The sequence below is a fragment of the Schistosoma haematobium genome, chromosome 4, assembly GCF_000699445.3.
Source record: "Schistosoma haematobium chromosome 4, whole genome shotgun sequence".
Lineage (NCBI taxonomy): Eukaryota > Metazoa > Platyhelminthes > Trematoda > Strigeidida > Schistosomatidae > Schistosoma > Schistosoma haematobium.
Window position 1 is genome coordinate 26,398,825 of NC_067199.1, and position 144,179 is coordinate 26,543,003.

General features: G+C 33.5%; 2 protein-coding genes across 3 annotated transcripts; one reads left to right on the plus strand and one right to left on the minus strand.

Annotated features, from left to right (window-relative positions):
* Positions 1-15,393: 15,393 nt before the first annotated feature.
* On the minus strand, positions 15,394-73,051 carry ARHGAP39_1 (Rho GTPase activating protein 39). Of its 2 annotated transcripts, XM_051216095.1 has the most exons (6): positions 72,917-73,051; positions 71,566-71,667; positions 69,057-69,195; positions 61,742-61,789; positions 54,928-55,177; positions 52,260-54,887 (listed from the first exon to the last, which is right to left on the minus strand). In XM_051216095.1, exon 6 carries the CDS (start codon positions 54,782-54,784, stop codon positions 53,114-53,116), a length of 1,671 nt encoding a protein of 556 aa, XP_051066648.1. In that variant the 5' UTR covers positions 54,785-54,887; positions 54,928-55,177; positions 61,742-61,789; positions 69,057-69,195; positions 71,566-71,667; positions 72,917-73,051; the 3' UTR covers positions 52,260-53,113. The 2 variants fall into 2 exon arrangements, with proteins under 2 accessions (XP_051066647.1, XP_051066648.1); XM_051216094.1 differs by lacking the exons at positions 52,260-54,887; positions 54,928-55,177; positions 61,742-61,789; ... (1 more) ...; positions 71,566-71,667; positions 72,917-73,051 and adding exons at positions 15,394-17,762; positions 18,950-22,141; positions 23,876-28,641.
* Positions 73,052-91,676: 18,625 nt separating this feature from the next.
* Positions 91,677-109,922, plus strand: HEATR4 (HEAT repeat-containing protein 4). The gene is made up of 14 exons (XM_051216096.1): positions 91,677-91,778; positions 93,105-93,269; positions 93,310-93,417; positions 93,904-93,956; positions 94,804-94,883; positions 96,239-96,405; positions 97,052-97,157; positions 98,516-98,665; positions 99,829-100,349; positions 102,034-102,138; positions 103,463-103,721; positions 105,122-105,310; positions 107,906-108,407; positions 109,726-109,922. The coding sequence occupies exons 2-14, from the start codon at positions 93,156-93,158 to the stop codon at positions 109,901-109,903; spliced, it is 2,532 nt and encodes an 843-aa protein (XP_051066649.1). The 5' UTR covers positions 91,677-91,778; positions 93,105-93,155; the 3' UTR covers positions 109,904-109,922.
* Positions 109,923-144,179: the final 34,257 nt, after the last annotated feature.

The window sequence follows — 144,179 nt, forward strand, 5'->3', positions numbered from 1 at the left end:
ATTAACGCGTCAGTCAAGAGCTTCATCTTTACTTCAATAATATCACTAGTACAAATACTATTGATTCTATTGAATAAGCTCTTTATTAAACCGCGTTTATAATGAATAGGGCAGTGACTGAAAATTAAGATATTGTCCTGTCCATGTTGGTTTTCTATATATAGCACGTTTGATGGAACCATCATCTCTCCTAGTAATCAGGATGTCAAGAAAAGGAAGTTGGTTGTTCTTCTCTTCTTCACATGTAAGAGAAATGTGCTTTTGACTACTATTGAATTCTTCTAACAAGCAGTTTATGTCTTCACTTTTATCACCTATGATTATTATGTCATCTACATATTGTTTATACAGACCCATCTTTCGAATTGAGTCTTCAACTAAATTTTCCACATATCCCATGAAACCATCAGCCAGCAATGGTCCTAGAGGGCTGCCCATAGCTACACCATCTATTTGTTTGAAGTGTTCACCTTCAAATGTGAATTTTATATTATCTGTACATAATAATAATAAATCTTTAAGAGTTTTAACAGGAAAAGGCAGTGGAAGGTTATTCAAAGAAATAAAGTCACACAAAATATCAATGGTTTTCCTGAGAGGTACATTTGTAAATAAAGTGTTCACATCAAAGGAGCACATTGTCTTTGTCTTTATATTTATATCCTTTAAGTAATTAATTAATTCAAATGAGTCAGTCAAAGAATACTTACAATATTGATTTCTGATGGGGTTTAATAATTTTGTAAGCCATTTTGCAAAGTTGTGTGTAGGCGACCGACACATCGATGGAATTGGACGTAGGGGGGTATTAGGCTTATGAATTTTTGGTAATCCATATAAATTAGGATATGCCGAACCCATAGGTTTTAATAAATTAAACTTATCCTTGTTAATAGCATTCATGTTTAACAATTTCACAAGATTCGAGTTTACTTTCTTTTCTAATTTACGTAATCCATTGAAGTCAACATCAGCCGAAAATTTGCCTTTATCACTGAGAATGGATTCCATTTTATTTTTTTTGTATTCGGACTTATTCATAATAACAACACCATATCCTTTATCGGGTTTAATTATAATAATATCGGGATTATTTCGCAATTCTTTTAATGATTTGAAGTGCTGCGAAGTAAATATGCTTCTGTACTTTGGTCCAGAAGAATGAAATTGATGCACTATATCCACTAGTTTGGCTTTAAACCAACTTTGATTCTCTAAGGACGAAGGGCAAATATATCACATAATTCTGATAAACTTCGTCTTCTCGTTGCATTGTCGAAACTTATTAATTTTACCCACAAATTGACTATCTTGTTTTAAAGAAACATACATAATTTTTTCTGCATTTTGTTCACAATTAAATTGTCCAATGAAATAGAAACGTGAATAAGCATAACAAATCCTTTTTTCATTTATCGGAAAGTGATTCTCATTCAAAGATAACTTTTGCCAACGACTGACACTATTTGTCAAGTTTTAAAAACCTAGTGTCAGCTGGAAAGTTTTTTGTCCAGGATCAGGGATACTAAGCGAAAAATTGTTGCAGACCCATCAGGGAGTCGAACCTCGTGCCGAAATGTCTTTCGACAAACACATCTTTACTCAGGCAATAATTTTGAATGTGTTGGTTTAAATTTCTTAATTTCATTTAGTGATAAAGCAGGGCCACCAGCCGATGACAGTTGATACCATTTTCGAAAGTATTTAACTATTTACGAAGCATATTACGGAAATATGATGATGTTAATAAAGAAATAATATATTTAAAGTATACAGAAATTCATTACAGAAATCTCGAATAGATCATTTGTTACAATGTATTATGGCTAAATTGTGTTGGAAAAAATTCATTATCAAGATAAGAATCTTAAGAATTCTCCGAAACTCTGTTTGACCTATAGACAAACAAAACTATTCAACTGGCAAAAAACAATAGAACATCTGGAAGATAGGAATAAAAACACATGGTAAACAAATATTTTGGCTTTGATAAAATTTTTCGATAAAAATACTGGATACATTTCATATTACTAAATAGATTATATGGAACTATTTTTGCTAGTAGACTGAGGTTCAGTACATGGAGATAATGACCAAGGTAGAATCAAAACAGTTAAACAAAACAAATCCAGTAAGCATATGATTCATTTACTTTGAAGTAGATGATGTCAGTCAACAATCAATTAATCTCGATAATTTTTGATCCCAGTACTAGTCGTTTAGTATCGTCAGCTCTCTAGAAAAATACCCATATTGGAGAGCTAAAACGTGATACAAAAAAGTGAAGTCATTACTTCACATTCAATAGCTATATCCTGTAATGAGTGAGTCAGCGATAAGGATGACTAATTCATGCTTTTTGAAAGGAGTCACATGTACCAATCACCACGCATTTTTAAATTCTGACTATCATAGTGATTTAATCGGCAAATATTCAGCCCACTCACATGGAATCAATTGACTAACTGAGTATTTTTTTTATTTCATTACACAAAGATCTATTGTGATATCTGACGTCACTGTCTTGAATCTTATGAATTATAAATAAACGATGTTTTTAACTTGGCTTACTTCAGATTAACTTGACGTTGAATCACTTTTGTTTTGATGTGTGTGTATCGTCAAATAGTGAGAATCATTGCGTGATCCAACACTCAGTCTGCTGGCAAAGCTTTTTCTAATCTCTGTACCTAACACATAATAACCCTCATCAAAATCTAGTTTCACATACATATCCTACTCTCATATTTTGTTTGATTTCTTCTTGTATGAAGATGCTTTGAAACTGTCGGGGATTTAAAAGTTACGCCATTGTTTCACGCTCAAATAGACAACTATGTGGTGGTTGATAAACACGTCCCACCTATTCTAGTCTTGAATTGTTTTGTCTTAAATGATAAGAAACTAACATCTTCCTGAAGTCTTCAATTCACAACGACTACATTGCATAATTAAACACGACAACCGATTGCGTGCATATAACGTAAACTTCATGACTAATCAACAGTTGAACTTTTTTCAAAATTATGCCTCAACATTTCTGAATTACTTCCACTTTTTCACTGAGAATCATGTGACTGGTGTTGAGAAAGTTTTTCGAAGTGCTGAATAAAGTGGACGAAATACCCATTCACCTATTACTACAGGTTCACATAAAAAATGGACGGATGTGAACAATTTTGGTGACTAGAGTTGAACAGTCACAGAGTGATGTAATTTATGTTCTTCGTGTTTTGATACTTGGTTATGATCAGTTCATCTAGTTCGTTGACATCCGTAACATTAGCATAATAAAACGGTGAGGCGTGACTCCATTGCAAAGATATTCAGGTAGCATTCTTTCCAACCATGAAGAATATTCAGTTATTAGAAAACAACAATTTCCTTGGCATAAATTGAATGAGACAGTAAGGAAGGACTTAATTAATTGAAGTGTAAGTAACATTTGAAACTGATGTTTCACAATGACCTGTGTCATGTAACCACATCTTAAGGAGTAATTATAGTTATATCTATTGATTATAGATGCTTAACTGTATGGTATTGTAAATTATTGATTAAATAATGTTAAATACTACTCAGTTCAATTTGCATAAATCCGATTGCGAATAAATCATACAAAATGTAATGTATTCAGATATCATTTCGATTTATTCTTGCTATCGAATAAATCCTCATCTACTGTCTTCGTGTTCTTACTTGCATCAACAGATTCATGATTTCCAATAGAAATCACCAAGACATGAGTTAAGTACTCTGCAATTATAACAAAACACGTGTCGCATTTCTGATGGGAAACATACTGCGGATGCACACTTCTTTGGAGTTCCTACCAGGGTGAAACGGCTGTTCAGTGCCTCCAGGTTTTAAATGGTGGTCTAGCTTAGATCGGCTCTCTATTTTAACTGTGAAAATAGACCTCTCTCATGAAACCCTTAAAATGAAATTTAGTCTTTTGGATGTACAGTGATCTGCTTTCCATATTCCTAATTGATATAACATTTTCCACTCTATATTTAATGGGCTAATACAAATCCCCAACTCGACTAATCAAATTTATGAGATTTGTAATTCACTATAGTGATTTATTAATCGTAATTGTTTAAATCCTACCACCTATCCACCTTTGGTGAGCAATATGAGTGTACCTGTTTTATTGGAAATACATCTAGCCATAAGGCTCTATCGTCTCATTATGTTAAACTATATAACATAATTAGTTGTTCCAAGAAATCGGTAATAACTTCTTGATTTGACAGGTCTAAGATATCTTCTACTACTCTACTTCAGTTTGCAAGTTATCGACATTATCATAACTAATCATTGTTAAGTACGTGTAAATATGCATTGCAATATAAATGAATGACGCTATAAAGAAGCTGACATAGAGTTTAGTGATATAAGATACAGAAAGTCAATAGAACTTCAGGTAGGAATGGTCAAACTAGTACTCGAGGAAGATCACATTGTATAAAACAGATAACACCTACTTGTGTGACCTTGAATTTCTCCGCGTTCTAGTTTTTACAGTGGTTAGTGGTAGGAGAAATATTTTATTTATTAATTTATTCACCAAGTAGTTGGCTATGAGCCAAGGCTAATAATAAAACTCGGTTGTCCAAAACTAAGTGGATGGAACAGGATTTGAACTTAGGACTCAGTGGCCGAAATCCGGACTCCTTATGTGCTGAGCTGTCGCTCCACGAAACACCTTTCCGTCCCTAATCTAAATGAAACTCGTAGATATGATTTATTAAACTAGTTAAGCAAATTATTAAACACAGTTTCATAAGTCATTCATTTGGCTTAGGACACAGTCAATAGAAAAATGGGCATTTTAGGTATGTACATACAAATGTAGAATTTCAGAATCAATTAAAGCTGGTGTATTTTTACATATACACACATCAGTTGTGTATTTTTTTACTTTAAAGATGATAGATATTTAATCAAATCACTACACAAAATGTGCGTTAGAAATTGAAGAAAGCAATTCACTCATATTGTCTACGCAAACATAATACACTATTGCAATTTATCGATCCAAATGTTTATTGTATCGATAGAAAACGGACATAACATATACACATAAAACTCGCATTCGTTCACGGATGCATAACATTTGATATTACTGAATCTAGTCAAGTTTCTTTTTTTGGTATTATTAATTCATCTAAAAGTTTTAATCCGAAACTTCTATCAAAGGACAGAAAATAATTTAGTTGTAGCCAATGATTAGCATTTCACAGCTTAATCATAAAACAAAAATCATCAATACTATATTTTAAGAATGGCTTCAACTATTCAGTGAGTGAATCATAATATAATTTGACAATACATACAATATCTGTTTTCATGTTATCTGAAACGTGCATCAGCATGTTTATGCTCCGTTATTTCTATGACTAGTCTACAAACTCTATAGTATTAGAACATTACATAGTATCATTTTAGGTGAGTGACAACAATAACATCTTAATTAGCTTTATTGTGAAAAGAACAAACTTAATTTTATTCTAAACAATAGTACATTATTAAAAAATGAATAAAACCAATCGATATGAAGTATAGAAACAAGTTCATCATATAAAATAAGGTTAAGCTGAGAGTAGTAATATGATCAAATAATAGTTTAAAATCAAATCTATCCAAGTAATGATAGTTGAAAATTATGTTTATCAGTATTCTTTTACATTTAAACTATACCATGAAAAGATTCAATTCAAATCAAAATTATATTAGAAGATAAATGATACACTTTATCTTTTTCAAATAGATAATCAACTATTTAGAATGAAATCATTTGATGGCAAATACTTTACATATTTTGAATGATTAAAAATAATAAAGTGAACAATTTTGTATGTAAATGTTATCATGTGTAGTTGTATATGATCGTGTTTCAGTGATTTAGATTCATTCAAGACCATAATATTTTAGTATGAATATCGGTAGATAAAAGTTGTTCAACGAAGATCCATTTGTATCCCACAATTTTCTATGAAATAAAATGAAAAAATTGTTTTATTTATTTCTTACATTTTTTTGTATACGGAATAATATGTTAAATGAAATCTGAAAATAAATGAAGAGTATTTTGATATCAGAGAGGGAGAGGGGGGAGAGTTAACCGTTTTGGTTCTGATCTCAAACACCACAGAGATCGGAGAGTATCCACATCGAAAGCTTACAATTTCACAAGTACAACGTCATCTTTGATGCACACAATGATAGTAGGTTAATTTGGAATGACTGTGATGTATGTGTTGAACTGGTGAAATATATTTAAGTGATATTCTAATTCATTTTATAATGCTAACCAGAAAAAGTCATTCAAACCATTCAAACTCTGCCCTGGGAGTCAGAAGGTCTTCATTTAGAAGAACTGTAACGCCTCATGACGAAAGCCGAGTTCCTTCGGAAGCCACGAGGCGGATGTCCCTTCTAATAACCAGAGCAACAATTTTTATTGGTACATGGAACGTCCGAACAATGTGGGAGACCGGGAAGACCAGTCAAATAGCAACGGAAATGAGGAGATACAATTTGGCAGTACTGGGAATCAGTGAAACTCATTGGACCCAAGCTGGACAACAAAGGCTAAATACGGGAGAGGTGCTGCTATACTCCGGTCACGAAGAGGAAAATGCTCCACACACTCAGGGAGTTGCTCTAATGCTTTCCAAAGTAGCACGAAATGTACTTATAGGATGGGAATCTCACGGATCCAGAATCATCAAAGCATCATTCAATACAAAGAAGGAGGGAATTACAATGAATGTTATCCAGTGTTATGCACCCACCGGTGATAGCAATGATGACATTAAAGATCAGTTCTACGATAGGCTGCAATCAATCATAGAGAAGTGCTCAAGAAAGGACCTCACCATTCTGATGGCAGATCTAAACGCCAAAGTCGGCATGGACAACACCGGGTATGAAGATATCATGAGACGACATGGACTGGGAGAGTGAAACGAAAATGGGGAGAGATTTGAAAATCTATGTGCATTCAACAAATCGGTCATAGGCGGCACAATATTTCCATACAAACGTATACAAAAAGCTACATGGATCACCGGACCACACCACAGAGAACTAGATAGATCATATTTGTATCAATAAAAAGTTCCGAAGGACAATGGAAGATATGAGAACCAGGATAGGAGATGACATAGCTTCAGATCACCACCTAGTTGTAGCCAATTTAAAACTGAAGCTAAAGAACTGGACAAACAGCATTACAAAGGTTCAATACAGCCTTCTTTCGAGATACTAACAAAATCAACGAATTCAAGAAAACTCTCAACAACAGGTTCCAAGCCTTACAGGATCTACTGAAGGAAGAAAAAACTACTATGAAGGACAACTGCAAAGGTAACAAAGAAGCATTACCTTCAACGTGTCAAGAGTTTCTGGGCCTAAAGGAACACCATCATAAGGATTGGATCTATATAGAAACACTGGATAAGATCAAAGGAAGGAAGGAAGGAAGAACAAGAAGACAGCAATTAACAACAGCCGAACACGAGCAAAGAAAGTCCAAGGACAAACTGAGTACATAGAAGCAAACAAGAGAGTGAATAAGAGCATTAGAGCCGACAAGAAGAAATACGTGGAAGATCTGGCAACGACGGCAGAAAAAGCTGCTAGAGAAGGAAATATGAAACAGCTTTACGATACAACGAAGAAACTAGCAGGGAAATATAGTAAAACAGAGAGACCGGTCAAGGACAAAGAAGGCGGGCCAATCACTGGGGTTCAACAACAGCAGAACAGATGGGTAGAGTACTTCGAGGAACTCCTGAATAGGCCGGCTCCAACGAATCCACCGGACATCGAAGCAGCACACGCAGATCTTCCTATAGATGTCAATCCACCAACGACGGAAGAAATAAGAATGGCCATCAGACAAATCAAGAGCGGGAAAGCAGCAGGACCTGACAATATACCAGCTGAAGCACTGAAGTCAGCCATCGAAGTAACTACAAACATGCTTCACTTTCTAGTTAAGAAGATTTGGAAGGAGGAACAAGTGCCGATGGACTGGAAAGAAGGATACCTCATCAAGATTCCAAAGAAAAGAGGTCTGAGCAAATGTGAAAACTACACAGGCATCACACTACTGTCAGTACCAGGAAAAGCCTTTAACAGAGTTTTGCTGAACCGGATGAAAGATGCAGTAGACGCCCAACTTCGAGATCAACAAGCTGGATTCCGTAAGGATGGGTCGTGCACAGACCAAATTGCAACACTACGGATCATCGTCGAACAATCAGATGAGTGGAACTCGTCACTGTACATCAACTTCATCGATTATGAAAAGGCATTTGACAGTGTAGATGACGTGTAGAGGACGTTATGGAAACTTCTTCGACACTACGGAGTTCCTGAGAAGATTGTCAATATTATCCGGAACTCATATGACGGACTACAGTGCAAGGTCGTGCATGGAGGACAGCTGACAGATGCATTCCAAGTAAGGACCGGAGTCAGACAAGGCTGTCTACTCTCTCCCTTCCTCTTTCTTCTGGTGGTCGACTGGATTATGAGGACCTCGACATCTGAAGGAAAACACGGAATACAATGGACAGCTCAGAACCAATTAGACGATTGGGACTTCGCAGATGACCTAGCTCTCCTATCACGTACACACGAACAGATGCAGATGAAGACAGTCAGTGTAGCAGCAGTCTCTGAATCAGTAGGCCTCAGCATACACAAAGGGAAAACTAAGGTCCCCAAATTCAAAGCGGAAAACAGCAATCCAATCACTCTTGATGGCGAAACTCTGGAAGATGTAGAGTCCTTCACATGTCTGGGAAGCATGATCGATGAACAAGGAGGTTCAGATGCAGACGTAAAGACTAGGATTGGCAAAGCAAGGGCCGCATTTCTACAATTGAACAACATATGGAACTCAAAACAACTTTCAACCAATATCAAAGTGAGAATCTTCAATACGAACGTCAAGGCAGTTCTACTGTATGGATCTGAAACTTGGAGAACTACAACAACCACAATCAAGAAAGTACAAGTATTTATAAATAGCTGTCCACGCAAGATGCTCAACATCCATTGGCTGGATACCATCAGCAATAGCCTTCTGTGGGAGAGAACAAATCAACTTCCAGCTGAAGAAGAAATTAGGAAAAGACGATGGAAATGGATAGGACATACATTACGCAAATCATCAAACTGCATCACGAGACAAGCCCTAACTTGGAATCCTGAAGGAAGGCGGAAAAGAGAAAGGCTAAAGAACACAATACGTCGGGAAATAGAAGCGGATATGAAAAGGATGAGTAATAAGTGGAAAGAGCTGGAAAGGATTGCCCAGGACAAGGTTGGATGGAGAATGCTGGTGAGAGCCCTATGCTCCTTCACGAGGAGTAACAGGCGTAAGTAAGTAAATAAGTAAGTCTAGTTCGTTTTATAAAGTATTAAGTTAAGCATAGAAGTATTCATAAATCGTGAAGAATAGGCATTATTAATATAATCATATTTTCACAAAAGCTTTTATGTACTGAAACCAAACAAGCTCTTGAAGTAACCTATTTAGCACACAAAGTTCTTTAACGCGTAGTAAATTCGTCTATATTTTTCTATACATTTTATTATCCCTGTATAAATGAGTGAGTATAATTGATTACATATGGTAGTCAACGTATTTATTTTTCGTATCAGTTTAAATATTGACTGCTTAAAACGCTTCATGTTTAAGCATGCTACATCCATAAATTCATCTCATTCATCGTGTTTGCGCTTTGTTTAAGTTGAGCATATTTTGAAACAAGCTGTTCTGATCACTTCGTTTTGGCCGCTGGAAATTAAACACTACTGGACGTTATAATAATACGAATATCCAACCGACTGACGATATGACGTGTACGAATATTGAGAAAGATAACCGCTACAATATACATTTTATTTACAATGTTCATAAAAAAATCGTATGTCATAAAGAGTGTCTTGCCTAGCATATTATATATACTTTTCAATCTGAATCAATTTTGCAAGCCTCTATGACGGAATTGTCATGTAATAAAATTACTATTAAAAGTACACACATTTTATCGTGCTTTCTCATGGTGGATCTCACATTCACTGAAATTCTATTAAAAGTACATTTTCACCATCGACCTTAAAATTTAGTGAAAGCTACAGGAGATAGTTTATACTTTATCTTGAGAAATAAGTCCTACAATTTATCACCTTATAACAAAACCGACTAGAATTTCTGATCGCTTTGGATGAGGATAGGATGTGTATCCATGACTTAGTAGCGCACCTGTTCCCCAATATTCAATATTTGTGTAATACTTAGCATGTTTCCTTTTATTTAGGTGTAGGTGATGCATGTAAAAGCATAATTTTGACTGAGGATTTCATTTGAAGCCCCAAATTTTGCATTAATTGTCTTTTCCAACCGGAAAGTTGGGATGCGTCAACGTAATGTGTTCATGATTAACATGAATTTCACAGTGAAAATTACTCTTATATGAAGCACTAATACATTATACCACATGAAAGGGAAAATGATTGAAAACGCTAGATATCGCATTATCATTGAATAGTGTGAAAGAATGGTTATCTTTACACCTTTGGATATCGTCGGTTTCTAGATGATTTCACTATTCAATGGTGAAATCTTAACTTACAAATTGTTTTGGGGAAACCGAAACCTAGACATGCCCATTATGACATAAAAATAATGCTTGTAGTACTATATTACTTATGAGTAGCTATCACTCTTATTGCACTTTTCCATCTGAGCATTAGTTAGTTGTACGCAAATTACTGTATCACACGCGCGAGTAATCCAACCAGGCCAAAGTGACGTTTCTTCATTTCGACATTTAATGGTGATTACCTATATGTTATTTCTGTGTTGCATCGTTTTACAGACTAGATTCCACATGATTGAAGACAATTGAATATTTTCACCACTAAACACTGTGATGATGATCCATATAACGTATGTTAGGGATTGTAAAATCACATTAGTAAAAATTAAATAGTTCAAATCATTTCCTTTTGTAACGCAGGTTCAGTAAATCTGAAGCATTACGCTTAAAGTTTTGGGGGATATTTCACACTGTTCAGTGTTGAGAAGCTGGCATGGCAAAGTTTGAAACAGGATTATGATAGAAACATCTTAAGTGACAAGTTAATTCAGTAAGATTAATCTTACCTGAATGCAGATTGTGATAACTGGCTCAGATACATCATGGGATAGCTTAAGTTAATAGGTGAATGATACATCAAATGTTCTAAAACCTCCAGGAAAGTCATGTTGTTTTCTAAAAGTTATAACTACAAAACTTTGAATGAATTTCACATTCTAGTATTTCTCTAACTGCTGCATCACCTACATACAAACACTTATACAGAGAGTATGAGCATTAAGGTGAAAGGAAAAAAATTCACCTGTGTTTGGCTGCTGTTGAGTGATCGTGCGAAATTTCCCACCCGGGTTACTACGGTGATCTCCTGGTATCGTTCCTTTGTTGGTATGGTTGGGGCTATTCAAGATGTAAATTGTGATAAGATCGTCCATTTTTCCTTCTGCAGATTAGCGAGAACAGACCTAGCTCCCTCAATTGGTCTTAAGCACACATCCCTCATCGTTGCGTGTCATTGTGGCTCGTACAAAAGGTTTGAGTGCCTTTCTTAGAGCGGGATTGTAAAAAGTCGTCTGAGGATGAAGTGAAGGGTTGAGTTGCTTTTAACTTCATCTCCTGTGTAATGGACTTCAGTACATAAATAGTGAAAATAGTTTACACTCTATCAATACATTTGGGAGTGGGTGACTGAAAAGGGTGTGGGTTACTCGTTGTGTTTTATGGGATTGGTTGTTTACTACCTGGTATTTCAGCAGGTTGGATTTTAGTCACCTATATTTTGATCATATCCTAGTGAAGTAAGTCCCTCTAGAGTTCCCGTGATTCCTTTCCAATTTAGTAGCTTTCCAAAGTTCATAAGTATGTAGGTTATCAAGTTATAAAAAGCTGTAAAATAAATGTTTACAGAACTAGTTTGACTAAATAACTAGATGAAATAGGACGCTCTCACTTTGATACATCTGCTGAGTGATTTAGAATTTTCTGCTGTTACACTAAGGATTTATTAGCTTGAAATATTTTGGATATTATGTTTATAACAAGTTACTTTGTTAACTACGTACTTCAAACTTTGGAGGAGCTGCTTACAAAACATACTTATCACGGTTCACAATTGATTTGTTTTCAGCTTTGAGTTCTTTAGAACCTAATACGAAGGAAATAATAATGCGTAACTCCAATAATGCTGAATATGTAATAAATACAATCCATAAATCAAATAAAAGCTCATTTTCTCCGTTTTACGATCATAATTATTGAACGAAGACGAGTTATAACACCAGGCCGAACAAACCAAAGTATGTAAAACAGGTCTCGAGCGTATGACCATATGGCTGAAAGTTGAGTGCATTTACCACTTAGCCCGGTAAACGTAACGTAGGACTAAACACATGTGTACATCAGTTTAAGACGCTATGCTTCATTAGCAAAGCGAGATGAAATTGTTAGTAGATGAAGTAACAGTTTTAGGTTTGATAGGAAAGATTAGGGATAAAAAACACTATTCAAGGAAATATAAATTGGTGAAATAAAAACTACAAAGAATATAGAAACTTAGGATCTAAGGAAAGACAAGGAGTGGACGTGCCTGTTCCAATGAAAACGATTTCGAGCCATGTCACCCATAGTCTTTAACCATTAGTTATGATTATCACGCGGACCTTAACCAGCCAGTTCACAACTGTTAACATGGCTCAGTCCAGCAGTCAGTGGCTTTATAGACTGATGTTACTTCTTAGCTTGACCGCCCTTAGCTTTCTTCTAACCTGCTACATTATATATCACCCGTCGAGGTATGCGGTGATCGGGCGTCCGTGATACATGTTTCAACCACAACTGATGAAGATTCGCTACCCCATCGATCGATTTTCGATCTTCATCTAGTACCCTGTGGTTTACCTTGGCAGTGCTTACTTAATGGTTCTAAAATACACAAGTGATGCTTTGAAGACACATGATAGAATACTAGTAAAATACAAATGTCCGTTTCTTAATGACCATGTGTTACATACATAATGTAGGACATTGAACTGCTGCACAGTAGACTCATCCATTGATTGGTAGACGGATATCTCGTCTAAGCTACTTGTGACACAGGTTGATGAACACCGAACGAGGTTTTGAATCCGTGCCATGATTTTGTCAGATATCAACCCATGATGACTGATGAAACTTTTAAGATAAGTAAAACCCATTTTATGTCAACAAATGAGTCTTCAGGTAGATAAACCCTTGAAAATTTAGATGGTGACGGCGTTATCTCTAAGAGGATGTACATAACAAAGTTAAATAAATTGGGGAGAACGGACAGCCCTGACAAACTCCACTTAAGACTGTCAATTCTGATGACAGGTATTCGGGGTGGGCAGAGAAGCCCTGTATCTACAACTTTGCTTGGTAGCGAACAAGTGTACACACAAGAGTTTATCTATTTTGATGAATCTTTATGGCTAATGGTTTATGGTGTATTTCGATATTAGTACATTTATCTTTGCTACTATAATAATAGACCTAATTCCAAAATTGTGGATTTGTCATGATGTGACTACCTAATCTATAAGATCTTACATGGAAGTCACGTCATTGTCTATTCTGACTCGTCGTATCGTTACAATCAGCAATGTGATGTTTAGCACTTCTGAAGAACACATTTGAGCTGGGAAGAGAGTAATATATTTGATACAATAGGCGAGAGGTTATGTGACCTTGCCTTCGTGACCGAGCCAAAACATTTAGATTTCTCGTTCCCGCGTTCAGCAATGCTGACCTTCTCTCCGTGTTAAATGTTGAGTATGAATTTTCTCAGCTATATATATATATATATACGGAATAAATTTTGTAATTTTCCAATTATACAATTGAGAAAGATATTTCATGTGAAATAAGCCACCTGATAAGCTTATATGTAAATTAATTTATTCTAAAATGTTTAAGAATAAAGCACAATAGGATCATATATTTACGGTGTACATATAAACACAAATTTCTCAAATAAGTCTTGTGTAGATCAGTCTTTTATATTGTGAGAAGTCTGATTACATGTTTGGAAATTCAACCAATCTTTGTGAAACAAAAATGATAGTTAGTGTTTCGTCAAAATATAAAATTAGATCATTGGTAATTGACGTTGTGTAGAGTCCATATGCTAGGGGCCTACTTGAACAGCTTTTCTGCAACTTAAATGTTACAGATATTGTCTCGTCCAATTGGTTTTATCTGTTAACTAACTCAATTTATTGATCCAATTTCATGCATCGCGATGCTAAAGTTAGGCAGTTGAAAATGATACATTACATTAGGGGTATGTATCTCTACTTGTCTGTCATTTTGTAGAACAGTGAGCTCAAGTACATTAGAATTTAAACTGGTAAAGGGGAATATAAATAAACTAAAATATGCGTTGTGAATAGGAATAATTTCTATTTCAGACATATCTGAAAATAAAGTTTTGGAAGCATTGGACAAGGCCAGCGTATAAAGCTTAAGGATGGGAAACTTACCATGTGCATGAATCCACTGTCTTAAAAAAAGCGCAAACAGGACTGAGTTAAAGCAAATGAGTAAAAAATGCTAACAAAGTGTCATATGTTTCGTCCGTAGTGCTCAGCTTATGGTTTCAGTAATCCAGATAAAGACGAACCAGTTATTCAAATCAAATACTGTTAGGTTTATTAGAAAATTTATATACGATTATTGAACTTTACCGACTGAATGAAAACAATTTACTTCATATTCAACAAATGTTATATGCAGTTTTATTTAGTTAATGATGAATCGCTTGTTTAATTAGTCTCAATACTCAAAGAAAAAGTGAATCTTATTATGGGATTTCAAGAAAACGATCAATCATTGTGACAGACATGGGGATACTTAACGGTATAGAACCTTTTAATTACGAAGTATTGTTGATTTGGTTGAGCATATAAAACCAACGAGGTTATACATGTCTTATTCATTTTACACTTGGAGTGTACTGCTGCGAGGACTTCTTAAATATTAAACACTTTCTTAGTCCCTAAAATTTCTATGTGCATCATCAACGTTGATGATTATCATTGAAGTGCTGTGTGTCAGCCATGGGGCCTGTCGAGTTTATGTAGGTTCAGTTAAGCGAATACTCTAATCGTTCGTAACTATGAATTACCATCGGTAAACGTAAAATGTAATATCTACAAGCTATAACTGAACTACTTGACTCACTAAATATCCATCCACAAAAGTTAACGGTAAGAAGCTTAAGTTTCGATTTTATTTAAATGAATCTAAAAACCCTAATCTGTGCACTGTTGAAAGAAAAACGCGATGAGTACTTGAACCGAATTTCTACCTTCTTTTACAAAAAAGTATCAGTCGAAATACGAAGAATGAGAAATGCATAAATGAAGGAAGGCCATAAGAAAGCACAAAGAAAGTGAGAAAAAAGAGATATACAAACATTTCAAAATACAATATAATGTCATTATGACAATCATTAAAAAAATTGCATTCACATGATAATAAATGTATGTAACAATGGTAATAATGATAATAATATGGATATATAATTGTATTACAAAGAAATAAACGTAAAAACAATTCAGTGTGAAATAGAATTCTGAAGAACATTTGCAACAAATAATTTTATTTCAAAGATGATAAATAGATCTAAACAAAGCATAGATGAAATGATTGCAGTGAACAAAAGAATACTACATATATATATATATATATATATATATATATATCGGCTAATAAACTTGAAATAAGTCATAAGTTAGGTAAGAAAAGGTAATATTTACAATTTAAAAAGAAGTGTTTTACTACATTGACATATTGTACATTAAATATGTATAAGAATAATATTTTTGGTTTCAGTAAGGTGACACTTCAATTTAAACTTAAATGGGATGAAACATTGGTCTACTTGTGTGATTGTAAGTAGTTAAACTAGTAAGCTGTAAAATCTATCCAAATATTCATTACACTCTTAATACCCATAATTCAACACATAAAAATGATGAAACACAACTAATGTGCACACAAATGAGAACAAAACAGGCAGTCAACAATGAGATGTAATCTTTCAACTCAACATTGCAGTTATAATAACGTAAAACGATAATTAAAAGAATCGTTAGTATAGTACATTTTTCAAACTATAATTTTAATAGTTACACATGTAATACACGTGTATATTGCTTGAAAACATAATAGCAACAATAGTAATATCATTTCAATCACCTCCCTATTTTTACAAAAAAAACAAAAAGTATTGTAATATATGAAAGATCACTGTAATCATATGTAATTATAGCATTACAATAAATGTCTTGATAACAAGAGATTAACTGTACAACACAAGGACGAGAATAAACTTTTTGTTCAGGTTAATCGCTTGATATAAACACAAAGTAAAAAGTAAAGAATGAGGGTAAGTTTATATGCTTGTTTTTAAAATGAGAGTTGAAATATTTCAATCTGTGTGTGTCTGCAAGTAAACCGACACATTACTATTGTTAATATTGATCTGTACGTTTCAATGAACATCACATCCAGTTGTTTTTCGAAAAAAATTAATCAGAGTTTACATTCTTCTTGCGCACTCACTTCCTCTTAAAAGATGAATTGTCATATCCATTCTGATATATAAGTGACACGCCCATTAGGTTCATTTCTCTCAAATAACAGGAAAACTCATCTCACTAAAATTTCTTCTTGTGATACATTAATGTAAAAGCATTATTTAAATGTACTTACTTTCTGATGAATACCTCGATCAATAATCCGAGATACAGACAAAAAAAACGACGACAACAAAAAGAGAGAGGTTGTGGATATTGATGCTGACAGACTAGTCAGTAAGCAAATTATCAGCATTTGTTAGAAAAAGGTGATTGTTATCTCGATCGGAGAAAATATTCCCAGAGAGAAGGAACAGAAAGATAAGTGATATAAAATGAAGAGATTAGTGGTGAATAGATACTCAATGAAGAGAAAATACACGAACAAATCCAAACCATAAATTTTGTTCAGCCTGATTGTGCATGACACCAGGAGAAAGACTGAATGTGCATATAGCAAGATATTATTAAGACCAATGATTGCATTATTTCATGGAGAAAAGGATAGATGAATACATATATATGCGTATGCATGTGTAAACATGCATAACCAATACGTATCAAAACAGAAAGGCAAATAGAATAGTCAAATCACATTTCATATAGGTATGAAGCCATTGTCAGGACCAAGTCTAACACGTACCGGTGATGTTAAATATACATAACCATTGGATGATAACGACAATTTGTCATGATTACATGATACAGTATTATTATTTTCATTATTAAATTGTATTGGTTTAACTCCAGTATCAGTGCCATCAATATTTGTGTCTGAGATCGTTTTCTCCTTCAATTCACCGTCTTCCCCACTTACATTACGAGCCTCTTCCTCTTCTTCTCTCAAATATTTTAGTTCAACTTCAATATCCAAATGAGTGATTAAGAGACGAATGAATAATGTTTGTGGTTTAACATTCTGTAGCAATTCACGGGGATCTTTACTAGTTGATGAACGCATTACGTTTGGTGCAATCACAGTGGATAAATTACGCGCATCCATTAATGACTGATTTGAGTGAACTGGCTTCGATAGATGCTGTATGTTGCCAGCAAGTAGGTGAAAGATAAACAACAACGAAAGATTATGGGAGAAACAAAATGATGAAAATATAAATGCTTTTAGCGAATGGGAACAAAATATTGGTAATAAAACAAATAAATAAATACTTAACTGACTAACTTGCGGATTTGGACACTCAATCTTCACCTACACCAGGAATGGTAGGTGAACTCATAATTTCAGCCCAAAATCAACAAATTGATAGTTGCAAATGAGCTATTTGACTTATTTATATGCATAACTAAAGACACATTGGCAGTCTGGATGGAAGTATATTTTACAGTTGAACTAATTAGATTTAGGACAGTGCAATTTGGATTTTGTGAATTTCCTTTTATCAGGCTGATATATGTGGTTATGCTTTGGTTAGGATAAATATTTGTGCAGAGTTGTCCATTTTACTGTCATACAGGTCAAGATTGTTTCAGAGTGGTTTTCTAAATAGTTTGACAGGACTGAATCTAAAACTAATTTTTATAAGCTCCATAGATTCCATTTCTGTTGATAATCTGAACCAGTTAATCCACAGTTCAATCGACACATCTTAGTCGGAATAATGTGATTTCATTAGGTTCTCATCTTTCCTTATTACCATTAATCTATTTTCAGTTGCTTAATCACACAATCACCTAATGTTTGTTAACTCCATGAGTTCTAATCACTATTTCAATGTTTTAGAACATTTCCTCCCAAAGTATATTTATTCGAAACAAAATTTTTATGACCTCATTAACTCTATTGGAATCTTCACTACATCATGATATTCATCTTTAATTACCCTCTTATGGATAAGTATGTCAATATCTGTAATGACGTTGATTTTCAAATATTTTAGGTTGTAAGCAGCTGACGAGAACCTAACGAAATAAAATGAATTCAAATTATTCTGCACCAATATTCGTTCTTGCTGTGTTTAAGATAATAAAGGGAACTATGTGTATGAAACATCCTGGTCGACTCATCCTGTTCAATGATGAATGCATAACGATCAAGAATATTTATGATAATATATGAATACACAATAGTGAGTGGATTTTTAAGATTTTACATCGGAAGTGACAAAAAAACAGATAAAAAACCCATATAAATCATTCAATGTACCCTACTGATTAAATTATAATCGGCAACATTGTTGTGAATACCAAAAAAAAACAATTTATTACCGAAATGTATATAAAACAAGGTGGTCAAAATAACAGCAGAAAAAATTTTTATTCACAGCATGTGAATTATTAGGTCATTCAACAACATGAAATACAGGCTAGTAAAGATCAATAGTTCCATGTACGTTGACTGAATTTGAAAAAAAAAATATTGTGAATTGCTAAAATGAAAAATTAACATGAACAGTTCATTATTCAAGTGATAATACACAACACAGCAGGGATGATAAAATAGTTTTCTAGAACTGTCTATATCCTATAAGAATATCACAGTGAAGTAAAAGGCAGATGAATTAATGTTTGGATAGAATAATGAGGCTTCATTTATATGAAATTGATTAACACTTATTTGAACGAATAACTAAACACTATATATATCCATTATCGCATCAAACACCATTTAATAACATTAATTAATGACTGATTAGTAGTGACCAGTGCCATATATTTTATCTAGTCCTTAGTTTTGATCGAGTTTTATCAGTCAAATTACCATGTGCCTATGGCTCTAAGTGACTCGAAATCGCATGCACTGTGTTGAGATGTTAGGTAGGTTTAAGTAGTCAATAGGACACCCAGCGTTTAGCTTTCATTGCACAAGGTGCTCCATAAGGTTCTTCCAAAAAACCGCTAGACTTTCTTAGGTTTCATAATATCTTTTTTGAAATACTTTCATCCATACAGACTTTGCCCACTGGCTTCAAAATAACATAGTCACTTTAAGAATCGCCCAAGCTCATTCCTACCCTATACTTTTATCGAGTTTTTTTCAGCCTAATTCAATATCAAACAATATTTCCTACTGACAAATCAAACAATTTTAGTTTACATTTAACTTCTGGTTTAATATTTCATCTTAATACAGTCGTTAATGTCAGTTGTTATTTTTCTATCGGAAAGGTAAGTTCTAGCCAATATAAAGGATATTATGTGAATGGTTCTATCTATTCATGCAATGAATATTAGATAAATTAATTTCACTATTAATTAGGAATTCATTATAAACATTTAACTTGGAGTAGTAGTATTTTGTTCATCTCTAAATAACTAACCAACCAGATAACTAGCGTAGATAGAATTAGAAAACAGTCGAGGCAGAAAAAAAGAAGTAGAAATTGATATTAGAAAAACAAATGAAAATGATAAAACTGAATAAATATTGGCATATTGTTTTTCGTGAATAATTTATGTGGAGAAGTGACTCATAATCCTTTTTACTATTTTATATGAAAAGAAAATTAAGGTTAACACCGAATGAAAAACAAAACGAACAAATATTATCAAATCAAAATTCACATATTGAATCGAACAAATTTACAGCTTATTATGAGATAAGAATAAATTAAGATAGAAAATTTAGTGTTTGGTGAAATACGAACAGATGTCAGTCAAAACCAAAGTCAGAATACTAACGTCAAGACAGTCCTACTTTATAGAGCTGAAAATTTCAAAACTATTACAGCCATCATCAAAAGGTTATAAGTATTTATAATTAGCTATCACATAACAAAGCAAACCCCAACTTGTAATTCTCAAAGCGAGAGGAAATGAGACAGACGAAAGAATAAATTGCTCCGGGAATGGAGGCAGACATGAAAAACACTTGGGAAAAACTGGGAAATGAGAGCCAAGGACAGAATAGGTTGAAAAATCCTGGTCAGTGGCCCATGCTCCACGATAGGTAACAGGCGTAAGTAAAATACGAAAAATATAGAATGAAGTTTTACACCTTACTCTACAATTTTACATACAAAATCTTATATTCCGGAAGTTTGCAAAACTACATGGTTTATTAATGATAACAAGTTACCAGCTGGTAAAATCGTGACACTGATGCACAGAAGCATATGTATCCAAATATCTACTAAGCTCACGTGATTCGTACATCGTGCTAATGATGTTTCTGTTATATCAGTCAATTTACTGGGTGGTAAGCGATTTTCAGTCATTGGCATTGATCCATTATCATTGAGTAACAGTTTATTATGTTCAAAAGCTCAAATTTAAGATTTCAAAAATACCGATCAGTAATGTAAAACTGTAACCTCATTGATTGTTCTACATTCATTGGCTCAAAATCAACGTTTTTCAATCTCAATGGTTATATTCCATTTACTGAAATTCAGTGTGTAATTTAAATAGGAACAATATTTTGCAGTAACTAGTAGTCATAGCATCAAATAATCATTAATATTCGGATATTGCCGTTAAAGTAAAACCTCGAGGACGACATCAGAATTCTTCCCACTTTAGGGCGTAATAGTTGAGGGATTTAAATAGCTCCTTTAAATGGATGCATAAAATCTGACTATATGATGATTATATACCTGTAAAGACAGTAACCTTTTTGGAATATTACGTTTTCATTGTTAAAATCCAAAATCTTAAACTACAATTTCAAAACAACTCGAAACTCTTGGTATATTAGTACAAAAACTCAAAACATTTACTTGTAGAAGTAGGATTAAATATAATAGTGATCTTCTTGGTAATGGATTTAAGCATCTAACCAATCGACAACATTTCTGAATGGGATTTAAATCCGATGACAAATTATTACCAGTTATTGAATCTTTATCTTGTAATTCATAAACTTCCGCTTCACAAGCAGCTTTCAAACATATCGGTTGTAGTTCAACTGGAATAAGAGGTTGACTTAATTCACGCAACCATAATTTCAACAGTCCTGCAGCTAAATGAGATTCCAGATTACCAGAATTACTATTGTTACTAGTTGTTGTAGATGGCAACGATGTTGGTGACGACATTGAACACGAACGTTTGATGATACTGGATAAAGTTCTAGGCCAATAAGCAGTTGGTGTAAGTAGAACATATTCGGCTGGTGGTAAACTTAATGGTTCTGGTAAAATTGGCCAACTAAATTCCCCAGTTAGACAATTCCAATCTAACGTAGATGATAATAGTAGAGAATTGTGCTTACATTTTGTTGAATCAGTAACACCAAAGGAATTCGGGTTATTTTCTGTTTCAATCACTCGTGGAGAAGTAGACCATCCAGATGGAGGTGGACGATGAACTAAGAAGCGACTAGATAAATCAGAATCATTTGCATAATTGTTGTCACTCTGTTGTTGTTCCGAATCACATAGCTGAACAACTCGAAATATTTCAAATAATTTCTCTAGTTGGCAACGTACTTCAATGAGTAAATCCATATCTGGTGATAATCTGGAATAAAGAAGAAAAAACCAATAGAATAAATCACTGAATACATACTAGAAAAGTGCACATAAAGTATGAAAACAATAACACTGATCGTATGATCATGTAAGTAGATGTTTGCACTGATTGTGTAAAATATTTGATGTGATACAATTTTCTGCGTCAACACGTCAATTTGTGACAGAAGTCAAAGCGATTTCTTTGTGTTATTACATTAGGTTACGAAAAATGAAAAAAATAAAAAGACCTCGAATAAGTGATAAAGCGTAATGTCACCTTATTTCATCCAAAGTTTATTCAAGGTGTAGTTACAAACAGATTGAAAAGTTTACTGGTAATATGCTTATTAGACTGTCGTAGAAATGCAAATACTTTATAAAGTACCATAATAAAATTTGTGTCCATTTATAGGCAGCTAATAAAAATTAATGTACTTCATACGAAAATTTCGGATTCTGAATAAAAATGTGAGCTGGGATGTAGAGCATATTGATTAATATTAGTTCTTCATGATACATAATGATGAGTCACTGAAAGACTGATCAAATTTAATACAAAATTGTAATAACTGTTAGAAATCAGCAATCACTGAGTTGCTAAATTAGTAATCAACGGAACTTTGCCTATGCCAAATATAAAAACAGAGTTAGCATCACTATATATATCATAAACCGACAGAGTGAAATGAAAATTTATATTTATACACGAAAACAAAACAGGATATATATATAAAAAAGAAATCTCATAAAAACGAAACGTTCGTTTTTGAATAAAATATGAATAAATCTATGCCAAATTTATCAATTTCAGTAATGAGGCAATAGAATTGTTGCATTATCGTTGTCTTTATGGATGATAATGATGACGGAGTTTTAAGCTAATGTTGAAATGCCTATATAACACACGCAGAATGTCATAATCATCGTTGTTATCAATATTATTGCCAGTAGACGACCAAAACAAAAAATTTGGCAGAAATGCGCAACAATAATACAAGACATTAGCAATGATTCATCATTTTCACACAATGTTCCCACATATATAGTGTAACTGAAGTGAGATCATCAAAATGGGAGTTACACCAGTTGAATCAAAATAAACTGTGTGTGCGTGTGTTCAAGTGAAAACAAAAAGTTTTTCACTGTCTAAATCAATACTATTGAATAGAATTACATTTTGGATGTGTATTGTATGTATGCTAATATTGATACAAATATACGTCTGTCTGTAAGAGAGACGGGAGAGATAGGTGATACGATTGTTGCACGTATATATACATATGTGAAAATAACATCGATCCATGTGTGTTGTTTGTTATGATAAAGAATTTGAGGAATCATTTTTCATTACGACTACATAAATAGGTAGGCTCAATGTAGTTATTGGTCTAACTAGATAAAAATTATTGACCAGTGTAAAGGGTTTACAATGATTGTTGAATGCTGTAATTCACATTACAAACTGACTTTGGTTAAACAACTGGTGAAACCAATAAGGCACTAGATAGTTGTTTCGTCTTGATTGGGGACTCCTCACGAGTTCGTGTTCACGATTACACTAGCAGAGATTAAAATCAGGACGTCAGGTCACGTGGGGAGCGAATAATACATTAAGACACATGCTTCTTCATTTACGTTGGTTGTCTGACCAAGGTTAGTTAGTGATGTAGACTATAAAAATTGATGGTTGCCAGTAATGACAATAATAATAACGATAACGTCGTATAAATGTATGCCTTACTGCGCAGTATTAGTTAATAAAGCTACAAATATGAGAGTAGCAGTGGGAAATGAAGAGCTGTAGGAAGCACCATAATAATAGAACATTTCTGAAAGATCAAAAATGACAAAAAATAAACTTTACGGCAGCTTACATGATAGAAAAACTAACTAAGTGACTGACTTGGAAGTCTTCTGTTTACATAAACACCAAGTATGATATAAACACAATCGTAACTATGCTACAAAGTGATGAAAATGTATATTTTACTTCTATTCTACTTACACTTTCGGTTTTACGAAAATAGATAGTATTATTATAGTTATCATAGTGAATAATTTGATTCCTTTCTACATCACTTTTTAATGTATCTCTCCTTCCCACAGTGAACGAAAACAAGTTACAATAAATTCCATACTACTACGACTACCAAAATACTTATGTAGTTCACATTAAAAGATTTATTCTCTTTCTTAAAAGTAGAATCAACACGTTAACATAGTTAGATCAATAGTAAGCTATGAAAAACAATCTTTAATAATTCCGCTTAGTTCGTTAAAGAAATCGATATTAGTCTACTGTGAGAAGCATCTGAATCATTCTTTAAACATGCCGAGATATGAAAGATTGTAACTTGTTATGAAGCAACGTGATGTTTTTCCCCGAGAGTTTCTAAACGTTTTGGAATGGGTAGTGTGTACAACTGAGGAGTTCTGGAATATAAGGAAACAGTTGTTTAGTGTTTCTTAGTTTTCAACGACATTCCATCTAATATCGAGTTGTAATACATAACAAACAACAGAAAATAAATTCATTGATATAATGCAGTTTTCATATTCAAATATGAATAATGGTATTAAATGCCAACTGATAAATAGGTTTTTCTCTACTCAGGTATGAGGGTCAAACACTTTTTCTAAGAGATAATGATCATCACCGGGGTTAATTAAAGCTAAATTAAAGTAAATTTTGTATTTGTGTGTCAAAATGACTGAATGTTAAATACATAAATCGATCGTTCACAGTCCTATTCACTGAACGACGACGTATGAGTAAACATGATTTACACTGAAATAATTTATCAATAAAAATTCATTTACACATTTGTTTTTACAGTACAAAGACAGGTAATTACTTAATAGGTATTACAAATCATAGATTATAACAATTAAAAATAGCAGACAATATAATAAACTGAAAAAAGCAGGTTATAGTACAAATTCATTTCATGTTTCCGTGTGTGTGTGACAGAGACAGGTTGATTTTATTCAAGTGTTATTGTGTTGATGATAGCTGTGCTATAAGTAGATAGACAAGTGGATAAGGATTGATAGATGAGAAGGATAATAATAAATGTGTCTAGACAAAAGGAATCTTTTGACTTCGTTACAAGCTACTTTTATTCTTTACTCTATGGATTTAGTTAGACAAAATTTAGTAAATTACAAAAATATCCTTGTTTAATGAAGGAAAAGACGTAGATCATTTTATCTTTCATGAAAGAACGGATGGAGGGATTATGCTGTTAATAGTACACATCAAATAAAATAATTGCTGACTAAATATTTCGATCAATATCCGACACCACAACATGGGGAATTAATAATTAAAGAAAATTAGTATTTAATATTTCTAGAAGAAGCAACTGGAAATAATAAAAATTATAAATGAAGGAACACTGTAATAAAAAGAATGGAATAGTTAAAATTTATGGGTTAACCACAGGACGATTAGAAAGGTGGTAAAGTGTGAATAATAGTTTAAAGATATAAAACAAACTCAACACTTTCTGGCATAATTATGGGCTTAGATTGCAGAGAACTTCAAGATTATAAGTAAGTTGTAATTGAAAAACGTTTAACAGTGTAGCAAATATATAACTGTTGCATTTATTACTATTAGTGTTGTGGTTGAGTTTGTGTTTTGACTTTTGAACATCCTATTACCTTAATCATTCAATCTCTTTATTTTAATGATTTTTTGTTGATTTTTGTATTTTTACTGTTGTGAAGACTTGGATTTAAAGAGATACAGAGGTGAATTTGCGAGTCGGTTTAAGCTAGACGAACATTGAAAACCTGGAGTCACTAGATAGCTATTTCGTTTTTAAAGGTGGTCTAGCTTAGATTGTCTCATGAATTCAACTGTTAAAATAACTACAATCTCCACAAATCCCCATTCAGATACAAGTGTCAAATTCTATATTGCTTGAGTCCCGTTATAGTACCAATTATTTAGATAATTGACACATTTCAAGTTGGAACCTTTCTTATGCTAAAGTAACTGAAACAGTGAAAAAATTTTCGGATTCTGATAAACCTAGGACATTATATCCAAGTAAAGTTTAATAATTAGTACAAACTTATAAAAAAGATTTACTGTTAGATTTATGAGGACGATTGACATCCTCAGGTTGGAAGGATACTTCTTGAGGTTCCCGTAGAAGAAACTAGGTTATGAGCAATTCTGACGAGTTGGGAGCTTGACTTGAGTGCCAAAGGGACGACCGCTTGAGGTCGGACACACAAGGCTTTATTCCGAGTAGTTTTAGATGAGTTAGCTCTGTACTTTCAAAGCCTTATTATTGATGACAGAAATTCATGGGGTGATGTACGCTGCTTTTAGGATGGACGTTTTCTAACCAACTCCTTGTGTTGTCAGAAGGCAGCATTACTGCATATGCTGGTTATTTGAAACGCCCTAATCCTGTCACAGCCCTATGCGGTCAGCCGTATGACTTCGGACTCAGACTATGAGTGTACAGCTTTTAGTTTTTACTACTCTCTATCCTATCAATTTGGCTGATATGGTCGAACATGAAGTATTGAATTTTCGAGACGATTTAACTCGTTTGAGTAAAATCAAGTCATACAAACCGGACCATCACATCAAAGTAGCAGTAGGATTACTCAACCACAATCTTTCAAATAATGTGAAATAATACCATTAAATAACAGAAGCTTAAGACTCTACTCATAGTTTCACCATTCCAAAAATACGTTTCGTAACAAAAGTGTCCACTTGTATCAATTCAAGAAGCGAGATATAAAAACAATTGTAAAAATTGGTCTTTTATGTAAAATTAAAGTATAAAATACTTAGAAATCACAATGGATGTATTCGAAGATCGCTTTCACTATAAACTGATACTATGTGAAAGAATGAAAACCATGAAAGATCCAACATGTGTTTCGTCTTAGTTTAGCACTTCTCAATCCCAACCGTTGTTGCTACCTTGACGTGGTAGTTGGGCTTGCCTATCGTGATGAAGCAACCGAGCTGTATTGGCTGGAACAATCGGTCCTCAAGGTCCTACCATGTCAGGCAGGTCGGTTGAAGAGCGGTAAGACTAAAAGCAACAAACCCAAGGTCCGAAGGCTAAGTCGTATTGCTGACTGTACAGAGGTGTGACAGCAGTAAGGTGTTTCCTTCAGACAACCAGCATGACAGCGATGCTGCCATCTCACAAGGAGGGGTGGGGTTAGAAAAGGTCAACTCTAAAAATGCACACCTTGCCTTATTCCCATAGATATCCGTCTCCGGCGGTAAGGTCTCAGCAAGTGCGGAGTTAACACGAAAATTACCCATAAGAAGGTAGTGTGTGACCGACCTCAATCAGTTGTCCCTTGGGCACTGCGATCACGCTCTCAGGTCACTAAGACCATCTCTAAACCAATTTCCTTTTCAGGTACCTCCAGAAGAACCCTTCCACGGTGTGTGCAACCGGGAAGTGATAACCGCCCTCATACCTCTAACAGCACTCAAGACCACTGTATTCATAATCAACCTCCCTCTTCAATTTCTATTATTCCTCCTACATTGACTTTCACCTCTAAACTTCCTCTTTCGGTTTCCCCCTCAAGTGTCACCACAACACTTCTCAATAGTACGCACCCACGAATTCAGAGCCTTTATGGTTTAATACTAATCGCATGTAATACAATATGATTTTCTAATTGATTAAATCTTCGCAAACTGGCTCAGATATTTACAGAAAAGTCAGTTGGCTATGAACTTTATCCTATTTGTACAATAAAATGAAGAAGTACAAGGAGATTTACATGAAATCACATCACTAAGTCTGTTATCAATCTGAGATAGGGTCATACCATCTGTTAATTCCGAAAATAATAGTGTTTCTCTCTCTTAATTCCAATACGCATTTAACACAAGAGTAAATAAAAATGAGGCAAAAAGGGGATCAAATAGTTTTCCATTTTTACAATACATAATTAAAACGATTGAAAATCTTAGAAAAGATTATACTGGATGAGTTGTTTGAATTACTTAAGAAAGAAACAAAATATTTCTGGTAAATGACCATTGAGCTGCTCATTAATAACGGTGCTTATAGTACAGAAACAGTCTATGTGAATAGCAACTATTGTTCAGAAAAAAATTAGGAAGTGAAATTTATGTTCATTCAAACAAACTATAATAATATATTTTAATTATATAGTAGATTGTATCAAGATACTTTTAATTAGATTGAATGAAATCTAATATTTCTACAATGACAACTATGTACCTTTCAATTCAAGTTTAGCATATAGTAAAATTTCTCTTACTTGTTTGCTGCACTAAAATGTCCATTTGGTAATTTTTGAAAAAATCCCAGCAAACCCTTCTAGTATTAAAATACTAACATGGAAAATAAACAAAAATGACTTCATTGGTTAACCATAAAGCATGTCAATCATTTATTTTATTATTATTTATTTCATAGTTAAATTCATGAGTCAATTGAAGCTAGACCACCATGAAAAACCTGGAAGCATAAACATTAGTACAAAGGAGCACCAAAATATATATGCGACAAACAATAACAATGAGGTTGTGAAAAATATATAGAGAAACGAAGGTGAGTATAATAAAAAAGAGCGAAAAATGATGGAAATTAGTGTATGAGAGTGATATGACAATGATAACAATAATAATGAGAGAAGCAGTTCAATTACAAAAAATACAATCGGAAAGAATTTTTTCAAATGAAAAGAGGTCGTTTGTGTAAGTAGTTGAAAGAGTCATTTTCCTAAAGAACACTTCATACTGTCTACCAGATAATGCTTATATATTATAAGTAGGTTAACAGGTGAAGTGGGTTGGACATTCTTTAAATATTCAGAGGATAAAAAAACAATCAATTCACGTAAAATATATCAGTGTTAGGTTAGTGTACGTTTGTGCATTTTAGCTAATGAAATGGTAGGAATATAACTGATGTTGAGACTCGTTGATTTGACATAATACCAAACATGGTGAAAGCAATTCTGTGAGACTATATGGTTGTTACTTAGTTACAGTCAGTCAGTCAGTAACAACGTAGAACTTCGTACGTACGTACATCAGTTCGAGTTGCCACACCACATTAGCACACACATGTAGTGGTCGATTCAAATCCCGTAGTGGTAGAGGTAATAAGAGTATAAGCAGTAATCGGGAAAATTAGTGTTTGGAGATGCTATTTAAAGAGTATAATACAGTGAAATAAATTTGGGAAGAGAGAAAAAGAGACAAGGAGGAATAAGGAGATCAAAATTTAGGAGAACACAAAGAGTGGATGCACCTGCGACATTGCAAACGATTTTGAACCATGTCATTCAGGGTCTCTAACCATCGGTTGCTATCATCTCGCGGTGCCCAACCAAGTAGTCTACACCTACCAACATGGCTCAATCCATTTGTCAGTGACTTCATGGACTTGTGCCATGTTTTGGTCTGGCCGCCCCCAGCTTTCTTCCAACCTACTCCCATACCATTGGACATCGCACGTCGAGGCAGTCGGTCGTTGGGCATACGTAACACGTGTCCCAGCCATCTCAACTGATGAAGTTTCACTACGTCATCAATTGATTTGCCATCCTTACCTAGTACCCGTTTCCTAACAACTGCATTACTTACTCGATGGTCCCAGGATATACGAGCAATATTTCGAAGACACCTACGATCAAATACTAGTAACTTACGGATATCATCTACTCTTACCGACCATGTTTCACTGCCATAAAGTAGGACGGAACGAACTGCTGCACAGTAAACCCGTCCTTTGGTTGATAGACGGATATCTCGCCTACGCCATAAATGACGCAAGTTGGTAAAGGCTAGTCGAGCCTTCCGTATCCGTGCTGAGATTTCGTCACACACCAGACCACAAGGGCTGATGAGACTTCCAAGATAAGTGAAGCGATCGACACGCTCAATTACTTCACTCCCGATCATTAGTTCGGGTGTCAATGCAACCCAATTCTGAAGCAACATTTTGCATTTCGAGGGAGAGAATCGCATCCCGAACATGCTTGCATTGTTGCATAGAGTGGTCAGAAGATTCTGCATTTTGTCAGAGTCTTCACCAAATAAAACTATGTCATCAGCATATTCTAAGTCAACAAGTGAACCTCCCGGTAGAAGTTCAACCCCTGGAAATCTAGATGAGGAGAGTGGGTAGGACTCTAATTTATGGACGAGCCAATCAGAAGCGTTTAAGAAATTTCAAGGTCACGGCGCTAAGTTCAGTGCGAGATGCTCACATTCGATCGTTTTACAGCAGATTTTAGAGAATAGGTGATCGTTGAGAGACTATAGCAGATGGCACTATTAAGAAGTCCCTGTGTCTGTGACTGCGGCAATTAAATGACCGCAGCACGATGTGCAGACTGCCACGATGACATTGTATTTCGTTGTACTATATGTTGTAGAAAAAAATCTGCTCGAACTGGCACTTTCTTTGCCCGGTCACGGCTAAGGCTAAGACAAACCATGATAATCGTTGCGAATTGGATCATAAAGTCTCCAGTAACATTAGCTGCAGCTATACCGAAAGCGTATAGATGCCTCTCGAGACTTGGTTCTATGCATCATGTTGTGGTGCACAAACGTCATTTCTTTGATCCAACGACGGGGGGTCCATACAAACAACATTAAGGGCATGTGGTCTAGGCTGAGGTATTCTTTAAGACCCTACCACGGCTCCAGAGGACGATTATTATGGAGTCATATGGACGAGTTCTTATACAGCATGCACTATGATTTCAAAACTTCTGAACCTATATCAAACCTCAACAAGTTCTTTAATAATGTAAAAGAAGAATATCCATTGTAATTCATCACTTTTTTATAATATATTTTTACTTTATACTAACTCTCTTCTGATTGGCTAATGTCCTCAAGGTCACTTAAAAATTCGTTCAAAGGTCGTCCATAAAGCAGAGTTTCACCGGAGAGTGTTATCTCTAAAAGTACGTCGACCACAAAGTTGAACAAGAATGGAGAGAGTGGGCAGCCCTGACGAACACCACTTGAGGTAATCAATTCTGATGACAGTTCGCCACAAGCTCCCACTCTACCAGTTGTGTTCGAGTAGAGAGCCTTTATAAGGTTAATGTACTTCTTTGGTACTCCTTTCAGTGACAAACACTGCCATAGAACCTCACGATCAACAGAGTTGAATGCCGCCTTAAGGTCGAGAAATGCTACCATTGTGGGGCGTCTGAATGTGTGTCTGTGTTCTAGAACCTGAAGTAGTGTGAATATCTGATCTATACAACCACGTCCAGGTCGAAAACCGGCCTGGTTTTCTCTAATCTGCTCTTCACGAGCTTTAGTAAGGCGTCGAAATATTATTGAAGCTAATATTTTAGACACTATATTTGTCAAACTGATTCCTCTGTGATTGTCACAACAGGACTTTTGTCCTTTCTTATAGACTGGCACAATCAGTGATTGAGACCAGTCAGATGGGATTGCGTCCAGTTCCCAAATTCTACCTAAGACCTCAGTTAATCTCATTGCTAATACTGGACCACCATCCTCAAAAATCTCAGGAGTAAACCTGTCAGGGCCTGCTGCTCACCCTCGCTTCAGATTTCCTATGGCTTTTTCAACTTCGTAAAGGGACGGAGGACCTACATTAACTTCCCATTCAGGTTGACTAGAGATCGTGGGAAACCGAAGTGTGGCTGAAGGACAGTTGAACTGATCCCTAAAGTGTTCTGCCCATCGATCCAATCTCCTGGATTGAGAATGTATAATATGTTCATCTTTCTCTGAGAGTGTTTCGCTAACGGTCGGTTTCCTAATACCGGTTTCCTTAACAAGTCTGAACAATTGTCTGCTATTACCTATTGCCGCTGCCTTTTCCATCTCTCTTGCTTTCGCTACCCACCACTGTTCGCGATCATTGCGTAGACTTCTTGTCAGCTTGTACTTAAGCTGACTCCGCTCTTCACTATGTTCAGAGCCAGGTGGAATGAGTTTCCGAGCATCTATCAGTGCGATAGATGCTGCTGACATCCTGTGTTGCTCCCTAACCTTACAGTTTACCGAACTAGCAGATATCACTGCTGTTTCCACAGCTTTTCGGATATCATTCCATGCTGCCTCGGAGTGGGCATCACATACATGGCTAACTAACTGTTTTTCTAGTTGTTCCTGAAATATACTCTTAGCTTGATTATCATTAAGTAGGGCCCTAAGAGGTTTCCTTGCAGCGTCTTCCTTACGTCCAGTAAGACGCAGGCAAATACGCGCTCGCACTAGAGCATGATCTGAATCTAAGCATGTGCTCCAGAATGAGCGACAGTCTTCTATCGAGCCCTTCCATCGGTGGCTGATGGCGACGTGATCTATTCGGGTCCAATGTTGGGACGAATTAAGGGGTCGCCATGTTAAAAGATGTATTTCCTTATGCTTAAAGTTAGTATTTGCAAGAAAGAGGCGGTTATCTGGACGTAGCTGCAACAGACGGTCGCCATTATCTGTTCTTTGAGCCACGACACCATAAGATCCACCTAGGTGTCTTTCCCTATCGCTTAGTTGACCTACTTAAGCATTAAAGTCACCAGCCACTATTACTATATCAGAGCGCCTAGCTTTTCGGAGAAGGTCGAAAGCTTTCTGTAAAACTCATCTCCTACATCATCTGAGCTGCAGTCAGTGGGAGAATAGGCAGAGACGACGAAGAGGCAACGACGAGTGTCCCTATCTTTTCGGATCCTTACTGTTCCGTTTAATCGGACAGCGCACAAACGACTGTCTACTGGGATCCACTCTAAGAGAGCTAGTTTTGCCCTAGGACTCAATGCTATACCTACGCCGGCGAGGCCACGGGAAGCAGAATCAGGACTTCCAGATACACGAAGTGTGAATCGAGTCGGTTCTTTATTTTGGCATGGTGAGGTCAAATGAATGACGCTACTTGGATCCTGTATGCGCGTTTCGGAGACGCAGCACACATAGATGGCGCGGGATTCCAAAGTCCTAGCTAAGGAAGCCCATTGTCCTATTTGGCACAGTGTTTGGACGTTAAAAGCTCCTACGTGTACTTTAGAACGTGGTTTCAGGAGACCAGGAATAGCGTTCCGCGTACTCGAATCGTTTGCCCTAGCGGTGCGAGGTGATAAACAGACGTGAGGAAGGTTATTGGTGGAGATAAGAAAGTTATTAGGAGGTGTAGGAAGGATTTGAATGTGGCCAACTTCGCCTCGTGTGCTGTTACGGGTATGAGGGCTTATATCACTTCCCGGCTGTCCACACCGTGGAAGGGTATTTCTTGAGGAACCTGAAAAAGAAGTCGGATTAGTGTTGGTCTTAACGACCTGGGACAACTGATTGAGGCCGCTCGCGCACGGCCTTCTTGTGAGAGGTTTTTAATGTGTTAGCTCTGTTCATCAAAGGGCCTTACCGCCGGAGACGAAATCCGTGAGGTAAGGTGAGGCGTGACATTTTTGGGGTCGACCTTTTCTAACCCCACCCCTCCTTGTGAGATGGCAGCACCGCTGCAGACGCTGGTTGTCCAAGGGAAACACCTTACTGCTGTCACATCCCTCTACAGTCAGCAGTACGACTTCGCCCTCAGACCTTGAGTTGCTGCTTTTAGTCTTACCGTTCACCAATCGACCTGCCTGGCATGGTAGAACCTACAGGAACATATGTTCCAGCCAATATAACTCGGTTGGGTCATAACGATAGGCAAGCCCGACCACCGCGTCAAGGTAGCAGCTACGGTCGGGTACTTAGTTACAATAGATTGTGAATGCTTGTTATGTTTCGTAAATTTTGGAAAGCACGTTTTGGAGTGCCCATTTTTTCTATATGAAGATGATTTTCCATTTTACTAAAATAAAAAAAGAAACAAGGAATAACAACACTCACCGGAAAATTCCTTCCGTTCGTGCTCCATTTAACCGTAGAATTTCTTCAGTGAGAAATATCTGTATCCATGGTAAACGTAAATGAGGAAATCTATATGCCTGTATTTGCATCATTTCATCCAAGGAACTACCAAATATACATGGTTTTAACAAAAAATCCTTAGAGATGATAACCGAAAAACAAAAAGTAGTTGATGAAACAGTGATAAAGAAGTGTACGTAAAAGTGTAAATACAAATGACTGATCACTGAGTAGTGACCAGTATATATTATATTGATCACGATGTAATTTGGCAACTAGTCTAAGTAACTCTATATCGTATGCATAATGTTGAGAATGTAAGGTGGTTTTAAGTGATCGACAAAAAACTCCGGACAGAATGGTTATGAAAATTTCAATAATACGAGAGGTCAGTCGTGGCCCATATCGATTAATGGTAACATTTCAGACCGTAAGGCTGAGTGAAGTGGGTTCGAATCGCAGAAAGCAAGTCATTGTTACCAATATTTCAGATACATAATGCTGACGAGCACCAGATAGGGTGAAGCTTCATTCCAGGGTATCTTGTTATATACCTTCAACCACCTAACAAACACGTACATTTACTCCATATAAAATTTTCTAATCTAAATAAAAAAGGGAAAAAGGAAGCTTATGAAATAACTTGGAGATTTTTCTAAGAAAATAGACCTTAGGTTGTAGTGTTGGTTACTATGTTAAGCCCATATAACTTATTCTAGGTTCTGGACAGGCCAATCTATCCATTCCTCTTGAGTCATATTTTGACCTTGGTAATCATTCACTTATCAACCTTGACTGTTCTTATATGGGCGTATATGTGTGTCCTTCTTATCCCATACATCACATGTCTGTAACTTGTTTATATATGACTATAAATACTGATTAACACTTGATTAAACTGAGTGAGCTCACACGCCATCTCCACTGCACGTCATTTTGCTTCACTCTCTTCTCGTCTCTTCATTCTTCTGATTGTCTATTCACATCAATGAGTGTATAAAATATATACATTCAAAAATCCATGCTCGTACTTGGCTTTTTTAATTCCGTTATTCACTAACACAATTTAAGTCGATAATAATATACTAGAACAGTCAGTATGTATATTTAGACACCAATCATCCATACGATCTAATCGGAATCAGATATAGGGCCACTAAAAGGTGAATCCACCGATATGATCATCATCAACAGTTTATGACAAAATGTCAGTTGTTTTCAACTATTGTACTAATTCAAGTGGCAGGCTAGTGTATCTTGCAAATCGACGCATATATTAATAATGAAAGTAAGGGGAACTCTACAGGAAAGTGTTTACTACTAATTCAACTGTTAATATTTGATCTTCGTATCACAAAATGTGCATCAACAAAACGTTTTTCTTTGTCTGGACTGATTTCTAAATGATCGAAACACCAAATCATTACAAACGTTGTGTAAGGAGGCTGACAATCAAACCTCTTTATTATTATCATCACAAACAAGAAGTGAAACATAATCTAGGTAGACGATGTTTAACTACAGAAATTTTCAGGATACAAATAAATGAATAAACATAATTGTAAAATAAAGGTTAACAATAAACACTGTAATAAACACGATGATTTGTATCATGTTGATATTTTTTAAAATAGATAGTCAGTACACTGTATTACGTTGTTTACTAAAAATAAACGGAAAATAAGGATATGGAATTAAAAAATTTCGCGAAAGTGAAAGCCACAATTGACTTGGATGTAGTGACGGTGACTAACACAATATCAGTTAGTTTTAACTAAATTAAATAAACTCATTTACTCGGTAATCGAGCATAGAACCACACTATAAGCGTACGGGCTAGGGATACTACCGGAGTTGATGAAAACCACAGTAGAGTAAATGACTTAATTTTAACAATTGATATTTCGTTTATAATCAAATTGTGATACAGAGCCTCTAGTTTTGAGGTAGTATATATTATGCATGATTGTCATACATGAATTAATTAACGGCCTATAAATAAACTATGGGTATATCAGAATAGTTTTTCTAAACTGAATTTTTTGTATGATTAAATTACAAATGTACAAGTAGTAGTAAAAGCAATCGGAATAATTTCTCACAAAGAAAAGCTACTTTTTAAGCCTAAGTAATATATGTATGTATGACTTCCCCACTACTAATAAAAACAAATTCATCATCTCCATTCTGTATTAAGTTCCGGGATGTTTATACAGTAACAGACAGTTAACGTTTCATACATGATGATGTTGCTTACATAACTGTAACAGAACATATATTGCGTATAGAACTAATTAAAATTAACCTTTGAATAATAATTATTTTTTGAAATAAAAAACCCGCAGATTCGTGCATGATGGTAACACTAGTGAAAAAGTACCTTTTATAGTAGAAAAAATTTCAAATGCGGAATAAAAAAGCTTTGTAGAAAAATAACTTGTACCAAACATTTGAAAAAGTTAATCATATACCTTAACATGGCATATTTCTTCAATCGATGGACCAACCGATGTTTTACGTACACCAACATTTAATGAACGAACAAACCATCTAGGTGCAACACGTGCAAAATGAGCTGCAGTTGGACGGTCCCATGGACCTAATGCGATTCCCATTGTATAATTATGATTAGAATGTGAAGTGAAGTGTTTTGAATTAGTTAACAAATCATTTGAGTGTTGGTATTTATCCATAAGATTATTACTACTGTTATTAGCACTGAATGGATTCAAACCAGAAGCGATTGCTGTGGCTGTCTTAAGACTGGATTCAGTTGATACAGTATGGTTATTGAATTCAACAATATTATTTTGATTAAAATTAGTCGGTGTTGTAGTAAGGGCAGTTGTGCTGATTGTATTACTGTTCAAAATGACTGATGCATCCGCTCTACTTTGAAGATAAGCATATAAATGATCACGAAATTTACTATTTGGTGGGAAGTAATAAAGACAGACACATAAAAGAGCCCAGCCGTTTGTAAGACTTTTCCTAAAGAAAATATAATACAATGAATATGTAGAATTAAAATGTAAACAATGTTGATAGTTTTTTTGAAAAACAAAACAATAGGCAACATAACAGACTGACCTTAAATGCAAACAAAGAATTATTGTCGATAGTTTAAAAAAAACATTTATCATTGCAAATTACTGTGCAATTCGTAACTAGTCAAAACAAAAAAATAGGCAAAAGGGTGTTCACCTAGAAAGAGTAAAATGTCTCAAGTATACACTATATCACTCTAACAACATAGTAGTAGACAGGATGAAATATAGGTGTGGAATGGGGTGAGAAGGGTATGCAGCGACAAAAAGAAATAAAATAAAAGACGAATTATATTGGCAGCTGTTGTGATGTTAGAAATTAAAGTTGAATAAAAACATTTATAGAATTGATTTCTTTGAAACAATTTGTAACGAATTACTGGTTAATCTAGGATTATTTTATTTGTTATCGGAAAGTGATTAGGTTGTTGAAGAGTTGGATTTATGAAAAACTCTATTTGATGCTATAGTAGGCAATTTGTTAACTGAAACTGATAGCGTGAAACGGGCACTTTATTGAAAAAAAACAGTGGGAATGTACGGAATATGTGGTGACTACAATTCTCTGGTCAGTCGGTCATAATCAATGTAGCGCGCCTGGCACAAATGTGTATTGTTATACCAAGTAACTATGAAGAGATAAAATTAACAAAATGAATAGCGAAGGGATCGGATTTATGTAGCAGCAATTATGTGAAAAACCAAAAGTTGGGAATATGGTAAGAAAGACAGAAAGAAGTTGTGTATGAAAAAATGGTGAAACTTGAGCAAGATTCAAAGGAAGATACAGTGAATGAACCTATACTATTGTCAGTGATCTTGAGATATGTCACACAATATCAGTAAAACCAATCCAGGATTAATGTATTTACGATAAATCCAAAATATTTGCCCTTCTGACAAAGCCTATAAAATCCATACTAACAATTAAATGACAGTCCATTAGTGAAATTATATGGATATTAAATTTGTAACCGCCGTTATAATTAAGTCTACTGGTAAAGCTTCCCAGTATACTGTTACTTTATGCTCTTACTTTATTACAGACATGTTAAAATTCTTTCGTATATATATATATATATATATATATATATATATATATATATATATATATATATATATATATATATATATATATATAAACAACTGTATAATGTACTTAAAGAATCACGTCTCGTAAACATTGAATTTTGTTACGTACTATATCGACATTTATCAAATAGACCAAATCAAATATAAACATAATTTTAATATACAAAGCTTAATGCAAAAAACTACATGAATTCTGTTACATAAGAGACTATTTTTTATGGGAAAAGTATAAACAACTGTTCTATACAGATGTCATTATCGTTTGCAGTAAATCAAGAGAGCATATACTCATAGTGCACAACAATAATAGATAAACAAAGATAATGATAATAAAAATATATATAATTCTTGTGCAAAATTATATAAACAAAATTCTTTTAGTGGATAGTCAAGTGGCTTAGATGATCAAACATGCGAATTACTACTGGTATTACTGATTAAAATATATAATACTTGTTTGATACATTTAAGATATCTTAGTTTATCGTGATTTGAAGCTAATGTGAAAATACGGTTTATGTTTCAATTAAAATGACCTTATTACATGTAAAGAAATGAGATATTTGTTGAAACAAACAAAATTATTTTATAATACATGGATGTATAAATTGTTTGATAACGAACTGTTAGGAAAATATGACGATGATAATCAAAACTGATTGAATTAAAAAGTTTTTCGTGTATAAGGTTAGTGAACTAACACTGAACTCTAACCGAATTGTCTGTAAAACTAAACACATCTCTACCTTATGAAATTGGTCATTAGATGTTTGATGTTTGTTAACCAATCGTCAAGGTCAAGGATGACTAATGCAGACTAATAATTCAAGAACAACAGTGTGATTCGTATGTAGGATTACGTAAGTTAAGACTAAGGCTATCAACTGAATAATGTAAATGAAATTTGTAATATAGACTTCTGAAAATATTGTTTGATATTACACTCCAATATCTTTATATTCTTCAACGGGAGTAGTGTAATGAATCATGGAGAAGATTCACTGAAATATCATAATAACAGTAGGTGATAATTTAAAAGAGAAATTAAGCTTTTCTTAAAAGAAGACATTTATACTAAGTAGTTCAGTGTTTTTGTGTCTGTAATACTCAACCTATTTTAGAAGTAACTGAATACGTTTAAAAGTGTTGAACAGGGTACACAGAAAACAGATCAGACAGTTTTACGATTTATTACTACGTAATTTTACGAAATAAAATGAGAAATATAAGCGAAAAGATTATGGATAAGCAGATAAGATTGTGAACATAGATCGTTATCATAACACAAAGTCACAGTAGATTCATTGCTGCTACAGTGATTGATACATTTGATTTTTAAAATATCATTAACTTACACATCCGGATTACTTGTCGTTTGTTTGCACAATTGAGCATATAATTCGTCGCGTAAATTGGCCGAACTTAAGGCACGATGAATAATAATTGAACCATAATCTGGCAGACTAAGACGTGCTTTTCTATCACCCATAAATGATTGAATCACTGTAATGCAATGGAATACAAACATCATTCTAGCTGAAATGTTACACTACTAACAATTGTCATTCAGTTAAAACTAAATTATTTAAGTAATACATGAAACTATATTTTGAGTAAATTATTGAATTTTATATACAAAATTCTATAATGTGTAATCGTTTATTTCATTTCAAGCGTTCAAAAGTACAGTTTTATGCAAGAATCAAATAAAACTTGCAGATAGAAAATTTCATGACGTACTGAACATTCACTAAGTGTTATAAAAATACTAGACAAATTGCTAGGAAGTGTTGGACACAATTCAGTCAATTATCTTGTTTCCGATTTTATTTCTAAATAATTCATAGAAGCGAAGAGCTAGAAATATGTTCACAACGTATTTACATGCATTGAGAGATATTTGATAAGTCAATAAATACTTTATTACTAAGCGTTCCGCTATGATAAACTATCAGATATGTTCCCAGTGATAAGGCATTTTATGCCTGAAGATAAAGGTTCCATCGAATTTATCAAAAATCAAACACAAATTGCGACAATTCATGAACACAATGATAATGAGTAAGCTGTGTTTACAGTGTACTATCATATGCCTAATAAAATATGTACACAAACATTGTATAGGTCTCATTATATCCGACGAAGACTAAAGGAATGGTAACTGCTAGGATTAATTTATAGACTATTATTAAATATATTTTACTGTATAGTTATTAGGTAACTAGATTATCATATATATTTCTTTTATCGTGGGCTTTAGATTAACTTACTACTGTTGGATGATTTAGTATTCCTAATCTGTTGACAGTTCATTGTTTACAGTCTACCCTACTCGCAGACATATTTTGACGTAATCATGTATAATTGTTATTTTTTCATTTTATAGTGTGATGTGATCGGGTATGTCTGCGTATAAACTACATATACTTGAAACATAACATTCGCACGGTGGAGGCTGATTCCTGTGTTGTGAACTCAACCGGCAGGGCAGGGAGAAAAGCTACTGAGTTGAGAACCAATAAGAGCTTAGCGTTGATGCAAGGTTATTAATACTGAAACGGATTCCGATTGGTAATTTTGTCACGCGATATTATTGAGCGGCCATAGATCATAAGAAATATTTGAAACGTCCACATTACCTAATAACATATTTATAAGACACAAGAGAACAATTGCCCTACTGCGGGATGGAATAGAATCAAACTATCTGTAAGAGCAGCCAATAAATACTTCTGAACTAAACAGTCAGTTGTCAGAGATATATAACGTGGCAATCATATGCATCGAGGTAAGTCGCCACATCACATTATCATACTGAGATGAAGTAACCGAGTGTTCATCGATTTTCATAATGTTGGATTTATTTGAATGATCAGCTGAAAAATGTGAACGTAAAAACAAAAAATTTCACTACGACCCAAATTCATTTTTATATGTAGGTATGATTTTATGACCTGCTACTGAAAGCAATAAATTATAAAAACGTCAATTCAAAACTAACTTTTCTGTATCATAATACATGAATTATTTGACTTTATAAAAACTTCATACAAACACAAACTTCATTATTATAACCAAAATATGATTTGTTGAGCATATTTTAAAAACACTATGTGTGCTGATGACAGAATAAATTACCGTTTCGTCTGAGTGATTTATCAATTATTCACAATACTAGACTTGTTATATCCATCAACAAATGATTTATGTTTGAAAGTGAATACTTTTAAATCAACAAGCTTAATTTCACATAATATAAGAATAATACATATATATGGGGATTTCTAATACTTCAAAATTACATAATATGTTTTACTATGTACTTTTGATTGTTATCAAAGCGCAGCATCGAAAAGTAATTGATTATTTCTCATGAGAAATCTAATGGATCATTTATGAGTAGAGACATGATTTTATGAATAAAAATGTTGCGAAATACATTCACATTTTTAGTTTCTCCCCTACCAAAAAAAATGTAGCACTACACATATTTTTAAAATGATGAGGAGAATATGCGGCTTATATGGATGCTCTGAGCCAAAAGATGATTAGATTACGCAACTTTCATTGATGTTCTAAACAATATTTACATGTAGTAGGTGTTGAAGATGTTATCCAAAAATGACAATAACCACGCCGCAATTCAACTATCTAGCTCAGGGAACATAACATTGACAATGGTAAAATATTAATATAAAGATGGAGAACTACACTGGAGCTGAGTAGAATTGAGAAGAATAACTGAATAATGGATTCCACTCAAAATATATTTTTTCAAAATACTTTTCATACGTAAAACTATCGTTAGGTAACTCAATAAAACAATATGAATCCTATGAAGCGTTAAAAGTATGCACTTTTCTACTAGTAACACCGTACAATATCAAGTCTACATTTTGAATCCTTGAGTCAAATGATTCTATATAGAGAACCACATAGTAAAGGAAGGCAATAATAATGGTGACATGGTTTGAATTTCTCATTTGCAGCAGTGAGCGTAATACTATAGTGTAGTACTTCCGCAATAGAGCAGTTTAATTCGTCGACAAAATTAGTCTGTAGTGTATATAGTTAAAGACTTCATGTTAAGGCGTTTTGTGATTACTGAGCTGTAGACTCTAACAAGTATATGAGATTTTTATATGCTCCTGTAATCAAAGATCAAACATCGAATATAATAATTAATCACCGACAACTAAACAAAAGTTTGTAATATTCAATATGAAAAAGTAAGAGAGTTTATTCAGATGAATACTAATCCTTTGTTCTTCGTATGAAAAAAATGTATCTGGGTAAAGTTAATCCAAGATCCACAAAGAAAGCCATATGTTCAACATCTCTAAGAACCATAATGCAGATTTGAAAACTGCCCAGCGTTTTTCTAAAATATTAATCTCCTTGCAAATGTGTATAAGTTATTTGATACAAGAAGCGATATGTCTCTTACTTGAACGCTTGACAGTGATAACTACTTCTTATTATGTAGGAAATTTCATACACTTCAAGTAGAGGACAAAAATCGAAAAGGATGAAGAGAAGTTTTACTTTCAAGGTTAGTTTAGGCACAGAAAAAAAGGATACTGATAGGTTTGTGACTGACTATGATGTTATGTAAGCTGCTCAAAATTTTCTAAATCGGTAATTATTTAATCAGGATATGACACACAATCCACCGCTTTACCATAACTCCCTAGGAAGTTTCTGTTGACTGTTAATTGGCAGATGTTTTTAACATTCTTTCAGGATTCCGAAGAATTTGCAGATACAGTTCATAATACGAACGAACCTATGTTGAACAATATTGTGCTTTAAATCGCAGACATTAATTAGAATCGCTAATTTACTGATATCCAATTCAGGTTTTTTTCTAAACAATCGGTAAGATCTTTCTCTCATTTTACTAGTCTGAAGACAATTATCAGCATAACGTTGGAATTTAAGCTTAATATCTAAATTATGACACACTTTTGACAATCACTTAAATTGTAATAGAAATAAACACAACAAATGTTTCATATTTTATTCTAATCACTACTTACGTTTCGTGTGACATTTAATGCTAGACATAATTGTCAACTAACGTTTTAGCGATGAAAGTTAGATTTCGCACAGAATCATCATAGGAACACTACTTATTATAGCGACTTCCTTGTGGGATTAAGTAATTATATTCCAACTCAGTGGTCGAGAAGTGACACACTTGCCGCGAGGTCATAAGTTCTTCGGTTTGGTCCCTAAAGAAGGCAGCGGTGCGCATTGATAGAGTCGCACACTAGGATGACCTAACTATTCGGTTTTGTCTTGTTGTCAATGTGTGTCAAGGCAAAATTACTCTGCAGTGTGAACAATCTTCAAAGTCAATAACAGTTTTCGTAGCCACAACTTCCGTATCATCTTAGACCAGTATTTATGAAAGTTACAATACGATGAAATCAGGAGTAGATAGATTGCTTTCTGAACCTGATCATTGAAATCAGAATGGATAAAACACATATACATGATATATTGATGTCCAACTTATTTATCAATAAACTCAAGATTTATAATCTTTAACAATTAATCGTTTCAATTCCGTTTGTATAGATGAAATTTTGAATTAGTAGACAAAAAACATAGAAAGAAATATTACACAAACTGTTGATCAAAAATTAACCGATCATAACGTAATAGTTAAAACTACATCATCAGATGTACAATTGTCTGATGAAAAATACTACAGTTAATGACTACAAGTAGAATTATGATAATTTCAAGTTCATAAAAGAAAAACAAAGTTTAGAACGTGATATAAGACTGTATTTTATTTACTTTGGTAAAAAAACTACACTAATTAAACATTAAAAAAAAAACCAAATAATGAGCAATATGAAAGACGTAGTGACGTTATTAAACTGATCAGATAAACAAAGAATAAACACTATGAAACAATGCAAACTAATTGTAGCTCAAGATGAAGTTTTTAAAGCTGTTTTGTCCTTTCAGTGAAATAGTTTAACTGTGAAGCTTTCATCACTGTCTTTCTCAATAACATTATCATCGCACACTTTAAGTAAGACATATAAACGTTCAAAATAGTAGAAGAGAGCAGATATCATAAAACCGTGAACAATATACAAGAGTATACAAAAAGAAGAATAATTGTTTGTTCTTCATAATGCGATATTTAATGCATCGATTAAATTGCATAATAGTCAAAGTAACAACTTTCTAAATTAAAGTGGATTTTTAAAAGTAGAAAAAACGCTTTATTGAACTGTTCATATGAAATGCCCTGGTAGGGTCGAGAGTGGGAAGAGCCCACTCTCCCTCTCCAAATGCTCTCACATGGCCACGTTCATACAACCACTGCCATGGAAGTCCTACTCACTGCCTTCTCGAGGCATTACTGTTGTTTACGAAATTGAGAGGAGGAAAAGAGAATGTCCGGCGCTTTAACCGGGTTGGTGGACACGGAGAGTCTACCTAGGGGAGTTGGAAAACCCTGATTCCAAACCAATGATGCACATGGGCTCCAGTATCCTGAGTGAACAAATGGCGTATGAACCAATTGTTGGTCACCGGCTACCATGGGACTGCATCTCCTTACGATGCTCCACTGACTTGTGGATCAAACCTTTAGGGCGAAGGCTCCGGGCGTGGCCCCCTAGGAAAACTACCTACTTCGGTTTGGGCACCCCGCTAGTATCACGCCCTCACACAAATCAAATGAGATTTGTGTGGACATATGTATTTGGTGCCTCCTTGTACCGATATCTATGTGTTCAAATAATAATAGTAATAATAAATAATAAATACACTTGAATGATGATGAAACAATTATATTTTTTAAATATGCCGCTTTATGGGGATGAGAAATTTACTATGAACTGGGTGTTTTACTAGTAACCATATACTGTAATGTTTTGAATGGTATGAATTAGAAACTTAAAGTGAAGACTGCAGTTTAATTGCCCAGTCTATTACAATTTAGTCGACTTGTGTCACAGGATTTTGTCAACAGCAATCAGACCTCTAGAACACAAAGTGAACACATTGAGCACGGTTCGCTGAAAGGTCGTGAGCGACCAGTCCCATACAGTTAACCTTTGGGCTCTGGAGTCACACACAAGTTACCAAAACCACTGTTGATCCAATTTCCCTAGTAGGTGCCTCAAAAGGTATCCTCCCATGATGTGAGGAACTGGAAATTGACAACTGCCCACCAAACAATAGCAAGATCCGAAAATGATTCAGTGTTAATGAAGTTAGTATACTAAGTATAAAACGATAACCCATTGCATGAATTTGCATGAGGTTACTAAAATAAATTGGTAAACACGAAAATGAACAAATTTTAAAACTTTATGCGTATTCACATACTGTTATAAGGTTTTTTACGTAAAAAATGTAAAGAGACCAAATCAGAAGCCTAGATAAAGTTACTGACGATTCCGAAAGACGAAATAGTGAAGAATCGAAGAGATACTACTTCAGAAAATTAAGAAACATTACCATCAGTTTCCTTTGATTGATATGTGCATAAACTTGATAATTTACACAGGAAACTCAACTATGGGATGTGCCTATATATAAAGGAACTTGAACAAAAGGCCTGAATGAAGAATAATTCATAGGAAATGGGTACTTGTTAAGTACTAAATACACTTCAAATAAATAATTAAAAAGAAAATGTAAGTAGTTTAACACTTACACTGATATTTTCTTGTGGGATAGTACATAGAAAGTGTTAGAATAGAGTTAGTTTACAAAAAAATAAGATAAAATCTTAAAGTATCATTTTGAACTATTCATGTGATAGATGAAAATTTCTTCAGAAGTGTTACTAATAATTACAGTACAAAGTAGTAAAATGAGTGGAGAAGATTACGTGGCCAATTTATTGCATTACCCTAAATAATAAGCCTTATCGTTAATAAGAAATTATGCGATTATCATTTTGTAACAAACATTATTTGTTTTATCGATAAATCTATTTACTTACTAATATAGCTTTTAGTGTAAAAAACACGAAGGGATAACTTAGTGTTATATAATTGTTTTAACTATATTAACTGTACACGTACAAACAACTGCTGTTACAACGCCACCATACATGAATATAGAAAAAAGGGTTACCTTTAAACAACTGAGCAACTTGTTTCTTTAGTGCAGGTTCCGAAGATACCAATATACGTTTTGAAAAATTAGACTAAAATGAACAAAAATCAATGGTACGGTATAGTTCATAAATGAATTCAGCAAGTATTGTAAATTGAGAAATGAATATTATACTAAATATATTATAATCAATAAAATGAATATTCTCATTATTAAGTAAAGAACTCATATGAAATTATGAATGCCATTTTAAATACGTACTTAATTTGGAAAATCCTGAAAAACTACAAAACTATAAATGGAAAAAAGTTTATCTTCTTGGTGTTTTCATAATCCGGTGATATGAACAGAGAAACAAAGAAGCCACAACGAACAACAGAAGCTATTTTTAAGAACATTATTTCACTTAATTCGAGGTCTATAAAATACTGACATTTAGTTTTGCCTCTAGTTTATTCTATAAGCCATACACTTTCGTTTGATGCATGATTCACTGCCATACCCATTTCTGTTCCACAGCCATTGTAATTTAAACGTAACCTCTTTTACTCTATTCTTCCACCCTAATGTCTAGTTTGGACATAAGTGACTCGGCATCCAAAGGTGTTAAATGAGATGATTTTAGTAACTAAAGAATATAACTGTTTCAAATAAGTGATTGGATTAATCTAATTGCTATTAACATTACACAGTTCAAGGAAACATGGGACTATTCATTAAAGTCTTAGTATACAAATAAAAGAAAATTATCCAATGCCATAGTAAGACCCGTTCTTTTATGTATTCGGATCCTCATAATGAATGAAATAGTAGTAATATTAAAGTGGGCTATATCAAAATAATTTTGAATGCCGATGCGACTAATTAACTACGGTAGAACCATTTCGTGAATACAGATACATGTAAATATGTTTACACTGGTTTAGATGTAATATTTCGCTGCAGGACACTTTTTTAATTGCTTTTGGTAATGATGGACAGGAATATACAGAGAGGGAGAGAAATGAGTCAAGAATATAGTAAAATGTGGGAGTGAGTACTGTTCGTTGCACTTTTAGAAATGTTAGTTGAGTTACTTTTTTCGTAAATAAATCTACTTATTTAAAGAAGCGGTGGCTTGATGGTTGAGGCGTTTGACTTTCAGCCACCGAGGCCCAGGTTCGAGGCTCGCTCCACTTACTTCGACTGCCGCGAACGAGTAGTATCACTAGCCCTCATAGTGAACTGTCAAGTGTGTGCAGACAGCTGATATAATGAACGTCATACCGCTAGAAAATATAAACGCCATATTACATTAGATGTTTACTGTCTTATTCTATGAAATCAGACATAATGCAGTTTCCGATAACTATGTATAGTACGATGGCAAATAAACCTAACATTAAACTGGAAACTACAAATAAATAGGCCAGATTACCTTCGTCCAACTCATTAATGTAAATATATCCTGGTCAGCTTTAAATAAATGACTCGGCCAGTCAAATGGTCCGATGAATGAAGAAAATGCTGGATGATCTGGATGAACATAAATTTGTTGTGCACTTTTACGAAGTGGTGTAGGACGTGACCGATTATTACTATTGTTATTGTTATAAGAACCACAAGTCCACACCGACGATGAATCTGTGCTTTCAGCAGGGCCAATAAAACCACCAGAAGCAGAACGTGGAAAATTATTCATCAGATTAGCTGTTGAATATCCTTTCGTAGTTGTTGATACAACCGTAGCTGTCACTGCGGTTTTACTCACATTGGAATCAATTATTTGAATTGACTCACTAGTATTAGAGTTAAAACAGTTACTACCATCCCATATGGCGATATTCTTAGTACCCCACACACTAGCACCACCAGTTGTACTACAAACTACAGCGTTGGGTAAAATTGTACTTTTAAGTTGTATATTTGGTTGACTTGTCATAACGAATCTGGGCTGTTGGGAGTTAAACGAATCTGTTGGTGGGATAAAACATATAGGATCGACAACATTGTTTTCACTGAATTGCATTTCTTTACTGTTTGGAAGAGCTGTGTATATAATCATGACAATGAACATTAAAAATTAGTAAGAAACATTGGATACAAGAAAGGTGATGAAAAGTAAATATACAATAAATTAAACTATAAAGTCTACATTTCAGCTTACAAAAGATGGATTCAGATCTCTAGATAGGAAAATAAAAATCTTGAGAAAAGAAAACATTAACACAACTTAAAAGATGCTAGACTGTCTGAGTAAAGTAGTTTAAATACGAAGTTTGTTGTTTTCACTACTGTTACTGAAATGCTTGATTCATTTGAAAAGAGGAGTTTCCTTTAGTGACTTGTTCCCACTAAAATGCATTGCTTTACAAACTCTATAAGAGTTTTCCTCAAGTTTTATTAACAACTTTGGGAGATCAACTTTAGTAAGAAATTCATGTGATGCGGTCGTTAAAACTTTAAGTTAGCCAGTCAGTAACAACGTAGAACTTCGTACGTACGTACGTACATCAGTTCGAGTTGCCACACCACATTAGCACACAGATGTAGCGGTCGATTCAAATCCCGTAGTGGTAGAGGTAATAAGAGTATAAGCAGTAATCGGGAAAATTAGTGTTTGGAGATGCTATTTGTTGTAACGTGTGTGACTGCAGGTTTTTGATAAGCAGCGTCTTATTGATCGATTACAGTGGACAATGACACGGAAAACACGTTAGGACGACCTAGTGCCCTGATTGGCCCTGCTTCGCTGTCTGTCCCAGCCAGTTGAATCAAGAACACAAGTCACAGCCTCTGAGTTATGAATCATTATATTTCAAACATACTTTGTTTATATACCAATCAAGCATACCACATCGTACCATAAAAATAGAAAACAACATTTTGTACAATATTCAACAAGTGAACAGATATCGACCAATAAGAAATGTCCATTTAAAGTCCAAGGACACCATTGGACTTAACATCATAATTATTGGTCTATTCCTCCGCATCCACAACACTATTTAAAGAGTATAATACAGTGAAATAAATTTGGGAAGAGAGAAAAAGAGACAAGGAGGAATAAGGAGATCAAAATTTAGGAGAACACAAAGAGTGGATGCACCTGCGACATTGCAAACGATTTTGAACCATGTCATTCAGGGTCTCTAACCATCGGTTGCTATCATCTCGCGGTCCCCAACCAAGTAGTCTACACCTACCAACATGGCTCAATCCATTTGTCAGTGACTTCATGGACTTGTGCCATGTTTTGGTCTGGCCGCCCCCAGCTTTCTTCCAACCTACTCCCATACCATTGGACATCGCACGTCGAGGCAGTCGGTCGTTGGGCATACGTAACACGTGTCCCAGCCATCTCAACTGATGAAGTTTCACTACGTCATCAATTGATTTGCCATCCTTACCTAGTACCCGTTTCCTAACAACTGCATTACTTACTCGATGGTCCCAGGATATACGAGCAATATTTCGAAGACACCTATGGTTAAATACTAGTAACCTACTGATATCCTCTACTCTTACCGGCCGCCCCTGGCTTTCTTCCAACCTACTCCTATATCATTGAGATCCAGTGTTGCTCCCTAACCTTACGGTTTACCGTACTAGCAGATATCACTGCTGTTTCCACAGCTTTTCGGATATCATTCCATGCTGCCTCGGAGTGGGCATCACATACATGGCTAACTAACTGTTTTTCTAGTTGTTCCTGAAATATACTCTTAGCTTGACTATCATTAAGTAGGGCCCTAAGAGGTTTCCTTGCAGCGTCTTCCTTACGTCCAGTAAGACGCAGGCAAATACGCGCTCGCACTAGAGCATGATCTGAATCTAAGCATGTGCTCCAGAATGAGCGACAGTCTTCTATCGAGCCCTTCCATCGGTGGCTGATGGCGACGTGATCTATTCGGGTCCAATGTTGGGACGAATTAAGGGGTCGCCATGTTAAAAGATGTATTTCCTTATGCTTAAAGTTAGTATTTGCAAGAAAGAGGCGGTTATCTGGACGTAGCTGCAACAGACGGTCGCCATTATCTGTTCTTTGAGCCACGACACCATAAGATCCACCTAGGTGTCTTTCCCTATCGCTTAGTTGACCTACTTAAGCATTAAAGTCACCAGCCACTATTACTATATCAGAGCGCCTAGCTTTTCGGAGAAGGTCGAAAGCTTTCTGTAAAACTCATCTCCTACATCATCTGAGCTGCAGTCAGTGGGAGAATAGGCAGAGACGACGAAGAGGCAACGACGAGTGTCCCTATCTTTTCGGATCCTTACTGTTCCGTTTAATCGGACAGCGCACAAACGACTGTCTACTGGGATCCACTCTAAGAGAGCTAGTTTTGCCCTAGGACTCAATGCTATACCTACGCCGGCGAGGCCACGGGAAGCAGAATCAGGACTTCCAGATACACGAAGTGTGAATCGAGTCGGTTCTTTATTTTGGCATGGTGAGGTCAAATGAATGACGCTACTTGGATCCTGTATGCGCGTTTCGGAGACGCAGCACACATAGATGGCGCGGGATTCCAAAGTCCTAGCTAAGGAAGCCCATTGTCCTATTTGGCACAGTGTTTGGACGTTAAAAGCTCCTACGTGTACTTTAGAACGTGGTTTCAGGAGACCAGGAATAGCGTTCCGCGTACTCGAATCGTTTGCCCTAGCGGTGCGAGGTGATAAACAGACGTGAGGAAGGTTATTGGTGGAGATAAGAAAGTTATTAGGAGGTGTAGGAAGGATTTGAATGTGGCCAACTTCGCCTCGTGTGCTGTTACGGGTATGAGGGCTTATATCACTTCCCGGCTGTCCACACCGTGGAAGGGTATTTCTTGAGGAACCTGAAAAAGAAGTCGGATTAGTGTTGGTCTTAACGACCTGGGACAACTGATTGAGGCCGCTCGCGCACGGCCTTCTTGTGAGAGGTTTTTAATGTGTTAGCTCTGTTCATCAAAGGGCCTTACCGCCGGAGACGAAATCCGTGAGGTAAGGTGAGGCGTGACATTTTTGGGGTCGACCTTTTCTAACCCCACCCCTCCTTGTGAGATGGCAGCACCGCTGCAGACGCTGGTTGTCCAAGGGAAACACCTTACTGCTGTCACATCCCTCTACAGTCAGCAGTACGACTTCGCCCTCAGACCTTGAGTTGCTGCTTTTAGTCTTACCGTTCACCAATCGACCTGCCTGGCATGGTAGAACCTACAGGAACATATGTTCCAGCCAATATAACTCGGTTGGGTCATAACGATAGGCAAGCCCGACCACCGCGTCAAGGTAGCAGCTACGGTCTTTTTAAACTTTAAACAAATCTCAAAAGGAGTTTGTTGACCTGTGTACAGTAGAATAAATAAACGTTCGAGTAATGTATTGAACATACAATATTCTAATGCTATGACAATAAGAATTTTCACTAGAGGATATAAATACTTCAAAAGTGATTCTGAATAATAGACTTAAGAGATTTGGAAGTGTACCATATGAACTCCTAAAAATCAGTAGAGTACCACTTGATTAAATTTAAAATATAGCTGAATATCATTACATTAATACATACAATTCAGCAAAAAGACAACGAGATATTATAGGCACCACTAAGTAAGTGATTTGCGTAATGTTGAATGATTCGATCAATAGTGAAATTGATAAGTGGGCAGCCAAAAAATATGATACAGTTAAACTTGAATAAAATTTGATAAAATCACTACAAACTATTCATAATGCACAGTATAATTGGGCCATTCTATATATCGACATAAGTTGAAAGTCAAGAGAGTGGATAAATTCAAATCAGAATTTATGCACGCGATTTTCCCTACATCTTTTTAGAAAAAATTCTGTTATCATACACACAATAAACAATGTAAACATTTTTCAAGAACGGAATTACATGTGAACAACAATACATGACAATGATAACAGTGATTATTGTTATATTCACTGTTGATACATATGATTGTGTAATGCTATCACAAGTGCAGAGAACAAATAATTCTTAAAATTTCACATTTTAAATGATTGACAGTGAATTAAAATAAGATCACGTAAAGGTACGCGAAAATCATTTTAAAAAAAACTCGAGTCGATTTTTATTAATTTATCATAACGGTACACATGTGTAGAGCGTAGCATGATGATTTTATTGATATGTATTTATAATCAGAAAGATAGATATATCATCCTTTTGCAATGTAGTATTATTATTTGAAAAGAGTAGTAGTGTACAGACCAACTTATCTGAAGAACATATTGAACTATACTGATAAAAGGCTATTAATGCTTCATAAGGAAATACAACTTACTAAGTACTTCATCTCTTTTTTTATTTCTAGCTGTTTATAAGTGGTGTGAAGTTAGCAAGTAACGAAAGAATTAAATTTATGACGCATACTGTTAGCTATTCGTTTCAAGCTTACTTGATGATTTTGTTTATTTAAAATATTATATGAATCTTGCTGAACCTTATCGATTGGATGACTGCTTAAATAAATCACTTTACAGGATAATAAGGTATCATAAATACTAAACGTTGAAATATTCATTATATAACAATGTTAATCAGTGTAAACAGTATTTTCGTATTATCTAACCAAGTGTTGGCATTATAAAACCTGAGAAATTTACTTCGCTATATTTTTCTTAAAGTAATATAATACACTGAAATAAAAAGTGGCTTGTAAGTTACAGCTTATAGCCCAATCGCCATAATTCAACGAAGGCTTATCATTTGTGTACCAATTAATTAGGTCGAAAGGAATTATTAAAAGTAGCAGAACTGTCCAGAAAACAAAACATATCATAAGTACAGCTATTTTTTGTACCATGATTAATTAACCCAGGTTACATAGCTAAAAAAGACATCAAATCAGGCCACAGATCACTTATCATCGTCCACTTTAAACATCGAAAACTTACAATGTAAGTCAGTATGTATTTGTTGAGTGTAATACTGAGTGCGATGAGCCCGGCGGGAATTGGGTTGGATAACATGTGCACGTGAAGGATGATTTCGCGACAAGGAAGAAGATACTGACAAATTTGTAATAGGTGTAGACGAAGGACTAGGACAAGGTTGTGAAGAATAGGGACAACTAATTTGTAAGTATCCTGGAGCTTGGTCGAATGATGATGTTATTACATTCAAAGATATATGATTCGGGAAACTGACGAAAAAAGCACCAGGGATTCCTGGGGAACATAATGTCGATGCTGAACGTGGAGGAGGTGTAGGAGGTCTCAAATAATCTTCTTCCTCATTTAAACTTTCATCTAAAGTAGGAAAGTGATAACTGTAATCAGTTGTGGTATTGAGAAGGCAAGGAGAAGTAGTAGTCTTATTAATCTTAACTATATTAGAATCATTTTTCATATCTGATGAGAACACATTCCAATTTTCCGAATCAAACATCATGCTATTTGGCATATCTATACTTTCATCAGAATTAGCAGTTGTCAAAGCAGTAGCTGACGATGCACTTGAAAATGAGGTGGGAGATAATGGTGAAGAAGAAGGATGAGGGGATGCGGATAGAGGACTATCAACAGGAAGATAATTCCCAGAAGATACTTTAATATTATATTTATTTGAACAGTATGAAGGTGTGATTGCATTGACTGAACAAGAAACCTTAAGAGGAGCATTTAAAACTTGAGATGGAGAAGTTACCATACATTTAGGTGTGTTATCCGAATTGGAAATATCTTGGGGTATCAGATCATTTGATATATGCTCAATCAATTTTTGTTTAATGAAGGAAGAGGAGTCTTTTGAGTTTGATTCATGAATAATAGGAATTTTTGAGTCGGTCATTGAAGCTCTTGCAGAGGTGGTATCACTAAACTGACTAAAAGCGACAGAAGTAGGAAACAGAGAGATCGGTGACCCTTCCGATGGGATAGTACAAGGTCGACGTAGGGTGCAAGTCCCATTACCGGAGGGACGTGATACAGTCGGATTAGTACGAGGAAATGCACGCTGGCGAGGTACCGGTTGTGATATACCATATGAAATTGTGGGAGGCATAGAGGATTGTTTAACAACGTCACACATACTAGAGTTGAAAAATTGAAATGACTTGTCACTACTAAGGTTGGTGTTTTGTTGTATATCAGCAATAGATTCATCAGAATTATTTACACCAGACTCTTTCTGAATACTGGTAGCAGATTCAGACGATACAGTAGTTATAATATTGTCAGTAAATTTACAAGGTACATTTTGATCATATTGTATTGGATAATTAGAGGTATTGCATGATGAAGTTTGGTATGTATTACCAGGAATCAAGTTGGCGGAATTACTATGATTTGGATTAACTGAATGAGAAACTGATCTAAATTGTAAATTTGGAAATTGATCTTCAGATGGAGCAGGGAATTCTATTAATCCTTGAAGTTGTGATGATTGAATATTATGTCTTCGGATAGGGCGATCAGATAAACAACCAGGTTTCTTAGTGTTACTATTGTCAATGATGAATTCATTAGTATTATTATTAGCTGTTGTTGTAGCAATAACAGTATTATTATTAATAACAGTAGATTTCATTTCATTAGTTGTAGTAGCAACAGCATCTCGTAACCAATCACGAACACGTTGATTATCATGATTTATATTCGATATGTTAGGGATGTCAGTTACTACTGATGTTCTAGATAATAGTGATAAAGGTGAGTGAATACTATTCATACTTTCATTTATTGCAACTGAATGGTCATGATTACTGTTTGTTGACATAGGCATGGGATGATGGCTTAATCTATTATTGTTAATATTATTATCTTGTTGTACAATCATATTATTGAGTGAATAATCTGGTATTTCAGTAGTAATGAATGAATTTGTACATTTCCTTTGGTTTAAGGATGTTGACAAGCGTTCTTCTTGGTAGTCAGTATTTATATTATTATTATTATTTGAACGTCGAAGTACTCCCATATCCTAGAGTAGAAAAATAAATAATTAATTAAATGGCATACATATACACATTTCTTGTGAAATATTAGGAAAATATAAGTAGATGACAAAAATTAAAATAACGCAACCGCCGAGTAAAATTTTAAACTAAACTTTATGGATGAAGGCTAGTGGCACTATGCGGTTGCTCAAACTGATGTAAGTGTAGCAGGATTCAAATGTTCGACACAGTATTGAAAACACAGATATCGTTTTACCATATGGACAGCTTCTGAAGTATTCAACTGTCTAAGCATAGTTATGCATGTCTGAATAGTTTATTCTCTAGACATAGAATATGATAAGTTGTCTCAATCCAAACACTAATTTTTGTATTGTCTGTCATGGATGGATTGATAATCGACTTTCTCATATGTAGAATATATGTCAACATATCTATAAGCTGATGAGTATAATTAAACCTAGCCGCCTTAAAATTTCTTTATATTTCATTTTGTATATCATCTAATCAAAATTTTATTATATAATCCAAACGGAAATTCACAGCTGGTGCGAAAGCATATATATTACAGTACTTAACTAACAAGTGACGTTTACTTAGATGAAAGTGCAGTAAACATTTTTGGTAGGTACTTTAATCCTTTAAAAGTCTAGCATGATCTCCAGATGATTGTTGTAAAAAGCAGTGAATTATTAGCAACAAACAAACAAAGGCATTAGGAAATAACAGTGGGAACAGACATCATCCTTCATTAGATTACAGTTAACGAGAACTAGCAAAAAATTACAGGTATAAACAGTAAACGGTTAGTTCAGACTAGCATGAAAGAAGCTAACCGGAAACTCAAAACGATGAATTAATGTGTGAAAAGGATTTTCATTTTTGATAGGTTGTCAATGCTATGATTATATATTATAGCAAGGGAGCAATAGACAGTACTTTAAAGTTAAATGTCTGCTGAAATCATGGCTTTGATATTAGAATGCTTTTAATCATACTGTTTAATTTTGATCTACGCAACTCATGACTAGAAGTTTTAACTTCTAGATAATTCTTATCCTTACAATTATATCAGGCTACTTCAATCTTATTATATATTCATTTAGTCGTTAGACCTCATTGGAAAACGTTTTTTTCCAACTCTTCGTTTAAGCACTTTGGATTAGCCAACATTTTATTACTGTCACTTCAGTAAGTGTATACAATATCAAATATGCAAACAATTGATAATAATCAGCATACTAGCATGAATTGATTTTTAATTCAATCGCTGTTCTTTCTATGCATTCAAATTTATGAGAAATAATTGAAAATGAAACTCGCAAGTTTATTCCTAAATAACGCCGATAGTCAGCGAGTTAGTAGTAGTTTATTTATATGGTAAGCGTACCGATAACCTAGTGGCTAAAGTATTAAACTTTCAACCAGTAGTGTACATCTCCAAAATCTACTCCACCTACTTGAGTTTGAGCACCTAAGTAGCAGGATCTATATAAACGAATATACAAACCGATACAATTATTAATCAAATACTTAAATCTTTGAACACAAACATCCAGAATACTTAAAAAATCATAGATAATGATGAGGGTTAAGAAGTGGAGTAAGAAATATACGTACAAGTGGAAGCACTATACGGATATTTAGTGCGTTCTTCAATAACACAGACAAACAGATAACAAAAGAACACGTATGACATATTTATTGTTCATTTGTATAATTAGTCAATTTACACTGGAATATATCCAGAGTGTCGCTAAAAAACCTAGTGTACAAACTTTTAAATGGGTAAGATTATATTATTATTAATTATTACTGTTCAGTACATCTACAGAAACTACTACTATTATTGGTAGAAGTGTAACTAACAAATGACTGTAGCGTAAGGTAAGACGTAAGTGAATGATATTCATTTTCTTGACAATAAGAAATCTGTTTTCAAGCTTCTAAAAAATCGAAGTTAGGAGCCTCTTAACTTGAAACTGATTTCAAAACGTCTAGTTTAATTTCATAATGAACAAATTATTATTTTCCCGGAATAGAAACATAAAATTAGAATAAATCCCAATGAAAAAGTTCTTCACTGGACGTATAAATAATTTAAATAGCACAAATAAAATGTCTGTCATGGTTTCAAGTACACAATACAAAATGTATACATACTTAATTTTTATTACATAAAAATACAAATGATTGATTCGTGAACAAGTAATGGACAAAGCAAACCTTATATGTGACACATACATGGTTTCAAGAAGTATGATACAATATTTCACAAAGCAAGAGGAAAATATGCACATCAAGATATTGAAACGTATATAAAGCATTTTTATGTTGCTCCCGATTTGTATGTTATTTGTGTGCACATGCTAAAGAATGTGATTTTAGTAACTATGCGCCCAGAAAATTCGAAATTTCACATTCGTATACATTTAGGAAGGATTATGTAATAAGTCTAATAATAATAAGTTATTTGTTTGCATGTATGTGTTTAAAACTAGGAATTTTCAACTTACTAATGTCTGATTGAAGTCTTCATTTGCTCGTTTTCCTAACTGTATAAACAATAAAATGAATAATGAAGTAAACATGATTTATGACTTGTATAAAGTTACACAGGAAATTCCCGTTTACCTATAACATTCAGTGGTTACTTGTTTATAATCAGAAAGGGGTATTGTGAATATTATAGTAATTTAATAGTTGAATTCATGAGTCAATTGAAGCTAAACCACTATGGAAAACTTTGAAGCACTGAACGACCGTTTCGTCCTATTGTGGGACTCCTCAGCAGTGCGCATCCACGATCCCGCCTCGCGAGATTCGGATCCAGGAACTATCGGTCTCGCGCGCGAACGTTTAACCTTTAGACCTCTGAGCCGGCATCCAACGGTGTTAATGTCTAATTTCAACCAACCCACGAAATTGCGCCACCGTCCACCATTGCCTTCAGTGAGTTACTAATTCACAACTCTACTGGTCACGGCTTCTGATAATGAAACGTTTTAAATGTAATGACTAACTTTGGGCCAGTGTTGATTATGTACTTTTCAACCTAAAATGTCGTAATGGATAAAAGCATCTATTATCTAGTTTAATTACAATGTTTGTTCATTGTTCTTGAGTGCTGTTAGAGGTATGAGGGCGGTTATCACTTCCCGGTTGCACACACCGTGGAAGGGTTTTTCTAGAGGTACCTGAAAAGGAAACTGGTTTAGAGGTGGTCTTAGTGACCTGAGAGCGTGACCGCAGTGCCCGAGGGACAACTGCCCCGTACTTGTTGAGGCCTTACCGCCGGAGACGGATATCTATAGGATAAGGCGAGGTGTGCATTTTTAGGGTCGACCTTTTCAAACCCCACCCCTCCTAGTGGGAAGGCAGCATCGCTGTCATGCTATCTGTCTGAAGGAAATACCTTACTGCTGTCACACCTTTGTACAGTCAGCAGTACGACTTCGCCTTCGGACCTTGGGTTTGTTGCTTTTATTCTTGCTGCTCTTCAACCGACCTGTCTGACATGGTAGGACCTTGAGGACCGATTGTTCCAGCCAGTATAGCTCGGTTGCTTCATCACGATAGGCAAGTCCGAACACCACGTCAACGTAGCAACAACGGTCGGGACAATGTTTGTTAATAATAACCTAATCTTACAAAGCATCTCACTTTCTTAATTCCCAAATTTAACATTATACGAGTTTTAATTCTTATCGAAAATCTTATTCACATTCAAAATGAATCAATTTTATTAGTATTCGATGAATATCTTAATATATCATGAGAAACAGAAGTTCTTGTAAAATCAAGTCGAATTCAAGTAGTGCGTGGTTGGATTCACGAAGTAAGTGCCAACTTGGAATCTTGGAGAGAAAAGAGGAATGCCAAGGAACACAATGCGTTGGGAATCGCAAGCAGACATCAAAAGAATGAATAGTAACTGGAAGGGATTGCCCAAGACAGAGTTCGATGGAGAATCCTGATGGGCGACCTAGACCCCTTCACGAGGGGCAACAGACGTAAGTAGATATGGTTGAATTATTCATTTACAATATAAGTTGAATTTAATTCAATCATCATTTTAAATGATACAAAACTCAGGAGAGACAACAACTAAACATTCTGGATTTATAACATTCATATTTAAGCTTTATACAGTGAATATAACAGATGTTAGATGGTATTTCTTTTCACACAATAGTTTATTATTTATAAAGAATGCAATAACTCAAGAATCATTTCGGAGTATATTATATAAACGACTGTTTAAGTAAATAATATTATACTTTTGTAGTAAATTTATGTCGTCCACACTCAATAGTGTAGGATATATATAATGAATATTATATCATATGGAGTTGGGTTAGTATACAATAACTGGAATACAAGAAAACATTACCAATGACAATAACAGCTGTGGTATAATGGACGGCACAAAATAAAATAAAATCCAAGATAATTAATAAAAATGAATTGTTAGTAATGTTGGCTACGATTATCATTATTGTTTTTTGTTTATATAGTAATCATAGTAAGTTCAGTAGTGTAAGCAAGTAAAAACTAAGGAAATATTTGGATGAAATAGAAAGTAATTGATGCTACGGTAATGCGATTCAATTAATAAAGACCATCATTGAAACTATTTGTCTTCAAATTATGAAAAACGCCTTAACATCTGAGCCATCTCTCTTATTTTGGAAAGAAAACACCAGATTTAAGTTCACATAAAGTAGTTGTTATACATATTTCTACTGGATTAATAAAGTTAATGTTTTACTCTTAAGCAGTCATATTTTAATAAATCCACAAGATTGTTAATTCTCCTAGATAAGTTTGACCACAATTTGGTACAACACCGCCTAATATATATAGTGCTGGCGAACTCAAATGGGAACACGTGGGGATATAGATAATTGGCGACTTATTTAAAGTCCTATGCAAACATTTAAAAGTAATAGTTATCAAGTAAACAGATTAGTTGATATTAGTTTTTCGTATTAAAACGGAACGCCATCAGCTGAATGATTGAAAACAATGTTTCTCGGGCTAAAGTCACTCCGTAAAGAACTTATGAACTTCGAGTTCTTATTCTGTCCGAATTAATCGAGTGTTTGTTGGGTGAACTACGTTTGATAGATAAAAAACACGGCATGACATGCACGAGTAAGCATCACTGGTGAATTGACGACAAGAAAAATAAGAAAGACTTGCAAACTAAGTATTTGAAATTCAAAACGCAAAGATGTTTTGTGTGGATACATGTAAACAGTTTAAGTCGCTGATGATAAACTACCCGTCTCTTAAGTAAGATATTTAGCAATGAAAGAGGAGTGTATATGTCGATGTTGAGTATGGCGTACCACACAAATAAAATAGTTGCTTAAGAAAATATTTTAAGTAGGTTGGCGACTTTTAACGAATTAATAGATCAAAACACAACTAAATCTCAAAACTATACTTATAGAAGTATAAACTTTCTAGTACACATCGACAGAAAATACGCTGAAATTAAATGGTTAGAAACCTTAGGCAACGTGATGAACACCAGGTATGTCAGACACTAGATTTAAAATATTTCATTCTCGATAACAAATCTTTTCCTATTCATTCGTTTGCTTTTTTCGATTTACTTTACTGAGTTACTTCCTGCAATTTCCTCTTCCAATGTTACTAAGAAGAATAGTAACTTGACTCGTATGCAACACTCTATGTTTTGTTGACTTTTGTTATTAAAAGAATAATTGTATATTATAATAATAATAATAATAATAATAATAATAATAATAATAATAATAATAATAATAATAATAACTGTATATAACATACATAATAAGTAACTATTGAATGAGGAGTATGACATTTAATTGGACAAATGACCATTTCAAATAAACTATCAAAGTTACAGTCAACAAAACGTTGTGAACATTCGTAATATTCAATATGATGATTTCGGAAGTTTATTTGATATGAAGGTAGATAGTTTTAAAAGAATAATGTTAGCTAATCATTAGAATTATTGTCGAATTTTTTATGGAGATCATAAAATTTAAATGTATCTTATAGCATAAAAATGATCACCTTAAATGGAAAAAATCTAACTGATAAAAAATTGTTATATAAACATTAGATTTTCTGTAGTTTAGCACAGGTTTTAAAATATCCAGATACAATTTTTGCTAAAAAAGAATAGACACTAATAGTTGTGCTGTAAATTATCTTAAGCGGTTATAAAATTAGAATGTTAACATACTCCAATTAGTTAATAATCAATGATCTTAGTTTTGTTTTCAGATTATCATGTTTATCAAGAGGTACTTAAAAGTATGGTGAAGCGACAATATGTAATACAATACGATCTAATGTTAAAGGAATAAAATGATTTAGATAGCTCAGGTTTCCATAATCTTTTAAAATTCATTCACATAAACAGATATTTGAATATAAATCGCATAATAATTACCAAGAGAATAGCATACAATAAAATCTAGGAAACCATGTGAAAATTTCTATCTATTCGTACAAATAATTTTTTCTGAAAAACAAACAACTGAATCATTAATTTACAATCAGTGCATCAAACAGTGAAAACCTACACTTTTTTGGATCATAAATGATGATGGTTGAAGATTTTGTTGTAGTAACTAAAATGGAAGAAAAAAACAAAAAGAAGACAACGACAACGAGACGATTTGCTGTGTGAAGGAATCTTTTACTTTTAATAACATAATTAGTTATTTGCTGATAATTTTACGTTGAGATCATGAACCGATCAATGTGAGATCACCATTAAAAATCTGGAAGCACTGGACAACCTTTTCGTTCTAGTATGGGACTCCTCAACAGTGCGCATCCACGATCCCCGATGCGTACAGTGATCATTATCATGTGCTTACTAATGACTAGCTTCGAGAGGTAATTCTCAGTTCTAGTGAAAAGCCGTGGTCAGTGGAGTCCAACTGTCTTGGGTGTGAGGCAGTTACACACCGAAGACAATAGAAGATGGTCACGACACATGGTGGATTGGCTGAAGTTAAACATTAGCGATGTTGGATGCCGAACCAGTGATCCCGAGTTTAAGCGTTCGCACGCGGAATCGTGGACGAGCAGTCCTAAGGAGTCCCAAACTAAGACGAAATGGCCGTCCAGTGCTTTCAGATTTTTAATTGTGGTCTTACATTGATCGTTGATGATTTCAAGTAAAACTCGACAATTGCCACAACACTATACCGGTAGTCTTTAATTTGAGTCAAAAAAATAAAATTACTTTACAGATTATATAATTTATTTTTCAGAGTTATTTGTCAATTTCTTTGTATGTATTTACATAATATACTAATTTAGTCTTGTAGTTAAGTTCTGATGTGTAACCTATATAGTTCGATAAGGTACTGTGACAGATTGAATGTTATAATGACTAATAATAGTAGTTTGTAATGATTTCACGGAATGAACTTTTGTACCCGTTAGTACTGCTCATCAGTAAGTGTGGATGGAATCCAGAGAAAACTATATCTTTGGAGAAAAAAGCAAAAATAAACTACTGTGGACGAAATTAACCATATTTTAGTATCGAGTATTAATCTATATGACATTATCTGTTTTTATTCCGAAGTGGGCATATTCTATTAGTATATTCATAAGTAAACTGAGTGACCGAGCATTCTGAATCCCTTTATTTAATGTTAAGTGGTTACAGGAGATCGGTACAAAATATTGGATTTACGTTTCGTGCTAATGCGATCACATTTCGAATTTGACTGGTAAAAGTTCATCAGCAATAAAGACTTAACAACACGATTTGTTTGTAAGTTGACAAATAAGCATTAGGAGTGCCTGGATTGTTTTTAAGATTTTACATGATCTATCTTTCCATCTATTTTTACTAATAATTTTATGATAACTTTTCTAGGTGAGTATGCATCACAGAATAGTTGTTTAAATGCTTGAAACAGAAGACAAAAAGTTACCAGAATCATACTGAATGTAATTTGTCAATAACCGTTTGTTTCGCTATTTTCAAAACATTCATATTTTTGTGAGTTGAATGTTATTCAATTAATACTGAATATGCAAATGAGTAAGAAATAAATAACAGCTAAACTGGAAAGAAACAACAACAACTGAACATACGAAAAAAACTATTCAATATGTTCTAAGTAAATTCAGTCTTATTAATTACCACTATTATCGCACGGAATACTAAATAATGTTACGTAAATTTATCTACGTTGCTAGCATTATTATTATTATGAAAGTACTCGCCTATCTTCTCTTACGTATGCTGAACAGTGACTGATAACATTCCCCAAAACAGAACAATAACAGCTGACTACAAATGGATAGGCCAAAGTACAGAAGTATTGAAAATTTACTAAGATCAAGATTGAATGCTCAATGCACGATCGAAACTGAATATATCCGGACTGGTACATTGTAATCAATCAATGCTAGTAGATAAATCAATATTGATTCCTGTGAAATCTGATTCTGATTTGTGTTACGTCTATTGAAGCGCAGTAGATAAAGAGTACTAGACAATGAACATATTTCTATCTATTAAAATTATTAGTGTCATAAAGAATGTACATAGTAGGTGGGCCGATTGACATAAAAATACATCAGATTCTAAACTCATGTTATTATTTATAAAGTTGTGAGGTCAGTGTAGTGAGATCGACATAATACGTATTTCTTATGTTCGCTGTTTTAGACTAACAGTAACTTTCTTTTTTGTTAAGATTGAATATTGGCTAAAGACTATAATACAAAACTTGTTTCTACATGGCTACATTGAAACAATCAGCTCAGGATGAACATATAGTAATAGTGACTGATCGATTGTTATCCTTAACATCAACAATGGGAAAACACAAACCTTTATAAGTAAAATTAATATACCTTTGTTTTAAATTTTAGTTTGGTTACGGTATACCGGTTAGGGAGGATCTTATCATTTTCAAGTTGCAGATTCTATTTCTGATTATATATATATATATATATATATATATATATATTGTTCATAGTTGTTTACAATGATGCAGAGTTAGACAAACTTGACTCTATGCAATAAGATTAACATCGGTAAAAACTCACTACAGGTTATAGGATCTTATAGTGATAGGGTATTGGGTTTTCCACTTATCCATAGTTACGACTTAAAAACACAACAAATTCAACTAAATCTAGATATCGGATGTCTAATATGGTTATAAAGGGATATAAACATTACAAGATAAATTACGTGATATCAGATGAGGCTATGGAGAAATCTAGTGAAGAAACGGAATTGGTATTTATGTTTTCACATAGAATTCCGGTCACTTATATGGTGTATTGTTCACTAATTAAAATTTAACCTCGTAAACAGAAACTGGACAATTCTAATGTAATCAATAGAACAAAGACGATCGATTATTTAGTTTTTGTTTGAAAAAAACACTGCCAATGACTTAGGATGAAAATGGTGCGTACGGATATAAGTATATTTTATACAGGGATACGTGTATACGAGTAAGTGGAACAGACTAAAATTTTATGTTGTTCATTGGAAAGACCAATCTACTAGAAAAAATCTGATAAACACTACATATATATATGTGCACTGATGCAAAGGAAATATCAACTGATTGGTTTTTGTGTAATACTAGGTTACTTGCAATAAAAAAGTTAATTCGAATGTTGATAGCTCCCCAAAATGGTATACCAAAAGATTCAAAGGAATAAAGTTGTTGTCTTTTAAATAACAAAACGAAAAAGAAACAACAGGAAAATACGCTAGATAAGAGTTATCAAAATATTTGAATGGATGTATGTAAATATTTGTGAACTGCTGAAACTTTAACATTCAATAGACTAGTGCAATCACAACTAAAATGTTGGCCCACCAACTAAGGCCAAAGTACAGGAGACAATTGTCGATGTCATGATCAAATATTGCCATACTAATTAACTTCAAATCTCAACCCATCTTCGAAAAGTATAAAAGTATCAATCTTTTTACATAAGTTATTGATAAATTAATAACAGATTTTGGGCACACTTCGTGTTTCAAAAAAGAAGAATATGAAAAATTTATGGATTAAAGGATTACTGATGTATTACGAACATTAACCAGAAATGTGATAGGCATCCAACGAAATGGGATTTCTTTCCACGAAAACTCACTTATGAAGCTTCACTGAAGAGAGCGCTCAGGTTGACGCCAAAAGATTTGACAGAAAAAATAATGAAATGCAAAATAACTTGTACTAGTAGGACGAAAATTATGTCTTGAACTCTAAAGAACTGTTTCCGTGTTAAAAAGTAAAGAAGTGAACTCGGTACTAAAGTATGACCCGACCGAAGCTGCTACCTTGACGCGGTGGTCGGGCTTGCCTATCGTGATGACCCAACCGATCTATATTGGCTGGAACATATGTTCCTGTAGGTTCTACCATGCCAGGCAGGTCGATTGGTGAACGGTAAGACTAAAAGCAGCAACTCAAGGTCTGAGGGCGAAGTCGTACTGCTGACTGTAGAGGGGTGTGACAGCAGTAAGGTGTTTCCCTTGGACAACCAGCGTCTGCAGCGGTGCTGCCATCTCACAAGGAGGGGTGGGGTTAGAAAAGGTCGACAATAAAAATGTCACACCTCACCTTTGTCACATTCAAATCCTTCCTACACCTCCTAATAACTTTCTTATCTCCACCAATAACCCTCCTCACGTCTGTTTATCACCTCGTACCGCTAGGGCAAACGATTCGAGTACGCGGAACGCTATTCCTGGTCTCCTGAAACCACGTTCTAAAGTACACGTAGGAGCTTTTAACGTCCAAACACTGTGCCAAATAGGACAGCAGGCTTCCTTAGCTAGGACTTTGGAATCCCGCGCCATCGATGTGTGCTGCGTCTCCGAAACGCGCATACAGGACCCGAGTAGCATCATTCGTCGTCTCTGCCTATTCTCCCACTGACTGCAGCCCAGATGATGTAAAAGATGAGTTTTAAAGAAAGCTTTCGACCTTCTCCGAAAAGCTAGACGCTCTGATGTAGTAATAGTGGCCGGTGACTTTAATGCTCAAGTACGTAAACCAAGCGAAAGGGAAAGACACCTAGGTGGATCTTATGGTGTCGTGGCTCAAAGAACAGATAATGGCGACCGTCTGTTGCAGCTACGTCCAGATAACCGCCTCTTTCTTGCAAATACTAACTTTAAGCATAAGGAAATACATCTTTTAACATGGCGACCCCTTAATTCGTCCCAACATTGGACCCGAATAGATCACGTCGCCATCAGCCACCGATGGAAGGGCTCGATAGAAGACTGTCGCTCATTCTGGAGCACATGCTTAGATTCAGATCATGCTCTAGTGCGAGCGCGTATTTGCCTGCGTCTTACTGGACGTAAGGAAGACGCTGCAAGGAAACCTCTTAGGGCCCTACTTAATGATAGTCAAGCTAAGAGTATATTTCAGGAACAACTAGAAAAACAGTTAGTTAGCCATGTATGTGATGCCCACTCCGAGGCAGCATGGAATGATATCCGAAAAGCTGTGGAAACAGCAGTGATATCTGCTAGTTCGGTAAACTGTAAGGTTAGGGAGCAACACAGGATGTCAGCAGCATCTATCGCACTGATAGATGCTCGGAAACTCATTCCACCTGGCTCTGAACATAGTGAAGAGCGGAGTCAGCTTAAGTACAAGCTGACAAGAAGTCTACGCAATGATCGCGAACAGTGGTGGGTAGCGAAAGCAAGAGAGATGGAAAAGGCAGCGGCAATAGGTAATAGCAGACAATTGTTCAGACTTGTTAAGGAAACCGGTATTAGGAAACCGACCGTTAGCGAAACACTCTCAGAGAAAGATGAACATATTATACATTCTCAATCCAGGAGATTGGATCGATGGGCAGAACACTTTAGGGATCAGTTCAACTGTCCTTCAGCCACACTTCGGTTTCCCACGATCTCTAGTCAACCTGAATGGGAAGTTAATGTAGGTCCTCCGTCCCTTTACGAAGTTGAAAAAGCCATAGGAAATCTGAAGCGAGGGTGAGCAGCAGGCCCTGACAGGTTTACTCCTGAGATTTTTGAGGATGGTGGTCCAGTATTAGCAATGAGATTAACTGAGGTCTTAGGTAGAATTTGGGAACTGGACGCAATCCCATCTGACTGGTCTCAATCACTGATTGTGCCAGTCTATAAGAAAGGACAAAAGTCCTGTTGTGACAATCACAGAGGAATCAGTTTGACAAATATAGTGTCTAAAATATTAGCTTCAATAATATTTCGACGCCTTACTAAAGCTCGTGAAGAGCAGATTAGAGAAAACCAGGCCGGTTTTCGACCTGGACGTGGTTGTATAGATCAGATATTCACACTACTTCAGGTTCTAGAACACAGACACACATTCAGACGCCCCACAATGGTAGCATTTCTCGACCTTAAGGCGGCATTCAACTCTGTTGATCGTGAGGTTCTATGGCAGTGTTTGTCACTGAAAGGAGTACCAAAGAAGTACATTAACCTTATAAAGGCTCTCTACTCGAACACAACTGGTAGAGTGGGAGCTTGTGGCGAACTGTCATCAGAATTGATTACCTCAAGTGGTGTTCGTCAGGGCTGCCCACTCTCTCCATTCTTGTTCAACTTTGTGGTCGACGTACTTTTAGAGATAACACTTCCCTCATCTAGATTTCCAGGGGTTGAACTTCCACCGGGAGGTTCACTTGTTGACTTAGAATATGCTGATGACATAGTTTTATTTGGTGAACACGCTGACAAAATGCAGAGTCTTCTGACCACTCTAAGCAACAATGCAAGCATGTTCGGGATGCGATTCTCTCCCTCGAAATGCAAAATGTTGCTTCAGGATTGGGTTGCATCGACACCCGAACTAATGATAGGGAGTGAAGTAATTGAGCGTGTCGATCGCTTCACTTATCTTGGAAGTCTCATCAGCCCTTATGGTCTGGTGTGTGACGAAATCTCAGCACGGATACGGAAGGCTCGACTAGCCTTTACCAACTTGCGTCATTTATGGCGTAGGCGAGATATCCGTCTATCAACCAAAGGACGTGTTTACTGCGCAGCAGTTCGTTCCGTCCTACTTTATGGCAGTGAAACATGGCCGGTAAGAGTAGAGGATATCAGTAGGTTACTAGTATTTGACCATAGGTGTCTTCGAAATATTGCTCGTATATCCTGGGACCATCGAGTAAGTAATGCAGTTGTTAGGAAACGGGTACTAGGTAAGGATGGCAAGTCAATTGATGACGTAGTGAAACTTCATCAGTTGAGATGGCTGGGACACGTGTTACGTATGCCCAACGACCGACTGCCTCGACGTGCGATGTCCAGTGGTATGGGAGTAGGTTGGAAGAAAGCTAGGGGTGGCCAGAACAAAACATGGCACAACTCCATGAAGTCACTGACAAGTGAATTGAGCCATGTTGGTAGGTGTAGACTATCTGGTTGGGGACCGCGAGATGATAACAACCGATGGTTAGAGACCCTGAATGACATGGTTCAAAATCGTTTGCAATGTCGCAGGTGCATCCACTCTTTGTGTTCTCCCAAATTCTAATCATCTGAATTCTTTATGTCCTTTATTTTCCTCTTTCTAAATTTATTTCACTGTATTATACTCTTTAAATAACATCTCCAAACCCTAATCTTCCCGATTACTGCTTATACTCTTGCTACCTCTACCACTACGGGATTTGAATCGAGAAGTGCATCTGTGTGCTAATGTGGTGTGGCAACTCGAACTGATGTACGTACGTACGAAGTTCTATGTTGTTACTGACTGACTGACTAAAGTATGAAACTAAACTTTTCTGTAGTTGATGATAGGTTAGTACAAAGCAACAGGTTTATAAACCATATGTCTAAGAAACGAAATCAATTAACAAAGAAACTATGCTCACCTGGATTTTTGCTAGAGGAATAATATCACCATCAACTGGTTTCTCCCAAACGGTTTCTCGGGTGGTACTATTATAATAGTAATTTCTTTGGACTTTTATATCGAACAATTCCCACCATTGATTGGGTGAAACAGCTTTACTAGAATTAGAACAAAAAGTGATGACTAACGATATGAAAGAAGGGAAGATTAATTCAACTAAGTCATACATCTTAACATGCTGCACAGCAACTTGATGATTGTTTACTTAGTAGAATGAGGCGATCGATGATACGGAACAATACATAAGAACTGAGAATTTTATTTCCTAATAGGTTAAAATGACGATACGATCTAAACTACACGTTCGAAAAAACTTGACATGGTAAGACTATACAGAAATATATAGTAGAAATGACGCGACTTCTAAAATGTGAAACCAACATTCCAGTGTAATGGGGTTTACGAATATTCAGAGGTTTATCGCTGTTTTATGAAATTTAAGATCAAATGAGTAGTAGATGTGATATGATGGACAGGAATTAGAACTGATAGTAAAGCCTTAATTAATTAGAGAGTGAATTCAATTATAGCAAGATCCATTAGTTTATTATTTGCACCTGATACTAAACCTGGGGTCCTACCTCTTTAGAGAAACGACTTGAAGACTTATATAGCTTAGTAGTACTGTAAGGTTGTCTAATTTATGTTGTGGCACTTCTACAAAAGGAGCAAACACCACCAAACGATTTCGATAGGTTATATAATCCAAGGGTTTTCTGTGATGATGAGATCAGGATCGATATCCAAGGCTTCAAGAACCTAATGAACAATTATGATAAAAAGAAGTGAAGAAAGAAAGAAGGTTCTCTTTGATTAACCCCATATGAGCCCCCAAATGCCCTGGTACGGCCGAGAGTGGGGAGAGTCCGCTCTCCCTCTCGAAATGCTCTCACATGGCCACGCATACATAGCCTCTGCCAGGGAAGTCCTACTCACTGCCTTCTCGTGGCGGGGGTGTTGTTTACGAAAACGAGAGGACGAAAAGCGAATGTCCGGCGCTTTAACCGGGTTCAAAACCAATGGTGCACATGGGCTCCAGTATCCTGCGGGAACAAATGGCGGATGAACCAGTCGTTGGTCACCGGCTTCCATGGGACCGCATCTCCTTACGATGCTCCACTGCCTTGTGGATCAGACATTCAGGTCGAAGGCTCGGGGAGTGGCCCCCTGAGAAAACCACCTGCTTCGGTTTGGGCACCCGGGCAGTATCACAGGCCTCACACATCGAATGAGATTTGTGTGGCGCATATGTATTTGGTGCCTCCTTGTACCAATATCTACGTGTTAAAATAAATAAATAAATAAACCCCACATGATGATGTATAACTATAAATACATAATACTGAGGCTGTTTTAACTAAAAAAGCGCACAAATCTGAGATAAGTATGTCGCTTACTGACTTATAATGTTACATACATTTTATTTTGCTACACGTTAGGACTAACGACAAGTGGTGAACGAGTCTTGAATTGTTGGAATGATTAAGTAAAATGTCAGTCGATATATGAGAGAAAAGATAGAATGTGCCTGAATGAAACCTACTCATGAGATTGAATTTCTGACTCAAACCTTGGAATTAACTGATATAAAGTACAAGATCGTTAGCCGAAACGATAATTTTTTATCTAGTGAAATACCTTGCATACATACAAATTAAAACGTAAATAAGCTTGGTTAAATGTCATAGGCGATTGGAGGCAATTACTTCCATAGGTTGCTAACTCTACAACAAATTCAGACCCCACTCTTTGACTTAATTCCTGTCCATCATATCACATTTACTACTGGTGTTTTGAACTTTGGATATTCATAAACTCTCTTACAATGCAGTGTTGATTGAATGTTTGAAAATTTGCATCGTCAACAATGCAGGCTTTTAAAAACGGACGGCCGATTTATTAAACCACGTCCGAGATAATAATAATAACAATAGGCATATGAAATGGATTTTATTGTTTAGACTAGTGGTTTATACGTTGGTAACAACTGTGTCTCATATCTACCGAATCTATCTGGTTCAAGTGTAAAGGACAGGTACAACTGACTGGTAAAGTCAATATTTTTCCCAAAGTAGGACATAAATAATATGACTAATATCCAAGTTAGTCGTCAGATTTTTTGGGAAACGAACAAATTCGACTAATAATGGATACAAAAATTGATCATCGAACAAAAAATCAATGGATCTCAGTACTTAACATAAAACTACACTGCATGTGTAAACACTAGTGATACAACCAGATTATCCGAAAGGAATTGGATGGAACGAGGTTTAAGTTAGCAACCTCATGGTTGAAAACTAATGGCTATAACCACCAAAATATCGTTCTAATGATCGGATTCCCTTCTGTAACTTAAAATCCTTAAAATAATTGGATATGAACTCTATTCTTTCCGAACTCTCAACCTCATGTTTAAGGATGGCTTATTGTAACTTATTATGATCACATTAGTGGCTACGACTCACTATTGTGTATTTTTGGGAGGATCTCGGCTGCATTCGCTAGACTTCAGATTGATGTACATCAATTGCTGAGATTTTGGATCAATTAGCTGAACCCACTCATATCTGAAAATAAATGGGAACAATACGTTATATTCAAGAATACGTATTACTGGCAACAACAATTTCGTAAACAAACAATATAATGGGAGTGTTTACGAATGTCATTTTAGAAGACCAGAAGATTTTAGATGATAGTTTCAGGAGTGTGAGAATCGCAGGACATGCTGGAATAACTTTATATGGATAGGAAATCGGAATTCAGTATTGTGAAACAAACCAGTGTATAACGAACATATATGTAACATATATTTTTACACGGTCTGAATAGTAGCAAGGAATAAAAAAAACCAACACCAGCATCCAAAGCTACCTTTACTATTAGAGTGATGCAGTACTGTAAAAGTCCAAAGCGCCAAATGATCAGTACACATTGCAGGGTGAAAAGAAAGATATTTTACGACTACGTTTTTAAGAATATATAAATATATCCACTTCCCTCTAAATGGTTAGACAGGCTTAAACGCTACTATTTAGATATGACGATTGTTGATTAGCGATGGGAAGCGATGTGCTTCAAAAATGGAGTAAATGGCCCAGATGTAATTATGAATAGATTTCATCTACTGCAACACATCAATTTCACACAAAGATATTGATGTAACTACGGACTCTTCAGTAGGCTAGTTTAATGGGTTGAACTGTTACTTATTAGCCGTCAGACGGCCATTCCCTAGCTGAAGCAGTGAAAGACGACAAGGGCAAGGTATTAACATAATTACTAATTTCTCCCTTACAAAGAACGTACTATTTTCACTTATCGAATAACTATTGAACAGCCATCTCATTACTTTACAAAGTGTTTTAAACAAATCACTCCTTGTGAAGCAAACTCGACATCAGCTTAGGCATTCCAATCTAAAAAAAAAACTGTCGAAATCACTGAAAATATAGTAACCACGGATATATGCTACCGACATCTGAAACCGGCATCAACATCAAGACTCTAAAGCGAACCAACGAACTACCAATGGGTCAACAAAACAAAACCATGTGATAATAACAAATACATAATGCGAATGTTATATATAATATTATTTAAGGTATAAAACTACATCTTTCGGTCAGACGTAATAAGTATTACTACATGGCTTCTACATCCTGCCAGACAGCACCAGAAGAAAGTGCTATCCGACTTTGTACAATATTTCTGAATAGACACATTATTTATATTACGTTCCAGGACTTTAAATAGTTATCATAAATTCATTGAATAATACCAATGGGATATAGGCGAGAACAAAGACAGACTTGCCTATTAAAATCACTAACATCCATAGCGCTGATGAAGCTATATTGTCAGTACGAGAAAATCAATCATTCAAAAAACATTCTTGAAAAAGCCATATCGAGAACTACATTACACGCAGAGTTCAAAGCAAACAGCGCGCTGAATGTCTGAATAGTATAAAACTTGATTATCCCTGTAACGAGAAGTGATTTGTAATCTTAATCGAACAGATAATTTGATACCAAGTTTTGAACATTTTGTTTTTCTCGACTAATTTAACGCGCGCTAGATTTCGGTACAGCTGATATCTTGTCGCGTATACGTTTTCACTTTGAATTTCAGTATCTCAATGATGCCAAAGTATTCCAGCAGTAATCCACAAAGCCGTGAGTAAAATCATGACATATTAGGCAATGTCAGATGAGTTTGCTTATTCAAAATGTCGACATAGTATAAAACCACGAAATTCGTTCACAAAGACATGTAGTGAACTACATCCTGTATGTATAATATATGTATGCCAGATAATAAACAACAATCTGTCAAAACTTTTTAAACACAACTTCATGCCATACACATTTCTAAGTGGTAACACGTCGATGATTTTGTTAATTTTGTTGGGTTAACCATGAATCAGATGTTACTGTATAGTACTTGCACTTTGGTCTTTCTTGTGGCCTAAAAATCCTCTCAAGTATTCTTGCAATCAATTGCTTAGACATGGAGTTTTATCCCGTAGATTTTGCATGCGTTTTCATGTCTACGATTGTTTTGACAATAGTCCAAAATGACAAATTACTCATTAGAGTACACTTGATATAATCCGTTGGAACTCCTGAATAAGTTACCCTCTCCATTCAGACTATTTATATTCAGACCCTAGTGATGAGTTTGCCAATAATCTCATAGATTGTCTTTAAATGCCAGTCTTGTTGTTGTTAGTGCCTGATATAAACTAACGAAGATCCCGCCTGTTGTTTGATTCAGTCACCCTTTACATCTAAGTAATGTGTATTCAACAAGCCTTGTTATCTTTGCATAATAAAAAGTTTACTCAGCAAGTGTATAGTGGTGATATGCTTTTAGTTTATGTGGTTCAGTAATTATACCAATCTTTTCTAGATTTTATTATTGCACATTACATAAATATCTTTCACTGGTTTGATGTATGCGGTAATCCCTTTTATTGAGTCTTAAACAAGTTTGTTGTTATGTGTACTTGGCAAACGTAGTAGGCTTAACATCAGACTCCTTTGCAGTGTAGAGTAACATTAATTGGTTGATGACCATGAAGCCTTACGGACTATTCCTGTGTCAAATATTTCTGCATTTTCGGACAGATACTGACAACAAAAACGTTATATGTGGCTGATACTAACTCATACATAAATCAAATCCTTGGCCGAACTACTGGTTAGTAATAAAATCTCTTCACAGGTACACAAACGTATCCTTTGATTAATTACCACATTGTGTAGAAATGAACCAGAAGAAAAGCTCAGAACTATAGGTGATGATTGAGCCTGCTCATAGAAACCTCATTTTCCGTTTATATACCTTTAAACTGCTGTATGTTAGGAAGTTCCGAGACATTAAATTCAAGTTATTACAAGCCTTAAAGTCAATGATATATTGTGTTTATCATCAGTCTTAGAGCGAACGTTACTTCCAAATTTATCTCTAGTCATATTTTGACATTCGGATCCCATGATACTCAGTAACTTTATGAACCTTACTACAGTCTCTGAAAATTTTGATTACTTTATAAAGGCAGATGGTATTATATTCTCAAAAGTCTAGAAAATCAACTCGTTGAAAATAAATTTCCCTGGTTTTTTGTTATTTAGGCAAAAATAGACCACTTAAACGAATCTCCCCTCGTTGGCGTAGTACTTTTCCTATTTCGTTAAGTCAGCTACAAAGGAAACGTGATGAATTTTGGGATACAGCTCCAGCTGCTGAAGGCAGAGTTGAGATTTGGAATGCTCTGAAAGTAGTTGCTGATTTTTTTCAAAAACAAGATTATGATATGGCTCAAGCGATTTTAGATGGAGCATGTATTACTCTTCCATCAGGTAAAGATTTTGATGTATTCCCTAGCAATATTTGAATACTTTGTATACCTATTCAATTTAGTACATTAAGCTAAAATTTTGGGAAACCGCAGATGGTCAGATAGATAGGTAACTTCCTTTGTTATATTCTAAACTGTTGGATGCTCTTTCTGTAGAATCTCACGTACTATAAAGATTGATCAAAAAGTTTGTCCACATGTGTTAAGGCATGAACTCTGATGTAAATCACATTGTAAATGATAATATGCAATTTACATCAGAATCGTACTACATTATAGTTAGTTTTTTATGTGCGTTCTCGTCATATTTTTTTAGCAATTTTCAGAATTTCGCCGAAAGTTTTTTGCACCTTCATTGGTTCATTGGTGTAAAAAGTTACCATGAATAAAAAACAGCTCAATGTGCATTTAGGTGAACTAGACTGGATATGTTTAGTTTGTCCTAGTGAGGTGTAAGTGAAATGTAGAAACTTCTGAAAGCTGATTTTAGTAGTAGTCAGATCTGACTCTTCAAACCAATATGTTTGTAGCTCTGACTTACCGATTTAGCCATTATTTAATAACCGATTGTAACCCCGCTCCATTCACTACTCTGTCATATCCTCATGCGAAAGGCTTCGTTATTGTGGTGTTAGACATCGTCAGCAAATGTAATAATTTAACGTTTGTGTAATAAAATGTCTGGGTTGCTGAATCGAATATTTAAGGTACAGCAATGTTTTTATATAAGCAGTCATATTGTCTAAAATATTTGTGTATTTGAGGCAATTAATTAAAGTTGAGCATGTAAATCTTAAAACTTCTAACTAATAATATGGTACAATGCTACAGTTTGAAGCTAATTAAGATGATAGTTATACACTGCTTTCATCTGCAGAAATCCATAAGATACCGAAAAAACGTAGTGGGCGAAAGGTGAGGTATAAAAGTGTGTGATATTAATAATGTATTCAGTCTGGTTTTATTCAAGTAAGTTGACTTCGGTAATCAAACTCGTTCACTTCATTTGTATTGCTTCCCTTGGCATACTTATTTACTTCATTCCTTTGATCATTAATTATAATAGGTATGTGTTTATATCCAGTAATTATTATATTATCGCATACCACTTTATTTTACTGTATAATACGTATAGCTCATATATAAATAACTAAAACTATGATTATATTATATACATTAGATGCGTTTATTTATTTTTAACGTTAGGAACATTGTATGACTGCTATGATGAACTTGGTGCTCATTATCAGCTTCCATTATACGTCCTAAGTCAGCCAAGTAATCTCATTCCAGATCCATCGACTCCTGATTCACAAAGCTTACACTCTCAACCAAATATATCTGCTGTGCTCAGAAATTCAAATACCTACACTTCAGGCTTTAATAACACAAGAGTTCGTTCTCATCAACAATGTGCCGATAGTAATAATGACCCATCAAGTAACGATGTGTGTGGGTGTTTGTCATTGTTCAATGCATTTTGTCATAGAAATCGCAGGAACAGAGACGGATCACCTCATTGGTTACAATGGAACTTTAATTCGTGCAGACGTGATCATGATCAGTCAGCATGTGACAAAATTGATCCTACATACCATAATTCATCATCTCCACCATCATCTTGTCTTAATTTAAGATTATCTACTGGTGAACAGTATACATTAGAAATCGGTGATCAAAATATCACAGTTTTGGAAGCCAAACGTTTATTTACTTCACTGTGCGGTTGGCATGAGCTTAGACAGCGTTGGTTTGTGTGTGGTCGTTCTCTCTCCAATCGACTTTCGATTAAAGACTGTCATATACCATCGGGTTTTGTTATCCAAGTTATTGTACACTCACCATTCGATCCTGAATGTTTATGGAAACAAGGGAGTAGATCTGCAACTAGTTCTGTAGTGGAAGCCATTATCTCTTAGTAGTAGTAGTAGTAGTAGTAGTAGTAGTAGTAGTTAGTCATTCACTTTTCACTACAAAATATTGACAATCTGCATTTCTATTCATTTAATAAATTCGTTCTTAGATGAGTATTTTACGATCATAACATTGTATATATTAACTCTCATCAATCATTACTTCACTCACTATTAGACAAATCAAATAATCCTACACAAAGCGACTTTGTTGCTCTGTAATGTAATCGTGTCAATGTCTCATTAGCTTTTATGTGGTTCATAATTTCATTTTTGTTTCTTTCTTTACAATTGTACATCATGATATAACTTTAACGTTACTTTTTATATTATTATGTATAACTAGTTACTCTATCTGTTATAGGTGTTATATCCGAGTGGAGATTAAATTACAGGTAACTCCCGAGGACTATTAATGGACTAATATTCTATAAATATTCTTATTGTATAATTATTCAACAATTACATTACGTATATTTATATTCCTCTTATTATAAGCTTTATTTTGACCTATAATTTATTATTATACGATTTACGGTTCTTAATCTATGCTCAGTCTATTATTCACTGTCCCCCTCGTGCACAGCCACTTTTTGGCTTATTTGTGTACACATGTTATTTTCTAATTTATGGTGCGTTGTGGTCTGTCTGGTTAATATATAAACCGAGTATGTTTGAAACAAACGATCTGCTCTGATTCGAAGCTGGTATTGTGTTCTGGACTCAAGTGGAAGGGCTCGGAGGACATAGGACCAGTAAGGACGCTAGACTGCCCGCACCGGTTGAACGTCATTGGTTGGCCTAGTGTAAAGATCCGTATAAGTCGTATCCGGATTGGTCGATAGGTCGCGTGGTAGCAAAACAAGACATCCAAGGTCATAACAATAGGTTACCTCATTTAAATGGAATATTGATTTGATGAATAATGTTTATTTATTTATTTCTAAAACCAATGGAGTTTTTGTTTTCCTATTCTTAAGATTTAAACATTAAACATTGGAATGCTCATTGTTCAACATGTAAATCTACGGTTGTTTTACTAATTTATACATCTGACCTGAACATGTCCTCTATACGTTGGTTGTTTATGCTTGTTTATTTGCTTTATTCTTAATTTGCTGTATTCCATTTTCTTTGTGATAAATAACGTCTTTTTTGCCTTTTTTTCTATTTGTAAATGATTATTTCACCATTTTTAAAGAAACGTTTCTTATCTTAATAGTTGTGCTTGTGTTTATTTTTGTCGTTGCTGCTTTTTGCTTCATTGTTCCTTTGTTCTAAACTTTCCTTAAGCATACATACACGTCTGTCTATAGTTTTTTTTCATTTGTTTTTGCTTCTGATCATTTAGTTTGTTCGAACATGTCTTTGTTTAGGTGATTTTTTCGTACTACTTTGCACCTTTATTATCTTGATTTCGTATTGAGTTGTTACATTTACCGTTTGTTTCATGCAATGATATCTATGTGGTGAAGTAATACCATCTATCTCTCATGTAGTACATTTTATAAATATATATACATACATCGACGTGCAGAACTTACAGTAGTTTTGTTTTATGACTGATCGAAAATGTCACATTTATTTTTTCGTTTATAATTAGTCTCTTACATTCACTTTTAGTTAGTTTGTATTTTGAAAATATTTTTACATCCCTACTGGTTCTACTTTTTGTGTGCATCATGTTTACACGTAATTTTTTGATGTTGTTTTTTCTTTAAACTCATTCACAGTTAGCAGATATTTTTTTGTTTTTGTCTGTTCGATTGATTTTTATTATGTCTAGAAATGCTACGGAATTTTTATGCATTAGTTAATTCTAGATTCCTAATCAACATAACATAGTTGATTGTTTAGCGTAAAATTGATTATTTATAAGAACTTCCTTCTAAAATTGAACGAATAGTTTCACTATATTTGGGCGTCGAGTTAATATAAGACATTAAAATAAAAATTATATTTGTAAAAATTTCAGTGTTTGAACTTAAAATAAACCTAACATTGCCCTCAGTAATCTAGTCTAAATGTTTGAAGAGAAATAACCAAAAATTGTAAGCAAGATGAATAGTGAATGGTAGAGGAATGCAGGACGCGCGTTTCTTCCTGTTTGGGAATGGTCAGTTGGATTCCACTGCTGGCCACCATCTACCTTTGCTTAAAATACTTGTGACTTAAGGCAATACAGAAACAAGATGCATATGTCAATAAGAGACTGATCAATTGCAGTCCTAAACATCAGTGGGAAGATTCATACAAACAATACGAAAATGAATTACAAATAATCAAACTTCAAAACTGTTGAATACAAATACATGGTTCACAAGTTAACTGTGCTTTAAACTAATCCTCCAATCCTGTTAGCGATTCTAAATGTGAAGTTTGTTGTATTGCGTATGAGTAATTTGATATGAAAAGTGTGGAAATCGTGGTAAGATAATAGCTGTATGTAGATCTGATGTAAGGGAAATACTTTGGCTATACATAGCCTCAGATTATGGTCATTGGTGAAATTAGACAGTCTGATAAATGTTATAAATCAAGTTTGTCACAGTATACATAGGATGTGGTCAAATAAATGTAAGTTTGTGTTACTGGCCTAAGAAAGCTGGCTGTCCATCGTAAATCTAAACAAATGAAAGTACACCATTGTTGTCCACAAAACACGAGATAGATAAGAAGCAGTCAAATAAAATTCAGATTTACTTATAAGTTGCTATGAGACAGCTAGTCGTATTCCATCCCTTATGTGTAGGGCCTCCACTGCCAATATGTCTTTGTATGAAGCAAAACGTTTTTGCAGCCCGTTTTTACATTGAAGTCAATTGTATGTCCACATTTTAATGATTCTAATACTATCGCTAACTTCTCGTCTTGTTTTTTTTCTTATATTTTCGGGTGATTTACGAATATGCTTCAATTAAAGTCTGTTTGTTAACTACATGAGATAAACGACATCCACTTATTAGTATTTTGTTGTTATAATTTTAATCACTATCTGAAAAATAGTTTCAATTAATGCAAGAAACACTTATTGATAGTATCTTCAAAAGCTGATGATTTTATTTCATCGGACAGAAAATTAGTAATACAGTGATCTCGATATTATACAGAGCTGTAAGGTTAAATAATCTGTAAACTACTTTATAGGTATTTCGTAATATCTACCTGGTACATAATCCCATTTTTCTTGTCACGTTCATCGGAAATATTAATCGCATCGATATTGCTTCCTTTCAATCGTGACAATCAAAATGTTTATTTGTTATTCATGAAGAGGAGTAAGTTTTTGTGAGTGTACAATATTCATTCGATTTATATGCTAAGATCTTTACAAATATGCATGCATTCAGAGGGAAGTATGTCACTTTTTTTCAACTCCCTGTACTATAAAAAATTATCTCGTTTTAGAAAGTTGTAAATTTCATATATTCACTTTAACGGCTAATGACTGTCTCATTGATGATGATAATCGGCTGCAATTAAACGCAACTCGATCTCGTAAACGTGGCTGTCTGCTTAGCGACCAATCCGAATGAGGCGGGAGTTATTATATCCGCCATCTTTGTAAGCAATGGCGGTCGGCTTTCCTCGTTCTGTGTTTTTTCAGCTATTTCTTTTGTGTAGCCATATAATTTAATGTTTCAGTGTGCTAAAATGCCGCAGTTATTGTAATACTCTAAATGTCGGCGCAAATTTTCTTATATTCAGCGTTGTTTTCTGGGTTTTTGCTGCTGCTACTCAAGTCGACGTACTTCTTCAGGCAAGCTGGCTAGTCTTGTATTATAAAATGTTAATCTGTTTTACTTTGAGTATTTTTTCAGATATGGAGAACCAAAGTTAGTTTCTTTTTTTTTTTTAGCTAAAATAGGTGTTGCTGCCACATGGGACTCTGTCTAGTTATTTAATAAAAAAATACATTATAAAATGACAAGTTCTATGATTACATGAACGCAGGTATGACCGTTATTACACGGGGTGATACATTAGGTTTACATGGGAACGTTGAGGATAAATCCACCATGATAATCAGTAAACGTTGGCTAACATTTGACAATGATTAGTTGTCTTGGCTAGTTTCATTAAAACAAAGTAAATGTTTTGATTGGTTGAAAGTGTCATTGAACAATTACGGAAAAATAAACAATAATATTAAAAATAATAGTCAATAAACCATGTTGGATTAATGATGAATATTTTGCCGTTCATCATGCGAGTATATAAATAGTTTATTCTGTTGGTTAATCAGAATTTATTGTAAGATCCGTCTTGGATGTTTGGTGTGTGTGAAAATCCTTCCATGTATACACTTGCACTTTGTTCCTATTGATTCACTTAGTTGTACATTGTTAGTCTTTTGATTACATGTGGGTTGTTAATATTTGTATTTTTTTATTATAGTTTTTATTTTTCTTACGCCTTCACTAAGTTTTTGTGTTCCTCCCCGAACCGCATCTATGTTGTTTTACTTGATAATTATTCTTGGCGGCAGCCATATTGATTTGCTCCTTCTTTTTTGCGTGTTCTATCCAGTCAGGATAGAATAGTGTTCATTTGTTGTGACTGGTAATTTTTCCCGCATCTTTTATCAACTTTATTTATTGTAATTTAGATTTGATTGATTGAACAATTATTGGTTGAATAGCCGGGTGGTAATATTTGTTTAGATAACGGTGTACATTTAAATTTATGATGAATTATAGAACCGTCACTTCCCCGATTACTTGTTTCGATTTTGACGGGCAAGGGCGCGTGTCCAACCTACCTGAACGGCTATTCTTCAGTCCAAACCGTAGTTTGGATTCTACATTTATAACTGCTTAAAGGTGCATAGTATTATCAGCTAATGATGATTTTATAATAAGAATATTTTGTGCGGAACCTTGGTGGCTGTAGTCATGATCATTATATGTAGGTGACTATTGTCTTTCTTCTTGTCCACAATTAGTTTTTGCTATATTAATCACAGTAAGAAAGTACTACTTTATTTTACATTTTCAGTTATGATATATATAACTAACTGAATGAAAAGAGAGTTATGGACAATTATTAATGAATTGACTTGTTCGTTGTTCGAATTTCTATGAGCTCTTTGCACGACAGGAAAACTTTCGAGGTTATTAAATCCCCCAAAAAGCCACTTACTGGTTGATTGAAATTTTAAATTACCTTTTCTAAGCCGAAATTCCTCACGGAGAGGGTTTCATTTTTACTGTAATTAAAGGCATTGTCTTCCTATTGATCAGTAATTCCTTCGGTTCATTAGATTTCTGCCCTATTCATCTGGTTATTGTACACATATTTCTACTCATCTTGCGCCTTATTTAACCAATCTTATATCTCTATCAGGTAAAGCTTCCTTCCAATATTTTTGAAAAATTAGCTAGGGCGAAGTGAAAACCAAGGAGTTGTGGTATATAGGTATCTAAATTGAAGCTGGGAATTATTAGTGATATTTCAGGGCTCATCAGAGGTGAAATTTCCAGGAAAATAGATCTGACTATCGTTCCTACGTTCATTATCGTTAATAAAAAGTCAATACTCGGATATATTTAAAAAATTAATGTGTTGTGTACTATATATATATATATATTTTACAGAAAGAAATGGACATTTAACGCATCGTACATTCCTTTTGATTCTATCATCGCACAAAAGAGATTTTCTTAATGATTTCAAAGGTTTCAAAGACTATACAGAAGTTAGATGGTGGTTGTAGGTAGTCAACAGGAAACCCTGGACCATGGTTTCGTGCTACTTGGCACTCGTCAGCAAGGTGTACCTGTAATCTTGAGGGACCTGGTTCTCCCTGACAAATTCGATCTCGTGTCACCCAGCTTCACAGTCAGTGACGTTACCATTGGGCTGTCCGGTCCGCGACCGACCTCCTGTAAGACTGGAATAAACTTGACACACATGACATTGATCATCACCCAGTGATTAATCAATTGTGACTATACGGAAGTATTTCTGTTATGCTTTTTATACGAAGGATAGGAGTCATTTGTTTTTGAATTCTGCTCAAAAACTCAAAAGGAATTTTCTCGATTCTGACTGCTCCGTGCCCTTACTATAGTCTAACTAATTTTTATGAATGTTTATATTTCAAAATAAATGATGCTGTTGTGTTATTTAAATTAATAACACGAACATTTTATTGGGATTAATCATAGTTCTTCCTGTTAAAAATTAGCAGGAAATATTTTTTTCGTAGTGGTAACCATTTACTGCACTTCTCCTATTTAGTCCACTTTTATAGGCTGGCCGTAGTATTTGTACTGATTGACGATTTCTTTTTACTTGATCCCACAGATGGTTCGAATAACAAATATAATACGTTCAGTTATGCTCACCAAGTTTTATTTGCCTTAATTTGCGGATTCAATCCAACTATGGGCTCAGTATAATCAGATTTTTTTATATGATAGTTGTCTTGCTATCTATATTTATGTGTTTGAGAAACTGTCAAACTAATAATTGAAAACAATTTCATAGTATCTAAACTATTATGAAGATAATAAATTTGAATTTGATTTTTTTCGGCAATCATATGCATGTAAGTTTTTGTTTGTGAATTAGTTAAATTACGTTTGAAGGATTGGGATGAGCATCGTTAATTATGTCTCTACAAAGTGAAAACTTATTTAGTGACAGTGGAATTCATTTTAGTAACTTCTGTATTAAAAATAAGTGACAAGGATGTGGTGATTAGGAGTATTTGAATTATCGTACAAACTAGGAATCCCAGAAATAACGCAATTTAATCAAGAAGTACTAAATCAGCACGAACGAACGTATTGTATTTGAAATTCGAAATCAAGTACAAAGAAATCATTAGTTCATACAAACACTACAAATTGTCAAAGAAATGTGGTATATAAACTACCGCTTACTGAGCATACATAGAGGGTAATCTTATGAAATAGGTTTTATCATAATAAGTTTAGTTGGTTGGTCATGCACAACGCTTGAATTAAATTCCCCTCACTGATTGCGTACCATTATATAATGTAAATGATCATAAGACATTTGATGACACTATTGGACCTACTTTATAAGTCAATTCATGATTATTCTTATATTATTTTAATCAGCCTACATTTAATTTGATTTTTTGTGCATAAAACACGATAGGTAATAATTTTGTTTATCAATCGTAATGCATGCACTGATTTATATATTTTCAAAGCGAAGTAAACGTTCGGGAACAGTTCAAATAAAGTAAATTTTCTCATTTAATACATATTTTCATCGGCATTCTAATCATGTAATAAACACAACGCTTTGGTGCATTATTATTTACATGTGAGAACTTCACAGAAAACCAGCTAATGCATATGTAATTACTTAGAATCTAGTTGTTTTTGCGCAATACTTTATTTATTAACAGAATAATATTAAACCAAAGTTAATTTTGGAGTTTTTAATAAGCTCAGATAAATACCATGAAAAAAATTTAGTCTATTCTAATTATAGTTTCCTAACCGAAAGCCTGGAGGATAGATGTAATTTGTCATTGATAGAGATAGACCCCGTTATGGCTATGAAAGCCTGACTTTGGGAATTTGATCATAGTGACCCCGAAGTTGTGGTTTGATCAACTAGAACATTATTTCACGAAAAACAAAATAACTCTAGGGGAATTAGCTGCCAAGGTTTGTGCTCTGTCCATCCTCCTTGAGTTGTCAGGGAAGTCCACGACTTAATTTTGACTCCATCAACATCAAAACCACACGCCACTTTGAAACGAGAGATAATGAACCGTCTATCATTATCAGATAAATAACTAATTTAAAGACTTTTCCGGGGGAAAACGTTAGGTGATATGTCCTCATCTCAGTAAAGCAGTCATAAAACAGTGATAGACACGGCCCCCCCCCACGGTACGTCCTTTTTAATTCCGTATCTGTTTTCTTCAAGTCTACCTTCATAGACTTCTGTTGCTAGGTCTTCCACTTCCATTTTGTGTCACATACTACTCATATCGACAGGCATATGTAGCCTTCACCACAATGCGACCAAAATTGAAAGGCACACCTGTGTTGCTAGACCTAGGATACTAGTGTAGTGTCGGTTATTATGTTAAGTCCATATACCTTAATCTAGCTTTCGGACAGCCTATTCTATTCATTCTACTTGAGTCACATTCTGACCTTGTCATTTATTCGCTTATCAATCTTGACTGTTTTTATATGAGCGCGTAGGTGTGTGTACATTTCTTAACCCATTACTCATCACATGTCTGTAACTTACTTTTGTGTAACTATAAATATTGATTAACGCTTGGTTAAATGGGGAGTTGACTTACCAGCCATCTCCACTCCGCGTTGTTTCGCTTCTCGCTATTTCATTCACTTCATATACAAAATATATGTATTCACAAGTCCATTCTCGTTATTTGATTTATTTAATTCCGTTGTTGACTAACGCGATTTAAGTCGATGATAATATACGAGGATAGGTGATAACAAACATTAATTACGATATTCTTTGAGTCAGATCACGGGCCACTAAGATGAAGAGCCCTTTTGAAAACATCGTTCGATCTAAATCACGACAAAATTAAAGGGCCTCACAAAGCTAGCACCATATAAGCTTGAAGTCGTTATAACCGATTTTGACTACAAGCCACAGCTGGTTATTTTTTATCCGTCTGAGAGCGAATGGGGACCCCTTTTGCATCTGGTCTCAAAGAAGAATGGAGGAGAATGTGCTGGGACTACAGATCTCTTAACCGTTAAACAATACCAGATAAGTACCAATACCTCAAATCCAAGATTTTACAGGGTTCGAACGTATTTACTGAAACTGACTTGGTCAGGACATATTAGAATACCCAGTAACTGAGGAAAATATCCCTAGAGCAGCTACCACTACAACGTTCCAACTGTTCGAGCATGTACTCATGCCATTCAGTCTGACGAGCGCGACACTAGCATTTCAAAGATTTATTGGCAACCTACTTCCAGATACGTCTTCTTCACAGAGTAATATAAACGATTTATTGATTGCCAGTCCGGATTTATAATCACACGAACAACACATAGGAGCAAAGTTAAAACGATTAAGTGAAAATGAGATGAAGATATATCAAAGTGCGTTTTCGGTGTTCAAACTCTGGAATTTCTTGGACACATAATAATTCCAAAAGAGGTTACACCGATCAAAGAAGGGGTGGACAACAGTTCATTACCCCATATCAAGTTCTCTTTTTCAACTTAGAAGTTTCCTAGATTAACTTTTATCGTAGATTCATGCCTAGTTGTGCGAAATTATTTCAATCTTTGATGGATTCTCTTAGGGGAAGAGCAAGAGAATTTAAGATGACTTCTGATGTTATTAAGGTTATTAAACAGCTAAAGGATAAATTTGCTCAAGCGTCTACGTTAACGCATCCGAATTCCCATTCCCATTCTACATTTGAACGAGAACTCCTCTCAATCTACCTAACCACTGAGCATTTCCGACCTATGTCGGAAGGCAGGAAACACATTTTTTATACTGATCATAAACCATCAATCAATGCATTAACAGCCAGAGTCTACAATAATTCTCGAGAGGTCCAACATGTTGACTATATATCACAGCGCATCAGTGATATCCGACATGCCAAAGGTTAGGATAGTCAGGCAGCTGATGCACTTTCTCGGCTAGTAATCAACATAATACAGCAATGCACAGTATATTTTCCATTCTTTGAAACAACCAGAAAGAGGATCCAGATTTGTATAACCTACTTATAGCAAAGAGCTGTAGTCTCAAAGTAAGACGACTACTAGCGTCTATCGAAGCTGTTTTGATTTAATGTGACTCTATAAAATTGATGTCTGGACCTTAAGTCTCCAAAAATATATTAAATAACGTGCTTTGTCTCATCCTGGTATGAAAGCGACTACCAGCACAACTAATGCCAGATATATATTACCAAATTTACAAAAAGATTTACTCAAGTAGGCTAGAGAGTATTCGGCTTGTCAGCAATCTAAGGTTGACTGCCATACAGGTCCACCTCTTGGAGTTTTCCCACATCCAGATGCGCATTTTACTCATATTCGTATCGGATTGGGAGATCCCTCACCGTCTTCTGATGGTTTAAATTATCTATTTACATGAGCTGACAGATTCGAAATACTTACAGAACTGACAAGAACGATGTGAGTTCTCCTCAGGGAACAATCGATTATTGAAACAGAGAGGTCTACAGTCTTGGTTCAAGGATAAAGTCTAACCATGTACGTACTAAAATTTTGGTTCAAAAGTTTTGTGTTTATTTCAATAATGAAAACATGAAAGGAAAGCTTTTCTCTTACGTACCAAAATAGTATTAGTCTACGATAATATCTTACCCATCTGGAGACTTATGATCAAGGTAATTTATAACACTTACCATCATATACTCATCCAGATGATTGATATATATCTATAACTAAAACGTCACCCGCAAACTCGCTTGTGGTATAAGATACATTTGATGGTTTCGTATAACATATCACAATGAAAAGTGGTTTTCAGGTGAAGCGTTTTAGATCAAACAATGGTTAGATACTCGTTGGAGGTTTTTACTGTCAGTTTTACATGCTTATAAATGTTGTGCTTTAAGTTGACGAGTATTCCTGCAACATGATTTGTATTGCAACCAAGTAACTCGTACTCGTTGGCCCTATATAAGTAATTTTTAATTTCTAACACTTCTGGAACAGCAATCGTGAACTCATTTGTTATATCTAGAGCTTAGTTTCCTGATATACTGAGTATGAATTGAGCACTCGAACGCTAGAACCATCTCTAGTTGCAAATGAGAAGACAGAAGAAGACTGGAGAAAGTGCTTGTTGGGCAAGAATCAAAATGTACAGAAAATCATGTATTTATAAATATTAGTGTTTGTTAAATCAACATGTAAGCTACTGACCAATGGCATGCCACGTTGATATTCTAGAAAGCTTCATCTCGTTATGATTGCATAGAACTCCGGTTATTCTAGGGCCTCCATATGCTCCGTTGTAGTTCTCGGAAGCCGTCCCAACACCTCCTAAGAATAAGATTTTTTCCTTGGATCCACTTCAGCCTGACGACTGATTTGCGACGGCGTCCCATTTTGTTCTCTGTCTTTCTGGTTCAAGTCTTCCCGTCAGTATTCTTGAATGTCTGTGTCGTTGATGTATCCGAGATTAACTCGAGTGGAAGATTCAGCTGGACATCTCGAGTGTGCATCATTCTTTTATCTTTAAGTATTTATTTCGCATGTCTGATACATGAGCCAAAAGTTCCTCGAACTCTGTACAAAACTCTTCCCGATCTTTGTATAAGTTTCCCTGGTTTTCATCGATACTTTTCGAGATAAGACTTGATGCACATTTTGTCGCCGACGTTAAAATTTCGGATGTTAAGATTTGGTCTATGTCCATCTGCTATTTTAGGTGGCAACATGGCGTTGAAAATAGTTCAGATAAGTCTTCCAAACTTGCTTTCTGCAGGAGACTTTCCATCTGGGACGGTTGAATTCGGATTATTTCTGTGGGCCATTAAAAATTCTGTAATTGCCTGTCTAGGTGTCCCCTCGCCTCCTCTTTTAGTAATGCTTGTTTCAAAGTATCGACAAAATGTTCTGCTTGTCTACTTGATTAGGGATGATAGGGTGGAGAACGTAGATGTGCTATTCCGTTTATGATACAATAATGCTTGAATGATTCTGCAACGAACCATTTTCAGTCACTTAGGTCTTTGAGACTCCATAACATCCGAACAAAGTAGACAATTTGTGAGTCACGTCGACAAAGAAAATGCAAAGATTCTCGTTCAAGACGTTTGTTTAGCCATTTGTTGGAAAGATAGCACCTAACTCTGCTCAATGTATTGTCAGTTTCAGCGGCTTTCTTGATGGCTTCGATTGCATCATCCAATACACGATGAACTTCTTTTTCAGCTTCTATATTTGCCACAAGAGTGTCTCCTAGAGTTTTTGACTGGGAATATACTAATCTTGGTAACGCATTAACTTGCCCAAAAGCGGTAGTCGACTGATGCTTGATCATGAAGTCCTTATCCAGAAGTGTTGTTGCCCATCGTTGTAGCCGGTTAGCAATGTGGAAAGAAATCCCCTTCTTAGACCTAAATATGGCAAGAATGGGTAATGGTTTGTTATTAAAGTGAGATGCCGACCAAATATAATCTTGTTGAACGTTTTTACTGCGAATGCAATTGGCAGAGCTTCTTCCTCAATTTGACTATATTTCTGCTCTGTCACTGTCAATAATCTGGCAGCATGGGAGGTTGCTTTTTCAGACACATCAGAAAAAATGTGAGAGATTACTACTCCAATATCACAGTTTGAAGCATCTGAAGCGACCACTATGGGTATGAAGGATCATAATGAGTCATCAAGAGATTGGAAGCTAGGAGTTGCCTGATTGTTTTGAAAGATGCTTGACAGTTCGCCGACCAATCCTATTTGTGTTCTTCTCCAGCGGATGGTTTAGTAGAACACACAGGCGGTGGAAGTCATGAAGGATGGTGCCGTAATGACTGACCAGTCCCAGGAGAAATCATGGGGTAGGGATCCAGTTTTTTTGTGTGAGTCCATTTTGTATGCTCACATAATTATGATATCGTCTAAATAAGCTGCTTCTCCTTGAATGCCTAGTGACATGTTATCCATAGATTGCTGGAAAATATAGGGCGCCGTCTTCAATCCACAAGGTAGTGAGTTATATCGGAACAAACCTTAGTATGTGGTGATGGTTAGATCATTACTTTCACCAGATACAGGGATTTGTAAATATGCGGCTGATAAATCCAATTTCGCGAAATACCTGCCATCGTTAAGTTTGGAGAAGAGATCTTCCGGTAGGGGTAAACGATACTAATGAAACTCTAGAGGTTTGACGACAGTCATTTGTGTAAATCATCAGTGTCTGAAGTCAAGCCAATCTCCTGCAGACTGAAAGCATCATCATCGTATTTATGCAAACACTAACTTAAAGTTCATACCATTATCATAGAAATGGGTTGAAAGTTATACTCACTTTGGCTTGCACTCACTTTATTGACTTATGAACGTTCAGTTAACTGAAGACGCCGTACAGTATATCATGTTTAATGGTACTATGTGGGCTGCATTGATTTCAGATACCTAATCTCAAGAGGAGTGATTCGTAGCTTTTCTTTAACCTAATGCTCACAACTAGCGCGTATGCACAGTTATTTCTGACTGCAAGTATACAAACACTAATATGGTTAAGTGATCCACTACGTCAGAAAACTGAGTTTACAGCATGACACGAACGGCCGCACACCTGTTGAACCAATTATTGTCGGTTGCCCGTACAAAACTCTGGGGATTACCACTATTGTCATGCGGAAAAGTGTCATATATTCTTGCTGTATAAATAAAACCTACTACACATGTGCCTTTTCTAACCGATTATTAGTATGATCAGAGAGCACTTGAGCTGTTCATGCTTTAAATGGCTAAACACAGACTGACACTATATATCCCAGCGTGGATTGTTTGGACACTTAGGTGCACTAACCAGTTCTTTTATTTTTTTTGCATGTCTGAGTAACTTAAAATCAACGAGCAACGTATGAATGTGAGTTTTGTGAACAAAAGCACTGCCCCTACATGCACTCAAGCCATCGTTCTCCTGGGTGTTTAGTCACTCACTTGACAAATAAACTACTCTGATTCGTAGTAGAGCTATTTACCAGTGATACTCATGACTAGCTGAACATTCACCTCGTGTAAGGTCCCAACCGACTCGGTTTCTAGGTGACTTTTGGAAATAGTCCTACTGTAATATGCATATTATAATCAAACGATCAAACTGTAAGAGTCCGATTATGTCATCGACCCTGAGAAGTTTATTTGATTCATGGACTCTGTCAGGTTCACACATACTTCTTTTGAACATTAACTTGTTATGAAAGTCGCGTTGCACGGTGAACCCACTAGTTATATAGTGAAGATGCGCTACCGTGCGCCTTCGACGGTGATGTGCCTAGTAAAACTAACAAGGCTTACGGAATCAAATGTTTTAGGTGTTTATTTACTGATTCAGTCCTCGTTGTATCTGGTTAATTTAAATGCCTGCTCAAAATGCTTAAGAAATGCAGCAACAGAGTTGCTCCAAGCACTCTTTTGAACGTACATCCAGCCTCACTTTGAAGTCTGCGATGTCGTTTCGTCCCCTCTTTTCAAAAGAGATACGTCCTCTAGACCAAGAGAAAAGACTGTTTCAAATATATTCTTACGAGGAGAGACCCTATAAACTCAGATTATTAAGAGGCGATTTGATAATGGCAAACAACGTACGTCAAGCCAGGAGCATATTACCAGGACATCATCTCCACGCTCTCCTAGGCAACCGATGAAGGTTTATACATCAAAGAGTAAAGTCTTAGCTACGCTCTCACTTTTTTCACCGCCACTCGCATCACTTGAAATGCTCTTCTAGCCGAAGTGACTACAGGCTTCTCAGTGTATAGCCTTAAGAAGAGACTTGACAAACACGTATTCACCCATGGATTACCATACCCTTCCTGATTCTCTTACTATCATATCTGTTCCTTCTCTTATCCTTTCAATTATATCTTCTTACACATTACCAAGTTTCTGATTTATTTCTTGGAAAGATTGTTTGCTCTCAGCGCTCAAAGTACCATCTTATTATTTTCACAATGAAAGCAACCAACCTCCAGTCCAGTAATGTAACAGGTACTGATATTCAGAAACACTACTACCCCGAAACAAACACACTCACTCAGACTACAAGATATACAAATCCACAAAGGCTGCAAAACTGACTAGAATTGGTACAATTGAGTAGCTAGACTACCACTCATTGAACATCCCCAAATACCTGGAACCACACCAAAACAACAAGAGGAGAGGGAAAAAAGTTGGTCGGTTGATCCAAGTTCATGACAAAGATATCAGATATACTTGTCAATTCAGCTCATTGGGTTCCGTGGGATAGTGTGATTAGTTACTTGTTATTCTATATTTTATCAAAAAAGAGTGTTCACGGAAAAAAAGAGAAACGCTCTCTTTTTATGGAGCCAAAACGTTGACAGTAACTCGAACTTATTTCATACAGAGATTTGTTTTAGCTAATTGAAAATATTACAATAACAGTAACGAGTAGTGCACACCTTTGAGCTACTGGGCTGCATTCAGGGCCTTAGGCTACCAACTGAATATATAAATATTGATTCAGTCGTGATGAACTATTCTGAGAAATCTAATTATTCAGATTTCCCCCCTCTATTTCGTCACAATCAAGTTGAGTTGACTACTGTCGGGCAAATGTTACATCAAATAATCATCGTGGATTTACTGACACTGAGAAAAATCCTCTGTCTGCAATAAGTTAACCTTGATGGTTCTCAGCTACATGCGGTTTGATATCACCTTGGAAAGTTCAGGGTGGAAGTTAAAAGGAACCATTTATTCCATCACAGCTGTAGCGGACACCGAATTTTCATATTTTATTTGGAGCTATGGATAACTCAGTAATAAATGATTTCACTCCTGACACCACGGATTAGGTTTGTTGAACCAAAGGTTACTAAACAACCGGTATATAAAGGCATTTTTAAGGTTGTGGTCGGATAGATAGATAGTGTAGGATACTACTTAACACCATTTAATTAGTCTTTATGTAAAGTCTGGAGAGTAATATAGTATTCGGTCTCTGCTACGAAAAATTTCGAATTTTGCTTTCACAGTCTGACTTTTAAGATTTTATTGCCGTGCGCAAGACTCTTCTAAGGTTGAATTACTTGAGTATTTTTTTATCTAACCGATTTTTGTGGGAGAGTTTTCATTCCATCAGTTATGGGGAAATTTCTAACTTTTCAGATGTTATATACTGTTCTTTTTGCCTTTTGGAGTTGGCAATCTTAAGAAAACCCGAAACTATGTAGTTTAAATGGTTCAAAATTTGTCAAACTGCGACGCAATTAGGCACTTCATCAAGAGTTGTAAAGGCTAGAGCCATGTATTTAATGAACATTTTTAGATTGTGACTGTAGTACTAGGGCCCTTTTCAATTGATAGTTAATCTTTATTCATGATTTGTAATCAACTTTAAATACTGATGGTTAGACATATAAGCAAATATATATTAGAAAACAGACTTATGTAGTTTAGTTTTGTCTAAAGTACAACAGAGGTTTCAAACTGCTTTTTTCGGAATATTATACTGTATCGCGTTATGTACCTTCTAGAAGAGATTAAATGGGGAGCAATACAGTGATCGTCAAGTTGCCAGACATCACATGGAGTTTCTATTGAACTTGAGATTTGATGAATCGGTGTATGACGAAATATTGCCAGTGTCGTTAATATCATCACAGGATAAATTGTGGAACTTTTATAAACCGTCAAATAGAGTATGCTCTTGTTTTTATGTGCAACGTTGACTATTTTTAGGTTCACTATATAAGGAAAACTGGACCCGGAATAAAATGTGGTTCCAGAATTTTCTTTCCAAACAAGTCGGATAAAGTGAACTCAAAACTCTTTGTGAATTATAATCAGGTATTTATTTTGAATGCTTTCCATTCGCTTAATCAAAATATTTTCCTGCTCAATATTTTGTGGCGACTCAAAATGTTGAATGGGGAAAACATTTCTAAAGGTTCATAGATTTAATGTCTAATAACTGGATATTTGAAGTTATTAATAAAGTTTGTAGAAATTTACCAGATATTTTGACACTATTTGTTTTAAAAAAGACTACTACCTGGAAGTGCCGAGCCAGGTGTCCTGATCACATTTTTACACAGTCTAGGTGAAGGTCATAAATCTCGTGCTCCTCTGTCTTTGATCCCCTTTAAGTTTGTTGTTCCTGTCAACGCTCAACGTTCTCCTATCTGTTTGTCTTTCGACAGACAAACTTAGAGAACTCCAGTAGTCGCGTCGTCTGAATTTGTCGTTTTAAAGTTTCTTCACACTTAAAATGTTTGAGGGTCGTACTGTAACCTTCATTTGGAATAACCTTATTTATCTGTTTTACAACTTTAGGTTGACGCCGGATATGGTTTTCATCAAAAAAGAAACGTAACACGAATGGCATTGTGAGTTTATGACTCTTTTCTTTGCCTCTGAATTAAGTCAAAACGACTGGCTGTTATAATTGAAGGAGGTTGTCAAAATGTTTGAGTTAATTGTTTTATTTTAATTGATGATATGAAAACCCAACTACGCCGTAGTTTGTATTCAATCTATTGATTTAGAATAATTCTTTAATGGTTACATTTTCTGTCAATTTCTTATAACTGCCAATTTTACCAAGCACTGATTGGTAACAACATTTTTGGTTCAAACTAAATCAGTTGATGTCAAATTGTTCTCAGTAAAACAAACGAAATTGAGCTACATTTGTTTTATAGAAGCAGCCTATAATTTAGCCATTCTAATGTTGCAACTAATTCTTCCTTAAAAATCTACAAACATAGAGTAATGCCAAAAAGGCAATAAAACCGTTTTTATATCCTTAAAAGGGTTGAATTTTCAATATATAATTTATCGAGTGACAAATTGAAAGTTTTAGGTATTTGAAAATTAGGTTTATTATTGTTATTATTATTACTACTATCATGATTATACGGATACAGGATAAATTTTGCCAAACGTAGTTTCACTTCCGAAGGGTTGTTATATTTTACTGCCAATAAACATATTTGTGCATTGTAATAGAATGCACTCTAAAGCATAAACAAGCGTAAATGGGTTTTAGTCTAAATTTGCGATTTCAATTTATTAGGGTGTTTATATCATCAAATTATTCGTTAATATGTTCACGCGTGCATCAAACGTAATCAAAAATAATAATGATAAATCTGCAATTCAATGGATTTTTGATTAGCTTGGTAGATTCTCTATAAAACATTGTTCTTCTTATATTTAATAAATCATATTTAGGCCTGAGACATCCAATAAAAAGAAAATTCACAGTAAACCAAAATCATGTAACCAGGAATTGGACAAATTTGGCGTGAAAGGTTGGTTTCTCGCTATTGGTTTTTCCACTTTACTATTAGTACAGTAGATGAAGCGAAAGGTAGGTAACTAAAAGACGATTGAATTTATAACTGTGAACAAAAATAGGGCGGCATATACTTGAAGTTAGCCATTTCGCCTTATGGAGTTGAGATTCAAATTATACTTTTCAACGTTATTAATAATGTTTCAAATGTGTGTGTCTAATATTACAGAGAAACTTGACTAATTAGCCATATTACAGATGAAAGCAACTTAGTACACCTAAGGGGACTTTTGATTGAGGGAGATGTGTCGATATTGGCGCTTTTCGAACGATGTGTTATGAAAACTAGTGATAACTACTAAGTAGTACATTTATAAGAAGATTGAGATACGTTCAAATATCAAATGACAAGATGAATTTCAGTCAGTGTTATTTGTGCATTACTAGCGTATTCGCCTTATTCCCTAACGACCATCGTGGTCAGGTGAATTATTCCAGTCATGATCCGTACATTTTAGTCTTTTGCTGAGATTTAAGCAAACGATTCGGGAGGATTTTTTGTGCCTCAGTTTAAGGGGATTTGTCCTTTAATGGTCTTAGTATGAGACAAATCGTAGAAGAAAGCACATAACAATTTTCATTGTTCGTTTAAGGTAAAGGCTTTCAGCCTTCTAGTCATTAACTAACAATGCCGAATGTATGTATTTTTAGCTCCCCACAGCTCAGAATTGACACAGAAACTAGAGAAACTAATATGAAGAAAAGTAGAATGAAGAGCTAGTCGAAAATAGAGAGGAGCAGATACTATTGCAGAAATAATAACGTTGAATAACAATGGCCTAAAAATCCAAAAGACGATGGAGAATAAATACATCTGTTGTAGATTACCACTTTAGGTATTTATCTTTGATTGAAATCACTGAGCAAGTAAAAACCTGGAAGTTTGCAGCTTATCTCGGAAAGTTAATGACTTCATCAACCTATGCCATATCATGGTCTCGCCACACCTTGTACTTTTTCAACTTTCTCTTATACGAGGCGATCACTTGGTATCCTCATTGCACTCCCTAGCACAGTTAGTCTATGAAAGTTTACTGAATCACTTATCTTTTTGGTGATTCCGCCTATAAATCCAAATTTAACCTTACTATCATTAACATGGTAATTTCACCGTATGCAATGTTTTTAAGCTTTTTAAGCACCTATTTCGACTTAAGAAGCGTACACTCGTTTTGATGGAAAGATAGATACCGGCATTTTGCTAGCATCTTCAGAAAAACTACTCACGATTTCAAGACATTTAATAGTTAGGTTTGATTATTTTAACAATTGTGTGCTGGGAAAAAATTCATCTTTTAAAATATTTTGTAGCCACCATGAATTGCACAAAGGTAATATCAAAAATAAATTCACAAACAAAACTGTCAGAGTTTCATTTTGATTTCTTGAATATCCCCACACTGATAAACTGTGAAAGTCAATCTGATAGCTATTTCGCGGATAATTTTGATAAAACATCAAAAAACTATAAATCAGAGGTAAGTGCATCTTCAGGTAAGTAAACTTGAAAGTCTGAAATAATTTGGGGCTTGAGACAAACTAAGTATATAAGTGAATTCTCAACTAATTCGAATCAAATAGTTGGTAGTTTACTTTGATATCGAACCATTATTCATTACTGTATGAGTACTGTGAATGATTGATCATCTATAGCTCTATAGATAGAACATCATACAATGATTTACTTGATTTTAAGCAAATTCGATAAGTAGTTGTGATACGAAATATTTTTATAATGTGTTATGTATCTGGATAAAGTGTTCCTAAAGTTTCTGTGTTTGGATTGGATGTTTGAGGTCAGTTGGCTGCTCAAAGATTCTAAGCTTTGATGGACGTATTGTGCATTTTTAACAAAAATAAACGATCCTTAGCAGCTTTAAAATTTTTTATTTAGTTAGCTCATATATGTGGTTTGTACTTTACATTTTACACTTAGAGGTTAAAGGAATCTATTGTAGTGGTATAAGATAACCTGAAAGTTCTTAATTCGACTTCCTAGAGGGTTGTGGATACACAGTGGCCAGAAGTAATATACTAAGACGAAACAGCTGCCCAATGTTTGTCTAACTTGGGTCGCTTTTTGAATATTGATAGATACTTATCCCATTATCACATTAATTTTAGTGCTTGAACTTTGAAGATTCATTGAAGTTTAGGAAAGCTTTGAAGGAGGAGTTATATAGCAATCTTTTTGATCAAACAACTATGAAATCTGAATTAAAGAACGCTTGTAAGCCTGTGTTAATTTTACTCTGTATTTTATTTTATTGTCCTACAGTAAGTGAATTTCAATGTAGACGATGTTTATGTTCTGTGTTCTAAAGAACTGAAGTAAATAAACTTATAGGTTCTGTTGTAAGTCACTCCGATATTTGCATTTAATTGTCTATACAAATCTATCAACTAACATTCTAACATGTATCACTACAACAGAATACTTATTCAATATAAAAACGTTAACTAAATATCAATTTGTCCAAGTTTCATTATCAGATTAGAAGTTAGATGTTTTCAAGTACATTAAATGTTCTTGATGAGTCAACTGTTGTTCATTCACACCGCGCTACAGATCGGGAAATTCTTTTTTGTGTGGACTTAATTACTTTAGATATTTCGATTTTTGTAATTTTGAAAAAAGCTGAATACATCAGTGTGATTTTTAATTTTATTTGACCGCAACTTAAACCTGGAAACATGATATATTTATTTCGCCATAGCTAGAGGTTACGTAATAGTATGAACTTTGATCATTGTGTTGGGTGAAATCCAGGACCTTTTGGTCTTTCAAGTGGCTGAAGTATTCCAACGAAAGTTTCTAATTACTGTATGGGTTAATAAATACGGTTACTACCAACTAGCCTTATTGAATACAACCAATGAACCATAAGCAAGTGTTATTTTCTGACTACTCTATGCCTCAATGAGCTATAAAAATATCGGGTGACAAGAATTGTTGTAACTGACAAGATAATTACATTAAACCACTCTAGGACGACACATCACCAGTCAATGAAACCAATAGTCAAATCAGAGCCATGTCCTCAGTTTTATGATCTCAGTTAATTTACCGTTGTCTTTTTATGAGAATATCAGTTAAATAATGTCTTCAGAAATAGTCTCTAGGCTGACGTTTGCTCAAACAAAGTGGCTAACTATGAACATTTCGTAGAATGCTTTGAGTTAGATTTAGGATATTTGATATGTTCTGTGAATAGTAAACTGATTTCAAAAAACTATCTACTCATTATCAGGGAAGTATTTGTGTATATTTGTTGCTCTATAAACTTTAGTAACCTCACAAGTACTAATGACATTGGTTAGATATTCTTTGATTTTATGTTTGTCATTTTCACTTAGTTACATGGATTTCAAAAATATTTTTCGCGAATGAATTATATGAAAAATGTACCAGTTAATTTTCAATTGTGCCCTTGAGAAGTTATTCGTGTTGTTGTGATTGGTTCTATTGTAATGTAGTTAATTTGGCCAAAGGTCAATTCATTAGTACTTACTTTCTGCTCTTCGGAACAACATGGGGACTTGTTTGTGCAGACTTATTGTCATTTTGTTTGAATATTTTTCTTTCAGTGTTTCACTGGGCTACTGAATGTGGAATCGAAATCAGAAAATTTTCATCAAATGAAATCGATAGTGTTTTTAACCAGTTAAATATAATAGATGCAAAGATTCAGTTGCAAACAATTGTCTCTATAGGAATTTTTGAAGCAAATCCAAACAGTGAGCTCTAGAAAAAGATATTATTTCATTTACAAGTTTATATGTGTGTTTAGAAAATATACAACGACACTGATTATTAACTGTCTTGTAAATGTCCATCTGAAGAAAATGTTACATTTTCACGTAGATTTTGTTGAAACAGCATTTAAATTAAGGAATTCGTAGATTTACCGTTATTCTTACTTTAAAATTCATCTGACAGTCAGTTTGTTGGTTACAACCAAAGTAAAACCTGGTACAAATGTGGATCTACCAAAGTTGTCACATCACATCATCTTGCTTATTTGAAGTTAACGTGGGGAATAACAGAGAAGTTGTACTAAAAGTGTCATTAATGATATTAAGAAGACTAGGTATGGAAAATATAATTCAAAAAGGGGATGAAATAAGGAAATAAGTTTAAAGTACCAATCAAATGTATGACTTAAGGAGAATTACACGTCAAAGGTAACTGTATCATTGCAAACGATTGAGTCACGTCACTTACTTTCTTCAATCATTAAACATAATCATTTTACCGACAGTGATCAAATAATATTTATCCGTCACTACGGCTCAGTTTCGTAGTTAATTAATTAACGCTGATTTATTCACTGTTTCAGTCACTATCCAGTTAGAAAAAGCCTAAGAAAAATGAATGCTGAACTGGCTAACTTTGCAAGTAAAGGTTTCGGTAATAGTATTATGATAAAAAACCATTTTCAGAAGTTTAATTACAGTAATGTTAAATAAGTTCCTAAATCAAACAGTGTTGGATGTCGAATGATTTCCGACAATTAGTATTTACGATGAAGAAATGAGATCAATTCATTGGACAACAAGCTATGATAATTATTTTTTTAATTTATTCAAAACTGAGAACATGATATTATTTGTTGTTTCAGAATTAAAATTAGTTTTCCAAATTTTAATTACACATAATGACTAAAAATAATGTATTTGCAGAACATACTCAAATATGTGCAAAGGCTTGGGCGATATTCGTTAAAGTCACTTTTCTACAATTCATTGCTGTTGTGATAGTAAACCATCCCTTATTAGAAATGTTATCTTAATCAATACAGACCAATCAGTTTCTAATGAAACAGCTTAATGAATGAGTTAATTAAAAGTGACGATTTCTATATTTTCTCAGGTTTTATTTTACTTACACATTTTAACAGGTGAACAGATTGCTATTCTCCGTGGTTTCCTTTTGCGCAATAATCACGAAATTGTTTTAGCTACTTGCTTGTGTCTTAATATAATAGGTTATTCTAATCAAACATGTATTGAAAAACTAAATACTTTGATCACAATGGATCAAAGCTTATTATGTATGAAATCATCAAATAACAAAATATCATCTGCATCTTTGAATCTATTGAAATGGGCATCATCAATTTGTTTATGTAAATTAGATCAATGTAATTTAAAAGCATTGGATATTTTAACTAATCTTCTATTTGATCAGTTAATTCAATTTATTCCCGAACAATATCCAAACAAAGCTTACTATACTCAAATGAAAGAGTTCAGTGATTCATTGAATAAATCATTAAATTTAGAAGATAAATATATGAACTCATTTGTTTCGATTCTTTCCAATCTCATAAAATTTGATATAAACAAATCAAATATCTTTTTAAATAGAATTATCTACTATTCTGAAATTAAGATGATTTTACGTCTTAGTAAGAATCATGTGAGTTAGCTTGCATATATTTTTGTCTATAAAAAATCCTATGAAAATAATTAGTTCTTTATTGAATACTTTAGGTAAGTACTCTACTAGATAATATATATCAAGCACAAAACAGTTTAGATTTTGAATTTGGTGAAAAAGGATTTACACTTTTTTGATATTCTAGGAATTGGTTTCTTAAAATTGCTAATTGGTCAGTTACAACGTAAAATAAAGACTTCAAATAAGATAGCTTTTGTGGTCTAAAGGTTATCTAGATAATGCTGAATTTCGCTCACATTTTGGATGGACTGTTTCTATCTAATCAGGCTGAACAATATTTGATTCAAGATCAAGAAGTTATAGGTTTGATTATTAAACTATTTAATTATAGCTATTATATTTTGCCACTTGTCAATCCTCATGAGTCAGTCTGAATGACATAGCTTCCCATAAGTTTTATTCTAAATAAGTGTTTGTGTATGAAACCCTGAATCTATCATTAATAATAACAGTGCCTATTATCAACGATGCAGTAGAAAAGGGAATTTAATCCACTTGCTGTTATGCATGCTCTGTAGCATGAAATAAATACTGAGCAGAATTATTGACGTTTTTTAGCAAAGAGTGGCATATACTCATTAAACAAGATGGTAGTCAACAAATTAATTAACCGAGAAATGAATCGAAGTCGGTCACAATAACCGAATTTTATTCTTCCTACGCATAATTCGGTCCTTCCTTTCTCTGAGATATATTCCTTAAGTTCAGCTTTACTCTGCATTTGATACTTTTCTTTACTCTAACGGGATAAGTATGAAGAACAGTTGAACTTTCTTGAATGTTACATCTGAAGTTACTGTTATTATGTTTATCGTATGATTATGAAGTATGTAAATTATTGTATTTTTGTATTCTCCTGCTTGTGAACATTTTCATGGTGCATAAAGTGTTTTTGTATATTGTACCTTTCCTAAGTTAGTGTTGATCTATTATGGACCTATTACTCAGTTCTTTTTTGCTTTTGGTGTAGCGTGCCCATATTCTTATTGCCTAATTATGTTTATATAAGGTCAGGATTTTATCCTGGAGGATTTATAGTTTTTAATTTTATAGACAGAAGTTTTCTGCTTTATGTGTTGCGTTCCATTCCGGCTATCGGGCGAGTGAGCGTAGGAGAATTCCATTCTGAACCTGAAATCGTTGAGTATAAATCTCGTCTATTTTCTCGCTATCAACATGTTACTAATTAGCAAAAGACCATTGATAAGAGATATATAGTTTAGAAGAATTAATCAATAGGACTACTTTCCAGTTCAAAGGTTTGTTCATACGGACCCAAAAAATAAATCAAGAAGTTCTTTTTTGTCTGTCACGTTACTCTCTTTGATTTTAATTATGATAACTATGTTTCCTGTTGTAATTAAATAAGTTGTATGAATTGAATATATATTAACCATAACCGATTATTATCATTACTATCATAAAACTAAGATTTCAATAAATCCTAATTATATGATGAGATACTTTTATGTTGATGCAAACTGAAAATCGTAAAAATTGTCCATAATACAATGAAAACTTATATTCTATGCGACTTTTATTCTTAGAAGTTGTACTTTTTCTACTGAAATAATCTTTATTTTAAATATAGACAGGTACATTTTAATTCTTGTCCTTTGTTTTTTACTTCTTTCCAAACAAGTCACAAATTGAACATTACTTGACTGATTTTTTGAATTCACCAAATTGGAGAATAAGATTATGTTCATGTTGGCTTCTATCCATTTTATTGTGTGATTTAAGTAAAGTACGTAGTATGAACGAATTTTTACGCTATAATTATACTTATTATTCAGATTTTTAGAAATAAGTTAAAAGAAATATAAGATTGAATTTCATATATGAGTTAGCTTATGTGAATATATATAATTTCTATTGAATTAATATTCATAGACTAATAAAATTCAAGTCAATATTACAAGAAATTGATACTTACAACATAGTAAATGGAACTAGAAAATAAACAAATTCAGAAAATAATGGAAATACTTTTAGTTGAAGATTTAAATGATAATAAAGTATGAATGTACCGACATCAGTGTGATAGATCTTTAATTGTATATTTTCAAAGATCAGAAGGGGTTTGTGGAGATTTTAGAAATTTCACTGATTGAAATCATGAGTTAATTGAAGCTAGACCACCATTAAAAACCTGGAAGCACTGGACGGCCGTTTCGTCCTATTGTGGGACTTCTCAGCAGTGCTCATCCACGATCCTGCACTCCGCGAGATTCGAACCCAGGACTTATCAATCATTGATGATAATTATTGTTTAAGACCATAGTAATGAAAATATGCATATTTAGATATTGTTCATATCATTTCATTTAGTTGTTTCATGAACTTATATAGATTTTAGAGATTTGGCTTCTTTAGTTGTTTATACAAACCATATTGCTAACCATGACAGTGTATTTAGATAGTCTATGTATAGATATTATATACACATGTTTCATACACCATTCTTTAGTCTACAGTTTAGAAATTAAGTTATTCTGATCGTTCAGTTCAGTGGAAGTATGATGTTTTAGAGTTATGTGAATACTTCAGTTAATCACTTTGACAAAAAAAACATGACTTTATAAGACAATGATGCTCAGATGTTTGTTATATGACATATTTGGCACAGTTTTGTAGTGTATTTCATCAAAACAATGTGGAAATATAATAAAGTATTATGTGGTGAAAATTTGTATCTTATATCTTTGCGAATTCATGATATATATATATATATATATATATATATATATATATATATATATATATATATATATATATATATATATATATATATATAGCATCCAATTATCAAGCTATAACCGCTTCATTAACGCTGGGGGCATATTGACCTCTTAATGTGTTTTTCATGACAGTAGTTATGACAACCATAGTAGAGTGAACGATTTTTCAATACTTTCAATGTCCGAAATGAAGTAGTAAAAGCTTGTTTCTATCACGAAATATGATTTACATACTCTAGTTAAAGAATTATAGCATTTCTTAAGTTATTATTTTATATTAATCATATGTATTTGTTTAGTATTCAATCTCTTTTGAATGGCTTTTTATAGGATACACTTACAAGAGTAAATCGTCTTATGCTATTAGATTGGAATACTATGTTACGGATAGCTTCACTTCATTGTCTGGAGATAAATTTAAAAGGGATAGATGTATCTTTATTATGGTCAAATCGTTTATTCAATGACCCATTTTTGTCAAATGATAACAATAGTACTATAATAAATAAAATAATTCATGACTTATCTATAACCCCTAAATCAATCCCTTATCGTCGTGCTCAGAGAATATACCAATTAGCTGTGAATGGTAATGTTTTACCGCTTCTAAATACTTCATTTTTTTTTATTTCACATGTTTTTAAAATTTTTCTACGTCCATTTTATTAAGTTACACACTTCTACAATATCAAATAATTATGTTTCAATTATGTATGAATTAATTTTATAATTTTAATAGTTGAATTCATGAGTCGATGTACGCAAGCCCACCATTAAAACCCAGGAAGCTCTGGACGGCGATCTCATCCCAGTGTGAAACTCCTTGGCAGTGCGCATCCACGACCTCGCACGCGGGATTTGAACCTAGAACCTTCGGTATCGCAAGCGAACGCTTAACTTCTAGACCATCGAGCCGGCATCCAACGGTGTTAATGTCTAACTAATCGATCCATGATCTTGTGCAATTATCCATCCATTGTCTGAGGGAGGTACCTGTCTCGAGCCCCACATTTGGGATCGTGGATAAGTAGTGCAAAGGAGTCCCATACTAAGACGAAACAGTCGTCCAATGCTTCCAGTTTTTTAATGATGGTTTAGCTTGCATCGACTCACTAATTCAACTATTAAAATCACTACAATTTTTCACAAACCCCCATTCTAATTTTATAATTTGCGGAAAAATACAAGGTTCACATTGGATTATAATACAAGGAATTTAAAATCAGTGATTTTATTGAAATGTTTGGTATCCAGGTCTGTGTCAATGTGAACCAGATGTAAATGAATGCTTTTTGGATAAAGAGGTACTTTGATACGGTAACGTTGGTTCTTCTTCACAGTCGACTTTGATACTTATTTTTTTACCTAAAATATTTAACGTTCGAGCTCTTCAACCAGTTCATGTTATATAGAGCACAAACCTTCTGTTTTACGGTTCAAAGTCCATACATTTTCCTACTTACGTCGATTTGACGAACCTATATCATAAGGTCTACCAATAAAAATTATGGTTGGCAGCAGAGTACATAGGAATGTGCTTGTTTCTCAACTCATAAGCACTGACTATCAACAGTATGGAGTTGTGGAGATTGTTGAGTTTCTTTGTAATCACGAGCCAATCACAGTTAAACAACCACTGAAAACCCGGAAGAACTGGACAGATGTTTCTTTCCAGTATAGGACTCTTCAGTTTTGCGCATCGGCGAACTTGCAAACAGGATTTGCAGTGTATAGCTACTTAATATTGTTTTTTTATTTCAAGCAGATAAGTGCCTAGTTTTATCTTCTAAACCCTGATCATATATTAGTGATTTTTGTTTACAAATCACTAAGATTAATTCTAATATAAATCATTTTAACTTTTAAAAAATACTGATTTCACGCAAAATATTCAGATTTAGGATAAAAGCATCATTTGAAATTGATTAATTGAAGTTTCAGTATAATTTTATTTTACTTTTGGTTATCATTGTTATTTTTAATTTTCAGGTCTTTCACACGATGATTTAATCAAACAGCTTCATTTGGCTTTAATGGATGAATGTAGTTGTGTACGTAAAATGGCATGTGTTATCATTGAGCAACAGGACGTAGCTACAAAAACAGTCATTTTTAATGAATTGCTTAACATTTTAAAGAATGATATGAATGATAACGTTAAAATAATGGCTATAAGAGGTGGGCTATAATAGATTATTTACACTATTTTCTCGAAGCTTCCGTAATAGTAATAGTAAATTTTTGAAACATGAAAATCATTTACAAAATTCGCACTCACGATGATGTTTGATCAAAAAATATAATCCTTCGTAGAATTCAATACAGTTTGCAAAAGAAATACGCTCATACCACTAAGAAGCTTAGTTCAAACATAATAAGTTAAATTTAGTTTGATGGTATTTAGATGAAGGATTTTGCCTGAATATACTAGCAATCCTATATATCAAGTTTTAAGAGGAGTTATATTGGTAGGGCAGACAATATATAGTGCTTCTGAAAAAGCTTTTATCAATTTTCTTCTCTAGAAACGGAACGTCTTGTTTTCTTCTCCCGTTTGGCTACAACATTTTTCCAACAGTTTTTTAGTTTATCCTACTATATCATTTTAAATCACTACATATTTCATTCTTATGTGTTTTCGATTTGTGTTCATTCAGTTAATGACTCAAAAGCTGATTTCAAATCCTTCCTTCCTTCATTTCTAATCAAGTCGATGTCCCAAACCATCCTTTGGGTTTGATCTTTAATTTTTACATCTTAATCTTATGAACTTCATTTTAAACTAACACTATACAAAATTAGACTGATAAATGTATAAATAACTTTTGATCGATTTCATTTCTATAAAGTATGATAAATCTCATTTGAGATTTCGAGATGAGAATGTCTCAGTTTCTAACCGTTTGATTAAAACCTAATGAAATGTCATTTTTTCCCAATCTCTGTTCTTGTTGTTTTCACCTATGGCATTTGTTTGGTCGTCTTTCGAGAAACTTTGATCACTCCAGATTTAGTATTCTGTATAATTTGTTATTTATATAATTCAAGAAGCTAATTACATCGTTGATAATGAATTAATGACTATTCCATAAAGGGAATTCCGCCTGTTATCAAAAACCGTTTCTTTAGGTTATTAATTACTGAAAGTTTTTCCAGGTTGGTGTCACTCCATAGAAGGATATTTAGGGAATTTAGGAAATTTCAGAATGAATAAGAAGCTAAGTAAGTGGAAAGGCTACCCAATGTATGAAGAGCATGAATAATCAGTTACAATATCGCGGTTTACCAGTCTTAAGAATAGTTGCTTTGTTTGTGGAGTCCAGCAATGTTCTTTGTCAAAATCTCTATAAGACCACAAGAGATTAAGAAATATTTGGTCTAAACATCATTGAATATCAGCTTCTCAGAAACATCAAGAGAATGGAGGATCACATGTCGCATTTTTGATTAGATAACTACCCATACCGTTATTATATTTAGAATGCTTCTGGAAAGTTCTCGAGTTCAAAGTCACACAGAAATCTATTAATACGCTTGATTTTCTGTAACTTTAAAATAAACCTGTCACTCGTATTTTACGTCTTTTCTTTATTGTTCAGATTAATATGTAGGAGTAGTCTGTTATAAACAGCTGTAAAAAAGACAGTATCAAGCGTTCAAGTAGCAGACTTATTACTTAAGTAATAAAAGGAACTGTTGTGCCCATTTTAACTATTGATATGTTCCTTTTTTGCACAGCAGTTACAGATGTAAAGTTGTAGCTTTTATTTCTGGTCATGAAGATGGTTTTTGTCTCATGTGAAGCAAAAACTAGTTTTATTTAGTTAAATAAACAGATTTTGTTGAGAACAGACATAATATTACTTTTAGAATCGTATTACTTTAGGATTGTAACCTCTTTTGATGTAGACGATTTCATAATCATAATCTTGTTATATGTATTTTAAAAATTATTTGCCAAACTACTGTATGCTAATTCTGGTGACAGATATAAGTAGTATGTAGCACCAATCGGTAGTATAATACTTGCCAGAAGATTGAATTGAAGAGAACAGGAAAGGAAGTAGATAGCATTTGGAATAACAACGTGATGATTAGAAATGTGAAGCGCGTATAAGACAACTGAAGGGAGATGTGAAAAGAGGATATTTAATGCATGGTCATCATATTTTTACCAAAGCACTCTCTAATTTCGTATTGATTTTCCTTTCCTAACTTCTTCATTTACTACAGTATTATTTATATAACTTATGGCCTATTAATATATAACGTAGTGATACTGCCAATTAGAGAACAGTGAATTATCGAGCAAACCAATGACACATAAAACCCGTATGAGCAGTCTAGTGTCTTTATTAATCCTGCCTCCTGCTTGTTAAGTCCAGAACATCAATCTCAGCCTCCGCAATATGAATCACATACTGGGTTTATATACCAACCAAATGGACCACATCATACCATAAAATTGAAAATAACATTTTACAAGATTTAGCAAAATGTGGCTGTGAATGTGGGAGATAGTAATTGATAGACTGGGCATAACTCAAGAATGGTAAATGGTATAATAATAATTCATAGTTCAAAATAAAGCTTATGATAAGAAAAACACGAATATGAATAGTTTATTTACTTATCAATTATACGATAAAAATATACGTGATAGTATTAGTCCACAAAAAGATGCCAACAGTTACCACTCATTATCCTCATCAGGATATAATAATTATTAAATTATCTGAGTCATTAATTATATATTTTAATATTCTTATTCAGCTTTGAAAACAATATCTGGTTCTAATAAAGATAATAAAAAATCAGAACAAGTTCAAAATGTTTTATATCATGTTATTCAATCTGAATTCAATCCATCTATCCGACAGAAAATATTTCATCTTTTATTATGGTTTATTCAAACACGTTTTATAATCTATGATACAAGTGAACATTTAATGAATAATGAAATTGATATTTTAGCTAAAACATTAATTCACAATGAATATAATTCATTAAATGCAAAAATAATAGATTTTAATGAATTATTTAATATACAAAATGATATGATAGAATCTATTTTAAATTATGAAAATGAATGTGTTGCTATGGTGAAAAATTATTCTAATTTATTACGTAAAATATTTGTACCAAACTATAATATGTTTATTAATGATAAAGGGAATCAAATGAAATTAAAAAATTGCTTTCAATGTCATCTTTATTATTTATATAATTTTTTAAGAAAATCTTTAAAATATGAAAACTGTGAAGAGATTCAATGGTAAACTACTTTGTAACTTTTATAGTTATTCATTTAATGTTTATGATTTATTTTGTAGATAATGTTAATATATTTTAGGTTTTCGGTAATCAAATTGTTGAGACTATTATATATATATATTTAAGCTGGTGTATATTTTACGTTGAATTAGTTTTGTAAAATATGTTAACAGATCATACTTTTACATTGATTTTATTTATGTCCAACCACAACTTTCAAGCAAACACTTTTATTGGCCCGTGGATCTGACTCCAATTAGATCGTATGAATGTTTTTTATCGCCTATCCTCGTATACAGTCATCGACTTTAATCGTGTTAGTCAATAACGGAATTAAATAAGTCGAATAACGAGAATGGACTTGTGAATACATCTATTCGGTACTTCTTTGTACCAATATTTATGTGTTCAAATAAATATAATAAATAAATAAATAAATAAATAGAATAATATTACACTTATTATTATTTCCCGTTGTTTCTTTAACTGTAAATATGAAGCATATACTTGTTCACAACTTGAGATGGTGGAGAAGATTTGTAGCTCAGGTGGATGATTTTGATGGAGTTTTGTTCTCTGAGCTGGATAGTTTGGTCGTGGAGCTTTCATCGTTCTTCTGAATGACATCATCAGCACAAACTTCAGTTAGAAGTGAAGTGTTCGAATTTCTCCATATGTGTTTCACAACTTGTTCTGTGCACCTCGATGGTGATTGGTTCTTATTGACCTTAAGTTTGTCATTGTTTACTTCTTTGTTTTGGTTGTGTCTCCCATTGGTTTGATTTTTGTTCCTATATTTGTGCATGATTTTTCTGATTGGTTGGTAAATTGGATTGATTTCAATATGGTTGTTGATTGCTGATTGACCTGAGTGCCACGCTTCTAGAAATTCTCTGGTGTTTTTGGAGTTTCCTCTGTCTAAGATTTCCACATTTTTCCAATCGAATGAGTGTCCGCAGTTGTCCACGTGTATTGATATAAATGAGGAGATATCATGGCGTTTGACTGCTAATTGATGTGAAACACATATGGAGAAATTCGAACACTTCACTTCTAACTGAAGTTTGTTCTGATGATGTCGTTCAGAAGAACGATGAAAGCTCCACGACCAAACCATCCAACTCAGAGAACAAAACTCCATCAAATTGTCCACAACTTATTCATGAAAAAGTATAACAGTTTTATGATCATAATTTACATAATAAATCACATTGTTGACACTTATATGATCTACATTAATAGAAAAAAAGTTATTTAGATATCTATGAAACATAATTTCTTGTTTATTTTTATTTTTCCTTTAAATTGAATTTTTTTAGTGAATTATCTACTATGATAAAACCATTATTTGATCAAATATTAAATGAAGCAAATAGAAATGCAACAGAAAATTATGATTATTCATATCATGATGATACAGATTTATTAAAATCATTAATGAATGAAAAATGTAATGATATAGTGAAAATTTGTTATGATATTATACAATATTCTTAAATATAATAATCAAAGTATACTGTTTTAAATTCCCCACCTTTTTTTTCTTTATTATTTTGTATTTGTTACTTATCAATGATGAATGTCAATCGTTGAGATCGTAAGTTTCAATTGACTCATGATCTCAATGATTGAAATTATTATTATATCCACAAAAACCTCTTCTAATACTAAACATCAGTATATGCTCACTAGTGACTGACTTCAACAGGTATTTTCCGAAGTTCTAATGAGAAGAAGTGACCAATAGAGTTCAATCGGGTCTGTTGTGAGATAGTAACTCATTGAACACAATGGTGTATGTGTCGCTCAATTCTGTGGATTAGTTGAAGTTAAACACTAACATCGTTGAATGCCGGCCGGCTCAGTGGTCTAGGACTGATAGGTCCTGGGTCCGAATATCGGGAGGCAGGATCGTGGATGCGCATTTCTGAAGAGTCCCACAATAGGACGAGTTGACCGTCCAGTGCTTCCAGATTTTTCATAGTGGTCTAGTTTCCATTGACTCATAACCCCAACTATTGAAATTACTATAATATCCACAAAACCCCTTCTGATAATAACAAAACTATTGTTCAAGTACAGGTATATATTTTTATTTTTCAAAGAATAATTACTATTACTGGACATATGAACAGTTCCAAAACGTGACACTTTAGTGGTCCTAAATCTGACTTCAATTTGATGATCGTGTGCTGCTTGTTACCGAAATATACATATTGTCAATCCTCGTATATAAGCATTGACTTAACTCTCATTAGTGTACAATAGAATTAAGTATGTCACAGATGATAATGAATTTCGAATATGTGTATTTTATACGATTATTGGATCCGATAGTGAAGGAAAACGAAATGATGTTCAATGGAGGAAGAGAGTGAACTAACTCAGTTTAATCAAGCGTTAATCGATATTTGTAGCCAAACAAAATTAAGTTACAGACATGTGATGAGTGGGATAAGATGTGTACATAGATACGTTTATATAAAAACAGTCGAGGTTAATAAGTGAATAATTACCAAGGTCAAAATATGACTCAAGAAGGATGGCTTGTTCGGAAGCTAGAATTTGCTATGTGGGTTTAACATAGCAACCGACAATACAATACCTTCAAAAAAAACCTAGAGTTAGGAAATTCATTTGTAAATGATTTGATATTTTCTAGGTGAATGTAATTCTATTATTGTTAGTACGTTAACTTTGTAAGTTTATCAATAGTTTGTTTCATTAAGCTGTATTATAATATGGTTTAAAGAATATTCTACTCTGAAGTGAGTAAAACTCGATTAGTTTAAATTGATACTGGTCAACAGAAGTTTAAATAATTGTCTTGCTTTGGGAACTCAGTGTTATTCAAGTGTTATCAGTGTCTTATTTGAATTGAAGCTAAACTTGTAGTGAAAAGAACACGGGTGGGGAAAATCGAATTATATTGAACACCACATTACAGAGTTACTTGGTAAAATAGAAAAACCATATAGTAAATCGTTGACTTGCAAAATATCAATCCATCATATCAAACCGGACTGTTCCTGTTGCAATCATCAATCCATTGTTTCACATTTCATTGTTCATACGTTTTCTTACAAATTGCATTGTGTTTCCTCTCTTCCTTTCTTGATCTCCCCCCCCATCTTCTGCTGCCAGACATTAGGTTTTTAACTCGCGTCATATACTACTTATATCAATATAAGTAGAACGCACCACAAACTTACTACATAGCTTACAATAAAATGGACATGGTTTATTCAAATTTTGTAGTATCCATATACAAATTCAACATGCAAACATAAAGAATTTTATTCAATATTTCAAATACAGACGTTTAGAAGTATTATCTGTACTAAGCGCTAGAAGATTGTTTATTAATAATACAACCTTCTCAAACAAAATCCCCATATCTGTCATGTAGACAGTAATTTCACATAGTTCACACCCCCTATCCTTCTCTAAACGCTTGATCATTACACAAACTCCTTTTGACATTTTAAACCTCGAATTACCTCATGATGCTATTTCTTCCACCATACTATGGACTTATATATTTATCAAACTATAGCAACTCTCCTATAATTAGTTTTGTTTACGGTTAATTTTGTCAAACCCTTTAATTAACTTACTTAACAGACAATGTTACTCGAACAGTAACAATTCGTCTATTTCTTTGCGCTATTATGATCACTATCTTGTCTGTATAAATATGTATGTTTGATTACATGTGACAGCCTACGCACATATCTCTGGCTTAAATATTTGTCCCCTAAATATCATTCTCTTCCCTATATATGTACGTGCTTGAATCTTATTAATTGCCCTTGTCTAACTTCGCTTCGCCTCGACTAGATTTGACTCTGAATCCGCCTCTGCATTCACTTGCGCGCGCGCATTAGCCTATCTGCTCAAATTCACTCAAGATGCTTGTAACTTTGTTATCTGTGTTATCCAGAGTTAATGTAAACTCTGTGACTCAAACCCAGCACCGTTTGATTTAAACACCATCGCGTTACTTACTTAACCAATGGGTCCAGATAGCTACTGGCTTGTGTAATGTGGTGAATTTTCTTCAGTTTGTGTTAGTTATTTGAACCTTATCGTTAGTGTTTGGGACTGCAATTTTTCAGTATCTTTTAGCACACATGCGAACTTTATTAATCCAGCTGATGATTTCCAAATAGGAGAGAACACATATCTTGGATTCCACTACAAGTCACCATCTAACTGTACTTATAGTGCATATAACTGGATGGAAATTTCATGCTAATCTTCAGAGAATACACAAATGCCCAAAGAAACTAATTGGTTAGGTCCTAGACTTCAGCGAAAAGATTCAACTAACCAATACAAAATGTTTTCTAACTTGATTTACGAAATAATAATACGGACTTTCTTTTCCTATAATTATGTTTATGTTTTAACGGTCTGTTGATAAATCATCGTCGTCTGTGTCATCTTATTTGAGCGTGCTTCACCAATGCGTTTAGCCACGTCATCGACTTAATATGAAAAAACGTCTACAGTGATCGTGGTCTAAATTTGGATACGAAGCATTCGAAATCGTTGTTGAGTGGGAAGTTTAAAAATTTGTTTCTAATCGAAAACAATCGATTTTTTACAATATATTTGCTTGTTCCATATTTAACGCAAACTAATTCCAGTCTCGGCTAGCTTACATTCTTAAACAATCCCTCTTTCAACTTTCTAATAATCGTCTGTAACTCATATCTTGGTGCTTGATATCGTTGTAAATTTTGTTCGTTTAATTTAGCTACTAAATTTATACTTAGTAGCTTGCTAAATTTAATTATATTTTCATTTGCTTTATGTGAATGGTTTTTGTACTAGAAAATTCACATTAATCTTATTCATAAATTAGCTAGATGCCGTTTTTCAAGGGGACATAATCAAAGGAAAGAAGAAAAAAGATAGGCATCCATAATGTCACTGAAAAAAATAGACCGCTTTCACACCATTTATTATTATTACGGTATTAAAATTCTTTAAAATGGTCATGAGTGGGAAAAAAAGAACGAAGATAATCCGCATATATTTTTTTAAGAAGAACGTTGATAAAAGCTTCAAAGCACTAGAAACTAAACTAAGTGAGGCAATTATTTGCTTTTATCATAGAAATACCGACTGCAGTTACACTAAAGTAATTTTTTAAATGTTGCTGCTTATATGAATAACTGAAATAAGATTGAAACGGTTCATGTGTTATATCATGACACAATGAGACCGATAAATGTATGTGTGTATGAGATTTTTCAACAAAAATTTCTACTTTTTTATAATCCAGATTAAAATTATACAAGTTTAGTGTTTTTGTTTTAACTAACTCATTATTGAGTTAATTATGATTTTGCTAAGATGAATTAGTTAACTATCAAGTATGCTTAGTGTTCATTGTTATTAAAGTGTATTAGTAAAACGCAGGTTTTACAAAATACTGTATTCTTCATACAGGTGACATGTCATCTAACTTGACAGTAGTGTATGTGACAGAACAACTAAACCTATTATGATTAGCATGGAAATAGATAGCATTAAAACATCAAGACTGAGCAATCACCACAAGTCACGCGTACTTTATTCTAATAAGTTCTAGGGATTCATTTAAATGATAAGTTTAATTATTTACTTAATTCAAAGTCTGAACGATTTTCTGAGATGAATTTTCATTGACAGCAATTAAATGGAAACACTGAATTGCATTTATGTGAAAAAACATCTCAAGAATAAACCGACGCTTATTTTAAATCATGTATCGAAATCAGTTGAAAAACCGCCAATCACAATCAAGCCTTGATTGTGAAGCCTCCATTGTCTTCGTAGACAAAATCATCTGATTATATTGCAAAAAGACACTATAAGTCATTCAGAACTGACTAACGGCTTGTTCTGTTAACATAGGATTCTCGAATGTATTGTTCATCAAGCCTAATACGGGAGAAATTGGGACTCAAGTATGTCGGAAAGTAGCCTATAGTGAACAAATACTCATATACAATAGCAACAATTTAATGGCGCAAAAATCAAAGAATATGCAAATCCTGAAGATAAGTTACAGCATTGTCAGTATACGGAGAAGTGAAAAGGAATAACAAATGAGTGTGTTTCTGAAAGATAGCTGACCGCAAAACAGCATCAATAAGTGTTTATCAAAGCGATCACCAAGTGCAACATTAACAGAAGTAATTATCAAACAGATAACATTATTATTATTATCAATGGCTTTATTCAGTATTATATTTTGGTACAATATAGAATTCTCAGCACAAGATATTTCAACAAATTTCTTTTACAAAAAACAAGACAAAAAAGAAAGGAGGCAGTAGAGACGTTAAACTTTTTTGTTTAAGCACAGTGTACTGTTCTTTTCCAGAGAGGTAGGAACATAGCCAATTGGTTATCCAGCTGTTAGTGTTGACGCTGATTAACTTGTTAAATAAAATATGCCTTGGGATAGAATAAAAAGTAGAAGTATAGTCCAGAAAAGCGCATCGAACATACTTAGTCTACATGAAGAGTATCTCCTAAATCATATAAAAATTGTTATTATTACCAGGGTCAAGTTCAGCCCACAAGCATACAAAGTATTTGAAATCAATAGTACGCAAGCGTAAGGATTTAAGCACAAAAAAATTAAAACAAACGTCATCTACATGGTGAATTCCATAAAACTGCTACACAAGACAAAGTGATGCCCTATTTCCTAGTCCACGTGAACACGAGTTAATTGTTAAACGCTATTACATATTTTCAAAAAATCGATTTTTGTGGACGACCATGAATTTTATCTCGGCTGAATCCGAGGTAAACAAAGCAACTCAAAAAGTTTCAGAAGCCTGGTACTCCGCTCATACATCAGCCAACACACATTCTTAAAAAAATCTATCAGCAAACATAGAAAAGGATAGATAAAAACAATGTAAGAGATCAAGTCGGGGTTGAAGACATCCCAAATCGACATATAAGCAACGCTCACTTAGTTATGGAAATAACCGGTCAAACACGAGCCAACAGAACAATCTTTTAGTTATATGTGTATAAATTCTAATAGCTTACTTCTTATCGAAGTACGTACTGATGGTGCCGTCTAGTAGAATAATGAAAGCTTCATCACCCAGCTCAGAGAATATAACACCTATAAGATCCCCTTACAGGGATTCTCCACTATCTAGGCAAATCTAACGTTTATTTTCATTAGAATAGCTAACTGTTGATAGAAAGAAAAAAATTGTATGATTTGCAAATATTTTCCTAGTGTAATAGATTTAAATAGAAGTGGTAGTGATTGATATATTTGACTTTGTAAAGATTGTATTATTGAAGTATAGTTTTCACTACAAATTTATGTGAAAAATTGTTCAAACCGGAGAGTAACAGACAGCTAGTTCAAAGTGTTTCAAACTAAATAAAAACATCTGTGTGATTATTTGTAACTATTGCAAACTTCTATCTCGTAACTAATCACAATCTCTCACTATTAAGTAATTCTGAATTCTGATGAAACTTTTAACAATATCCCTTTGATTTAAATAGTTATTCAGATAATGTTTGTTTTTACAAAATCTACATTTAAACTATTTCTAATAGTTGAGATCATGAGTTAATGGAAGCTAGACCTTCATGGAAAATCTGGAAGCACTGAACGGTCAACTCGTCCTATTGTGGGACTTCTTGGCAGTACGAATCCACGATCCCGCCTCACGAGATTCGAACCCATGACCTATCAGTCTTGAGCGTGAGCAAAAATGTACTGCAAACCAGTTGTTATTCATTTAGTTCATATTTTACTGAAGATATAAGTATCATCTTCAAAGTGTAACTTATTTTCAAAATAGTCTATTTATTACAAAAAACTTAAAGTTTCTCACTAGTTAACGTTATATTCAATCCCCTTTTTAAACTGTATATCAATCAAGTAGTGAATAATTTTGTTTAACTATCTACTTATATCAAGTGTTTACATAGTATATGAATAAATGATACAAACACAAAATGATTTGTCAGTTATTTTTGTCGTTATATTCACAAGATAATTAAATTGACATGTACATCTATTACGTTGATAATATTATCAATAGAATTATCTATATTTTATTATTTATGAATATTGAATATAATTATATTGTAACTACAGATTGTATACACAGTATGATATGTTTTATTCCATATCTCACTTATAATATGGATAAACAAAAGATCATCATTATATTTGGTCCTAGATATTACATTTTATTTAAAACGAACTCTTCATTCTGAAAGAAAAAATTTTGTAACCATGACGACATGAGTCCTCCGCACCTACCTTTAGCTTTTGTATGATAGTTGAAGTATAAATAACTAGGTAGATAGATATAAACACAAGAACACTTATGTAGATAACTATTTGAAGATTTTAAATGTGTTTTATTATTAAGAGAGGTCATTTTAAAAATGAGAAAAATGTGAGGAAAACAGGAAAGAGGAAGTTTAAATTATTGATTAGTATAAATTTAGTTTTTTAATTCATTGAATTAAAAGATTACAGTCACAAAATTGTAGTTTAATCACTTTTAATGCTGAATTACTTGACAAAATGTTATTTGTAAAAATACGTTTGTGAACATTAGATGAGATAAGGAAAGTATGAAACCTGAAAAGCTGTTAATGAATGAATTATCTTGTAGTTTATTTTATTGTGAGATTGACAAACTATTATCCCAGCCACCAAGAATCGTGAAACCTTTTGTTGGGGGTTTCATGCTGTAATGAAGCACCTAACTAGTGCTTGTAGATTTTCAATGCTTGAGTAACTTAGATCGACTCTTTATTTCAGTGAAATCCAACAAGGTTTTCAACGGCATACTGACAGTTTACATTTACGTTGACGTTAAATTAACTAGTACCACATTCGAATAATTATACCCATCATAAGTATAAATCTTGATAACATTCCAAAATTAAAGTTGTTTCACATAGAAATTGAGTTCGGTCTGCAATACAGAAAAGAATGTTCGTCAGTTTTACTCATCCGTAGTTAAAGTGTTAGTTACTTAGTTTAATCCACTTGTAGATATTCTATTAAAACGACATTCATTTCTAAAAACTATTGTAAGACTCAAATCTAATCATTATATTAGAAAACTGTTGTAAACGCATCGATTATTCTTATACTTGAAAGGACGAGGAACCACTGTACCAAACACTGGTACAAGTAAAGATTTGTTAAACCCAAAGCACGACGACCCTAGTCTAAATTACTTTCTCTCTCTCTCTCTCTCTATATATATATATATATATATATATATATATATATATATATATATATATATATATATATATATATATAACCATTAATTAGAACAAAACCAAATATAACAAATCAAATGCTGGATGTCACGTTGAGCATGGTCCACGTTGATTTATTACAAAAAAAGTGTATCTTAAATAAACATCACATTCAAATAAATTAATGTTATAGCAAATAAAATATCCCATTGGAAAAACAAAATAAATATTACATTAAATAATGAGCACATTGAATTCAAAACAAAAAACACGGAAGTAATGTTTATCCAGAAAAGTCTCATTGAATAAAAGAATGTAATTTTACCTTTTCATCCCGGTTATATCAATAATCGATTGTTTATCATTTATTTTTGTACATTTTGAAATTTATTAAATAAAGTTTTACTTTAAATCTTATAGTTTGAGATGGTGAATAAGATTTGTAGCTCAGGTGGATGATTTTGATGGAGTTTTATTCTCTGAGCTGTATAGTTTGGTCGTGGAGCTTTCATCGTTCTTCTGAATGACATCATCAGCACAAACTTCAGTTAGAAGTGAAGTGTTCGAATACTCCACATTTGGTTCACAGCTTGTCCTGTACACCTTGATGTTGATTGGTTCTTGTTGAACTTAAACTTATCATTGTTTACGTGACAGAACAAAACTCCATCAAAATCTCATAGTTTACATCATTACAACATTCATGACTTATAGACATTGAGTGTATACTCAATAATTAATTAGTGAATAAATATTTCGACGAAATGTTTTTAGATATGCAAATTTTTCCTAGTAGCATGAATCATAGGTCACTATGTAATAATGTTTAGTTTATCTATTGCATAGAGTTTTTTCTCTATCTATTTCGATTAGATGACTAATTATACTAAAGATCGTTAGCGAAAATATTTTTCTATCTTCAAATGATTTACAACATATCATAGATTAGAATTTGCCTTAACATTGGTAATATATCGGATAATAGTTAGTCAGAGAGAGAGAGAGGGAAAGATAGCGATGGTGTAAGAAAAAAACATAGTTTATATCACAAAAACAATTCGTTATTGCTGAAGAGAACTTTCTCTGCATAAATAAAGATAAAGAGGGAGAAATAAATCTGAAAAGATTTATTGAACAACAAGTCTACTTAATTACAATTATTATTATTATTACCATTATTATTATTTTGCAGCTTAATTACATTAAGAATAAACTGGTGTATAACTATAAGGAGAGAAAAAAAACAAATGGAAGGGTTATTCTCGTTAGAGACGTTCAGTGATATATTTGTATTGTAGACTAATTTATTCATTAAATTACTTATTAGGTCTGGTAAAAATATAAAAAATATATAAAATGCTACTTTATATGAAGTTAAATCTGCTTGACTGAAGACATTAAAAGGGATATTATTAAAGTGTATTTATGATTATACACTTTATAGGAGAGTAGTTTGCCCATAAATTGTTTATATGGATTTCTGCTTCAAGTCAAATGAATTTTGTATGTTTTTACAAAATATTGAAATGTTTCTTAGTCGTTCGAGATTTATAAGAAACCTTAGCTATAAACATGATTGTTTATTGAACCATAGTTATGTTTTAATACATTTTATAATACAGCATGTCTATGATATTCAAAAGTATACTGAAATAATTAAATAAAAGGTATTTAGATTCTTTTAGGGCACTTTTGAAAATTGACAATCATAGATTTCATTATTTGAAGTTTTCTTTAAATTCCTTAATATTTTGGTTTAGTTCATTGCTTGATCTGCATAAGCCTTGCATTATAGTATTTCATCATTAAAACACGAAGTTCAGCGAAGGGATCTCTTCTCAACGAATTTATTATCAAGCTGTACAATAGTATATATATGAACATATCCCAGCTTGGTTCTATAAGGGTGAAAGGAAAGCAGTTAGGAGTTCTATACTTGAACACCTAATCGACTATAACCATTCTACAGATCCACAAATTGATTTTAAGGTTGTTTATATGATTCGTTCAAATCTACCCAGATTTCTTCGTATCCAACTCTTAAAAATAGCCGAAGCTCTTACAGTCCAGGAGCTTAATCGCAACTATGCGTACAAAAGAAGTACATCTTATCGTTATCGTTACCTTTGCCTTAATTATTTTTATTATCCTATTATTATTATTATTATTATTATTATTATTACTGCATTACCCCCTTTACTTATGTCTTATATTCTCATTGTTTTATTCGTAAATGCTCATCATACCACCCTATTTATTTCTTACACCTCTGTGACCTTTAATTATTATAACAAAAACATTTTAATCATCTTATTATACTCACTAAATCTAATGTTATTGTTCGTATTACGTAATCTAGTATTATAATCTTCTATTCGCCATCTTGGTTATCCGTGTTCACATTTCCTCAGGGAATTAGTCCTTTTACAAAAACAAAAATTTCATATATATATGATTGTACAGCCTGATAATAAATTCGTTGAAAAGAGATCCCTTCGCTGAACTTCCTGTTTTAATTTTAATGTTTAAATAGGAATTATCTGTCAATATTTCATTATTACTGACATGGATTTTTTATGGAATCATTACTAGATGGAATATTAACAGAACTGGTGAACAACCAATTTGATCACGTGAATTCTGATTTCTTTAGCATGTATCAGAATTAAAGCATGTTTAATCAGTTGACATTATTCAAGGCTGTTGATTTTTTGGACACTAGATTTTTCTACATGTCAGCTGAAAATCAAGTTTAATTATAAAAGATAAAAGTGTTCAAAACAAGTGTCATATCGTTCTTATTCTATAAATTGTGGTTTATTCAATAAAACGTCCTAACAGATTTGTTTGTTTAATCTGAATAGATTTAGGTCTTCTTATTTACCGTAGCAAATATTTACAATCTATTTAAATTTCAAGTTTTATCATTACGTTCACTCAGACACTATAAAAAAAGTGTTTAGCAGAACAATAGCAAGGCAAACTAACTGTTACAGAGAATATCTATTGATCAGACGTAAAACTAATATTTAAATATTCATCTTCTACGATAATGCGTGGCAGATGAACATATGAATAAGTGTTTTGTGTATGTTTTAGGTCATGTGTAGTCAACCAACACCAAGGTCAGAATTTTCAATACAAATGTCAAAACAGTTCTGCTGTATCGGACGGAAAACTGGAGAACTACGAAAGCCATCATCCAGAAGATACAAGTGTTTATTAACAGTTGTCTACGCGAAATACTTCTGATCCGTTGGCCGGACACTATTAGCAACAACCAACTGTGGGAGAGAACAAACCAGATCCCAGCGGAGGAAGAAATTAGGAAGAAGCGTTGGAAGTGGATAGGACACACATTGAGGAAAGCACCCAACTGCGTCACAAAACAAGCCTTCACTTGGAATCCTCAAGGCCAAAGGAGGAGAGGAAGACCAAGGAACACATTACGCCGAGAAATGGAGACAGATATGAGAAAAATGAACAAAAATTGGATGGAACTAGAAAAGAAGGCTCAGGACAGAGTGGGTTGTAGAATGCTGGTCGGTGGCTTATTCTCCAATGGGGAGTAACAGACGGAAGTAAGTAAGTAATAGTCAAGTATAATAATAAAGGGATTTCAGGATCAGAAATTTTAGAGTAACAGAAAATAATTGAATTCATGAGGCAATTGGAGCTAGACCACAATGAAAAACCTGGAAGCACTGGAAGGCCGTTTCGTCCTATTGTGGGACTAAGCAGTGAACATCCACGATCCCATTTCACGAGATTCGAACCCAGGACCTATCAGTCTCGCGCGCGAACGCCTAACCTTTAGACCACTAAACCGGCATCCAGTGGTGTTAATGTATAACTTCAACCAAACCATATCCACTATTCTGTTCAGTGAGTTACAATCTCACAACAAACCCAGTTGAACTCCGCTAGTCAATGCTTCTCACTAGAACTCCAGTAAATAACTTTTGGAGATAGTCACTAGTGATCTCACGGGGTGGGATTGTGGATGCATACTGCTGAGGAATCCCATACTACGACGAAACAGCCGTCCAGTGCTTCCAGGTTATCCATGGTGGTTTAGCTTCAATTGCCTCATGAATTCAATTATTAAATTACTACAATCTTCACAAAACCCCTCTGAATATAACAGAAAATAATGAAGTTTGGTTTTGGGTGTAGTAAAGCAGTCATCACTGATATACACTAAATTCCAACTTCCTTATTGAATCGTATCATGTTCATCATTCAACATAAAGATTATTTGTTCAGTCGTTCAATACATTCTAGGTACCTATTTTTTTAAAGAATATGAAACTACTCCAGTGCTCTTTGTTTTTATGTTGGTTTTCAGGCTGATATCAATTGTCGTTTTTCTTTTTTGACAGAAATTATCTCTAAATTTGAACTGATTTCTATAAATTATCTAAGGTGAATAATATATATATATATATATATATATATATCAATCAAACTTTCCCAATTGACTATTGTTTCAATAAGAAGCTTCAGAGACGTGAACAATCTTGAGAAGTATAATGAATGAATTATGTGTTTTTTTTTATTGAACAATTAAATAATATTTATTCAAAAATATTTGGTTCATTTCAAATAGTAATGAGCATATTTTTTTCCAACCGATTGATTCTACTTATTATTAGGTATACAAATCACAGATTATGGAAATATGATTAAGTATACTATAGGTTAATAGAACAGTATACTTGTATATACTTTGTGATTTATATTATTCTCTTCTAACCATAGAAAAGTAATTTCTAATCTAAAAACTTGTCTTTCATTTTGCCCCCTCCTTATCTCCAAAAAAATATAGTAATTAGTTTTTAAGTAAAAAAGAAATACTTAAGTATCTCACTTGTTATCATATTTATTTATCAGATTTATTTTATTTATGTGGATAGTTATATTATATAGATTTTCAGCTCACTGTTATATTCCTCTTCTGAAAAAAATATACAAAAAAATGGATGGAACTCAAGTGTACAGTGTATTTGACAAAGTAAACAAAAGAAAATGTATTGATTTTATTAACTGTACTGATAAAATCATTGCCTATTCTAAATAGTATAAAACTTGGATTTAAACTATATTTTCAATAACCTTAGTTTTAAGGAAAATGGTTTATTAGAACCATTGAGTTTTATTTGATTCTATTCAAGATACCTTTAGTTAGCGCATACGCTCTAGAGTTCGTCTACACTTAAACGTTGATGTTCCGTTAATGCTTAGAGGTTCAGTGAAGGGGCACGTCACAATAAATAATCAGTTAAAATGTTAAGTGAGCTTAAAATATTCGTTTAACGCAGAAAATAGATGATATGAACTAAAACACTTTATAGTAGACACGTTGCTAGGTCAATCAATAGAATCGAGTTACGGCTATGAGATAGATATCATAACGTTAATATACGATTATGTTTTCAATTGTGGTTAAAATATTTTGTAACAATCATCCAGCGTGTAGAGTTCTTGGTAATTTTTAGTTTCATTTGGTGTAAAGAGAGATGTTTTATCGTTTCGTTATCTCTTTATTAAATTATTTCTGTTGTATGTCTACCTTTATTAATTGACATCGAACTGTTTTATTGTGATATATAATTGCTCATTAAGTGAATGTTTTATTAAGAAAACTACCAAAAGGTATTTAATTTTAAAATATGTTCTTTTCCAGCATTAGCCAAATGAAAAGCGTACTTTATTTATTGTTATCATGTAATTGCTTCGTTGAACGCTTATTTCACGTACATGTTATCGTCTTTTATTTCTTTAAACTATAAAATACACTGAAATTAAAGTTCTTATTTTTAATGGTGTAAACTAGATATCTTCAGAGATTCGAATTGACGATGAAACGACCATAATCTTGAATGGAAAAAAAATTTTCACGGCGAAACCCTAATTTATGGACAAACCAATCAGATTTATGATATTAGGTCTCGAATTTTGTCGCAAAATTACATCATTCATTTAGCTAAATAGAGTTTTGATATTATAGTTTATGTCAGTTTGTGATGAAAACCCTATATCTAATTCCTTACCCTAACTGTCAACGGTAAATATTAATCCTAATTCCTCATACAGGTTTATAACAATCATTTAACTGTAGTATATATGTGGACATTCTCAAGGTCTTGTTAGCGTCGCTCAAAGGTCGTCCATAAATTATAGTCTCACCTCTTTCACTGTTATATTAAACAAAAGTTTGCCAACGTTTTATTTATCCAAGCTGAACTGTTTTATTTATTACCAATGTTAGGAAACATGTTGTTCTGGTAAATAAACTTCTCAAAAACGTTTTAGTATCGAAATTGAATATTACAGTGTTTTCTGCTGAAATATCAAAAATACTTGAAATATGACTAGAAATCGTTTGTAATTAACTGTTATTTGATTCTTTGAGTCTTAAAATAGTGATCACATTACCATAGTTGTTTTATTTGATCAAGTACACAGTAGTGACGTGTGTAGTCAACTAATTCTGGATGAATTCATTTCCCTACGGACAAGATTAGGTGATGCTTACACGAAAATGGTCTTAGAGTAAAGTTATGCAGTCAATTTCGGTTCGGAAAGGACAGGAAGCTTGATGGTCTGTGTTAATCCTGGAAATGATAGTCTCTCAGTTATCCAACTTTCTTTTGGAGGAGTCGACAGATGGAGCTTCAAACACGTGTTGAGATAATGAATTTTACTCGTTGATAATTCGGTGGGAAATTCACCAGTCAGCTGGCAACTAATCTGTCTTAAGTTTGTGAACGTTTTTGGAGTGTTCTCGTAAATTCTCCGTTTTGGAAGATATGTTAGATGCAAATTTATCACTAAGTAATTTGAAAACTGTAATCAAGTCATCTCTTGATCTTTGGTTTAACAATAGAAATAGCATCATACAGGAGCCTCGCTTTTCCGGGAATCAGATTAGTCGGGGTTCCCTGAACCCTTTTTGAAAGCTCACTGTCTTTTTTAAGCAGAGATTAGCCGCTTGTATGCAGTAATCAAGTCTAGGGTGCACGAATACTGTATGCAAAGTAAAAAAGGGCTTGAGCTTCAACATGGCTAAAGGCCTTACGGTGTTGATCATAGGATTCTCAAACCTTTGGCGGCTATCGTATGGCATTGTGTGGTAGTTTTTAGGCCCTGACTAACGATGAATCCTGAGTTATTGTGTGTCTGGACAACAGACGGCTCAATGTTATTTACCACGTATTCATTTGTAATTTGATGACCAACATACATCACGATGCACTTGGATGTATCTATCGGCAACTGCCAAGTTTGAGACTATTCAGATAATTTCTCTGAGTTATTTTGAAGTTCCAAGCTATCACTTTTACTTCTTATCGCCCTACATATCTTGACATCGTCAGCGTATAGCAAGACCGATGATGATAGGAGACGAGGAAGGTCATTTGTATACAACAAGAATAACAATGGCTTCCAAACTGTACCCTGAGGTACTCCGCTAAGCACAGTTTCCCAGCTAGACAATTGGAGTTCACCCGTATTCCTTGTTGGCACCCAACTAGGAAGTCTTTGATCCACATTATTAGGTTGCCTCACGAGCCGCTACTAAATTAGTGAGACAGGAATAACCTATTCTAAAACCATGCTGCATTTGTGTAACAGGTCCGAAGCCTTTTTAAATGAATTCGTGCTGCACCAATAATGGCTTCGGCATTATTCTCTATCGAAGCCTCAAAACCCAAAAATGTACAATTTTTAGGTTCTTTTCTCTAGCATCTAACCTACATTTTAGCTCTTTTTCGGCTTCTCATCTTTTACACGGTCTGAGAGTGCCAAGTCCTTACGGACAAAAGCTCCTGAACCATTTGGTTTATGTCCATTCTTTTATATTAAGTCCCATTCATTAGGAGATTTAAATACTACTTTAAGCATCCTGGTTTGATTTTGTTTCAGGTTCGTTTGGTTACCTAGCCTATATACCTTTAGCAAGGTGACTCCGGAGATATCCTGATACATAATCTGATTTAGTAGCTGTTTTATTAGCCCAATGTCATGCTCAAAACAAGTTTTGGGTTCTGAGCTTTCACTCTTCTTGATTCTATGAAAGATAACTGACCTGTTACTGTAATAAGTCTTTAATTTGTCAGCTACTTTTTGAGGTATGAATTTTCTTTAATAGCGTTATGTCGTTTTTCGTTCTCGTTGGAGTAGCAACCAAAGTCGCGTCAAATACACTGTGGGATTCTGAAAGGTTACTGATTACTAGGTTGTTTTTCCTGCCAGGAACAGATCTAGTCATGGGGTTCGGATTCTTAGGCTTTTCCTTCCGGATACCATTTAAATGAAAGCGGACAAAGGGAACTTCCTTTCTTGAGGTTTCATTTAGGACTGAATTCTCTAAATTCGGTCCTTCTTCCTTTGATCGGTGTGAGCCAGCTGTTACCGGCTTCATATCAATTTATGTGTCGGGCGAATACTGTTCAGTGTGTCCCAACCTCGTTTGCTAATACACTTTTTAGCAGCATTTACCATTGAAACGGCCTCGGTTAACAAGCTGTTTGCGTCCGAGCAGCACTGCTGACAAAACCACAAGCAAACTTTTTACTAACCCGTTTGAAAGTCGCAGGTGTTAGATTCGTGCAAACTTCGTGGTAACAGCCTTTGCACTCGTTGCACTGCATGCTGCTTTCAACGGGGTATCGATAGCTTGGGCGTCGACAATTGCTTTTCATGCACTGTTCAGCCATCAAACAAAGGTTTTTAGGAAGAACCTAGATACAATAATATCCAGAAACGAAAGTAATTTATGGCAAAAATGGTAGAAAACTGTAAGTTGTTAGAACCAAATATGCTAACATACAATAAAAACAAAGTATTCAAAAGCACCGAGGATAAACTACTTTGGTAACAAAAACGATACTGTTAGTGGATACTTTAACTGAAATAAATTCAATTAAAGTGAAAAAATTAGTCTTGGTACGTAATAAACGATCAAAACAATAAAAATGTACTCAGCGAGGAAAAATACCGCTGTCCTTTTTAAATAGTGCGCGTATTGTAAATTTAAATGTATATCATAAATGTTTGAATCTATAGCTTACTTGTACACTGTACTTCTCGGAAGCTGAAACTCAGGAAGAACTTTGTCAATATCCATTTAATATCAAGAGTGTTTTAAATATTATCGGTGTTCAAAGCAGTCTTTCAATTTGACTAAATTAGTTGGAATGCGTGTGAAGCTTTACGAGCTAGAGATTTTTCACAGATGAAAAGAAATTCTGTGCAATTCTAGCATTGACCTGCTCACAATATGCAGACTAACTGTAAGATATTGATAAAAGTGAGGTTAATATTTGTCACTTAGTGAATTATAAATATTAGTTGTCTCATACCTCGGTGTTGTATGAATCATCAGTTTATATGTTGTGGTACAGTATTTACTACCTAATAATCAAAGGTTTAATAAACAACAATGCTGAATAAATTGTGAGCGTATCATTTTGAATTAAGCGCCTCCTCAAACGTTTCGGGATCTTATTTCCCAACTATGTGAATTTTACAATTAAACTAGTTTTAAATTTCTTTGAAACTGAATAACTATGAATGCTTACTGAAATTACTCACATGTTATTATGAATGGTTTATAAAATGTTGGAATACTAAATACTGAATAACTTGTAAATAAAATACTACAGTCTTAAGTACCTTTTCATTTTTAGCTATGCATTGGAGAAAAGAGTGATAAATGCATTGGGATTCAAACAAATCGTTCATGATAAATATAAAAATAATTGTTGCGGCTAAACTGGTGGAGAAAGTTAATAATATAATATGGACTGAAAATAATAACCGTTGAATATATTTATAAATCATGTTTTGAATAATTATAATTTGACTACTTGTTGGAGAGATGTTTAATGTAATATTTACCACCTAGTGCATGGCATTCTACACAATGCCAAAATTTATAATATTGAATAGATCAACTATCAGTACTTAATTACTTACCTACGCCTGTTACTCCTAATGGAGCACAGGCCGCCGACCCAAAAATATATGATGATGTATGCACCTGGCTTCGTGCTGGACTGCATGTACCCTGGCTTGGTGGGTATTACCCTAGGCTCCAGTGGTTATTATTTTCTTGACCGGGGTACCCAGCGTGTCGTATGCCCTGATGGTGTTCTCGTAACTTTCGGGTTGCCTGATCTGCCAAGGGCGATGGAACAGTGCATGATGCTGTTGTTGTGTGTTAGGTTCAAAGAGAAGTGTATGCTATATGCATGTAAATCTGCCCCGTTATTGTTCCTATCAACTATCATTGTTGTTTATTAATTAATTAATTTTATTGCTAGTGTGTAGTAGTAGTAGTAGTAATATCCCGTATTTTCATTCAGGTCGATTATGTATTACATAAACGTATATGTAATTAAAATGTTACTTCAACTGCGGGACTGCTGAAAACTGTTGAGAGAATAACATCTATTTGATAGTCATTATCAATGCTTACTTATAGTCCTGATACAGACAGAAAGCCGAAAGTGTAGACAGTGCACTGAGGTGTATCCATACATGGCGACTTTTCATACATCAGTTGACACAACTGTTCTCCAGAACACGTCAACTCTAAGTAGATTCTATATTTAAATTGGAAAATCTCACAAAAATTCTTATCATAAAATTGTTGTTCACTGTTATACCTAGTAAACAAATAGATATAAATAGCTGAAAAAGGAGAAGAAAACAACAACATCAAAAGTTGATTCCATTTGAAATCTACTTTTTGAGTCAAAACTTATCATATCATACCAATCCAGTTCATTTATTGAAACCATAACATCTATTTTCTTTACGATGGACTGCTTGTGTATGTAATTATTAATGCAAACTTATTTTTTATTATTTTATTCGAACACATAAATATTGATACAAGAGGGCATCAAATATATAAGCACCGGACATTCGCTTTTCGTCCTCTCATTTTCGTAAAGAACACCCGCCACGAGAAGGCAGTGAGTAGGACTTCCCTAGCAGAGGCTGTATACGCGTGGCTGTGTGAGAGATGGAGAAAGGGCCCACCCCACTCTCGGCCATACCAGGGCATTTAGGGGCATGCAAACTTATACAATTCTTTGACTATTTTTCTTCACAATAAAACATTATTGTAAACTAAGAATATAACATACTGAATTGTCAGTGTATTTCAATTTTGTTTGGAACTCTTGAAAGTTATTCCGATTGTTTTTCTTTTCTTTGTCAATTCATTTTGAGTAAAATCTTTTTTTCAACAATATAAAGATTTTAATAGTTGAGATCATGAGTCAATTGAAGTCAGACCACCATGGAAAACCTCGAAGCATTAGACGACCGTTTCGTCCTATTGTGAGACTCTTCAGTAATGTACATCTAAGATCTCACACAAGATCGATAAGTCCTAGTTTCGAATCTCGCAAGGCAGTGCCATTCAATACTTCCTGGTTTTCCATGGTGGTCTAGTTTCAATTGACTCATGATCTGAACTATTAAAATAACCATAATATAAACCTTCATAAAATATTCTTTGTGTCTACTTCAATGACTCATGATCTCAACTATTAAAATTACCATAATATCCACAAAAGAACTCCCTCCTGATATAAATATTTTTATTTTATCTACATTAAAACAATTTCAAATACTTTTATTTGTGACTTTTGATTTACTTTTAATTTATTCAACCTTCAATACAATATTTATATATATAAATTGCAGAGAATTTAATAAATTGTTCATTTTCATTCTTTTTTGTTTTTCTAAAAAAAAGAAAAGAAAAAAAGAAAAAGAGAAATTAATAATAAACGATTTCAACAATTACGAATTGTTTTTGTTAATTTTTTTCTCAATTTTTTTCATTGTTCTATAAAATAGTTGCTTTCCCTCTTTTTTTAAAAAAATTTTTATTTCATTTTAAACTATAATTCTTATTGTATGTAGAGAATAAACATTTTATGATTCAATAGGACAATAAAAATTAAAAAAATATTAAAAAAAATTTTTTTTGTATTTTTTGTTTTTGTTGACTAAAGAAAGAATTTGTTTCTGTAATTAAAATTGAATAATAATTATAATTTATTTGTTTAAATAAAACGTTTTTTGTCGTTGTTTTTTTCGTTTGTTTTTGTTGCATTCAAGCATTCTATAACTGTTGGTGTTATTTTTTTAATTTTACCACAGTGTAGTTGTCTATTATTTAGTGAGTATTTATAGAAAGCATGAAATTGAGTCTTATTTCGTTATATTTTAATGATCATTTGAATGGTATATATGATAAGATGCATAGTAAGTTATTATGTACATAGTTGTATTTTGGAATATGGTTTTTTTTGGTTTTCGTCAGCTGTTTTTTAATGATAAAAGCTGAAAGTGAGAGCTATAGGATTTATACACGAGAAGTTGAAATTATTCAGATCATTGAGCAGAAATAGATGTTTTCTTAAGGTTAAATTGTAGTAAAGAATACAGATACTACTATAAATCAAAAACTAGATGTTTTGTGATTTCTAAGCTTCAGTGATTTATAAACGATCACCTACATGATACTAACTGATATTAATTCTTGATTATATTGAAATCGAATTATTCATATTTTGTTGAAGTAAATCTACATATATGAAAAGGTTAGAGTGAATAGAGATTTAGGCTCAGAGCGGGGACTGTTATCAATGCTTACAAGTTTGCATTGTTAAAATGCAAACAATTCAAGCGAATTATAACTTAACTGAAATTAACAGTCAAATAAATAAGTATTTCTTTTAAATGAATAGAATTATGTAGATATCAACTTGTATTTTGCTGCGCTAGTACAGTTTTCGCAAGAAATAAATACGGCTTATGGTATTTCATCACCTTCTTCAGTTAAACTTTCTGAAGGTTTATTTTATTTGGTTTAGCTATCATTAGATTGAAAATTTGATAAGTTAACAAAACATGTCACGTTATTGAAAGTACAGTTGATTCGCTAAAAATGTTTCTCGAGAACCATTTCGATGTATGCTTTCGGCAGAAAAAACGTTTGATTTGACAATGTATGATCAAGTCAATCTAGCTGCTATTAAGTGAAAATCTTTTGCCAATGCATAAGGAAGAGATGCACCCACGATCGCGCATACTGGATTCGATTCTAGGACCTGTCGGTCTCGGGCGTGAATGCTTAACATATAGACCACTGATCCGACATCCACTGGTATTGCTATCTAGGGCAGACAGTAACGCCGTTGGATGCCGGCTCATTGGCCTAGGAGTTAAGCGTTCGTGTGCAAGACTGAAGGTCCTGTGTTCGAATACCGTGTGCGGGATCGGAGATGCTCACTGGTGAGGAGTCCTATACTAGAACGAAACAGCCATCCAGTGTTTCCAGGTTTTCAATGGTCGTCTAAAATTCATCGATTCATGGTCACAATAAAAAATTTAACAATCTTCACAAACCCACACTGAGAAAAACGTTTGACATACTGAACCATTACGTTTACATATCGTTTGACTACTGGCTCGATTATTAAAGATTTTAAGATAAATTTTCGGATATTTTAAGCTCCTTTGCTTAGCTTATTGTTTATTATTTCAACCAGTCAAATTTTGTTACCGTCTTTCATATTCAAAAGGTCACAATCACTCAGTTTATAAATCACATAAAGTCCAATAGAGTCTTAAAACACGAATATTATATTTCTGAAAATTTATCTTATGAGCTAGGAACCGTAAACAAACTATAAACGGCAATACTATTCAATGAAGTACCTCATAGGAAATAATTTGAATTCATATTACAAATAATAGACCAGTAAAAATGCAAAATATTAATACATATAAATATAGATATACAAAACGGATATACTACCTCTATTAAATTCATAGTTGACAACAAATTGTGAAAAATATCTTGAAAACAGTCCACTAATTTAACCGTATCATTGTGTTTAAGACACTTGAAGATTTTAGCATAACTTTGCATTATTGACTATCCCGGTATAAAAATTCAGTAGTCACATAATTCTTAATAGTACATCAGCTAACATATAGTGTTTATTTTAGCAAGATTGTTTTCTACGGGATGGGGTTACTGACCCCGTGGCCAATCCTTCTCTTTTACCCATACTTGAGACCGATAGTGACCCTAGGTGATCTACAGGCGGAGTAACAACTGGAAAGGGTCGCCCAAGGCAGAGGTCGATGGAGAATGATGATAGGCGGCCTACACTCCTCTACAAGTGGCAACAGACCTAAGTATGTAAGTAAGTAAATAAGTCAGCTAACACTAATTTAAACTTATTAATCAGTTTATCAAGAGCATGAATATAAATTAGTTTTATTTTTTCTATTTAATGGTTTATCTACTCATCACTGAATACTTTGTCAATTTGACTGAATCACTGATAGTCAGTTACATCTTATGATGATAATACTTGATATATATATGTACATATATACGAGTTGTAGATTTGTCTCTCTGACCAGTTAGCATATGTCAAAAAAACCATACAAAATATAGCGAAGTTAGTAATATTGTAAATTGTTTTGTTGATTTTAAACATACCGGATGTTTAACATAAAATACAATTTATTCGACCAGTATTAATATAGTTTGTAGTAATATGATACATATAAATATTGACTTCAAAATGATATCTTGTTCTAATCCAGTCTTTGGTAATTAGTAAATGAATCAAATCAGGGAGAAAAAAACACAACGAGAAGTTAATTGTTATAATTAATTGACATAAAGCAAAGTAGTACATTTAAAATAGTAATAACATATGAAAAATTATTGTTACGCTTATATAACATAGAGTTCTTTATCAATTGTAAATGAAGTTAATGGGACAATTATTAATCTGTCACTTGGACCCTTGTGTCATTATATTGAATAGTAAATTAAAATGATTGTTTTCAGGATGACAATCCTTAATGAATTATGATTGATTGCTATGTTAATTTATGATCATTTTGGAATGTGTTTAATCTTTCAAATATTCTGATTCTTAATATCCTGAACAGAACTGGACAGATCAAATCTTTTCATATGGTTACATATTGGGTTTAAAAAATAAATAAAAAATGTGAAAGGGCTATTGTTTCTAAACGATTCATTCTCCTGTACAAATGTACCAAACAAGTTTACATGTCATAACTAATCCAGTAACTTATAAGTGCACATAAATTATACTCAGCATACTCATTATAGAACTTAATTTATAGATTTTTTGTTCCCTCTTTTCATGACTAGTTGTTGGATAATTTACAGGAGAGTGAATTAGTGACTAAATCACACCATAAAACACAATAATCCCAAAAATAGAACAAAACAGTATAAGCAATTATCTATTTTCAGTGGTTTTTCATAAGCCCTTAAGAATAATTTTAGACGAACCAAATAAATGTTAGACTATTGAATCTACTCATTTTTGTGTCTGATTCATGATCAAACTGATTCAGTAAAAATTCATCAAATTTTTCAATGTTCTTCTAAACACTATTAAGTATCTTTGAATGATGTGAAGCGAATATCAGTTAGGTTTAATTTTGTCTTATTTTCTGAACACAAAATAAAACTGATAGAAGCTAAGAGTCTACCATGAATTATAAAATGTCAGCGAAGCCTTCAATTTTTATTTGTTTCAGTTTATAAATATAGAGTGATAAGTAGAGAGTTAATTTAACTCAACCCAGCGTATAAATCACAAATGTATTTTACAATTTCGAATTACCTATCGCAATGTTTAATTACCGTTGTACCGTAAGATTCTTGATCACACCGAAGGGGTATGTATACTATCTACATGTGTATCATCTAGAAATATTAAAATTAATATTATTAGTTATAACGTTAATTTAATGTATTTTTTCAAAAGATTCATGTATTTTACTAGTGGTTCACTGAAATTGTAATGTAAAATAAAAAACCCATTCCTGATCTCATACACCTGTAGATTTCTTGTTGGCATATATGCACCCTTCGCTGACTGCCTCGATATTGCCTTAAGTCACAAGCTTTATGAGCAAAGATGGAGTCCCATAGTGAACATCAACTCTGAGATTCAAGTACATCCAACTGACGAGTCTCAAATAGGACGAAACGCGCATTCTGAATTCCACAGCTAGCCATCATCCATTTTTGCTTACATTTATAATGTTGACAAGCTGAAAATGTTGGCTTTTTGACATTATCTGAGAAACTTAATCAGAACTATTCATTATGTCTCAAGTAAACAAATTAAAGACATTAAAGTCCTTCGATAATTTGAAGTATATGAGTCGCAAGCAATCATATTACTATTCTAAAGTTGTTGGTTAACAAGTTCTATTTTCTATACAGGCTGACCAGTATTTTATCTTTGAATTTGAATTATTCCTCTCTTATATATAATTAGTTTCTTAATAATAGTGAAATGATTACTTTGTATCCATGATAGTAATATGATAACTTTTAAAATACTTTCATACTTCATATGTATGAAAATAGAATATTTCATAGCATGAATTCTCGTTGGTTTGTTCTTTACGTAAACAAATTGATTCTCGAATTATGAATAACTTATAATAACCGACTTCAAATAACAATGAAATGTCTTTGATAGTGTTAAACATGGTTCTCATTAGTGAAAAGTAAATGTTAAACTATACGAAGCAATGTATAAAATATTTGTTTTTTTTGTCTATTTAATACATGTTTAATTGTTACTATGTAACATGATATTAAATGTTTAGTGGTATATTTAATTATTATTTTTTTCTTTCAATGTTGACTGCTGACTCATTAAAATGTCAATAAATGTTATTTTATTGTCAAAACAATTAGTGGATAAATAGAACTAAAATGAAAGTGTCTGTTGAATGTACAGTCTATCAAAGAATTAAATAATTAGTCATCGTTTTATTTTTATTTCACATTGAACAATATGACTAAAACAAATCATATTTATATACTGAGTTTGTAATAAAGAAAAATATATGTGCAAGAATTTCTTTCGGAAAATTAATGATTTTCATTTGTGAAGGATTATCAGAATCGATAAGATAATTGTAAAAAATAACTTGAAGAAAGTCGAACGGAAGAATGTAGATCAAAGAAATATTATTTAGTATCAGAAGTGGTTTTGTGGAGATTGTAGTAATTTCAATAGTTGAGATCATAAGTCAATTGAAGCTAGACCATCATGAATAGACTTGGAAGTACTGGACGACCGCTTCGTCTTATTGTGGGATTCCTCAGCAATGCGCATCCACGATCCCACCTCGTTGGATTCGAAACTAAGATCTATCAGTCTCGTGCGTGAGCGCTTAACCACTAGACCAGTGAACCGGCATCCAATAATGTCAATTTCTAACTTCAACTAGTCCACATATTATTTATTATACTATGCATTTTAAAAGTAGCTTATTTGTTATTCTTAAAGTATATAATTGCATAACTAAACATAACACACTTAATATGAGACTTTCTAGCGTTAGAAAAGTGTATTATCTATACTAAGTATTCATTGACATTCAATATATTGAGCATTATTGATAATGTTATCCAATTTCTAGATAAACTTATTTCGATTTATGAAATCAGAAGGAAAAAAAATAGTTACATTTGAACGTATTCTTTTCAAGTTCAATGTTTCGCATAGACGAGTTATTCACACACTATTGGAATTGAGTAATAATAATTAGTTTTTATATGATGAACTGTCGGCAAGTAGAAAAAAAAACTGTTTATGATAATGGTAAAAGTAACCACTTTTGTCTTGATAACAACCGCCTACATTTTATTATCATCTTTTATTTTCTTGATTATAAACACGCAAATCTATGATTCATATTATTTCAATGATTATGTTTATGTAAAGAACTTGTAAATTTTCACTCTGTATTCTATGCACAATAATAAATTTATGGTCAACAAACAATTCACTTTTTATTGCGTATTTCTATGTAAAAAAAATTATAAGTATTACCTAGTACCAATCAAAATATCTTAAAGTATTATGAATGAATTCCTATGCATACTAACTATATAGTCGTATTTGAGAAGATAATGTGATTCATTCATTCTAGAGATTTTGTTTTTGTTGCTTTACTGACAAAAGCGATTAGGCTGTCGATTTGTATCGGTACTTATCGAATTCACTTCTTAATTATTATATTTTGGAAAATTATGTTTGACTTGAAAGAACTCAACAATTGATCATGAAACAAAAAGCTGTTCTGATTAAGTTACTAGATAAAACATCATTGATAAAAGGATGGAAAAAGAAAGTATTGAACTATGAAATGACATAGAGATGATGTTTATCTTAGGCACTGTTCAAATTCATATTAAAACAATTCAAACCAGCTTTTTCATTATTGTTATTGTTATTAATTAACTGAAATATAAAACAAAATAACTAAACATGTTAACAAGCACAATATCAAATCACAAAGCCGACATAAATTCAAGTAAAACTCTAGTAATTCTTAATTATAACGGACATTTGACAAGATGAGCTATGCAGTAGATTTACTCCTATTACGTTGTTAACAAGTAAATTACTAGTGAATAGAATTCATTAGTAAGTGACACCCACTATAACCCTCAATTCAGATTTATGTGTACGGAATGATATAATTTTTTTAACATAGCACTAAATTTGGTGATAAATGATTTCTGACTTTAATATATGCTCTGACCTACATACGTACTTCCAACTCCATGTGTAGGTCTTCTAAGGTTACAGTCGGTTTTAAGAACTTGTAAAGGAGGAGGGTGGGACATAGGTTCAGCAACCCTATCCCATTTAATAAAACGCTAGCCTGATAAATAATTTGGATCATTTAAACTCTACAAATATTTTGAAGCCTCAGCGTCAACTTTTAATTAGTTATGTAAAAGCAATTTATTTGATTACATTGTGTTTTTCTATTTCTCTTTTTTATTATAGTTCAAATGATCTCTTAATTTTCAATTTCATTTAAAAGCATGTTTAGATGTTTAGCATATTAGACGATCGAATCTCAATGCTTTAATACTGTTTTGATAGAGTATTACTATGGTTATTACTATACACATTATCAAGATTACGCCATAGAAGTTTGCTTGTTCATTACAATAATTTCTAGCGGTTTATCTAGCACAATTACTCTAGTGTTAACAAATCTCCAACAGCTTTTCTTCTCGACATAAATAAGATTAATGTGATTGTGGAAAGTCACTGTTTCAGTACAAAAAGTCTTGCTTTGTATAGACCCTTTGAGATTAAGATCACAACTCTATATTCATAATTACAAATATTATATTTAAAATCCCCAAGATTTCCATTCACATGTCTAATGGACGATTGGGCTTCATCAGGTGATGCTTGTCGTATTTTGAATGAGCATCAAAAATAGGATATCGAAATGAAAGTCTAATAACTTCTTTTTTCAAACCATTTATTTGCACGTTGGTTTATACAAGTTAGTCTGAATTTTGCTTTATCTAACTCAGTTACATTTTAACCCAGTATTTTTAAAATTCATCATTTGGCAATACATCTTATGATTCCTTATAATTGAAATAAAAATGGAAGTCTCTTATCAACTTTTGCATTTCTAACTTCAGCTTCACCATCATATTAAGCGGATATAAATTAAGATAAATTGATTTTAGTCTGTGATATGAATACAGTTCCCTAAAAATTGTATTACAAGTTAAATAATCGATTTTACAATTTGATGTTTCCTACTGATAGAAACAAGCTATTTAGTCACCTGACACAAAATGTTTTAGATATAATTCAGTAATTTGATTAATAATATTTATTTGAAAACGAGTACTGTTTGAACACATCGAAACACTTTGTAACCAAAATGTGCTCTTGAAAAATATCATAATCAAACCATTAACGTGTGGTCCGAGTGTATTAAGCACATTTTCCAAAAATACCTATTCAACAAATAAATAAGTCTTAATATGGTAACATGAGTATTTCTATTAAAAAAATATCAACTTGATACTGAATCGTTTCCTTTATTAGGTGATTTTCTTCTCGGGTTTTGGTCAACTACTCAATATGAAATTAGACCTCAGCTTATAGTACTTGATAAATGAAATAAAATTGTACAACAAACGAACATAATAAAATATCACAAACACTTGGTACTTAGTACCTCTAATGTTCTGTTATAATAAGATTGTATGTGAATTGTCATCACTATACTTGAAACTGTTCCATGAACAATGAATAGTGACATCGGTTTAAAAGTACTTTTCACCTATTTATTTTATGGACACAGGATCATAATCTATTAGTTTAAGAAAAGTGTAACTAGTAAACGAAAAAGAATGAATTTTCTAATTGACAATATAAAAGTAACCATCTTTGAATTTCCAATAATTATACGTAACAAAGAAGCTCAACAAACTTTTTTTTTCTATGTAATGAAATTGGAATACTCTACTCTATTAAGGAACAATTCTTCTGAATAGAAATAAACATATTAAACCCTATGATTCAAATTGTTAACTCACTAGAATTAAATGTCTTGGTTGAGAATACAGAAACTGTAACTATTTTTCTGAAGAACGATCCTTTTATAATTTCTTAATTGATTACTAATCAAAATTAGATATTTCCATGTAAACTATTTCTTCATATATGTTATTTCTATGTCTACGTTAATAATAACTCGATGTTATGTCATAGAATTCAATGAGTTTGCGTGAATGTCATCATTTGAAAAGAAGCAAAATCAATAAAATCTCTTGATGTCATTATGATCAATATTGTTCTTGATTTTAAACGATAAAAGGTGCTCAGCAAATTATCTGTATAGAAATAATAATTTTATTGTAATTCTAATCTGATTTTTAATTAACGTTTAAGCTTTTTCTATGGTAATTTGTTGATTAAAACAAGTTGATAGTGTAGTGAAGAGATGGAGTTCATCTGAACTCGATGTTGTATCAAAATTTATAAAATGGATTAATTGCTTTAAAACAAATTAGTTTAAACGTTGAATATTCACAAATTGTTTAGTTTTGACTTTAATTCTGAAATGAGTGTGTTAGAAAGATGAATACATATTTATTATAACTGATTACTATAGAATAGTGTTGAAAGTGTGTAAATAGAGCGTTTTACAAAGTGTAGGAACATTTAATGTATAAAATAAAAATTCTTGAGAGAAATACTAAATTTCATGTTAATCAATAAAAGCTAATCATTTCTGTTCTTTTTTTCTAGTTTACTATATTTGGATCGAAGCTTTCAATAAGTCAAATCTTTCTAATTCGGCTTTTACTTGTTTGTAGTTTGAAAGCTTAAGGAATATCAGTACTATTGAGGATTTATAAGAGTAATTGTTCAGTATCTATTTCAGCTTTACTTGCATAAGTTCCAACTCCGTGCTTATAGTAGAACACACTAGTAAAACGTTATCGGTAGGTATAGTGTTGGACATGAAAGTCTTATCACAATACCACAACAACTCTGGAAATATTTATCAATAGACCAACAAATATTTGCAACAATAACTAGTTTTGGAATGTTGATAGTGAATATCGTTATTGTGTTGAATGGAATTGGGTGGTTCATTAATTTGGGTTTTGAAAGGACTAGACATTATCAATTAACTACCTCATTAACAGGACACAATACCTATGCACTTACAAACTAAACAGATTGTAAATAAAAAAATGCCATTTTGGTAGTATCATATAACGAAATTAATGTTCATTTCTTCCAAAACATATAAGCTTTTATCAGTCAAATAAGGCTCTACACTGTAAAACAATGTAATTCAGTTAAACGCATGTTGGAGGTTCGAATATATGTACAACTGCCTAGCTATTCACTGATTCTGGTATCAAGTGTGTTGTGATCATACGGACTTTTGTCATAATAAAAGCTAAAAACAAATAGTTTTGTCATTAAAATGGATTACTAGATGTACTTTTACATTCATATTTTTTATGTGTCGAAGAAACTGTTATATGAGATCTGGGATTAATAATCGTTGGGACTATTTTGTTTTCAGTTTGATCATATTTTACCTTAAAAGTGACGGGTGACGTCATAAAATGGTAATATTTATCATCAGACGGCTTTGGACTGTTTTCTATCGCAATCAGTTTGAGATTAAATTTCATATTTTCTAGTCGTATTATTAAATGGCTAAAACTAGTCAATACAAGTTAGTCAAATTTGGTAGAAAAGTTGTTTCTCAGACGGAGACCATTCTAAACTCAGTTGCCTTTCCCGAAATTCCTAATCACCATTAAAATGTGTCTCTTGCTTTCAAGTATATGCCAGTTTTAAATTCCATTTTAAATTATAAGAGTTTCACAGAAGGATATTAAATATGAAACCTTGCTTCTAATGAATTTCAACGGTTAAAAGTAACGATTTCAAATGTTTTGCCAGATAATGTATTATAATTACCTTCTTAAAGAGTTTAGGAATAGATTTTCATTCGATATATTGGAGTAATATATTTTCGTTTACTAAAAATTTTACAAATGAGGGAAATACTTAAGCCTTAGTATAAGATTTGATAGAATTGCTTATGGTTTATAGAACAGATAATAATCAAAACTTCATTTGTCGTTACGATGATCCAATGTTACTTAAGATATTATCATTCATAATTTTTAAGTTCTTTTGTTATTATTTGTACTGGTTCGTTAATCCAAACAATTGTGGATTTAAATGATACCCTGACAGTAAATTATTACAGTGATTAGAGTTTATTGTACAAGGCATCGGCAAGTTGGAAATATTTAAGGAATTTCCCAAACATATTCTAGCATTAATTATTCGTTTATTAATAACATTCTGCCCTAAATGAAAAGGATAAATAATTATTAGTTTCAAAGTTGTACATTAACAATAAGGCTGAACAGATATCTCTTACGATGTTCTATAAACCTGAAAGTAGTAAGTTGAACTATGTCGCTATCTTCCACATACATTAATACTATACACTGATTGAATCATAGAACAAACTTGAATGATTCATTTGCCTCATGTCATTTCTGTCACATATCGAACATTATCAGAAATATTATGGAATTATATTATTACACATTATGGTATTACAATCAACGACATGTTCTTCTGAAATTAGGGATAAATTATTAATTTTACTATATTTCTTCAAGCTTTGTGTTTTATTTTTATTCTTTATTCATCTATTCAACATAAATTTTAAATAATGCAGAATGTTTTATTTTTCTTGTCGGCAAAAACTGATTATCATTTTTGAGTTATTTAAAGTATGAATTTCATAAATATAGATAGACCTTTTAAGTTATGTACTCTCTGTTGACACCGTCACTTTGTGAATTATTAGGCATTAGATATATAATACACTGGAATGTGAGTATATGTACAAACATATATACACATATGTATATATAGATATGTCTTTCGTGTATCACATTTTATTTCACTAGAAATGAAAGAGAAATCATGTAAAGCAGAAAGGGAAACTACACATTTTTTAAAATGTTTATGACATTGAAGTTTTTTGGGATTTTTCTTTGAAAAAATAATAAAAAGACTTCCTATTACTTAGTTACCTTCACAAAAAAAATGTTTCATAGAATAGAATAAATTATCCGCGCAATAATGAAGTAATATGAAAATAATAATCATAATAATAAGATATCGTCTATAAGAAAACTTAAAAGCATCGTTCGTTTATTCACTGTTAGTTGTGTAGTATCTTTTGTAAAGTATTAACATTTTGTTGATAAGTGTTATTGAGTTAATGAAAATTAAGAGATTATATTTCCCTATTGCTACAATACAGAGTAATTATATACTACATGTATCACACAGTATTACCAGAAATAATGGACATATATCTAATTAAATATTATTTAAACATCTCATATATTTACTCATAGGGAAAGTCTATTAAACAGAAATCATATCCAATAAACGGTTACAAACAATCTATTTACGGTTGTAATGAATGACTAGTATATATAAAAAGATGACTCAGTACTCCCTCTAGTATAAAATATATAATCTATTACTAGTCGGAAATATCTTTCAAATGTACTAAGTATAAATTATAAGTTTAAATCATTCACCATCATTTGTGATAAAATACAAAGGAAAAATAGATGAATGTTTTGCAATGATAATGAAAAATTTTATTTGTAATTGTAGTGAACAAGAACACCAGTGGGGACAATCGAATATATTCGACAGAAAATTACAGGACTTGTTAATAAAATCTAACAATCATATAGTAAATGCTTAATTTGCAAAATGTCCACCAATTGTTTCAAAATAACTCAGACTTCATTGTTCTTGCATTTTCATACAAATTGCATCCTGTTTCCATTCTTTACTGTTCGATCCTCTTGTCTCTCTGCTGCCGGACATCTTGTTCATGATTAACATCATATACTACTTATATCGATATAAGTAGCACACATCACAGTAGAGATTAGGAAGTTGACTGTTTTATTTTAGAAAAAAACATTAACAATTCACGACATTTATCCAAAGTAATTTAATAATGTGTAATACTATTTCATTGTTATACAAAATATTTATTAGCTGTGTAAACCAATGAAGCTAAATTCTGATTATCAAGTATAATAACAAGATGTTATTATCATTGATTTATAATTTTTCGGAATTTGTTTATGTTATCTAGAAATAAATAAAGTTGAAATAAAATAAACCAAATAGTGACAAAATACTGAATGTAAATAGATGCTTATGAACTGAATTTTTCACATTAAAACTTAATTTGTCTATAATGTATTAAGACTACATCATGTGTTCGTAATAAAGATCATGGGTTCGAATCCCGCGAGGCGGGATCGTGGATGCGCACTGTTGAGGGGTCTTACAATGGGACGAAACGGCCGTCCAGTGCTTCCAGGTTTTTCATGGTGGTTTAACTTCAATTGAATCATGATCTCAACATTTGAAATTATGTGTTTCATTCTAATACAAGCCTCTTAAACATTTGCACATTTAAGATATCTTGGTTTTTAGGACCATCTGAATTCTATTTATTCCAATATGATATAAAGATTCTACTTAGATCTATGATGATAACTATCTTACTCTTTACCTGGTTTATTGTTATCAATCACAATGTCTTACTTAGAGTTAGAAACGTAAGCTAGTGGAAAATATTTCTAGATTTTTGACCTAATGGTAATATAATATAGACAACTGTTTTTCGATTAACCATTATGATAAGACTATAGATAATCGTTTAGTAAGGTTAAAATGTTTTTTTTGTTGTAAATTTTAGACAATGAAGCAATTTATTTGTGATAAACGTTTTCCTGAAGTTTTGTTATACATACGTATCAAAAACACATGATTAATATTTTATTGTAGTAAATAAATTGATAATTGTAATGCCTAGAGCAATTTGTTCATGTTGATCATAATATATGATAGTTGCACAACACTTAAGAAGATAACACTTTTAATAAGAAGAATAGAGTATTTCTTCCTTATTATCACTGATATTTTCAAATTGTATGATGTTAAATTGGAGATCGGTAAACAAAAGAGATATTTGACGATTTCACTAAATTTATAATTAATGAAAATTCTTTAAGGTTCAATCAGTATAGACATGTTATTTACATATATAGAAATCACTCAGGAGTAGGCTTATGTTTATTCGTTTTGAGGAATATATATGTCGTTGGTAAATATATTAGTTAATCGATTTTGCTTTTGATCAAGACTATGAACCGATTGATATGAAACCACCATTGAAAACCTTGAAGCACTGAACAGCCGTTTCGTCTTATTATAGGACTCCTCATCAATCAGAAGCCGTGACCAGTGGAGTTAATCCCTATCGGGTAGAGACAGGTATCTACCTCAGTACAATGAGAGATGGTTGCGCGATTTCGTGGATTAGTTGAAGTTAGACATTAATACCGTTGGACGCCGGCCAGCTCAGTGGTCTAAAGATTAAACGTTCTGGGTTCGAATTCCGTGAGCGGGATCATGGATGAGAACTGCTGAGGAGTCCCACAACAAGATCGTCCAGTGCTTTCAGATTTTCAGTGGTGGTCTAACATCATTTGGTTCATGGTCTCTATCAAGAATTTAATAATCTTCACAATCCTATACTGATAGTCAATTTTGTGTTTAATCAGTTATTAGCATACAATACTATATCCTTTCATTACAATTATTTAAAACTAATTCACAAAAACGTATTTGTTTGAACGTGAATCAACAAAGCATTAATCTTATGGTAAAATTTAGTGAATATAACTTGTCAACTATGACATAAATGACACAAATAATATCATTAGGCCAAAGGCGACATTAAGCAATATTTTCATTGTATGAAAATAATTCAAATATAGTTTTTTCTAGAGTTTGATCATCAGAATATACATTTAAATAGTTGTTTTTCTAATGCTTTGATGCTTAAAACTAATAATTTAGTTGGTTCTAATATTCCACTACATTGTTTATTGTAATTCAGACAATTTTATTTTGGGTTAGGATGATTTAGTTTAATAATTCGAATTATCACT

Coding starts and splice junctions, on each gene's coding strand:
- ARHGAP39_1 (XM_051216095.1), bottom strand. CDS start 54,784: ATGAAATCTACTGTTATTAATAATAATACTGTTATTGCTACAACAACA.
- HEATR4 (XM_051216096.1), top strand. CDS start 93,156: ATGGAGTTTCTATTGAACTTGAGATTTGATGAATCGGTGTATGACGAA. Junction 93,270..93,309: donor TTTATAAACCGTCAAATAGA/GTATGCTCTTGT, acceptor GACTATTTTTAG/GTTCACTATATAAGGAAAAC. Junction 108,408..109,725: donor AACTGTGAAGAGATTCAATG/GTAAACTACTTT, acceptor GAATTTTTTTAG/TGAATTATCTACTATGATAA.